The sequence below is a fragment of the Triturus cristatus genome, chromosome 2_2 (assembly GCF_964204655.1).
Source record: "Triturus cristatus chromosome 2_2, aTriCri1.1, whole genome shotgun sequence".
NCBI classification, from domain to species: Eukaryota; Metazoa; Chordata; class Amphibia; order Caudata; family Salamandridae; genus Triturus; species Triturus cristatus.
The window spans coordinates 1,219,856,794-1,219,975,124 of record NC_140582.1 but is presented as its reverse complement, the minus strand read 5'-3'; the positions used below and the strand labels follow the sequence as shown (position 1 = coordinate 1,219,975,124).

General features: G+C 46.1%; 1 protein-coding gene across 1 annotated transcript; it reads right to left on the bottom strand.

Moving 5' to 3' along the window:
• Positions 1-26,177: 26,177 nt before the first annotated feature.
• On the bottom strand, positions 26,178-109,444 carry LOC146863431 (uncharacterized). Its single transcript, XM_085642857.1, has 4 exons — positions 109,392-109,444; positions 30,926-31,363; positions 28,853-29,068; positions 26,178-26,725 (listed from the first exon to the last, which is right to left on the bottom strand). Exons 2-4 carry the CDS (start codon positions 30,953-30,955, stop codon positions 26,453-26,455), a joined length of 519 nt encoding a protein of 172 aa, XP_085498983.1. The 5' UTR covers positions 30,956-31,363; positions 109,392-109,444; the 3' UTR covers positions 26,178-26,452.
• Between the last annotated feature and the right edge of the window lie 8,887 nt (positions 109,445-118,331).

Below are 118,331 nucleotides of genomic sequence, written 5' to 3'. Positions count from 1 at the left end.
GTGTTTCTGGTGGGCAATTCACTTAATCGCCCCGACCTGAAGGTGAATGTATTCAGGTGCTATGAAGCGTTCCTTACCTACGGGTCGTGCTCGCGCCCACATTATAGGCATCTACATGAGCGGCATATTCAATTTGCCATGGTATCCTGTGCTTGATTGTACGAAAATGAGTGCTCTGCCAGGCGCGCCATTCCCTCGGGTCGCCAGCGCGTCATGGAAGATCCGAACCTAGTAGTGCTGCAATCCAGGTTTCGAGCGTCGCGTCCACCGTTGGTTTCTGGGCATATCTCTTGTTTTCCCAGGCCTCATTGTCCTATGTATAACGCGACTCACCACCCCTTCGAGTTCTGCTTACTGTTGTGCGGTGCGCAGGTACTGGGCTCCATCCTTTCGGGCCATGGCGCGGCGGTCAGTGGGGACAGCACCTCGGCGACGTGGGGCCTGGACAGATTCCCCCCTTGTGCTCTATAACAGGGAGGAGGGGCACAGTTGTAAAATGGTTGTAAATTGGGGGTCGGCGCGCAACTGTTATTTACAGAATGGTTACTGCTTGAAAAGTGCTGCTAGGGGGTAATACCAGGCTTGTAGCGAGGGGCTGGTGATTTTGTTGTTAGACCCCTCTGTTATGTTTTCACAAGCAGGAAGGTTAGCACCTGTTCCAATAACGTATTGTAATTTTTAGGCACAACACTGGTAACTTGGTAGCTGTATTGTTGTGGCCGCACATTCTGTTTGGGCCGGGTCCCATTTAAAAGAGAGAGACACAGAGGAGTCCACTATTACTCTGAGCATTTGTAAGTAAGTGATTTTGGGGTCGCAAAGTGAGTCACTTGGGTCCCCTCCCCCGCCCTCCCGGCTTGCACCTGTGGCAGCCTGCTCGTCCCGGACCTGGACTGCGCCAGCCCTGGTTCTAGTCGCGGCGGGGGCAAGCAAACCAGTGACTCTGGGCAAATCCCTCGACCTCCCCTTGTCCAACAAATAAAACAAATTAAAAAACCCTGTGTGTAATGTAAATGGTCCTCATGTAAAGTGCTCCATTACCAGCTGGTCGCGTCCACGCTTTACTAACTGCACCACTCAGTGCTCAAAGGAATGAAGGAGACACTGATTAAAGGGGATAGGAGCAAAAGAAAAGCTGCCGGCTTAACACAGCTTTGTGTAAAATTAAGGGCGCCTGGCTGGCAGACGCGGCACGGTGCCACGGAGCCCCCCTAGGCAAAGCTACCACTACACAGGTGGGCAGTTACGGGATGCAGTGAGTTAGATTCACTAGTTATACAGCTTAGAGACTGCACGGCTGGCTCTGGATTGGACACAGGCGGAACCAGAGCTACCGACAGTGTATGGGGCTTTCCTTCCCTGCCTGCTGGGGATTTTCCTCTGCAGCTGCTTGCGGTATCTTCGGCTTTTCTTTGGTGCCGGTAGGGCTGTGTGTGGTCCTGGGCCCGCTAACAGCATTCAGTTACCCGGAAACCTTTAGCTCTTGTTGTTATCTCAGCAGTTCTTAGAGAGACAGCTAATGTCACTCTGCCGATCTGGGATGCTTCTTTCAGTTACTGAAATATAAATATATAGATCACTGGGTCTGGCCACGAGGGTACTAGGGATGAGGGCCACAGTGGAGTTTGGCCGGCATGACTGGATTTCAGTATCGGGATCTCGTCCCTGGATTTTGTATTTATGAATGCTTCCAGAATGGAAAGGCAAACTTAATGGATGCTCTTTAAGCTTTTCTAGATGCAGGCAAGGCGACCCCAGGCTGGCATCTTAGTCATCTGGATTGTGCAGTTTCAAGTTTAGGAGGACACAGCTCCCTCATTTACAACCCGCCTGATTTCCACCGCTCAGCAGGCTGGTGGGGCGATTATGGAGGGAGCCGGAGGGAAGTTATTAGGGGTAGTTATATGTCCACGTCTTGGTCACGGCCCTGTGGGTTTGTCCCAGGGGTGCATTGCCAAGGAGTACAGGCTTCCGGGGGGAGCACAAGTGACTTGGCTGATAGGAGGAATCACACATTCTTCAGGCTCGTAGGGGACCATTCATTCGCCTAGGGCGGTCCTGAGGCCAGTTAATGGGGCTTTGATAACCGCAAAGGCTGATAGAACCTTTTTATTTTTCCTGCAATTTTGTGCTTTAGGCAGCCAAGGTGAGTCCCCGGGACCAGTGCATCTGCATCCCCGACTCGTGGGTTGGCCGAGCCTCAGTAGGGTAGGTCGATTGATGGTATTTTGTGCCGCGGCAGGGGGACTAGACCTGGTTTTGGGGCCTTGGTTGCGGGGCCTCAGTAGGGGAGGTTGATTGATTGTATTTCGTGCCGCAGCAGGGAACTGGACCTGGTTTTGGGGGACTTGGTTGCAATGTTTTGTTCCACTGGCAATGGAGACTGAGTGGCCTTGGAACACCTAGTAAATGCTCAGTGTGCTGGTGGCCGGTCGGTTTGCTACAGCCAGTGCCTGAGCAAGCTGGGTTACCCTGCAGACCAGTTGTAACTCTGGTTAACAATTGAAGCTTGCGCAGGGCTCCCTCGGTTCTGTCGGTGTCTTTTATATTAGCCGGGTGCTCCGGGCACTCTTCTCCGCGGTGGCCGGGAGCAGGTGGAAGGTGTCACTTTGCCTTCAGCACCTATGCTAAGCAAAGAGTTAAGCTTAGTGTTGAGGGAGATTTTATGTTCCCGGGTCTTTCATTAGGGCTCCTTACAGTAGGACGACCCAGCGGCAAGGAGCAGCTAGGGTGGTTTACGTGTGCTTTACTGAGCATGAAGAAAGTATGCTGCGCGGGCCCTGGCTCACACTAAAGTGGGCAAAGTCACACTCACCATGGGTGACGAGGCCTGCACCGATGCCTTGGCGCCCCAGGTCTCTTCTGAATTGGCTATGGCTTCAGATGCTGAAAGGATGTCCGTTGTTATTTATTCGATCGCTAAACAATGGGTTATTTGCGGGGTTATCCGCGGGTGTAGAGTGTTAGGCTCTTGTTGTCTTTACATCTGGCCTGTTGATGCGGGATGGTGGTTTTCTGGGCTCAGCCGCGTGGTGGGTCTTTCTTGGTCAGATTGGGGTTAGCCTGACCTCTTTTCTCCCTGTGTGTCACATATGGTTTTAAGACGGGGGGTGTCAACTAGCCCTGTGCTGTGAGGCAAATGGATGGCATGTAGTTTCTGATTGAGTTGGTAGACCTGTTATTAGTATTAAACACACCAGGTACTTGAGGTACTGACATTTGTACCCAAATATTAGGTACTCCAGGACACATGTCCTCCAATACACTCACCTACAGACAGGTCTGCCCCTTCCTGCCCCCACCCCCCCCCAATTTTGAGCAAAAGGGAACCAAATACTTGTGGAGTTGGCAGGCTTTGTCAGAGGTTGGCGGCGAGCTCGCACATCATCCGGCTCATATGATGATTCCGTGAGTTTTGGGGCAGGTCACAGGCCGCATCTTCTCGCTGTGTGGGTTTTGTAGTGTGGTCGGGTCAAGTGACGGAGGAGAGCAATTATCGCTTGGTATATCTGGGCATGAAGGAATGCCAGGCAAGATTGTAGTGTAGGCAGGTAGTGGTACTTAGCAGGGAGTGGATGTTTGTCTCATTGGCAGGCCGCCATGCAAAGGCACCATGTACCTAGGTCACACATCAGGGAGTGCCAGGTTAACAGGGACCTTTTGTACTAGAATATACAGGAGCGGTTCCCACCACGGTTGGTCAGAGGGGATGCTGTCATATCTTTATTCTCGCTGGATCCCCTTACTCCCAACAATCCTTTCTAAGCTGAGGATGCCTGTTGATGCTGTTAGACCTGCCATTAGTTATTACAGGGCTCGACAAATCCACTCGAGCGCTCGCATTTGCGACGTAAATTTTATGAGGTCGAGCTATTTTTAGGTCCTACTCGCCCTTTCTGGCGAGTAGGAAAACATATTAACTTTTGTCCTCCGTCTTTGAAAACGGAGCAAATGTGACAAGATAACAAGATTTAAAGGCCTTTTTATTGCTCACAAAGCAAATGAGCAATAAAAATGCCTTTAAATCTTGTTATCTTGTCACTTTTGCTCCGGTTTCCAAGACGGAGGTCAAGTAGGTCACTGTTAGGGCGAGGAGATTTTTCAAGGTACTAGTCCTGCAGGACTAGTACCATTTTTTAGATTTTTCGAGCCCTGTTAAAATCACCAGGTACTATGAACTATTCAAGCACTCAATGCATAGGTACTTACAGGAAGCGTATGGTCAAGACATACTCCTTGGACAGGACTGCCCCATCTCTATCAAGGGGAAGTAAGCAGTATTTGGGTTGGCAAACGTCGCAGATACCGGTGGTTAGCTCGCACACATGGGTGTGCTGGGAGTTTGGGGGCCAGGTTAGCAGGCATCACCTTGTCACTTAGTTGTCAGAGCCAGCAGACCCCTAAGGTTACAGCGCGCTCAATTACACGTCAGGTTGGAGGTAGGTCCAGGATGAAATGTTGTGCTGGGTGAGGCGCAAATCCAAAGCGATTTTGGTACCTGTCCGTGGGGTACATCTGGTTGGCCAGTATGTGATTTCAAGTACATCCAGGGACCCCCTCTACCTTTGTCGTATCCTGCTTTTCGTTGTTTCCGCTGAGCTTGGAGGCAGGTCTGGCAGAGCACACCTTACCGATTCACGGGCAGGGTATGGGGGTGGTGGTGGTCTAACCTCTCTGTCCTGGACCACTCCCTGTCTAGTTTAGCGGGCTATTTGTCCAGCATCGGCACCTGCAGCGTCTCACTGGGGTTGTAGGATAGCTTCCTTCATTTCGCCTGGGACGGGAGCTGGCAATGTCCAAAGCCTTGTGGCCAGAATTGGATGGGCCAAGACGTACCAGTTATGGTGCAACGGGCACTAAGCTGCGAACCAGCTAAGTTTCAACTTTTCCTGGTATACCGTCAGTTATAAACATAAGGCCGTTGGCGACACGTGAACAGGCACTTTCTGTCAGCTGGCGCGGGTGTGGGCTATTCCCTAGAGAGTGCGGGTTGCCTTGTTGTGCTGGAGATGGGGGGGATGGAGCACCTATGCGGACATCTACCAGAGCACATTTTGCAGTCATAGTTAGGTTACATTATTTTATGGCTGGCATGTTACGAGTTGCTTCAGTAAGCCAGTTCTTTGGGAGTTGTCAGCGAATTGCCGGACTGCAACGTTAAGGGTGAGCCGGTTGGCAGACCGTTTAGAGGTGTGCTCCAACTCCGGCATGTCCTGGTATGGGTCTTGGTGCCTAAAGCCGTCCCTGTGATGCAAGTTCACAGGCAGGTGGAGCGTCAGAACGCAAATGGGCTTGGGTTCGACCACGGGTCACAAGTGCAGATCCGGGCCGGTCCACTTAGCAGTTCAGTTTTGAGGTCGTCGAAACAAGGACCATGGAGTCGAGTAACAACAACAGGTGCCATTTTTCACGCCCTATCGCCTTGGCTGGCAGCTTTGCAGGTCGTGGAAGTTGTCTTCCAACTGGGGCGATATGGTCCACGTGTCTGGGGAAAACGCCTGGATTAAACTCAATGGGGCTACAAAGTGTTGGAAGAACACTTGGCATTCCCAGTATTCAAAGCAGAGAGGTATTTATACCTTGGTTCCTCTCTGGTTCACTCTGTCCTGTCTGCTCTCTGGTAAACTAGTAGAAGTTTGGGGAGGGCAAGGCTTCACTCAGGGAGGTGACAAACGGAATGCGACGGACACACTCCGACTAGTGCGAGACTCAGATACTGAGTGAAAGAGGAAGCAAGGCGGGCTTGTCAACTCTTGCCTCCACCCGCATTGGCATTTCCTGGCAGGAGTGGCTTGTCATAGGTATTGCTCTTCAGCCAGGCTATATTAACACAGAATCAACACCTAGCATTGGTTTCAGGTCAGATCAGTCAAAAACTCCACGGGGAGGTAGAAAGGATGGGGGCACCTGTCCAGAAGGGGCATGCTGGCCCTCGGTCCTGTTTGGGATATGACTTGTTTGGCTGGACCTGGGATAGGCTCGGTTATCAGCATGTTGTAAGTAAATAGGCCTACCTTGGTGGGGGGCCCTGGTAGTGACGGTGGCCACTCCCAAGGCTGTGGAGGAGTTACAGGGCGATCCAGATTCTGCAGATACCAAGGGGTACTTCATGCAGCAGCACAGCGTGGTGCTAAGCCAGGATACCCAGGGATGTCTTAGCGTTGTCCCCTGGAAGAACTACGGCGCCCCGTTAGTCCTACGGGCGGTTGTGGGTCTGAGCAACCGGGGGCTGCCAGAAGAAGCTCCGCCCACCTCTTTCGGGGGGGCCTGAGTAAGCAAGTGGACTGGTGGTCCACGGATGGGAGGGGTGGCCTCTCCCAAGATTTGGTATGCACCAATTGGCGACTGCCACGGTGTAATTTAGGCTTATCAGACGGGCAGGCGGCATAGGGGTTGGCCTGCCCTGGGATCGCCCGTAAGATAACCCACCATGTTTGCATATTGGTTATGCTAATAAACCTGCAGCAATATTTCTCCACTTACATAAGTGCCGTGTGGTTTATTAATGTATTATGTGTGTTATGTGACTACAGTTGCCGATATTGGCACTATGTCCAGGGGCCCATACATTTTCAGAGCTGCTGATGTTTTTGCATCTGCGCTGAATTAAGTTAGGTGACTGCAAACTTCGTGTGAGTGGAGTGGAGAGCAGAGCTTGGGTGGCACCGCAGGAACTCACAGCCCAGCCTGTGACTAGAGCACCTGTCTCTGGCGTCGCACATGTATACTTCTGCGTGTGCATGTTTCTCTGGGTGTCTGTTTTGCTCTTGTACCAATATGGTTGTTGTTGGCCTCTCCAGTGCATGGCCTCAACCGCGTGGCTGGTCTTGGTGTTAATGCTCTGCACGCAAAGCATAGGTTCAGCAACTCCACCTGCCTCGGTGATCCAGTGTTTCTTTGACCCGTCCCTAGTCTTGATTAAAAGTAAAAACAAGCGCAAGATTTAGCAGAAGAGCCCAAAACAAGACAGGCCCACATAACGAGGAGACCGGATTAGATTGGAAGCTTTCGGCGTGCATCAAATTGGAATTCCCCTGCTGAATGTTTAATTCTGTCCTCCCCTACATAGACCCGGCACTGAGAAATAAGTGCTGGTGCTCAGCACCGGAAAGCACCGGCACAAATTAAGCACTGGGTCAAAGGGAACCAGAGTCCACCATTAAAGTCCACTCTATACCAGCTACGGTCACAATACACATGGGAGACAACTTGTTGGGCTGTTCAGAAGAAGTAGCGACAACATCGCTGTGCTGAATTGAGAGTAAGATTCCTTTGTCAGCGTGACCTTTACAACTACACACACATCCAGACTTACATGTAGAGGATTCCCTAGTGCACAAAATCCTACCCACACCATAACTGGTGAAATGCCCCATGCGGCCACACTTCACGCATTCTTTGTTGATTGCAGGACAACCACCATATGAAGCTAAATGGGAACTACTCCCGCACCTGTAACGCACATGTAGCCCAGATCTATCAGTTTTGTCCCACCTCTTGGAGTTACCACCGCCGTTGTGACGTATACCACTGGCATTCGTACCCCATTTGTCATAGCAGGAATCATCCATTCACCTCCCAACCTCAGCATACTTAACCGCACACACATCTTCATCCTCCTTCACATGCTGAGAAACATTTTTAACTGTAGACATCCATTTCTACGATTGTTCCAATGCCTTAGCAGTAGAAATAGCTTCCTCTAATTTGGGATTACCCAGAGTTGCTCTTGAGTTGTTTTGTTCCTCACATGTACAATTATTTGATCTCTGATCATTTCATCTGACATAGGGCTAAAATTGCAATGCATAGATAAAGACCTCAAAGCTTCAAGAAAATCATCGAATGATTCCTTTTCTTTTTGAGATCTGGTGTAGAATTTGAACCTATCAAGTGCAACGCTTGTGGTGGGCTTGAATCTGAGCTCCATCCTTAGCATGGCTTCCTTGTAAGCATCCAAGTCACCTTGCCCACTTGGTAAAGTAGCTCGAGGTAAAGTCCTGAAAACAACTTGATCTTCTGAGCCTAAACAGTGCAAGAAAATACTTTTCTTGCATTCCGCTCTCATTTGTTCCCCATCTATTGCTCTCATGTACGTAGAAAACTCCTCCTTCCATCTTGTCCATGAAATAGGAGGTTCACCTTTACTTTGGGGAAACTTAGCTGGAGGGTCAAACTGCATCATACAATCGCCACACTCAGAATCCCCTCTGAATAACTCCAAATGAAAAATGTAGAACTCAATGTTTGCACCAATAATAATCCATGAATGTTAAGCTCAATTTTACAGTAGCACAATAGTCCACAAAATGTACAAGTTGGTTTTGGTAGCAACCATAGTAATTGACAGCGAAAATTAAATATTCCCCCTTTTTTCAATTTTTTTTGTATCACACAAAAAAAAAACACTCCACTTACTGCAAAGTGATGGGTAGTACTCAAACGGTTATGGCTTACTGCGGTAAACACAGTTGCACTCAACACTTCACTTACTGCCAAGTGATGGGTAGTACGCAACCAGTTATGGCCGATTGCGGGAAAGCAGCTGCACTCAAGACTTCCGACACGACAATGAACTGTAACCAAATGGCCGTCGTGACGTGCCTCCCAGCGCCATGACGCGCACACATTGCGTGAGCAGGTAGTGCGAAAGAAGAGTAGAAAGTGGCAAAGGGAGAATTCCCACTTGATGACGGTGACCTCCAGACGCTGTGACGTATGCACGCTGCGTGAGTGTGCAGAGGCAGGGTGAATGACGGAGATCAGGCGGAGTGAGTAGATTCAAAAGCAGTGACACTAGTTCCAAAAGTAGAAATCGAAGCTCAATAGTCACACCTCCTTAGTAGCATAGTTGAAAGTAAGGAAATCCCAAACAGCAGAAATATGAGGCGTGGGTGAAGGAAACGATCCGTTCCTGTGTCGCAGAGATGACGAGAGGCTTCCTTTTCAACTTGTCGCCATTGTATTAAATCCAAGTCAATGATGTAAAAGATATCTATTCAGCGACACAGCAATGAGCAGCCACACAGGTTGAAGCTGCTGAACTAACTGAAGTGGCTCTCAGCATTGCATAAGAACACTCCCATGGAATGCAGGAACCAGAAGAAAATAAACACAACAGGTGCATGAGAACACAATGCGATGCAACACCTTGGTTACAGATGAGGCTCCATACATGCCTTGCACTCAAGGAGAGTCCTGAACTCTCATGATTCTGCAACATGGAGGGGTCCTCCACTCCACTCCCACATTCACTGTGTTTGATTTTGGTTATTTTTTTAGAGCAATAGATGTTTCCAGGAATGAGGTATGGAGTGGGGGGTGGTTTGGGGGAAGCGTTGAGGAAACTGTTTATTTGATGTTGCATTTCTTCGATTTGTTTTCAGCTTGTGACACAACATTTTTGTATCTCGTGCCTACAGACTACTTAGCCCAGAGCTGCCTCGACTTCTCTCTCCTAAGCCCGGCACACGAGGGCCTAACCACGCCTCAGATAGGCAAACCCGCTCTCTTCGCCAGTCACAATCATGACCTCACCCTACCTGGTTTTAGAGCCCCTTCAGATCCTTTAGTGGAACATCAACAGGCTCATAGCGCACGTGAAACATACCGCAGTCCTAAAATATGCACAGCGATTCCTCCCAAACGCCTCATTATTGTAGGAAACACATCTCCTAGGGAATCACTGCCCGTTCTTGATGCGCTTCGGGTACAATAGGGACTTCCATGTGGGGTTCACGCGAGGCTCTTACTCTGCTCCTTCCCAATCCCAGTAAGAAGGGACATTAGGGATCCTTAGGGGTGCTTTGAGGCACTCATGGGAACATTGGGTGGGCATACACTAATTCTTGTCTCGATCTATGTGCCCCGGGCGACTCCTGAGCCCTCCCTTCGAGATCTCTCGGAATTGCTGTCAGCCCTCCTGCAGGGAGTGACAATGATTGGGGGGGGGGAGACTTTAATGCAATCTTGACTCCTGAGCGCGACGCTACTGGGATCCCCTCCCTTAATCATCGCGCACGCGCTTAACGTCTCTCAGAATGGGCCTCCAGGTTTGGCCTTTGTGGTGTGTAGAGAGCGTGGAATCCCTGCCTGCTCCAATACACCCACACCTCCACGGCACACCATACTAACTACTGCATTGATTAGATATACATGCCTGCCTCTGAATGTCGTATGGACACTAGTATTCAAATCCTCGCTCGTGGAATCTCTGACCACTCACCCCTCCTTATACATCTGGGAGACCCCTCTGAGGCTCTCCACCATATATGGCAGCGGAACGCCTGGTTTCTCCATGACAGGGACTACAAACAGGCCTTGGGAGAGGAATTTAAGTTTTATTTCCAACACAATGAAGGCATGGTCCAGTCTCCTGGGACCCCTTTGGTTGGCGGGTAAGGCCACCATCAGGGTTTTACCTAAAGGCTATCTCAAAAAGAAACATATAGCCCGAGATGATCGTCTCTCCTGGCTAAAAGCTCAAGCCCTCTGTCTGGAGAATGCCCTGGCCACAGATAACCGAGGCAACAGGCCCGGCAACTCTAGCTCTTGCGGGAAGAAATCCACCATATCTCCCTGGAAACGTCAAAGCAAATGTGGAGAACTTCCACAGCCTGAGTCTATTGCTGGGGGGACAAAAATGGCAAACTTCTTTACTGGCTTGCCGAATCGGATAATCCCGGAGATTGTCCATGCCAAAGGCCACGCTCAGCACGCTCCCCATCACCATTGTGCAGACCTTAGCCGACTGCTTCTTCTACACGACCGCCCCATTCACAGACCCGGAACCCAACCCCCACTTTCTGTGGGAAATACTGCTCCCGCAACACTCAGAAAGCTGCCACCCAACTACTTGATCAACCTCATTTCACTGGATGAGATAGATGCGGCTATCCCAATAATGGTGGCTGGGAAAACTCTGGGCCCTGATGAATACAAAGCAAAATACTACAGGGTGTTCAAAGACACCCTATCTCCACGACTGCACGCCCTGTACACAGAAGCGGCGAAGAAAGGTGCCTTTCCAGCAGACTTTGACATGCCCACAATCGTGGTAATTCAACACACCCTCCATCATCCTCCTGCTCGGACTACAGTCAGATCTCCTTCATTAACACCGACATCAAAATTTACACCACAATCCTAGCAACCCGTTTTAAACTGGTACTCTATACCCTGATTCACTCAGACCAATGTGGCCTTATGCCCCACCGTAGCACAAGACACTGCCTTCGACGCCTTCATGTTGCATTGGCCGTTCGTCGCCTTCTCTCACCTTATTTGGCCTTGCTATTGATTGACTTTGAGAAGGCCTTCGACACAGTGGATTGGAGATACTTGGAGGAGGTGGTTGTGAGAGTGGGTTTCGGCCAGCCCTTCTGAGCACTCATTCGTGTGTTCTACTCTACCCCTTCGGCCCTAGTTTTAATAAATGGTGCCCTTTCTGGCATATTTCCCATCGGTCATGGAACAAGACAAGGCTGCCCCCATGCCCTCTCCTCTTCATCCTAGCAATAGAGCCCCTTGCCCGACTCATCAGATGTGACGCACAAATACGAGGGTGGCAGTGCAGAGATTCCCACGTTGGCCGCATTGCCCTTTATGAGGACGATGTCCTACATTTTATAGTGGACCCCGCTGGGACATGCCCCCTCTGCCTACACATCCTCCAGCTTTTCAGTGACGTATCCGGTCTGCAAATTAACCCTGTCAAATCAACCTAAGTACCCCGCCACATCTCTCGTGTTTGTGTGGAGTGGCAATCTGACATACCAATCAGACACCCTTGTTTTTGTTATCTGGGGATCAGGGTGGCGCTTCACTCAGAACTTACTTGGTCCCTTCATCTCACCTCACTGGTAAAGAAGACCAAGAAGAATCTCGGCAAATGGAAAACCCCTCACATTGAATCCAATGGGCAGGATCGCCCTATATAAGATGATGATACTCCCCCAGTTCTTATATGTACCGCAGAATCTACCATTTCGCCTCCCACGCCATCGGTTCCACACCTTACACAAACTGGCCATAGCATTTCTCTGGGATAATACACAGCCGCATTTGGCCTTCGTTCACTGCCAACGAGCCCCTTATGACGGAGGGCTGGGGATGACCAACCTCTTCCTTTACTCCCTAGCGGCTCACCTCCTGGTGATTAATGATTGGTTTTCCGGGGGATGGATGGACCCGTCCTATCGGCTGGAACTTACATCTCTGGGGTTCCCTCAGATCCAGGCAATGCTCTATGGTTCTCCGATTCCCCGTACTTATCCTGTGGTTACTCCACCAGTTTTCCTGGCATGGCGGTCCGCCACACCCGCTGGGATACTAAACACACTTCAGACACATTTATGTCATGGCTCCTGGCTGAAAGAGGTTGCTGCACTGGAGAGGTTCCAGAAATGGGATCTTATTGGTATTACGCAGCTGGGGGATGTTTGGGCGTGGAGCCACCTTTGCACCTTCCAAGACTTACAGGGCATCTACTCCCTCTACTCCACTCAATGTTATAAGTATCTGCAGCTCAGGCATGTAATGTAATGTAATCAGGTATTTGTAAAGCGCGAACAATTGCCCCTAAGGGTTTCAATGCTATGGGGCCATCGGGAAGATTAAGCTAGCTATTGCCCAGAGTCACATGGTGCTGGGCTAACCTGCCACCGGCAATCGAACCGTGAGCCCTCGTGTTCCGGAGTCGGCCGCCCTGGCCACTGCGCCACACCTCTTCCACTAAGCCATGCAATCACCCTTCACGTTCCCACCGACACTACACTCCCTGAGATCAGTCCAATGGAAGCCAAACTCCGCACGGGTACTCTGGGGAAGGGAGGAATGTTCCAGAACTACCGCTCTCGAGCGCGTTGGGATCGGTGGCTAGGCCCTTTTGAGACAAAGACTGGCAGGACGCCCTTATGCCTCCTCCTACCCCCCCTCCCGAGTGATTACTATCTCATCCAGGTTGAAACTGATCCAAACCTACTATCTTCACTGCACGTATCTCACCCCGGTCAGACTGCATCTTGCTGGTCTCCTTCTGACCCCCCGTTGTCTGCGATGTGCAGAAGCTCAGACTGACGTTTATCACATTAGTTAGTCCTGCACCGTCTTAAACAAATATTGGACAGCTGTAGAGAGCGAGCTAAATGTGGTCCTGTGATGGGAGGTCCCATTCACTCCCCTGGTCCTTATTTCGGGGGTCTTGGAGACCTTGGGAGGTTCTCGAGCAGACAGAGCTTTTCTGGGTATGGCCACCATGGAAGACAAACCCCCCGTTATAATGGCACAGAGGGTTGGACTGGTGTACAATGCAGGAAAAGCCTGTATATGACATGAAAGGTTGTCCGGCCAAATATGATCGAATATGGGGTAAATGGCTGGATCTGGTGGGCTGAAAATGCGCAATTGTCTCTACTGTTTTCTCACATTTGATTTTTCTCTGTCATTCTGTAAACAAGCATTGGCATAGCCAATAGGTCTCACCTTTGGGACCTTATAAGTATTTAGTTATGCAGCACAATATCCTTGGTGCAACATCATCAACTATTGCATGGCAAAACACTTCTAAGGTCCCAAAGGCGAGACCTATTGGCTATGCCAATGCTTGTTTAAAATGTCTTCAAGTGAGGGAATTTCTCTGGCGAAAAGGAGGCGGACTGGACGGATTTAATAGGATAGAAGCTGTTGATAAAATTCTTAAAACAAATGACTTAGCAATTGGGGAAATGTACAGCTATTTTAACTCTGTCATCCCAGATGATATGGACAAATATTCTTTGAAATGGCAAGCGTAGTTGGGGATATCTGCTAGCTTGTTTTTCTAGGCATTTGATGTCGCACAAACCACTTTAATGTTTTCGTGATTGCAGGCCCAGTTTTATAAGACCTGTTTTCTTTTATATTATAGACCGGACAGGATTGCTAAATGGGGAATGGGCAAAGGTACAATCTGCCCCCGATGTGCTCTATATAATTGCTGATATTGTACAAATGTTTGCTACTTGTATCGAGCTTGGGAATCTGGGAAAAGAGACATCCAGATTGTTGTCAGTGGTGCTAAAAGAGGAGATATTTTAATACCAGAGCTAATCCTATTAGGTGTATCCGAGAGGAACCAGCTAGATAAAGGGCGTGAACTGATATTTATCGCTATGGCAATCTTAAGGCTTTGTATCGCCTCAGCCTGGTTGGACCCCAGCCCGCCTGGGTTTCAACCGTGGCCAGCAGCCAGACTCTTAGCGGCTTATAATCTGGAGAAGGCTATATATACAGAAACAGATACAGATACAGACACCCCCCCCCCCCCAATGCCTGATTCCCCCCCCTTAAGAATTTGGGCCCCTGTGTCTGAGTGGGTCAGAGATCGCGGCTGGCCTGCGGGATGACTAAACAGGTTGTTAGTCCCATCTGTGAAGTATTTGCACCTTGCACTTGCCACTTTAATTGTTGGGGATGAGCTAGGCCCGGGTTTTTCTCTTTCTTATTTTATAGATGTGTAAAATATTTTATATGTATATTCAATTTGTTATGAATTTTGGACATTGCATTGAAAACTCATTATGTATTTAAGGAATTTTACCAGCTGTGCAGGAGGGACTCAGAGAATTTATAAAAAATTAAATAAATTATCACCATAATGCAAGAATGACTAACCTGACGTTTTTCACATTATATCACTCTAAGGGTTGCATTATTTTCAAAAGTGACAGCCATGCTGCTAGACAACATACCCATAATAATACAATGTTCCCTGTTGTGAATTGGATGTGTTGTAATCAACTACGGATACTAAATATTCACCAAAAGCCTGAAGTTGAAAAATCTGTATCGCTTAATAGCTTGCATCGTTGCTTAAAACTTCTGAAAAGGCCTGCCTCATTACTAGTAGAGCAGCAATGTACCCACCTAAATAAAGCAGTGGGAGTCATTCACATCTTTTCCGATTCCTCTTAAAAAAAGTTCTCTTTTTTAGCCTCCTTTCAGATTTATCCTTTGCCCTGGTTATGGCTTGAAGTTACAATTAGTTGTACAAGGGTTGTCGTTTTATTGTTGAAGGTATCAGTGGTGTTTCCGAATGTTTCATCATATGTTTAGCAGGGATCACTGACAGAATATCGAGGAGCAAAATATCGATCTGCCAAAATATCGATGAAAAAATATAGAATGACAGAATATCGACTTCATATCTACAAACAGGTAAGTACAAAAATATCGAATACAAAATATCATTGTAAATAATATAGTTTGTTAAAATATCGAATTTTTTAAATGTCTTAAAAGTAATGTAAAATAATTAAGTAAAACATACTTAAAAATACTTAAATAACCTTAAAATTAATAATTATTGTAAATTTAAAAAAAAGCATTTTTATTTTTTAATACATTTATATGTTAACTTAATATTATTAAAAAATTCTATATTTTTAGTGTTGGATAGCGGGAGGGTAAAAATTACTATTACCACTCCAGTCAGTGCAACAGTAGGGAAAGTGTTGGATAGCCGTTGGTAGGTAAAAATTACTATTCCCACTCCAGTGAGTGCAACAGTAGGGAAAGCGTTGGATAGCGGAGGTGTAAAAATTACTATTCCCACTCCAGAGAGTCTTCACAGTAGGGAAAGTGTTCGATAGCGTAGGGGTAAAAATTACTATTCCCACTCCAGAGAGTGCAACAGTAGGGAAAGTGTTGGATAGCGTAGGGGTAAAAATTACTATTCCCACTCCAGTGAGTGCAACAGTACGGAAAGTAATGATTTAATAATTAAATATATATGAATTATCAATACCAATAAGAATGTATTAAAAAGTAATTACCAATTCCAAATTATTTAATAATTAATTATAAATACCAATAAATATTATTAAAAAATTAATTACCTATTAATAATTAGGGCTCCCGGTTTTATGGTATTTATTTTTTTGACATTTCCGTCTGTATTTATCCATATTTATTTTTTGGTCATTTTATCTGTATTTATCCACATTTATTTTTGTCGCAAGCAAAAGAAGACGCTGCAGCCAGTATTTTTCCACATTTATTTAAATAGGCACTGCACACTTGCACTCAGTTGTAATAGGTTTAGATATATGTATATATACATCAAATTAAGTAAACACAATATAGTCATCTGAAAACTTTGCCAAAATATTTTAAAGAGAACATAGGACTAAACATACCTTGTGTAACTTGCATGAGGAAACCTTTACTGCGGGCTGTACAACCTAGGGACCTTTAAATCCTGCTCTTCTCTTGTCACATTTGATGTGCCTTCAAAGACAGAGGTCCAATGTCAAGCTGTGTCTTTGAGGGAGCTAACCCATTCTTTTTTCTCATTGCAGAACAATTTCCCTGGGATTATTTAGGCCTACATAGGAATTATTTTGACAGATATTTCTTCTATTTTTTTTAACGGAGGAGATAATTTTCCAGCGTACACTATGATATCTATGTATAACTTGCTAAAACGCAAGGTGACTGTTCATAATTTTGAGGGGAGGAGGGTGCAAAATGCTTTGTGTCTGCATCGGAAACAGTCTTTCCCCGGAAGGAGGCGTGCAACACCCATTGTGCTCAACTGGCTTCAGCCCCCCCGCACCCCCCACATCACTGTCTTTTCCTCACCCTGGACACCAGTGCCAGATATTCACACTGCCCACCTCAGTTCTTCACATTACCCAACAGTGCCACATTCTAACACTGTTCACCAGTGTAACTTTACTATTCTGAACCCCACAGCCTCTTTCTCACAGTCTTCATTGTGGCAGCTTCTTAAACTGCCCATCACTTGCAACTACACATTTTGCCCCCACTGCCCACTTGGGGAGATCCTCACATGCCCCCAATTGCAGGTCCCTCATGCTGTCTATCAGTGACAGCATCTCACACTGCCCGACAGGGTCAGTTCGTCACATTGTTTACGTATGCCAAAAGCTGACACTGCCCATCAGACTCCATGCCCATTTAGTCCTAGGACTCTTTGCTGTGACTAGAAGCTGTAAGAACATGTTTGTGCCAGCTGTGCATGAGTGAAGTCAAGGAACGCAAGGAGAAGTGGGGTTAAGGCTGAGAGTGGATGAAAGCCTCTGGAAGTCGAGGGGGGGGGGGCCTCCAGGGGCCCAAACATGCTCCAAATGACCAAGAGACAAGCATCCCCCCATCTGTGCGCCAGGATGTCGAAAAGTCCCCTCTCCAGAGAGGCTCTTTGACCCCTAAAGCGGCCAGATAGGAGACAAGGGTGCGCCACATCACCGAGTACCTAATGTGCCATTAACACGAGTCCTCGGTCCCTCACCCCTCCCCGCGGCTCCACAGCATGTACTGGCCTAGCAAAGGTAACATACAGTACTGAGCAGGGTACAGCTGAGGGACTGTAGGGAGCAGGCGGGCTCGGGATTCTGCTGGCTGTGCCCGCTTCACTGCCTCTGCTGGAACCAGCGCCTCCCATTTACTCTCTACCCTTCCCATTACACCATCTCTCATCTCTTCCCGGTACTCTCACCCTGTGTCTTTACCCTCGGCCGTTACCCACCCTCACTTCTCTTTCCGTACCCTTTAACCTTGGTCTCCTTCACTGCAGTCACCAGGTCTCTGGGCCTTATCATGTTTCTTTACTCTCCGATCTTATCTCTCCTATGCAGGCGCGCATAAACCCCCCACCCCCTGTCGTGTGTGTCTGCTGTCTGCTCGGGCTGAGACGCTTCCCGGGCACACACAGCCGCACCCGGGTACTTCACAGGTCTTTGAAAGACCATTACTTCACTTGTTAGCGAGGCTTTGTGGTTTTTTTCACTTCGAAGAATTAGCCCCCGGTCCACCCCACCCCACCCAAAATTTGTATTGTGCCTCTGCCCAGAAGTGAGAGCATGCTGGATGGGGATGACTATCCTAGGCTCTCCCCAGGGGTTCTTACCTGTGAAGGGAGAGTGCCAAATGCTGCGCTAAGAGTCCGCCCTGTAAGTAGGGCGCGCCTTTCATGTGCAGAGAGCAGCCTGCATTCTATGCATCAGATCAGGCAACCCTGAGCTAAAGCACTTTGTCAGTATTTTTCCGTTTTTATTTATAAATACAGTCGAAGGACAAAAAGTTTTCCGTCTGCATTTTTAAGTAAAAATCCGTTTAAACGGAAAACCGGGAGCCTTATTAATAATGAATTAACAAAAAATTTGTTTTAGTACCAAAAATTAATAAGTAATAACAAATATTACCAATTAATAATTAACAGTAAATTATCAATACACAAAAATAATTACAATAATTACTTTATTGCAATTGCATTACTTCCCACCCTATTCCCCTATAAACCCACAACCTGCTCCGAATAATACATAAATACAATATAATCATCAATTAATCAATTAATAAAAATGAATAACCAATTAATAAAAATGAATTACCAATTAATAATTAACAATAAATTATCAATACCAATAAATAATTACTTAATTACAATTAAATTACTTCCCACCCTATTCCCCTATAAACCCACAACCCACTACAGAACTAAAACGCAAAATTAAATTAAAAATAATTAATAATTCTTAAAAATTAATATTTAATTTACTATATTAAATTACTTCCCATCCTTTTCCTCTATAAACCCACAACCCGCTACGGAATTAAATTTTGCAAACATTAAATAACATAAAATTCATTACTTTAAATAATGCAAACATACATTACAAACATAATACATACTTTTAACACATATACTAACACTTAAAACACTATAAAAAAAAAATTGATATTTTTAACAACTATATTTTGACTGTCAAAGAAGGCTCTGGCAGACCCGGCGAATCTTCAAAATTATAGACCAATCTCCCTCCTTCCTTGCAGTTCGAAGGTTAAGGTGACACTGGTAAACAAACCACTTACCGGTTATCTGGAGCAGCATGGATTATTAGACCCCACAGCACAGTAGGAAAGGGGGTTCCGCAGGGCTCCATCTTAAGCCCCACATTATTCAACATCCATGTGGCACCACTGGCCACCATCATGAGATCTTGCTGCTTTGAGACAATCTCGTATGCTGATGACACGCAGGTGATAATCCCCATCGAGACGGACCCAGCGGAAGCCAGAGCAAAGTTCAAATCCTGCACGCTGAAAATTGCCGCTTGGATGAGCGAGAATTTTCTGCAGCTCAATTCCAACAAGACGGAGATTCTTCTGTTTGGAAAAGCGACGGAATTATGGTCGTCGGACTGGTGGCCAGAGGAATTGGGGGAAGCACCCAAACCAACCACTCAGGCACGGAATCTGGGTATCCTAAGCTTTCAATGGAGGAACACGTAAAGTCAGTATCGGTCACATGCTTTGGCATTATGAAGATGCTTAGGAAGATCTTTCCCTGGATCCCTCTGGAGGCCAGAAAGACCCTAGTTCAGGCACTACTAGTTAGTAGACTGGACTATGGGAACGCACTACTAGTAGGAATTAGGGAGGACCTTGCATCTAGACTCCAGGTAGTGCAAAACACGGCAGCCAGACTGGTCCTCAACAAACCAGTACGTACCCCCTCCCGACCTCTTTTGCAACAACTACACTGGCTGCCCATGAGGAAGAGAGCTGTGTTTAAGCTCTTGACAGCGGTGTTTAAAGCACAGCCGGGGACTGGCCCGGTCTACCTAAGGAAGAAGTTAGTACCCTATACACCTGCTCGCTTACTGAGATCTAGCAACTGTAATTTACTACGTCCCTGTAAAATCAGAAAAGTTAAAATGGGAGGGCGCGCATTCTCACATCTAGCCCCGCTCCATTGGAATCGCTTGCAGGACGACCTTCCCGCCTGCACTAGTTTGGGGCAGTTCAAGAAGAAGTTAAAATCCTGGCTGTTTTAAATCTGCAAGTTTGCCCTAGCCTCAGCACTGTGTAGCCAATAGCGGCGAGAGATCCCTGTGGGGATGATTCGTTGCGCGATACAAATTTTAAATAAATAAATATTACTAACTTAGATATTATGAAAATCGATATTTCTTACCTGGATTTCGATATTCTGCACAACTATATTTTTGTGACTCGATATTATGTCCACTCGATATTTAAAACTCAATATTTTGCCAATTCGATATAAAAAAATTCGATATTGTGACTGTTCACCGTTTAGCAGATGAATACACACGGCACATTTCATCATCTCAGGCATTTCCATTTTATTTTTCACTTCCACTTGAAATTTCTCCTTTATACGATATGATTAGGATAGTATCATTACATATTGTTCAAATGGATAGCATATGGCATGTTTACTGCTTACACTGGTGACACAATGTGTCAAATAGATTAACCAGTGAATGATATAAGGCTCCTTGTCTGTCAGCTTTTAAATAATACGATATTTACAACTTCCGATATCTGTTGAATATTTAATGACCTTATCTGATAGAATCACATTAGATTCACAACAAGGTATGGTTCAGTAGTATGCATTTTTAGGTCTCGCCTGAGACAGCGCTTTAGCCCTGTTCTGGCGAGACTTATAGTAAGCGAGTTTTGGAAGTGCAAACAGTGCTTTTCAGGCCTCCAAATACAGTGCATGTGCGCCGGCCGCGCGCACCATTTGGCAGCCTGAAAAGCACTGCCTGATCACTTCGCGGCCCCTTTGATGTCCATCAGTGAGCCGCGCGGCCACTGAGGACATCAAAGTGCACACCATTTGCACTGTGCCCGCCCCCACTCCCCCCTCCCACTTCCTCCTCGTCAACTTCAGTGCGTCACAGATCAGAGAATGCCGGCACGAGAGGACAAACACGTCTTTGAACAATACACACTGGAGGCAACTGTCACAAATAAAAGTGACTCTCATGCGCCGTTATTATAAAGATGGATAAGCTTTGAGGAGTTATTTTGAAAGTTAAAATTTATCTTTGCACATCACCAACGCACAAACCTCCTCTAGTTTCTTGAAGTCGTTTTCAATCGGACACGTTGTTGTAGTATCATTACATGAACTCTTCTACATTATTACTTATTTAGTTTGTTTCCCTTTAAGCTGTTAATACGCGTCCTAGTCCATTTTAGAACTATGTGACGGGAAGGCAGTCATTGTTAGCCTGACCTTCCTCGTAAGCAGTGCTTGCTGTGCCGTGGGTCCTATTATTCTCTTAAACTTAAAAGAAACAATAAAAGACAGCTGTTATTGTCACCGTCGTTTTCCGACTCCTTTCCTTCATCGCTAACCCGCTACTACAATTAGGTACCAGGAGGGGGTTACTTTTCTGCTGTTTCCCTTCGCTGGAGGAAGTCTTTCACAGTCCAGGAGCCCTTGACGAGGTGCTAACCTTTTAAAACCGACACAAGTTTTGCCTTTTGGCACCGAGATTAATGTTTTCTCTCGGTTCGTTAATTATACACAAACGGGGAGACGAAGGCGGCCTTGGAGGGGACTTTATTAAAATCACCGGTGCAGCCTACGTTTTTCAAATATCGTCTTCCTATATTTCTCACATGAGGTGATAGGAGGCGCCATGACTCCGAGAGGACTGGAAGGGCCAGGGACACAGGCGCTCAGAAATGAGAAAGGGCACTACTAATTATGTTCAGTATTAGATAAAGTTGTGAACTTCATCCGGAAGGGACGTCACTTCCTAGTTGTTTAGGTAACGTGCCCTTACCGGTACCAAAAAGCAGCGGAGCTTGAAAGAGCAGTCTCTTCCCTGTCCGGGGCCCTAATACAGAGCTCCACGCAGCCTCGACGCTGCGCCTTCCCGTCCCACCTCCTTCTCTGGACCCCGCAGCCCCACGAACCTCCAGCCATGGCGGAGGCATCGCTGATCAACGTCTCGGACCTACAGCTTGCAACGCATCTGCCCTGCTGCCGGCCTCCCCCGAGGGGACGGCGCTGGACTACGGGAGCCTGATGATCATGGCGCTGCTGCCCATCTTCTACGGAGTCCTGCGGAGCGTGACCTACGCCAACAGCAAGGTATGGAGCTTAGAGGGTATGGTGTAAGTGGGAAGAGAGTGGACTAGCCTTGTGTGTGCAGGATATAAATGAAGGGGTCTCCCAGCTATGGGAAAAACGGTGTCCTTTACCCAGTCTTGCACCTCTAACATTTGCCAGCAACATGCATTCTAAAACGTTGCTGATGCTGTCTGTCTTGGTGTGAGATGTAATGTGACGCCAATAGTCACTTTACACCAGCACCTCCTTTTTGAAACAACATTCACAGACAGGTCTAGAACGCCAGTGTTTTGAATCTGATGATGTCTCGATTTGGCAAGGAAATGTGGACGAAACGGTTAACACCGAACACTGATTTTAATGTACTTGTGCAAATAGACATTTGCAGTGTGTTTATAGCTTTATATTGACCTTATTTAACTGTTTGACCCCTAACAAAAACATACCCCTGATGTGGCTTAATTCTTAGTTTTAGAAAGCCAGAGGTGGGGCTATAGCTTATGTTATGATTTACCACGTGGAAGCGAGTGTCGGATTCTGCATCCATTTATGTTTTGTACTATCAACCATTGAAATAAAATGAATGACTCAATAGTTGGCAAAATTCATTGGCACATAATATTTCCCCCACAAGAGGAGCACAACGCGTCTAGTGGTAGAACCTTCAAATTAGTGAACGTCCCTCAAGTCTTTAATAGTTTTCTTCTTCAGGCATTGTTAGTGTATAACAAGTACCTTGGAGAAATACATCCACCTGTTTTCAGCACAAATGTATTTTGCTTCTGCTGAACTCAGAGATGTTTGTATAAACAGTAGGATGTACTGTAGTAGGGTATAAATGTAAATACAAGAATACTATTTACATTATTTGGTAATATCCGCATGGGAGCAGGCCACTCATCTACACAAGTTGCAGATTTTCAAAAGTTTCCTTTTCAAATTAAATGAGCTGTACCTTTTCCTGGTTTTTGGTCCTGGTATATGCTGGACTTATTTGTGGTGTTACTAGGCCTATAAGTGTCATCTTATCGGACAAGAAGCATATGCTGCTATAGCAAACCTCTGTTTTACTGGATAAAAAGTACAGTCATTGCTTTGGGAAATTTCATTGGCTTGATTCCATAGCATGCATAAATTACACTTAAGCAATATCATGTTTACATTTCCGTCATTGCTTGATGTGTTTTGTATGGCCTTGCACAATAATAAGCATGAAGTGTATTGCTTAACAATATTCTATAAATATTTCCCAGTTATTGTTCTGTCGTGTTGCTTAACTAGGCCTCAGTTGACTCTTGAACAATGTTATAAGCCGGTAGGAAATCTGCCTTTTCTATATAGTCATCCCAGATTTTTCGTCTTTTGCTGGACCCTATATTTGTGCTGGCTTTAGAACTCTGTTAACCAGAAATGGAGTCCCATTGCTCCCCCTTTAAACATACTTAAATTGGCTTATTCCTAATTGGCTCATTTAACTTTCCTGTAAGCCCCCAGTATATGGTGTAGAAAGTGTTTAGGACCTGGAAGTTAAATGCTGCTTGTGGAGGACAGCACCTGTTGTGCCATCCACTATAGTAGCTGGAGAAATATGGCTTCAGTCCTACCTTTTGTAGCCGGGCTGCTGCAGTGGAAAACCTGCAGTGCAACCTGTTTGCATAACCCTTTGACAGGTAAAAATGCCCTTTTAAATGTAGTCCAGCTTGTGTAAGCCTGGTAGCCTGCAAGGTAGGTTGCATGGTATTTAAAACAAGCATTTGCAATGCAATAGGTCTTGCATTTGCGAAAGTTTGATCTATTGACATTGTAAGTGACATGCCTTTTATTTTTGCGTTTGAAAAACCTGCAAGCTGTGCGTAAACAAGCACTTTGTACTTATAGTCCATGCTTATGAGAAGCAAGGCTGGCAGTCTCTTTTACTGCCAGCCTTGCTTCTCGTAAAGTGCGTGTTTATGCACCGCTTGCAGGTTTACAAAACAAATGAATAAAAGGCATTGTCATTTACAATGCCAATAGCTCCAACTCTCGCAAATGTGAGACCTATTGCATTGCAAATGCTTGTTTATCCTAGCAGCATGGTGGTCGCTTTTAATTATGATGCAAGATATTGAGCAATACGATGTAGGCATGTTACAGGGCACCAAAAGTACAAAGGTATTTCACAGTTGCACACCCATCAATTGACAAATCCCCCCCACACCCTCTGTTTGCTCCTTTTTCAAATGTACAAAGGCCTTTATATGAGCGGGAAACGTTGTCTGACTTGTAAAATGGGGTTTGTGGCCCATACCGAATTTAAATGTAAAATAGCCCTAAAAGGGGCCTTCCTTCAAAATGGCGGTTCAGTATGCATGTATCAATAGTTTGCAAGCACAATTCCTTTGCAAACCATTGTTCAGTTACTGAAACCTCAATGGAGGTGGTAACTGATTTGCAAAGAGAAAGGTGATCCCCAGGGAAGCGCTCTCATTTGGGAATCACGTTGGCAGCCTTGGTGGAAGCAGTCCATGACCCTGATGTTTTGGACCATTTCCTTAACGGGAGCTTTTTTTTTTTTTTTTTACAAAAAATGTGTTCCAATTAGAATGCAAACACAGGGATGGTGGTCAGCTGTTCCTTGCAGGCCACCCTCCCTGTGTTTGTAGCCAATCGTAGGAAGCCACAATTTAGGGCTTGCCTAATTATTATTTATTAAATAGGTCATTCTGCAACCTCCTGCAACTGGTGAATTTAAGAAGTGGGTCATTAGTATGTAGGTAGCTTTGCCAAATCAAAGACCAATCACAAAAACTTAGTGCACAATTTGCTTTGCTTTTTGCGAATAGGTTTTTATTACTTCTGGCCTATGAAGCTTTTCACCTGCACTGCCTCTTATGACCTCTCTGGATTGCTTTATTATGAAAATTATTTATCTAAACCTAATCAGGAATTGCAACAAATATTAGTGAAAAAGTGCCATGACAATCCAGTGGCATGGCATCTGCACAACACAAGGGGCAGGAGCGAATGATCAGCTGTTTCTGGTGGCCAAACGCGTCACAATCCTTCAAGGTGCATGGCCAAGGTTGCTCTGTCTGTGCACAAACTAAGACTTGCCTTGTTGGAATGCTGCAACCTAGTGCTTAATTTGTAAATAAATAAGTGCCAGGGCCCTTGTCAGGAAGCCACTGCAGTTGGAACCACCAATTCCTCTATCAGCACTGCCAATCACTGTACTAACCATCACACTCCTACAAGTGTGACATTTTAGACTTTTCCAGGCCCTCAAAGCTATAAGAACGGCTTGGGCAGCATAAATCAGTCATTTAAAAGTATACTGAATTAATGAGCAGCTGTTGTTGTGCAGATCTCTAAATTAGACAAAAGGCGCCACCATGCGGTAGAGTGTCATAAGTGCTGGTGCTGACAATTAAGTACCAGTGCTGAGCACCATAACCCACCGGCTCAAATAAAGCACTGTTGCAACCACTCCCCACACCTCATGAGCACTGGACTATGATACATCTTGTTATTGTTTAACTGGAACACTCACAGGAGTATGCCCCTGTTCTGGTGATATTGGATTCTTTTCCACAATTAGGACACTTCATTCCGTTGAAAAATATACCATCCACAGGGGAGCTGGTTTATATTTCTTTTTAGATCAGATCTTTAGATGACATGACTTAACAAACATTACTGTCACTGAGAGGGAAGCAGCGATTAAATACATACTGCCAATGTTGCAGCAGACTGTAGCCCCGGTGAACATGGCACAAGGTCTCTGCCATAAGGTGGCTCTGAGACCCAGGACGGTCCCAGTCCAAACCGCCTCATGAGGCTCACCTCTCCCGTGCCGAATTAGTTTATTTACAGATACTTTCATGCTTTAGTGCCTTGCAACAATTTCAAAGCGCTTATTGTATAACCAATCCTCCTTCTACTACTGACAATGGCATTGGAGCTCCTCTGTGTAGGAAAGGCGCTTTACCTGCAGCTTCTGGCCTGTTCATCTTCTGCGTGTGAGGAGGAGAGGACATCTGCTCTGTCTGATCGGACTCTCTAGATCCCTAGCTGGAGTTCAGGGCGTCATCTAACTTCAGGTGCCCGGCGGCCTTGCACCTCCATCATGCAAGAACAAGCATTTACAATGCAATAGGTCTCGCATTATTAAATTTATAGTTGTTGGGTTTGAAAATGACTGTTATTTAAGTGTAGCCATGGAGAAAGAGATAGCCATTTTTGCATATGATATGAAATATCTGGAATATAAAGTTGTAGAAAGGAGTAAACAATATATAAAGTGATTACATTTTTATTGCTAAACAAAACGTTTATTTTTTATTAGCATAATATTACTGTTACATTCAACAAAGTAGTAAATATGACATGGTTATAGTTTTCACCATAAAAACGTTAGTGTGGTGTGATATCTTTTGTTATTTCTGTCATTATGTCATGGCAGATTACATTTTTATTGCTAAACAAAAGTTTAAATTTTTATTAGCATAATATTACTGTTACATTCAACAAAGTAGTAAATATGACATGGTTATAATTTTCACCATAAAAACGTTAGTCGGGTGTGATATCTTTTGTAATTTCTGTAATTGCATCATTACAGAAAACGACTTCTAATGTTCTTGGAAGAGATGGTAATAGTTTATCTGATAATGCTTCTGCATCTGTACTTATCCCAAAGTAGTCCAACAGAATGTCATTGTTTATCTTCATTGACTGATATATATCACTATGTAGTACTTGGGCAGTTAATGTGCAGGTTTCATGATCGATCCTCTCAACGCCATATATTTCAAGCTGAATAGTTTCTGAAGGAGGCTCTGTTACCTGTGAATAGATTGTAAAGGCAAGATTATTTGCATGTAACATCAACAGTGTGTTAATACAGTTTCTATACGTTTTTACTTTGTAAGTAGTGTTATAAAGGGAGGTAACATTGTAATGTACCCAAAGCTGAACTTTTTGGCTGTTATCCTCGTTTGACTAGCAAAATAGCCTGTTAGCGCATTAGACTCTCTCTAGGTTATCGCTGTCAGGATTTGCCTTCCCGCGATCGCGCTTGCTGCAGACGGCAGAGACGCGAGACGCGGAACCACACGGACTACAAGTCCCGATAGGCAACGCGAGCACGTTGCGCATCGGACGACGGCAGCGGACCGGAAGCAGGAAATAAAAGCCCTGCAGTCCGGACCGCGGTGCCGATTATTCTACATCTCCCGCGGGAAAGCTGGACGCTTTGCCTTGCAGTTACTTTGGCGGTAAGAGTGTCAAAGGACACACCCTCCGACCGCATCCCTTGAGTGTCTCCAAGGCATTCATAGAACGACTTCTGTGACTCCCCTGTTGGAGGTGAGAGATTCACCGTGCAGGGGAGCGACCGCGCACGTAGTGGCGCTTGGGCTGCCAGATTGACCCCGTTGGTGAAACCAGTCCTGGTTTCGTGCGGGGTGAATACGCGCCCGCGAATGGTATGCTTTGCAACGAAGGATGGATGGCTGAGTGTGACGTTAACCCTCTGAGCCTCCCCAAGTTGCGCACATCGTGTTTGTTTGTCCCAAGACAGTTTTGCATCCCGTTTGTACAACAGTATATCGTGCCTGGAAAAAGGAACCTTGAATGGATGAATGAGTGTGACCCTTCTCCTCTAAATTCCTAAACAGAGTATACTACGTTATTTGTTTCATGACTTTGTTCAAATCTGTATACCAGGAACTCTCATTTGGAAAGGGAAGGGAGAAAGTCCACTAACGAATACCAGTCCATTCTCCATATCCGAACTATTCAGGTCTACATTTACTTTAGCACTGCAGTGGTAGCATTTCTATTCTTTTGTTGCTTTCCTTTCTGGTGTACGTGTGTGCTTCTCTTTTATAGTCCACAAGAAGTACGCCTAAACCTCAGAGAGCCAGATACGCAAAGCTGCAGCCTCCACATCTCCTCCTTAACCAGTTGCATCGCTCTTATTTTCTTTTCAGGTAAGAAAGGGTGGATTGAGAAGGGGGGGAAACACAGAGTAAGGGAGAAAGGGGGAATCAAAGAACTTATTGTGCTTTCTTGTCTCTCGCCCACAGGTCTCCCTCCCCGCAGTCCCCACCCTTTCCTTCCCCCCCTCAATTGCCCCAAAAGTCTGTGTATACCCCTAGCCAGACTTGGGTCGATTCAGAGGTGGGCCCCCATAGAGCATCGGCACAGCCCTGAGGATTCGGACCCGGCAAGCCTGACAATCGCTTCTTATTGGTTTTAGCTAGCTGAAAGTTTTTTGAGAGTCTGCTAAAGTTTGCTTACAGGTATATTTTTCTGTTAAAGATTATCAAATACAGCAATATAGTTTTAACAATGTGTTGATCAGGAGAAAATACATAAATGAAATCAATAAAAGTGTGGAAAACAAAGAAAAAGTACTGAAGGGACTGAAGTATTTCAGTTCCTAGAACATCTACTAGATAAGGGCATATTTACAAGAATGGCGTTAAAATTATTGCTGCTTTAGTGGCAGGTAACTGCTGCTAAAGTGGTGATAAAGGGCTTGATAATAGTCTCTTGAGAATTCTACAGAATTCTAATAGAAGCTCAGGTTTACACTGGAACATGGGGTTTTATTGAAATTGTGTGGAATTTTCAAGAGCGTATTATGAAGTCCATTATTGCTGCTTTAGCGACAGTTTTTTGCCGTTATAGTGCTGATAATTTTAATGCCGTCCTTGTAAATATGCCTTTAAGTTGTTAAGACTGTCCTGAAAAGAAAAGCGATTTAAGAATTATGGTTAAAGGCATGTTTTTGTAGCTATTACTAGAGGTACTTGTTATAGGGATGTACAGGGTAGCGTGTACATTTTGCATTTGTAGTGTGGCTTTATTGTTGGCCAAGCACATACTTTGCCATGCTGTAGATGTAGAGTTATTATATCTAAGCACGACTAGTGTAAGAAAATAAATAGGTTAAATATTACTTACTTCGCATTGACTGTGTCTCGTTGTGTTCAATACTTTTTCGCCGTTGAACTCATGTACAGTCGCATGAGTTATTTTCACATATTGTCCAATATGCATTTTGAAGTTTGTTGCCTCTTTCCACAATGTTATTTTCACGTCGTCTGTTGAGTCCTTTACTGTTATGGTCTTTAAAAGAGTATCCTTTCCGTTTATAAATATTGTCTTGGCTTCTTCTTCCTGCAAAAGTAAACATAATAAAAATGCAAAATTATTTTTTGTTGTTAGTTATTGCTAAAGTGAGGTAGTCTATAAAAAATGAGTGGCAGAGAAGTATTTAGTGATATAGAAGTAGTTAGTAAATTAAAAAGGTATGTTTTGTATGTTTTTGTACATTGAAAGAGTAATGTATTGTGTTGGCATAGAGCGGGGGATGCAAAATTGGCTATTATTATGAACCTATAAATGTATTTGAAAGGCAGGAGTTAATTAGAAGTTTCTTAGAAGAGTTAATAAGGAGTTCTGATATACAGAGTGTTGGTTAAAGTGCTGCAAGATACTAACAGAAGATTGCAATGTTGAACTAAAGATAGAAATGAGAAGATGTGTATTAAAATAAAATATTGAAGTATGCAATAAGCAGAAAAATAAGATTAGTAGAGTAATTGTTGTTGCAGTACTTATCTAAACAACATGTGGAGTGTGTTTGTTTTACATATTGCAACTATAAAAAAAGGTTAGAAGTTATGTTTGTAGAGTAATTTATGGAAAGTGTAACTAAAGACAAATAGTGTTTTAGAAAAGCGTACAGCAGAATGTTAAAACACTAGAAAGGAGAGTATGAATCCTTTGTGTAATAAGAAATATAATTGATAGTAGTTTAGAAAATGGTAAGAGAATATTAGATAAAAGTAGGCTAAAATTGTGGGTTGCAGTATATGGGTAGAGCTAGTATATGGAGTAGTCGTTTGAAGTTGTAACTTTAAGACTGATAAATGCGTGGTGTGAAGACAAAGTGTTAAAGTAAAGATTTTTTTTAGTTCGGAGTAGTAAAGTTAGGACTTTTAGGTTAGGAGTAATAAATGCTTTCGGTGAAAACTGATAGTTTTAAAGTTACGATTGTTGTTCGTTTAGGAGTAGTAAAGTTAGGAGTTTTAACTTTAGGACTGTTAAATGTTTTCTGTGAGTATTGAACATGTTAAAGTTAGGATTTTCTCAGTTTAGGAGTACTAAAGTAAGGAGTGTTAACTTTACTACTCTTAAAGTGAGAAAAATGATAACTTTTGGACTTTTGGTATTCGCAGAAAGTATGTAGGAGTTTTAAATTTAAGAGTTCTAACGTTACTATTTCTAAACTGAGAACATTTTTAACTTTCAGAGTTTTGGTATTTCTAGAAGGTATTTAACACTTATAAACTTAGGACTTTTAACTTCTATGAATATGCAAATGAGTTAGTGCTTTGTGTGAATACTGAAATGAGTAAGTGCCTTATGTGAATACTAAAATGGTAGTAAGTTTAGGATTTTGTCTTAAGTAAGGTGTGTGAATCGGGCTTGTAGTGCTAAGAGTAGTATAGTAATGAGTATGTAATAGTTTTGGTACGTGAATGGAGCTATTGCAGATAGTAATAGGTATTGCAGTCGTGTTTTTTTGGTGTAGCAGTTTGGAGAATGTATTTAGGTGTTAGGTGTGTGACTTGTTGTTGTGTTAGAGTAGATAGATTAGTTAGTACTGTTTATGGTGCTTAGTGTTGTGGTTAGTAGTGGTGGTTGTTTTCTGTTTAGTATATAGTGTTGTGAGTAAAGTGTGGTGGTGGTTTTTGTGTTTGTACGGTGAGTGGCAGTGTGTTGGAGTTATTTGTGAGTGGTTAGTTTGGGAGACATTTAAGGATAGTCATTTTTATGTGCAAAGATATGTGAGCTGTGTTTGCTATAGGAGCTTTTTGTTTGTTTAAAAAGGTAGTTTGTTGTTTGTGTATATTTGGTGATAGGTAGAAAAGTGATGGGTGTTATGTTTGTAAGGAGCTGGTGGTGATATAAGATGAATGTAAGGTGCAAAGTGTTGTAAGCCTAGTATATGTGTGGGTATATACGTACCTTTGCTATTGTTCCGCAAACAGTCATCATGGACTTCAATTGTGCTCCTTTTATTTATTTTATTGGTGATGCTGGAGGTGGTGGCGGTTGTAATATTTTCTCTGCTTCTTTGATAATAAAATTTGATAACGGCATTGCACTAATTTGTGTAATTTTCGTTTGCATTGTAATTAAAATTGCATTGTTCTTCAGTATGAAATTTCTAATTAGCAATCCATTGTCGTCTTTCGTTTGGTCGTAAAACTCTTCATTATAGCATGTTGCTTTAATTGTCCTGGTTGTATCCGCCAATGCTAAATGATATAATACTTTGTCGTCTTCTTTAGCATTTCTGTAATATGTTTTCTGGGAGCATTTGACAACGTTGACTTTTAGTGGTTTTTGGTAAGGCTTGCTGTCCTCTGTTGGTTTATTTATGATGTCTTCAATAGTAAGCATCTGCAATATAAAAAAATTAGTAACATTTTAAATTGATACCCATAATGTTTTGTGATCACTATAATAGGATTCTATTGTTCCAAAGGCTTCTAGCTGTTCATTTGTGTATATGTGGTCTAATAATGATTGGTAGTTTGTTGTGTACATGTTTATAAGTTGCCTGCATTGCAATTGTATATTCATAAACTGAAGGAGTTTTGTGCTTTTTGGACATTTATTGTTTAAGTCTATGTTGAAGTCTCATAATAATATATAGATATCCTGGGTAGAACTGAGTTATGCTTGTGATTATTTGTAATAATGTCTGTAATGATATTTGTGGTGGTTTGTATAATATTGTAACTAAGTAGTTTTTATTATTAATGTGTAGTGTGAAGTGTACAATATCAATACCTTGTTGTGTTTCATAAATTGGTAGAATGAATTTATTTTTTTTGTAGTAAAATATAATGCCATGGGTTGTTTGTTGATCATGGTATTTATCAAAAATCATGTAATGATATTGTTCAATAAGAAAGGCATTGTGTGCTGCTTTTGTTGTACTGTTTATTTCTGTTAAGCAAATAATGTCAGCGTTCATAATGTTTCTATCTGATGTTAAAGATTTAAAATGTTTCTGTAGTGAACGTATATTTTGTACAATGATATTAAAATGTGTGTTATATATTCTTAATTGTGGTACAGATATTTGTAATGTCTGTCCCAGGGAAAGCGGGCCGAAGTACAGCTGGAGAAGAGAGCGTTGAACAAACATTGACTTTTCTCCTACAGACACATTCAGCTTAACTTGCTTCCTTGTTGACCCGGGGACGTGCTACTGCTTACCTTGTGCCCTCTGCCTCGCTGCTGTCTCTCGTCCTTCGCCGCCACCGCCGCCATTTCCACCAGCGGCCGCCGAGAGAGGACGAACTGCAAGTCCCATCATCCTCTGGGACAGGTGATCCGCTGACACCGTTTCCCGCGCCAGGAGGCGCTTAAAAGTCCGGCGCTTCCTCTGCTGAGCGGGACTCTTTCCTGGTTGACCCGGGGACGTGCTACTGCTTACCTTGTGCCCTCTGCCTCGCTGCTGTCTCTCGTCCTTCGCCGCCGCCGCCATTTCCACCAGCGGCCGCCGAGAGAGGACGAACTGCAAGTCCCATCATCCTCTGGGACAGGTGATCCGCTGACACCGTTTCCCGCGCCAGGAGGCGCTTAAAAGTCCGGCGCTTCCTCTGCTGAGCGGGACTCTTTCCTTGTTGACCCGGGGACGTGCTACTGCTTACCTTGTACCCTCTGCCTCGCTGCTGTCTCTCGTCCTTCGCCGCCGCCATTTCCACCAGCGGCCGCCGAGAGAGGACGAACTGCAAGTCCCATCATCCTCTGGGACAGGTGATCCGCTGACACCGTTTCCCGTGCCAGGAGGCGCTTAAAAGTCCGGCGCTTCCTCTGCTGAGCGGGACTCTTTCCTTGTTGACCCAGGGACGTGCTACTGCTTACCTTGTGCCCTCTGCCTCGCTGCTGTCTCTCGTCCTTCGCCGCTGCCGCCATTTCCACCAGCGGCCGCCGAGAGAGGACGAACTGCAAGTCCCATCATCCTCTGGGACAGGTGATCCGCTGACACCGTTTCCCGCGCCAGGAGGCGCTTAAAAGTCCAGCCTTTCCCCCGCGTCGCGGGACGCGCGCGCGGACGGCGCCGGGCTAAGCCCGGGCAAAGGGCGGGCCGTCTGAGGCCGTCCGAGGACGGCAGAGGACGGGACGGGCCACCCCCCTTACATCACCTACAAAGCTGTGGTACTGTTAAGGTCTTGCTCTTCAAGGTACTGTTGACTTTTAAGTTCCTTTGCATATGATTCGAAGCAGAACAACACTGCATTGTATAGGTAGCAACTTGTATCTGTCCAATTATTACTTGCTATTCTTGATTTGGGCGACTTAACAAAGAGCATATCGAGGTATTCGTATACTACTTCTGAGGTATGTCCAAATCAAAGGTTACTTCTGCAACTAATACCATGGACAATTACCTGGTGCAGATCGTAAGCAAAATCAACAATGACAGAAGGGTGTCTTTAGGCTTGAATTCCTCTTCCACCTCCCCTATGTTGAGGACTTCTTCGGAACCTTCGGAACTTTCGTTGGAACTTTCGTTGGATTCTTCGTTTCAGCCCAATAGTAGTATTACTGCTGACGTAGAGGTTGCAGTTAGCGACACGTTTGATCAATGTATGTCCTCTGTTACTATCCAGCACCCTAATCTTACCTCAGACGCAGCCCTAGACACTGAAGTAGTGATAACTTCGCCTCCAGTCCCTCCCCCTTTGTCTAGAGCAGTTAGAGCATGTAGAAAAGTTCAGTCCAAAAGCAGTGGGCCTCGTCCAGGTAGAAAAAAGGTAATCTCTGTACCTAAAAACCTGAACAAGGATGAGGCAAATGGGTCTTATGTTAACAAAGAGACCGAGAAAGAACTATCTACAAAAATAGCTAGCATGATCGATGCAAAGATTAAATGTATTATTAACCCTTTGGTAGCTAAAATCGATCAGCTTATGACTGAGGTATTACGATTGAGTGCTCTTGTTAACAAGCCTGTGGAGGAGGTGGGTAGTACTTTGTCCCCGGTGTCATGCAGACCTGAGTCAAATGTGGTTCCCTTTAGTTTTGGAGTAGGGGCTGAAGCTAAAACAATAGTAAACTCTCTCCCTTCCCAACCTATAGTTGATAAGAATCTTCAGATTATAGTGAATGATGATTCTCCTTCCAGACCATATAGACCCACCACATTTTATCAGGAGAGAGACAAATTTGAATGTATTGTTGAGGCTTCCCCTCTTGTATTAGTTCTTGCCAACGTACCCTCCTTGTCGTCTGATAAAGTGGAATCTACATCTTCCCTGATCAGTAAATCGTTGCACTGGTTGTCTAATAACATGAGGATGTCCCTTTGGGGCAAACAACAACTAGCTGGGGAATCATTATGGCAAGACGAGTACCATGGTTAGGGAATCACCCGAAAAATTTTGGGGGAGATTGTATAGTGCTTAATTTCTCCAACGTAGAGGTCCTCCCTAATGTCTTGATCAATATATTTCCCCCACAACAAAGGCGTACTACTATTGTTCCTCTAACGTTAGAATATTTTTACAGTAAGAGTGGCAGTAAAGTCAATCTGGAGGGACCAAGGATAAAGTGGACTCCTGTTACCAAAAATAGGTGTAGGAGCAACCTAAACTGTAATTGGAATATTAGGCTGGAAAACAGGTTTGGGGTTTTGTCCGATCTAAATGAATGCGATTGACATAACCAGGTTGATAGATTAGGGAAAACAAATATAGAGAAGTCTGGCTGTATGAGTGCCGCCATGTCACAGAGCCCAATTGTATCAACTAGCAATCTAAATGCCGAATCTGACATGAGAGGACCTCCTAACCTTATAGTGAGTCAATCTGAATCAATTGATCCAGATAAACTAATATCCTCCAGCCCCTTAGTATGTAATGGTTCAGGCCCTAATGTTTTACAAATAGAGCTACTGAATAATATAAGCATCAACGGTGATCATGACATTGGGATGGAAGGTGAGACTCAAGATGTACTACCAACTAACTCCCTTCCTTGCCTTTTAGCAGCAGAGGTAGGGCTGTCCCTTCTTTCTTGGAATCGTGCAGGAATTGGTAGCAAACTACATTCTCCCAATTGGTGTAGCTTTGTTGACCAGTTTGATATTATTTTATTTCAGGAATCCTGGTCACTGGTTCCGGTTTATCGATTGGGGTTTTTAAACTTCCATATACCTGCTACCAAGAAAACCAAAGGCCGACCATCTGGGGGTCTTATAATCTGGATCCGCCAATCATTATGCTGTATAACTAATCAACTGAGATCCCCTCTAAACGACATTTTGTCAGTAAATATTACATGGCCTTCTGGTCAGAAAATGGCAATTTTTAACATCTATGCTAGAGGGATGGTTGGGGATCCTCTATCCGATGTAGTCTCTGTGCTTGATCAACAGCTTGCAATACTGCCAACCCAGTTTCCCATAATTGTGGGTGGTGATGTCAATACGACATTTGAGCCACTTGGCCCAGAGGAACAATTTCTGGCATCGGAGGAAGACAGTAAGTGGGGTGTCCCTCCGTTGGATCTTCCCGTAGTCAAGAGATGGTCAGCAGTTGCCATCCAACTTAAAGCTCTATGTTTAGAAAGAGGGCTTAGAGCAACTAATGGGCGCACTTTGTCAGATCATCTAGGGGCAAACACATTTGACAACGGTAGGTCCTCTAGTCGCATAGACTACTTTCTGGTAGATGTTAGAGATTGGCATAGTCTGATTGACATGACTATAATACCAAGAGTGGAAAGTGACCATAGCCCCCTTTGTATGACATTAAAAATTCCGAATGGGGCTAGAGAACTTAAAATGGGTGGGGAGAAAACTACTTTGGATATTGTAGTATCGAACAACATGCGCCACGTTAAATGGGGCCGATTTATTGAGAATCCAGAGAAATTGGAAACCCTTAAAAAAGTGGTGACCGATGAAGTGGCCCACTTAAAAACTCAATGTGAGAATCAAAATTTCCCCCAAGCTATGCTCCAGGCCCACACCCTCTTTTTCACTAAACTCCAAGGATTTTTTTCGAAGTCTATTAAGGCAGTAAAGGCACATAAAACAATAATAGCTGAGGCAGGATGGTATAATAAAGCTTGTAAATTGGCCCGCCAGAACCTTAGCGCCGAACTTAGATGCAGAAATATCGAGGGTGTGAGAAATGCTAGAAATATATATAGGCATATACAGAAAGAGGCAAAGAAACAGTGGGACGAGGAACGGTGGCATGATTTGAGACTCGCCTGTGCAGCTAAAGACCAAAAGCAATTTTGGGCTATAGTCAAATGGGATAGAGGCGGGATTGCCCCTCCGCCTCAAAATAATGTTGCTAAAAATCAGTGGGTTGACTTCTTCAGTCCCCAATATGCTTCCAATCTATCTGAAGATGAGTGCTCACTCCCTCCCACCATTTACTATCAAAGGCAGTTATTTTCGCTTAAGGATGTTAACTTAGCACTTGATTGTGTGACAGGAGGTAGAGCTCCAGGAATGGATGGGATACCTGCCGACGTGTTTTTAAGCGATCGACCATCTTGGTGTCAGTATTTTCAATGGCTAGCTAATTCTGTGGCCATGGGTGCGCCTATTCCCACCTCATGGAAAGGTGCGGAAATAATTCCAGTTTTCAAGAAGGGAGACAAATCACTACCCAGCAACTACAGACCTATTAGTCTGATTGACTCTGCCCAAAAACTTATAGGTCGATTTGTGCAAAACAAATTACAATCCTGGGTAGAAGAAAATGACATTTTAACCCCGTATCAAGCTGGTTTTCGACCCTGTACTAGTTCTGTTGATCAGGTCTTCTATTTTCTAGCACTTTATTGGAGGAACGTGAAATTGACCAATGGGTCTCTTTATGCGGTCTTTATAGACCTGAAGTCAGCTTTTGATTTGGTGCCCCGCTCTAAATTATGGAGGGTTCTTGCTGATGCAGGGATGGCGCCGGAACTGCTAACGTTATTAGTCCGTTTGCATGAGAACAATCACGCAAGAATCAGATGGGGGGCTCAGGGTGAGGTGACTGATCAATTTCCTGTCGAGCGTGGTGTTCGTCAGGGGTGTGTTTTGGCACCCACACTGTTTTCCCTGTACATCAATGGCATTGTAGACCATCTTAGCCGCTCCCCTACCGATGCTCCAGTATTAGCAGGGGCTCGCGTGCCTGTTCTCATGTTCGCGGACGACACGTTGATAGTTTCGCGGACACCGAGCGGGCTTCAAAAGGCACTAAATATGTTTGGAGATTTTTGTAAATCACGTGGTCTTGAAATCAATACCTCCAAAACCAAGTTTATGTCCCTAAACCAGCGGAAAAGATTTAGAGGTGTAATTAATTTTAATAATACCCCGTTGGAACAGGTCGAGGCATTCGCGTACTTAAAAAATATCCCTCCAGAGTAACATGTGTTGGAAAAACCACATTGATATGGTCGCCCTAAAATTCCACCAGTTGGTGGGGGCAGTAGCCTCCAAACATAAACTTTCCCTAACCAAGCCCATTACTCCTGTCCTAGAAATTTATAATATGAAAGTCATAAGTGCTTCATTGTACGGTTCAGAACTGTGTGGCTTTGCTAACTTGAACCAATTAAGTTTGGCAGACAATAAGTTCTTACGCTGCTTAGTTGGAGTTCCTCAAAGTACCCCAACAATACCGCTCATGTATGACCTAGGCAGGAAAAAAATAGAGTATATAGCACGGCTACGTCCTCTCCTTTTTTGGCGACGGATTATGACTACTCCTGAACTTACCCATTATGCCATCGCCATTAAAGATATTATTGCGGCCGATCGCTTTCACTCTATTCTATGGCTAAAGGAAATTAGGGGCTTGCTAACTAAATTAGAATTAGGCCACCTATGGGACGAATCAAGTGGCTTAAGCTTTCCATCTAAGCAAATCCTCAAAAAAATGTACTGGGATATGACCTGGACGTCTGTCCTCAGTTCTGGCCAAAATGCTAAGCTAGCAGGTCGTTTCCTTGACATTAAATCTATACCATTCTGTGAGGCCTATTGGGACATCATAGAAAGGGCCTTTGACAGGAAACTGTATTTTCAGTTTAGAATTGGGACCCTGCCTGTAAAAGCATTTACCCATAGATGGTCCTCTAACCTGGATAACAAATGCCATCATTGTAAAGATCTGATTGAGGATATAGGCCACTTGTTGTTTGTATGTCCTTTGTACACCAAACCTCGCCACAAATGGCTAAAACCAGTGTGCCTAAATTTGGGGACACGTAGGTACAAAGTGGCTTTAAGAATATTTGAATCTGATTGTTCCCCTCCCATGGCTATTGCTGTGGCAAAATTCCTAGGGTGGGCCTGGATTATTCGTTTACGCACCTTAAAACCTTTAGAAAGAGGAATGAATGTATGAATTCCTGACACCTAAGAATGTATGATCAATTTTAAAACCAAGTTTTCCTGTTTTAGAAGTGTTTTTAACCATTGTTGCTGAAGCTTTTTCTTTTAATTCGCCAGCATCATGATTTAATGAGTTTTTAAGGGAAAATATGTATATTGTATTTTATTGTAGTATTTATGGTATATGTTAGGATGTTACATGCTTTTATGACATGCTGTCGAATAGAGCATTGAAATTGTAATGTCATATGTGCTCTTAATCTATGCATTTCTTCTGTAACTTTTGGATGTACTACATACAATTTTGTGTTTGTTAAACTTTTGAATGTATATGTTTGATATAGACTTAGCTCTGCTTAAAGCAACATAATGCAAGTGATGTATTTTGCTGTTATTAAAGTGAATATAAAGGGGTTCTATTGTATCACCTTGTGTTCTATGTATAGTTCTTGCTGATGCTTGTCGTAATGGAAATTGCTTGCGTTTAATTGTGATAAATCTTTTTGTAAATTGGAATTGCCTTGTGATTGCTTGAATGGGTGTCCATTCTTGTGAAATATGTGAGTGATATAAGTGTTTGTTCTGCTGACGTGCATTTCTGCCTACTGTTTTATTATCAAATGCAATCCAAATTATATATGGTAAATCGTTAATAGTTTCTACTAATTCTACTAAACCTGTAGCTCCATTAGTTAGGCCGTCATTAACATCAACATTACAAGTTAAATCATAGCGTAGTTTTAAAGCTATATGTAATGTGTGGGCAAGCCCCATAGTTTTTGTTGGATCTTTTGGTAATTGTTGTAATATTGTTTCTTTAACTTTTTCTGATAGATCTGAACTAACAGTATCTTTTGCTATTGTAGTGTAAACTTGATATTGCTGGCTATGTTGCATTAAAACCTTTTGATTAACTGCATTTACTTCTTTGTTAGTTGACATTATATATGGTATATATTTAGCAATGCTATGATCTGGTTGTTTTTCACGCTCTTTTATGTGTGATATGTCATAGCTTGAATGTTTCCCTTCTCTCAGTCTGTTTAATAATTCTGCAAATACTAGGTCATTTTGTTGGCGCATTATTTTAGTTAGTTCAAAAATTTTGAAATGTGTTACTCATCAATCAATCAATCATGGTATTTATAAAGCGCACTACATACCCGAGAGGGTCTCAAGGCGCTGGGGTGGGGGGCGCTGCTACTGTTCGAAGAGCCAGGTTTTGAGGAGTCTCCTGAAGGTAAGGAGGTCTTCAGTCTGCCGCAGGTGGATGGGGAGAGTGTTCCATGTCTTGGCGGCGAGGTGGGAGAATGATCTGCCGCCGGTGGTCACTCTTCGGATGCGGGGGACGGTGGCGAGGGCACGGTCTGTGGAGCAGAGCTGGCGTTGTAGAGGCTGAGTTGGCTGTTGAGGTATGCTGGTCCGGTGTTGTGGAGTGCCTTGTGTGTATGGGTGAGGAGCTTGAAGGGTATCCTCTTGTTGATGGGGAGCCAGTGCAGGTCTCTCAGGTGGGGTGTGATGTGGCTGCGGCGGGGGATGTCGAGGATCAGGCGGGCGGAGGCGTTCTGGATTCATTGGAGCCGTTTCAGGAGTTTGGCCAGGGCTCCTGCGTAGAGTGCATTGCCGTAGTCCTGTCTACTGCTGACGAGGGCCTGGGTGACCGTCCTTCTTGTTTCAGTGGGGATCCACTTGAAGATCCTGCGAAGCATGCAGAGGGTGTTGAAGCAGGAGGAGGAGACGGCGTTGACCTGTTTTGTCATGGAGAGGGTGGAGTCGAGGATGACCCCTAGGTTGCGTGCATGGTCGGAGGGTGTGGGGGGTGCTCCTAGTGCAGTCGGCCACCAGGAGTCGTCCCAGGCCGAGGGGGTGGGTCAGAGGATGAGGACCTCCGTCTTGTCAGAGCTCCGCTTCAGTCGGCTGTTTCTCATCCAGTCGGCGATGGCCTGCATTCTTTCGTGGAGGTTGGTTTTGGTGGTGTTGGGGTCTTTGGTGAGGGAGAGGATCAGCTGGGTGTCGTCAGTGTAGGAGATGATGAGGTCGTGTCGTCGTGCTACGTGGGCGAGCGGTGCCATGTAGACGTTAAACAGCGTTGGGCTGCGGGATGAGCCTTGGGGAACGCCGCATATGATTTTGGAGGCTTCGGAGCGGAAGGGGGGAGGCGGACGCTCTGAGTTCTGCCGGAGAGGAAGGAGGTGGTCCAGTCCAAGGCCTTCTCTTGGATTCCGGCGTCGTGGAGGCGTGTTCTTAGTGTGTGGTGGCAGACCGTGTCGAAGGCGGCTAACATGTCCAAGAGGATGAGGGCCGCGGTTTCTCCGTTGTCAAGCAGGGTTCTGATGTCATCGGTGGCGGCGATCAGGGCAGTTTCGGTGCTGTGGTTGCTGCGGAACCCGGACTGGGATGGGTCCACGATGTTGTTTTCTTTGAGGAAGCTGGTCAGTTGTTTGTTGATGGCTTTTTCGATGACCTTCGCTGGGAATGGGAGCAGGGATATAGGTCGGAAGTTCTTAAGGTCCTTGGGGTCCGCCTTGGGTTTCTTGAGTAAGGCGTTGATCTCTGCGTGCTTCCAGCTCTTCGGGAAAGTCGCTGTCTCGAAGGAGATGTTAGTGGTTTTCCGGAGGTGGGGTGCTATGGTGCTGCTGGCTTTGTTGAAGATGTGGTGTGGGCAAGAGTCTTCCGGGGATCCGGAGTGGACGGTGTTCATGAACTTGATGGTGTTGTCGTCGTTGATGTTGGTCCAGGTCAGCAGGCGGTTGGTGCGGGTGGTGGTCGTGGGGGCGGGGGTATTGGCGGTTGCTGGGGTGGTGACGGCGTTGAAGCTGTCGTGTATGTCTGCGATCTTGCGATGGAAGAAGGTGGCCAGCGAGTCGCACAGGTCTTGAGACGGTGGGATGTTGTTGGTGTTGGAGCTGGGGTTGGAGAGTTCCTCCACGATGCTGAAGAGCTCTTTGCTGTTGTGTGCGTTGTCGTCTAGGCGGTCTTTGAAGGAGGTCCTTTTGGCGGATCTGATGAGGTGGTGGTGCCTGCAGGTGGCATTCTTGTGAGCTGTGTAGCTTTCCGGTGTTTGTTCATGGGTCCAGTTTTTTTTTTAGTTTTCGGCAGGTTCGCTTGGAGGCCTGGAGGTCTTCGGTGAACCAGCTGGCTCTCTTGCTGGTGCGGGTGTTGGGGGGTTTCTTGAGCGGGGCGAGGGTGTTGGCGCAGTCATCGATCCACTGTCTGAGGCTACGCGCTGCGGCGTCGGGGTCGGTCGGGTCTGTGGGTGGGCTCTGGGCGAGGGCGGTGGTAAGCTGGTCCTCGGTAACCTTGCTCCAGTTGAGGCAAGGCATCTGTTGGGTGTGGTGGTGGGTTTCTGGAAGGTGAAGTGGATGCAGCGGTGGTCAGTCCAGTGGAGTTCGGTGGTGTGGTTGAAGGAGACATGGGTGCTTGCTGAGAAGATGGGGTCAAGCATGTGGCCGGCAGAGTGGGTGGGTGTTGTGACGAGTTATCTGAGTCTGGGGTTGGCGAGGTTGTCGATCTAGGTGGAAGAGTTGGAGTCGTTGTTGTTCTTGAGGTGGAAGTTCAGGTCCCCAAGGAGGATGTAGTCCGTGGAGGCGAGGGCGTGTGTGCTGATGAAGTCGGTGATGGTGTCGCTGAAATGCGGTCGGGGTCTGGGTGGTCTGTAGACAAGGGTGCCTCTGAGGGTGGTGTTGGGGTCGGTGTGGATCTGGAAGTGCAGGTGTTCGGCGGTGCTGAGGGTGTCATCGGTGTTGGTTGATACTTTGAGAGTGTTCCTGTGGACGATGGCGATTCCTCCTCCTACTCCGTTGGTGCGGTCCTTGCGGGTGATCTTATAGCCTTCTGGGATGGATATGGCGATGTCGGGTGCCGAGGAGGGGTTCAGCCAGGTTTCCGTCAGGAAGGCGACATCTGGGGCATTGGTGTCGAGTAGGTCCCAGAGTTCGACAGCGTGTTTGCGGGCGGAGCGGGTGTTGAGCAGGATGCATCCGAGGAAGTTGGGTTCTTCAGTAGGTGGGTTGGCGGGCCGGATGCTGGTAAAGCTGAAGTTCCGGCAGGAGAAGGGTCCTTGGGTGCGCCTCGGGGTAGCCAGGCAGCAGGTGCGTGATCGTCCATCGTTGAGTGCGAGGAGGGTGTTGGAGTCGTAGCAGTGGCGGGCGTCGTGGTGTTCGCGGGGGCGAGGGGTCCTGGTGCTGGGCGCGGTCCAGGCGCAGACGGCTTGCGCCGGCATATATGGGGAGGTGGGAGGGAGGAGCAGCTGGGAGGTGGGAGAAGGGGGCAGCGAATGGGCAGTCAGGGGGTGGGCCGCAGGGGAAGCAGCGGTGGGAGCGGTGTGGGACGACGAAGGGCACAGAGGCAAAAGGCACAAAAAACAGAGGGGCAGCGAGGGTCACAAAAGGCAAAAGGCACAAAATTGGAGGGGCAGCGAGGGTTGCAAAAGGCACACAAATGGAGGGGCAGCGAGGGTCAAAAAAGGCAAAAGGCACAAAAATTGAGGGGGGGTCACAAAAGGCACAAAAATGGAGGGGCGGTGAGGGTTACAGAAGGCAAAAAATGTTACTGAAATGCGGGAGCAGCGAGTGGAGCAGAAGGCAAAGCAGGTACAGGGTTACCGGGGCAGCGAGGGAGCAGAGCACAAAACGGGCAGAGGGACACGGGGGCAGTGAGGGGAACAGAGGGAAAAAAACGGGCACAGAGCAATATCAGGCAGCGGGGGAGGACCGAGAACAGCAGTTACGGATACAACAAAGGCAGTACAAGCAATGCAGTGAGACCAACCTACCTACGGCAGCTGGGCAGACACACAGGCGGTGCTGCACGGAGGGGGAGCGACCTACCAGGTAGGGTCAAGGATCGCATAAGTCCCATTAGGTCCCATAAGTTAGTTCCTAAAAGTCCATATAAGTGTTTAGTATTTTCAAAGGTATAGCTGTCAAAAACTGGTTTTAATTGATAAAAGTCTCCTATAGCTAAGATTGTAATGCCTCCAAAAGGCTGGTTAGATGATTTTATTTCCTGCAGTCTGTTATGTATAAAGTTGAAAATATTTCTTCCAACCATTGATATTTCATCTATTATTAGTACTTTGAGATGCATTAATTGAGTTTGCAGAGAAGTTCTGTGTTCGTGTGTTGGTGGTTTATAAGTCAAATTCTGTGACACAGGTATTTTGAAAGTGGTATGTAGTGTTTTGCCATTATTATTGTGTGCTGTTTTTCCTGTTGGAGCTGTAAGTAATACATAAATATTGTTAGGATTTTCACCAGCTTTGGTATTGTAATACCATAGCAATGTTTGATAAAGTGCAGTAATTAGGAAGCTTTTTCCTACTCCTGCACCACCAGTGCAAAATGTATAGCATGGTGTTTCTTTTGTTTTTATATAGTGCAAATGATGATAAACAAAATGTAGTTGTTCTGTTAAATTATGCATGATATCATATTTGTCATCTGTTAGGATACATTGAGATAAAGTTTCATTTTCAGCTATGCTTCTGATACCTATATCTAGTGATAAGTCATATTGTAGTTGGTGTTCATTATTTTCAATCTCACTGCTTGCTGATTCTGAAGATAATATTATTGTTGACTCTAGATTGCTATTAAGGGGCCGATTCCGATGGCCGGTCGGACAGCTGTCCGTAGCCTTACCGTGCGACCGACACGTACCAGGAGCCGGTCCGTCCTGTAGAGTAAGTACGATGAGCATATCTGCCAAAAACACGACCGACACGTAGGCTGTGAATCAAGCCCCATTCTCCGTCCAAGCCGTAACTCCTAAAGATGAACCGAGTCGCCCGGAAGCAGTATCCATAGCAGTTTCCGGCATGACAAGTACGATGCGTACTTCCTACGCGCCAGACGGGTCGTCACGCACAGGACGTCACAGCATCCGGAAAACAAGCATATCAGCTACGATTCGCGCCACAAATCAATACACGGCTATGAGACGGACCAGCTTGCAGGGGGTACGAGACGGAGCAACAAGCAGCGTGTACGACACGAACACATCATGAATCCCATCGCGCAGGTCATACCAGTACTCTACATCTATGACCGGATCAGGGACCGATGGCGCAGGCAGTAAGACAGACACCTACAACACAAACAAACAACACGTACCCGCAAAATGGCACACACACAAGGGGATCCACATCCTGGCCACTAACAACAGCCCACCATAGGGGTTGCATGGCCAGCACCACAAACACCCCCACCCATAGTGGATCTGTTGCCCATCACTACTGCCACCCCCACTCACAGGGGACCTGTTGCCCATCACCCCTGCCACCCCCACTCACAGGGGACCTGTTGCCCATCACCCCCGCCACCCCCAGCCATAGGCCTGATGTTGCCCATCACCCCTGGCACCCCCAGCCATAGGGCTTATGTTGACCATCACCCCTGCCACCCCCACTCATAGGGGACCTGTTGCCCATCACCCCTGCCACCCCCAGCCATAGGGCTGATGTTGCCCATCACCTCTGCCACCCCCACTCACAAGGGACCTGTTGCCCATCACCCCTGTCACCCCCACCATAGAGCTTATGTTGCCCATTACCCCTGCCACCCCCAGCCAAAGGCTTATGTTGCCCATCACCTCTGCCATCCCCACTCACAGGGGACCTGTTGCCCATCACCCCTGCCACCCCCACTCACAGGGGACCTGTTGCCCATCACCCCTGCCACCCCAAGCCATAGGGCTGATGTTGCCCATCACCTCTGCCACCCCCACTCACAGGGGACCTGTTGGTCATCACCCCTGCCACCCCCACCCATAGTGCTTATGTTGTCCATCACCCCTGCCACCCCCAGCCATAGGGCTTATGTTGCCCATCACCTCTGCCACCCCCACTCACAGGGGACCTGTTGCCCATCACCCCTGCCACCCCCACCCATAGTGCTTATGTTGCCCGTCACCCCTGCCACCCCCACCCATAGTGCTTATGTTGCCCGTCACCCCTGCCACCCCCAGCCATAGGGCTTATGTTGCCCATCACCCCTGCCACCCCCACTCACAGGGGACCTGTTGCCCTTCACCCCTGCCACCCCCACCCATAGTGCTTATGTTGCCCATCACCCCAGCCACCCCCACCCACAAGACCAGACCAGCCTATCTCAACAATCGGCTCTCCTACGTACCCAACAGGAAACTCCGCTCCGCTGACCACGTCCTGGCCACGGTCCTGCGCATCCGGAGAACAACTTCCGAAGGCAGATCCTTCTCCCATCGCGCCGCCAGGACCCGAAACACCCTCCCCCTCTACCTGTGACAAACCGAAGACCTGCTGACCTTCAGGAGACAACTCAAGACCTGGCTCTTCGACCAATAGCAGCAGCACCCCTCCCCCCCCCCCCCCCCCCTGGCCCCCAGCGCCTTGAAACCCTCATGGGTATGTAGTGCGCTTTACAAATTAATTGATTGGTTGATTGATTGTGCCACAAACGTACATCACACATACACAAACCACTCAGCATGGCCCCTCATCCATGGACAAACGGGAGCTAGGGGACCATCCATGCAAACATTCACATCAGTCCACCCACAACACCACACACCCTGAACTGCAACAATGTGTATCTGTGAAGCCCACATGGACAGGTGACTTTGCACATGCACCCATGACAAACCCAGGAATGTTGGGATGAACTAAGGTGCACAGACACATCACACAAGGACAGTTTACAACCCTGGGGAATGACAGACATACTGCACAGTATGCGGTACATGGACATGACCTCAAAGCTCATGTAACCTTCAGAATCCCTGCCACAGTCCCAGGACAATGCAGATGCCAAGGAGAAACACAAGGCACACATGCTGACACCTGCCAGCATCGCAGCCGTGAACCCGACAAGTGGGAGCAGTCACACACACATACAAATGTCTCAATCACTGAAAACTACCACCTAGGGACAACTACATGATATTGTGAACAAACAAGTGCCTTGAGGAGCCCTTACTGTGTCCCATCTGTGTCCGACAACATCATCACCACTCAGAACTGACAAATCCCAATGATGATACACCAATTAACAGTAGTGTGTCATGCACCCACACATCTGGTAGCCCATTGGAAAAGTAGTGGGATAAACCCAGTACCACACAGCAAGCATCAACAACAGGAACATATCAAGTGAACACTGTCTGTGTATGAACAGGGATGTGGACACACACACATGCTCATACAACACACACCATGGGCCCAGGCCATGTCACTGGACAACACACTAACTTGAGGGGACACAACTCCTGTGGGAGCCCAGCTGTGGCAAACATATTCACCGCAAGTCCCACTCATGTCTGCAGAACACTTGGTCAGTCAGCCATCAGTTACCACACAATGAATGCTCTGGTCACAACAGCCTGGGTACGTGAGTCTCCCCTAAGTCATCTGCACATACTCAATACATTTGTCCAGCAAGTTGCACAGAGGACCCAGTTGCTCCTATTACAATGATGCCCACACCTGTAGGTCCAGTGTTGATGAGCACAAAGTATGTGGAAGTGACAAATTGGACAATGGGAAGCACCTCATATGTGCAGGGGTGCAAGCCACAGATGTGACCATGCCAATGAAATGCTCACAGAGAGATGTACACAAATAGTTGATCCTTACACGCCCAGGTAGCTGCAAAGGATGACATGGATACCCACCAGAATAGGATACATATCTCATGTACCACAGGGAGTACCTCACATCAACACATCAGTATTCAACATTGTAAACCAAGCATTACAGGTGCAAGGGCATGTAAAACAACATCAACATAATGTGCAGCTAAATCAAGTTCACAGGGATAAAGAAAAAAGCTTTATTCAGCATATTAAAAGTGAAACGTCTGTTCTAACAAAAGGCCAATGGCCAGTCCATGTCCAAATGCCAAGGAGTGAACTAGAGTGACAACTGTCACACCTTGCTTGCCTGCACTACTAAGGATCGGGGTCATCCCCTCGAAGGGGCATACATGGGGGCAGGCCAGGCACCGCAGGGACAGGATCAGGGCGCAGCAGAAGGAGGCAGTGAAGAGGTGGTGGATGCAGGCGAGACACTTGCAACTGCAGTGGAGCTGATTGAAGTGGTGGGTGCTTCACAACTGTGGGGCACAAGTCAGATGGGGTGGGTGCCGGCACAACTCCAGTGGGCAGGTCAGATGGAGTGGATTGGCTCACCACTGCAGTGCCCAAGTCAGACGGGGTGGTTGTGGACTCCAAAGCAGTGCCTACATCCATGGGAGCGGAATGGGGGACAGGTGAGGTCGGCAGGGTGGGGGGGGGGGGTCACGGTCCCCACATCAGTGGCACCAACTGTCTGACCAGGTGTGGAGGAGCAAGTGCTAGGGGGGGATGGCCTTAGCATTTTGGGGATGGTGTATCTGTGTGTTGGGGAACCCGGGGCAGGGAATGGCGGGGGAACCTCTGGAGTGGTGGCCTGGGGGATGGAGGACGGAGACTTTGCCTTTGAGCTGCGTGGTGGCGGGGGGGTCTTGCTCTTCTGGCGCCGGGGGTACTTGCGGGTGGGCGTCTCGGTCTGACTGCGCCTGGGGGAGGGTGTCCGGGTGTGAGGAGCACTCCCTTCTGTGTGTGGGGACTTCCTCTTCCCCTTGTAATCAGGATCTGCAGGGTCGGTGGGGAAGAGGCCAAGGTCACAGAGGAAGAGCTTCTGGGGGGATGGGGTTGCAGGTGAGGCAAGGGAAGGGGGCTGGGAGGGAGAGGTCTCGGAGGACTGTGGAGTGGTTCTGGGTGACTGTGTGTGTGTCAGCAAACCAGCCCCTGTGAGTGTGGAATCAGTCTCCTGCGCTTGCTTGTGTGCACGTCTAGACCTTGGTTTGGGGGTTTCTGTGCTTGGGACAGGTAGGGCGCTAGGAATCGTGGGTGATGCAGGGGTAGGAGGGGTGCAGGACTGTTGGAGGAGGGATACTGCTGCCATCAGGGAGGAGACCACGGACTGATTGGTCCTCTGTAGGGCAGACATGCCCGAGGAAATGCCCTCCATGAATGACACCAGTTGTGTCAACAGACCTGTGTGTGCATGGAGGAACTTCAGCATCGATGTCTGCCCTACATGGATCTGTCAAAGTAAGTCCACAGACTCCTCACTCAGGGCAGCAGGGGACACAGGGGCAGGGGGTGCGGTGCCTGGCACAAAGGAGACATGCTCACAAACACGGGAGCCCACAGGGACCTCTGGGATGGGAGCCGATGGGAGGGGGGGGTGGTGGTGGTGGTGGTGGTGGTGGCGGGGACGGGGACAGCCTCACTACCTAGGGTTTGGTGGCTGCTGACACAAGGGAGTCATCCTCAGAGCTGCTGTGGCCCTCAGCTGGGGGGGATGGTGCTGACGACTCCTCTGTGTGGCTCAACTCGCCCTCCGTGCCACTGGGTCCACCCGACTCCTCTCCTTCTGTCCCTGTAAGTCTCTGTGGCTCCTCCTGGTCCGTGGAGCTGTCCCCTCCTGTGGCCATGATTGTATCTGGATAGGAATAGGAAGTAACAGAACTACATCAGTCACCTGCACCGACTGCACACACCACAGTGAGTACATCACATCACAGGGCAAGCCCTGGCATCATCAGCTGAACACTGCTCAAAGTGCCAACACTGTTTAGGATAAGACAATTGTCATTCTCAACATCAACCATGGCACACATATCCCTCCTTGACTTTCACACATATGTCCGTTGCATGTTGGATGCTAACACCCCAATGTGCCAACATGCACCACCCACACATCAGTTGTACATGCAAGTGAACATGTAGGAGTATGTCACTATACACACAGCACATCTCTTGCTACTGACTCAGTACAGGTGTCCGGATGAAGCGATGGGCAGAGACTCATTCCACATGCTTGTGATGCATGCCAGCAACACACACTATGATGTACTCCTGTCCTGATGGTCAATGCCACAATGTGGTGCATGGTGCACACTTGAACACTATGCAGGCTCACTCATAGAAAGTTAAATGCCATGGCACTGGTATGCCCTGAAAGTCAGTCAACACTGTCTCCTGTCACAGGGGCAGGGCATCCAGGCAACAACAATATGCACTGACTCACAATCCTAGCTCTGGGGTAAAGCTAACTCTGCAGATGACCGGCGCACTTGCCCATCCCATGCAAACAACATATCCAGGACCCAGAAGACCCCACATCATGCAAATCAGACATATAAGTGTCAGCAAACACAAATCCATGTACATTAACACATCACTGTCTGCCATTCATGTAACCCAGCTGCATGAAGAACACAGTTGGATACACCATTGTGCGCTGTCAGATGATCACATACCTATATGTCACACAGGTCTTGTCTCTCACAGTCACATCGCAGATGTCATGCTGACCCCCTGAATCATGGACACCCCAGTTGTACGTAGCAACAAGCCACACCCTGATGACACAGAGGCAGACACCTGAGGGCACATGTCACTGAGCACAACCTGCAATTTCATACACAGGAGTGGGATTGCAGAGTGTTTTTTAAATGCCCTTGAGGGGGCATGACTGGCCAGGACTAAGTGAAACAGTGTTTGGCCCTGGACAGTAGTCAGGTGGCTAAGCAAGTGGGACATCCTTGCTATACATACTCCTGAGGCCCCTAAATTGGAGTCCCCTGCTGCATGGGTTTGTTTGGAATACCCCAGCTACATGTTGCGAGTCAGACCAGCAATTGGTACACATCTCAAGGGCACACACAGATCACATGTCAGATCTCGGGCATTGTGTAAACAATTGACCCACTCATGAAACACACAACAGATTCACGGGAACTGATGCTGACCGGTACCTGAAGAATAGCTGAGTGCAGGGAGACAGTGCCCTAGTGACACAAGCAACAGATTGGAGGGGCCACACCTGTGGAACAGATGAGGAGGGTGCATCACACAAATGAGGGACCTGAGTTTGGGACTACAAGAGCTACGTAACGTGGAAGTATGAGCAGGACAAAAGACTGCTATTTGCATGTCAGATATAGTACACAGATCAGACATGGACTCACCCCCTTCCTGCTGCTGTCTGGCCTTCAGCTGCCTATCCAGGTCTGGGAAGACCACCGCCAGGATCCGGAGCATGTGGGGAGTCAGGGTCCGGTGTCCACCCCTCCTGCGTGGAGGTGACAGCTTCAGCTGGACTCTAGCTATCCTCCGGGTCCAGCCCCGAAGGTCCTGCCACCTCTTCTGGCAGTTGAGGATCCGGCGCTTGTAGACCCCCACAGAACGAACAGCCCGGGCAATGGTCAGCCAGATCTCCTGCTTCTGGTGGGCATCAACCTGTGAGGAGGACAAAGTGAAAAGTACATTAACACACATGCCCCAGATTGCTGCAGCACACATTTGGATAGATATGTCATCATCACAAAGGAAAATAAATTACACAGGTAGTGCAACCATGGGGATTTCAAAAGCACATGCATGTCTGACATGTTAACAATGCCTTTAGCAACAGGAAAACTATTCATTGCATGTATCTACACACTTTGGGGGATGAAAGCAGTCATTGAGACTGCTTGCCACTGGTGTACACACTGCTAGTACTGCTAGTCAGACAACATGCATAATTAGGAAGGCAGTGGTCTGCACACTCACCTGCTCCCCTGGTTTCCCAAAGTGCTTTCTGTACTCAGTGAAGGCTGGGGCCCTCTCCAGAGTACGTGCCATAGCAGGAGCCAGAGGATGCATAGACAGCAGCAGTGGTAGAAGGGATGTTGTCCAGTAGCATGTAGTGCAGGCAAGTGAGCTCCCTGGGGGCTAGCCAGCCTTATATCTGTGCTGCAGAGGCAGACTCTGTGCCATGTGTCCCAAGTGATATGTCCAACACGGTTGCATTCTATGAATCTGGCCAATCCATTTAAAAGTACGACTCGTACACGCCTTCCGCATCGTTCAAATCTTTACCTTCATGGAACGCTTGAAATTGCAACATTGTTGTAGACATCCAACTGAATTTCCAGTGCACAACTCGTACAACTTTTGAATCCGCATCCGTCTCCATGACAGTCCAGAGCCAATGGGTGCGCACGGCTCGTTCAACTGACTGTACAACGCGTATTTTGAATGTACACATGCACCCGTCTCCATACGATTCAATGGCCAAGGCATGCCCCTGTCTCGGACCATGCTTGTCTAACGCGTATGCATGATAGTCACCCGCGTCGGACCTCATTGTATTCAATGCCAAAGCGTACGCACGGCTCGGACATGACCCGTGCAATGCGTACCCATTGTCACCCGTGTCGGACATCATTGCATTCAATGACAAAGCGTACGCACGGCTCGGACATGACCCGTGCAATGCGTACGCATTGTCACCCGCGTCGGACCTCATTGCATTCAATCCCAAAGCGTACACACGGCTCGGACATGACCCGTGCAATGCGTACGCATTGTCACCCGCGTCGGACCTCATTGCATTCAAAGACAAAGCGTACGCACGGCTCGGACATGACCCGTGCAATGCGTACGCATTGTCACCTGCGTCGGACCTCATTAGTGTGACTATTATACGGATGCAAGACACATATACTGGCCATGGACACCTGCGCACAGCTGCCACACTATAGCATTGACCACACAGTGTCCCATGGCATGTAAGGCTGCATTGCCTGGGTGTTTGGGGGGACACAGCTGTTTTTTTGGCTGGCACTTTGTGCAGCCACTCCCAGGCTGTGCACGTGTACATGGGGGCAGAATCCTTTGTGTGTTGTGCACATTACCACTGTGATGTGCAATTGTACAGTAATGGGCATGAGTCAAGGCCACAGTGTCCGGTTGGATATGTTTAGGACATGTCACATACACCCTGAGTCCTGGGGGTGATGGCATGTACATCACAGTGAGACTTGTAGCCACAATACTGATGTGCACCCACAGTCTGTGTGCATGTTGTGTCTCAGATGTGTCTCATCACATGTTACCAATGGGTGACAGTCTCCACATCCATGCGGTATATGCATCAACCTTGATGGGGTGTGTGTCTAAGAGACGTACATGTAGGGCCGGCAGGAACAACAGTGGCCACTACCTATGGGACTTACGCTTGCCTTGTGGTGTGTAAGTGCTACGCCATGTCCATTGCTGTGTTAATGTGGCAATACAGGGAGCCTTGGTTTCTGCATGGCTAAGATCTGTGATGCCTGGGAGACATGAGGCCTCATTTGTCAGTGGGGTGTGTTTTTTGAACGTTGCAGCAGCACATAGGTTGGGTGACACAGCCAGTTGATTGGCCCATTGCACTACATGGGACTCATGTGGACATGTGGAATTGAGATGTGAGGTGGTGGTCTTGTAGGTGACATATGTGTCCATGCCCAACAGCACACACCTCAGTACATTGTGTAATGTCATGAACTAGCATGTGATAGTGATTGTGGTCATGGCCACATGGGTGGATGTACTGACAATCTTCCTTTGTGCATCTCTGTACTGCAGGGCACCAGCTGTCCATCGTCCGTTCCCAGACCTTGCAACCATGCAGGAACGCGACTGCATCAGACAGTACCGCTTCACCAGGCAACTGATTGCGGAGTTGGCGGAGCAGTTGGCGCCACATCTGCTACCTGGCCGGACAATTCCCTACAGCACTGACCTCAGAGGTGAAGGTGATGGCAGCCCTGCACTTCTTTGCTACGGGTACCTTCCAGTACACTGTGGCTACTGCTGGTGGTATGTCGCAAACGATGTTTAGTCGGGTGCTACGCGATGTCTTGGAGGGGATTTTGCAATTCCTCGACCTGTATATCAAGTTCCCGAGCCCAGATGATCTCCCTGAAATTAAGGATGCCTTGTATACACTGGGGAGGATGCCGAACGTCATTGGATCTATTGATGGGACACATGTTGCCCTGATACCACCACAGGCACATGAGCAGGCATACCGGAACAGGAAGCACTACCATTCGATCAATGCTCTGGTGGTCTGTCTTGCTGACATGTCGATCACACATGTGTGTGCATGGTTCCCTGGTTCTGCGCACAATGCCTACATTATGAGGAGTAGTCGCATTGCAACGCTGATGTCACAGATGCCAGCTCAGCGTGCCTGGCTTGTCGGTGTGTACTGACTGTTTCTCATTGTTTGTCACTGTTGTATGCCGCACTCCTACAAAACTCAGCTACTTGTTCATTTTTGTGTGTGTAGGTGACTCCGGATACCCCAACATGCCGTGGTTGCTGACACCCCTCAGGAACCCTGTGACACCAGCCGAGCTGCACAACAATGAGGCTCATGGTCGGAGCAGGAGGGTGATTGAGCGGACATTCGGCCTCCTGAAAAGCCGCTTTCGCTGCCTGGACAAGACCAGAGGGGCCCTCCCATATGAGCCTTCAAAGGTGTGCAAAATAATCCTTGTCTGCTGCATGCTACACAACATGGCGGTGCGGAAGGAGGTGCCTCTCATCCAGGAAGACGATGACGACGACCAACCTCCGGCACCTGTGGAGGATCCCGGCCTGGGCCAAGATGCCAGTGATGATGAAGATGATGGTGACGTCTGCTCCCAGCTCATCAACAACTTCTTCACCTGAATGTGAGTTTCCAGGGTTGTTATGTGAATGTATGGAGGTAGCCTGGAATGTGTTGAGCCAGCTCTGTTGCTGTCTGAGTGTGTCTGTGTGCCACTTGACTGGATGCATGCTGTGATGTGTCCATTCAGGTGGTGTGTACTCCACAATAGGGTAGTACTGCTAACTAGTGTTCGTGTAGGTGTTTTGCAACATGTTTTGTGCATGTGTATTGCATTTCTCTCCTGTTCTTCTGTGCTTTTGACTGTATCTTGTCTGTCCTTCCCAGGGTACTTTGCCTGTTGTGTGGTCAACACTGACCCCCAACACCCAGAAGCCAACACCAGTGTGGAAGTTGACAATTCCCATCAACTGATGTACCACACATCCCTGGACTTCCATTCTCCAACACATTGTAAGCGTGTGTCCACTGTTACGTAGAATTACTGTGCAACTATTGTGGAATAAACGTGTTGCTGATGTGTAATGAACCTGTGCTACGCTTTGTTATGTGCATTGTCTGTCTTCCCACATCTGAGTGACATCTGCTTACCTCACCTGTGGACTTGTTACCACTGACTGGGCTTGGTGTTGTGTCTTTGCATGCCAATGTGTTTCAGGTCAACATCATTGTGTGTGATGAGTAACATGGCCATGGTGAGTATATTTTGTGTTGCCATAGTGGTGTGTGTCCCTCACATGTGTCACATCCCCATGACTCACCTTACGTTGGTCACATTGTTGCAGTACTTGGCATGCACTGTGTTGTGTAGCAGATCGATATCTCCCTGAACATGATAAGTTGGAATCACAACAGAGGCAAGTATGGTGTACTGGTGAGTTTATTTACAAACATGTGTGCACAGGATGGTGGGTGCTGTACAGTGGTTTGGGAATCCAAAGTTCACATTGGAGTTGGAAGTGCTGGTAGATTAAATGTCCAGAGTAAAGTCCACAGTCATCTGATACATTGGCCCAACATGAACCCTCCATGTCATGTGGGCGAGTTGTGTGCGTTTGGACAAGGTGAACGGGTTGCGCACAAAGAACATTGTCCAGAATAGGTTTGGAGGCCCTGGGGGATGTGCTGGGACATCTGCCTCTCACATGTCCTTCTTCGGACGACCCCTCTTGTTCCGGGGTTGGGGGTGATCCTCACGTGCAGGCCTCTGCGGTGCAGGGGACTCTCCGCCAGAGTCCTCCTCCCTCCCTGTGTCGCTGGCAGATGGTGTTGCGACAGATGTTGTGCGCACACAGGGGGGTGTGGACAGGTTGGTGTTGATCTGGCGGAGGGATTGTAGTATGTCCCAATGCACCACAGTGATGTCATCCCACTTGGCCTCTATGCGGGCATGGTGGGTGACCTGCTCATGTTGCATGTCCTTGAGGATCCCCACTACCTGGCCAAATCCTCCGGCGCTATCCTGGTATGCATCTAAGATGCGTGTCAGTTGGGGGTCATCATGCAGTCCAGACCCCTCTGCAAGGCGTGCCCTGTGCCTCCCACCCCTCCCAGCACCCCTCTCCACATGGGCAGGACCAGCGGCGGTACGCACAGGTGACACTGGGACCCCTTGGGTGGTGTTGCTGGTGGTGTTGGCTGTAGCTTCCGGGGGGGCCGAGTCCCTGTGCGGTGGGTGTTGATTGTCCTTGGTCTGTCCGTGTTGGCGGGGGTGCCCTGACGGTGTCCAGATGCTGGAGGCGTGGGTACAGGGGGGGGGGCAGATGTTGGTGCTGCATGATGGCTCACACCGGAGGGGCTAGGTTGGTCGTCGTCATCCGAAGAGGACAGTGAGAGAGTCAGACCAGAGAGCTCAGTGTCCACCAGAGTCTGGGACTGGGTATCCTCGTCATTTGGTGCTGGGTGCCCAACACCACCTGTGTTTGAAGAGACACACAATGTGATTTATGTTTCTACATGCATCGTTGGTTCACAAACATGACATTTTCTGCTTTTCAAACAGATGCCTGCCTGTACACTGCTTTTTCCCAGCTTGTCACAGACAGTTTGATATTGTTGTTGGCCATTTCCCAGCATGGCCTTGTGCTCCCCACAACAGAGCCCAGTGTCAGACATCTTGTCAGTCCCTTCCCACTCCCTGTGAGGCGAGTATGGTTCATTTTGATCTTGCTGGGCCATGTGGATGGGTGTAGGTTGTCTGTGACTGCGACTCCCATCATACTCTTGGCTACACCCCCCTTCCCAGCATGCCCATGCTTCCTCCCTCTTGACTCTGCTTCCCTGTGAGGGGATGTGACAGCAATGGCAAGATGGCTGACTGTGAAATCCTGGTGTTTGTTTGGCTACAAGTCCCAGCATGGCCTTGTGCTCCCCACAACAGAGCCCAGTGTCAGACATCTTGTCAGTCCCTTCCCACTCCCTGTGGGGCGAGTATGGTTCAGTTTGATCTTGCTGGGCTATGTGGGTGGGTGTAGGTTGTTTGTGACTGTGACTCCCATCATACTCTTGGCTACACCCCCTTCCCAGCATGCCCATGCTTCCTCCCTCTTGACTCTGCTTCCCTGTGAGGGGGTGTGACAGCAATGGCAAGATGGCTGACTGTGAAATCCTGGTGCTTGTTTGGCTACAAGTTCCAACATGGCCTTGTGCTCCCCACAACAGAGCCCAGTGTCAGACATCTTGTCAGTCCCTTCCCACTCCCTGTGAGGCGAGTATGGTTCAGTTTGATCTTGCTGGTCCATGTGGGTGGGTATAGGTTGTCTGTGACTGCGAGTCCCGTCATACTCTTGGCTACACCCCCTTCCCAGCATGCCCATACTTCCTACCTCTTGACTCTGCTTCCCTGTGAGGGGGTGTGACAGCAATGGCAAGATCCCTGACTGTGTAGTCCTGATGTATGATGTTGGCCATTTCCAAGCATGGCCTTGTGCTCCCCACGACAGAGCCCAGTGTCAGACATCTTGTCAGTCCCTTCCCACTCCTTGTGAGGCGAGTATGGTTCAGTTTGATCTTGCTGGGCCATGTGGGTGGGTGTAGGTTGTCTGTGACTGCGACTCCCATCATACTCTTGGCTACAACCCCCTTCCCAGCATGCCCATACTTCCTCCCTCTTGACTCTGCTTCCCTGTGAGGGGTTGTGACAGCAATGGCAAGATGGCTGACTGTGAAATCCTGGTTTTTGTTTGGCTACAAGTCCCAAGTGAGCCCCTGTGCTTCACACAGCAGCACCCAGTACGGGGTATCTTTTGCTGATATTTCAATGAGGTGTGTGTCAATGCATTGTACCCGGTGAGTTGTGTGGAGTTTGTGTTGAGTGGGGGTGTCTCCCCATGCTGATAAGTATGGTCAGGGCTGTCAGTCCTCCTTCCCATCATGAAACATGCTTCTATTGTAGGGCGTGCAAGTTGTCTTTCAGGATGTCAGTCAGTGGTGTCCTGCTTCTGATTTGCACACAAGCCCTAACAGGGCCTTGTGCTCCCCACAGCAGGACCCAGTGTCAGCCATCTTGTCAGTCATTTTCCACTCCCTGTGATGTGGGCATGTTTCAGAGAGGTCTTTATGGGCCAATCAGAAGGGTGTGCATTATCTGTGACTACAGGGCCCATCATGCTTTTGGCTACACTCACTTCACCTGCATCCCCACTATTCCTTCCCGACTGTCAGCTGCACTGTGAGGTGGTGTGTTTATGGTGGCAAACTGTCTGGCAGGGTCTATTTGGCTTAGTGCCACTGGCTTGCTCTATTTGTTTGTAGGTTGGTGCATGTCATGACACAGTCCCCAGTCACTATGAGATGGCAGGTATTGTGTGTGTCTGACTGGCATACACATCTTGGGCTGATTATCTATTGGTTAGTGTAGCTTTGCTTGGGGTGCATGGTTTCACTGTCCCCTTGCCACACAATCTTGGGTATGTTGTTTGTGTACTCACCAGACTCTGGGATGTGTGTTAGGCCATGGACGCTCTCTGGTGGTAGGATGTCCCGCACCTTCTCCTCCCAGGTCCTGAAGTAGACTGGTTTGGCAGAAGGGCCACCGCCGGTGCACTGACTCAGGGCGTGATCTTTTTCGATGAGTTTCTTGACCCTCCTGCGCACGTCATACCACCCGTTGTGTATGTCGTCCTTTCTGCGCCTTGCTGGTGCTCGTGCGTTCACCTTGTCCACAATCCTCGCCCACATCTTGGTTTTCTGTGAGATGGGGGTCCTTTGAACCAATGTACCAAACAAATGTGGCTCTACTCTGATGATCTCGTCTACAAGCACTTCTAACTCACAATGTGTGAACTTGAATTCTTCTTTGGGGGCATGGTGATGGGTGGTGGTGGTGAGTGATGTGTGTGTGAGGGTGCAAGTGATGGTGGGTTGGTGTTGGTTTCGCTGTGTGTATGCTTTTGTATGAGGTGCTGATGGTGTGTTAGTTGTGTGATGGGTGAATTGTGAGTGTGTCTGTGGTTGCTGTGTACTGGTGTTTGCTGCTGGCTGTGTCTCCTGTTTGCAAGGGATGATGGTAGTGATTGTAGTCCTTTATATAGTTAGAGTTGTGGGTGAGTCTTTGTCCCATGTTTTTTTGGGGGTATTTTTTGGCTTTGTCATTGCTTGTTTGGTCCTTTTTTTGTCTTTTTTCCTTTGTGTTTTGTAGGCATGAAGGAGACGTTCATGTGACGGAAACGGACGCTGCTGTTGTCTCGTGCGGGCTTCTCTGCCTCGTTCACGCTGCCTGTCTTCTGTGTTTGGTACGCGTAGTTCGCGGCGGTCTCTATTGCTTGTGTGCCGGGTTGTCTGTGCGTGTCGGTCGTGCGGCTTGGTCTCCGTGTGAGTCGGACTGGTTTTGCACGCATTGCATCGTACTGCGCTAATCATACATCGCGGGTACGGGTCGGTCGGGTTCATTCTGGGTTCGTGTCGGTCAGTGAAAATCGCGTCGGTTTTCCAGCCGGATCACTATTTTCCCTAAGGCTCAGTCGTACGGCTTGTATTCCGCACGTGTCGATCGGAATTCACACGTGTTGCATCGTACTGCACGGGTCGTACGGCGCTGGTCCGTGTCGGTCGGTATTCAGTCCGGGTCCATGTCGGTCGGTTCGTTTTGCTGCCAGAATCGGAATCGGCCCCTTAGTATTTCATGTTCGGTATTATCACTAAGTTCAGTAATAATTTCATTCTTAGTATTATAATTATTATAATGGTTATCTACAATTTCTTTAACTTGTATATATCTTTCATAATATGTGGGACTATTCAAGATTATTTTGCTCTCTTCTCTCCATGGGTAGTGAAGCATTATTAATTTGCGGTAATAGTTTTCTGAATCATTGTTTTTGTTAAACCTGCAGTATCGTATACTTTTTCTAGATGAGTGTTTAGCAAAAGTATAGTTTGTATCTGTGTAGATACTGTTTGTGTTTTGCTTAACGTTTTTTATTTCGACATCCTCTTCATCTGAACTATAAAAATTTGTTTCAGTGAGTAGATCGTCACTGTCATTTTTACTCTGTTGTAATTTTTTTATTGGGTTGTAATTATAAGTAGCAACAAAATCAGCTAATGTACACTGTTGTAATGATTTGGGTCGCTTGCAATATTTTGCTATGATGTTTTCGCATTGGATATTAGTTGATGAATCTGGTAATGAATTTATAGTATCTACATCTCTGAGTAAATAAGTTCTTTTTTTAGTATTAATAAATACAAATGATCGAGAACGTTTCCGTAATGGAATTTGAAGTATCAGATAAGCTGCTTCCTGAGCACTTATTTCTGTACAGTTTAGGAATGTATTACCTATGTGCCTAAGTTGTTCTTTGACATTAGTATTATGAGTTACTTCTTTTGCAGCTTGTGCTATTATTTTGCTCATTCCTCTTTGTGATTTACTGATATAGGAAATGATGTAGAGTTGTAGACAGCACATGCATCTAATATGTACTGCAAATCTATGTTTGCTCTCCATGCTTTAAGAAGTATTGTATTATAGTTATTAATAAAGCATTCTGCTGGTAATCTTTTAAAAAAAATAGTTGTTTTATCTATGAAAGATTGTATACATGTAATATATTGCTTATTATCCATTTGTATTAGTTCTAAGAACTGAGTAAAATCTAGTGTATGAAACTCTGGACTATTCATTGCTTCATGAATAGTTTCAATATTTTTTTGCATCTGTTTGTCTGCAGGATCATGCGGTAAAGATTCAAGTATCATAGTTTCTGACATTGGATATCTTGGATATTGATATTTGCATGTGCGTTTGTTTTTTCTTCTGCAATTTTTGGTGTGTGCATGCTTATGTAGAGGTAGTAATTTCTCTAATTCTGGTTCTTGCGATTTACTGCAAGTTATATATTTGTCTATAAATTTAATGACTTGTGGTAACTTTGCTATTCCATATAATGGTGCCTTTTCAATCCATAATAATTCAACCCTGTAAAAGAAGTCTTGTAATTTTCCAATAGGGTTCATTTTGTCCATTATTACGCAATTAAATAATTTTCTTACTTGAAAGTCAAAATGCCTTGCACAGGTAGTTGGATCTTCCTGTATTAATTTACATTTTGTTTCCCAAGAGACTTCTTTAAATTCTTCTTCAGTGCATTCATGTAGATTTTGCACTCATAATAATATATTAATTAAGTGGTGCCATTTAGTTTCTGCGGCAGATAAAGTGAGGAAAAATGTTGGTATTCCAAGTTGCCTTATCATTGCAAAGAGATCTTTTTTGCAGTGCTCCCAATATGGTGGTGAACTGCGAATAGTTTTTAATATTTTGTAACCTTCATTATATTTGAAGATGCTTTCTAAGTTATGTTTTATGTCTTTTGCAGTAATACATTCACCATTGTTGAAATATTTCCTTAAAGACATATTTACTTTCCCTTGTATTTGTTTTATGTGCAATTTTTTTAGTTTAAAGAAAATATTGGTAATAGATTTAGCTACTTTCTATCATAGCTCCTTACTTCCCATTGGCATATTGTACTATAATGTACAGGTACGTGTCTATCATTATTATTAGGTCTTAGATTGCCAACAAATATGGTTGAAAAGCATAAAATTCTGAATCTTTGTCTTTATATAAACTTCTAGGTGTGTTATGTTCAGCAGGTGCTAAACATAATACATTGGGACTATCGGTTGTGATTGTTTCATTTATTAATAAAGTATCTAAATTTCCTGCTTGTATGTTGTCTGAGGAGCTTGTTGAATTATGATCTTCAGATGTTTCCACTGCAATAGTTTATTTCTTGTGGTATATATTCCCAATCTGGATTAACAGTGACTCCATATTCTTTAAACATGTCACTGTTTGTTGCTAGCCATAGTGCTGCTTTTGTAACTACATTTGGTCTAACATTTTCAAAATGGGTAAATGATTTGAAAGCTAACTTTCTTTTTAGTTTGATTGGAATTGTCATTTCATCATTGATCTGCCTTGGTAAAATTGTGACTGTTGTCATAACATCTGCAGGTACATTAACAACAGCCCCTAATAATGACTTTTGAGAGCCACGAGGTAATGTTCTAATTTGCACAAAAGGAATTTGTGGAGAAACTAATCTTTCTTCTAAATTATGCAATTTTAATTGCATTGGCATATGTTCAAATTTCATTCCATTTATATATGAGCATGGTGGTATTTTATCTTTGCTAATATGTCTATAGCAAGTGCTACATATATAGTTTGTTTTATTTAGACTCATGTTACATTGGATAAATCTTGGATTTTCAGCAATACTGTTAGTATTTTTTAGTGACTGCTTATGCCATAATTGGTTGCAAATAGTACAAATGTACTCTGGTCCATACAAAAGTTCTTTATGGAAAGCACTTATTTCCATGATAACTATATTTGTTTCTATATCTATACTATTGTTTACTTCATTGTGTCTTTTGTGTTGTATACATTGCTTTTTGCCTAATGGTAGTTTTTCATTTACAGTAGTTGTGCATGTTCTTTTTTGTTGGTTTAAGCATCTATTACTGTCTACGCTATTAATTGTAGTGGCAAGCATTTGTGTTGGTTGTGTAGGCATTGTACTTGATGGTTTGCTCAAGCTGTGAATGCTGTTAGTGCTAGGGTTTGCAGTACTTACTTGCCAACTATTAGTACTATTAGTAAAAGGCATGGTAATATCAGGTATTATGTCTATAGCCTTTTCTGTTTTATGGACATATAGTGCTTTGGTATCTCTTACTTGTACTACTTTTTGTTTTCTCTAACTGCATTTTGGAGGGTTTTTTTAGCTATTGTTTTTATGTGTGTTGGAGTTAATTCAAATGCTTCATGATTTTCATGTGGTGCTTTTATACTGTTTGCAAGTTCTATCGTATACTCTATTAGGGCTTTAAAAGTCATTTTTTCAATAGCAATGCATCCTTTGTTATCTCAGCTATGCGAATCAAAGACAAAGTATGCTTCTTCATTCTTAAAAATTGCAATGACATATGCATTCATACAGAGTAAATTGCCAGTATAACGATTTATACATATATTTAGTGCATTTTGGATATCTGGGTAGGAAGGATTCATACAATGTAGTACGTCACCATAATAAGGTTCTTTTAGTGATAGAGAGTATATGTAATTATTATGCTCTATGTATTTAGGCAAGTCATCTGGATGCATAAATATTTCATTATTAATAGAATGCATTTCAGCATATTAAGCATCTCCTAACTTCATAATAGAATGCAAATCATTTGAATTCCATGTATTCACTGGTTTACAAATATTATGTATAATTGCAAAAGTACTATTTGGTAAGCATTGTTTTCCTTGAGATATACTGTTAAATTGTGAATGCCCTTGGTGATGCCTAGCTTGTAGTATTCTATCCATATTATATGTAATTGCTTCTATGTGTTAAGTATTATATTATATACTTGTTGAAATGGCTAATAGCTTGCTAACAGTTTCTTGTACTATATATACCAGTTTCTTGTACTATATCTACAGGTGATATCTAGTTTTAAGTAATTTTTACAAAAATGTCCTACTTTTTTTGTATTTTTTTGCCTTGATTAGTACAGTAATCTGTATGAAAGGAGACAAAAAAGTGATATATATAAACTGTTAATTTGTTAGTTAAATTAATTAATGTTAAACTGTATCTATTGTATGTAAAGACAGTAATTATACAAAGGAAAAAGCATTTTAGTGAGTTTTGTGGAATAGATAGCAGTACTTTGTCTTTTTGTTACTTTTTGGACTGTGCTCACTGCAATGTGGGTAGTGGTAGGTTGCATGTTACAAAGTGGCTTAGAGTTATTTATAGTGCACATAGGAAAGCTTTAAGGGGCTTGGAAAGTGTGAGGAGAGGCCTGGGTTATGGCTAGTAGCTGTTGATATAATAGTTTGCTGGCCTGGGGGTGTTTGCGTGGTTGTGAAGGCTGGGGAGTTGTTTTATTTGTGTAGATTTTCTAAGGAGACAGACAGGATTAATTTACAGTTTGTACTTCTGCAGGTAAAAGCTTTGAAAAGGGAAATTGTACAATACTGGTTTAATAATACTTTACTTTATCTAGCAGTAAAAAAGCACAGTGCTTAGGTTGTAATAAACACTGTGTAAACAGGTCACAGAAACATCCTGTGATGTTAATTATTATTGTTGGTTCGTAGGGAATGGGGGGGAAAGGTATGGGGGCTAGTTTTATTGGCTTGTGAAAAACAAATGGTAACTGGGGGTGCAGTGTTTTACTGTACTGGTTTTAGTACAGAGCAAAGGAGACAATTTGAGGGCAAAGTGAATTGTTACTAGTAATGACTGAAATAAAGTACAGTGTTGGAACATTAAATTTCACAATTCAATCTATTAAATGGAAGCAATCATGGGCACTGCAAACTATAAGTTTAAAAACTTATAGTTTATTAAATTAAACAGAGGAGAAGATTTTATACAGGATACATATTGAAGTTATGTATTTCAAGGTCCTCATATGTGATAATTTAAGAAAAAGGAGGAAACGTGAAATAAAACATTTGCCTAGAATCACACAATTTGGTTAGGTGTAGAACCCATGATTAGTCTCAAGCTTTTGATTTCACATTGTGCAATTCAGGAACTAGATGCATATGCTTTGCTTCCCCTACAACACCTTACTGCCATACTTCGAACATCAACCAGCTGACTTCAATGTAGTTGTTGGTCACATCATCGGCCAAACTTGTGGCCACTGGGAAAGTTTTTGCGTGTACCCATGCATTAGAATATGACAAACTGCACAATAGGTAACTAACTAAGAATAACAGAAGGCATGATGACTATGGGGACAAGCACATGCGCAAGAGAGAGTAAACTAGACATACACTCTAGTGCCCTACAGTAATTTGAAAAATGTGAAACCCCAAGTCCTACACAATCAGATAATCAGATTTAAGAACAGCAACAACTATGCATACATGGAGAAAAGATTACTAATGACGACAAACAATATACCTATTTTTAAACCCTTTAAGTAGTTAATGTTTGTCTGTTCCAACTCTTTCTATATCAAAACAAGCAGTGTACCAAGATTGTCCAAAAAAATGCAGATGATATGTGTTTTGTCTAGAATATCTCATAAGAACAACTAAGATTCAGATCTTACTAGTGTAAGGAATGTAAAATAAATGTAATAAATTATTGTTTTATATTGGAATAAAAAAACAAGCTGAAACTGGGTAATTTCGCAAAATATTTTTCCATATTTAATTTGTGTTAGTTGCTAACACCTTCAATTATGGATACAAAATGATTATAGAATCAAGACTGTGGTGTATTTGGTCCTGTAAATTGATTGGACAGAAATCTGCTATTAGATGCTAGTATGTAGATATGCTGTGAAGAGGCAGATGTAAGAGTATTTGCCAAACATTTGCATCTAGGTGACCCCTCTTTAAATAGTTGGCAGTTTATGTCTATAATGGGCAAGAATACAACAGAAGTGGAGACCAGAAATGTGGGCTGAGCACAGAAAAGGATTTCCCACTGGACAATATATTCTTCTGAGTAATTATATTTTTTTCTTGAACACAAATTAGCAAACACATCCTCCTATGACATCTGCACATTTCCAAATGCATAGATGGCTATGTATTTCAGTTCTCCAATAATTAGGAAGAGACATGGCTTTCCAGGAGTACTTGGTAGAATTATTTAAAAATTCTATCAAAGTTAGAAATGTTCTCTAAAGTTTGTCACAGACCTATGCAAGTAAATGTGTGGTTTTTATCTTGGAGGTTATGTGGATCAGCTTATCAAGAGTATTTGAGCTAAGAGTAAAAAGGAAACTTGCATACTGGATAAGCTTCAGTTTAATCTGTAGCTAAAAAAGTATATTTTTATTTTTCTTATGTTTGTAAACACTGGAAAAATGTTCTACTTCTGAAAGGAACAGCGGAAAGAAGGAAACCATGTAGTTTTGTCTTTTTAAATTCCTATTGTGCACTAGAGACGCTACTCTGCATCGTTTTGTGCTAACTTGTGCTTTATGCTTGTTCTTGCACTGTATACAGTAAAGAACATGGAGTAGCGACGGACTAAAAAAGGTAAGTTTGTAAATAATTTTGACTTTACTTTGTGTGGTAGTATGCTAATAGTAAATGGAAAGTATAATTAATTAAATGGGTTTTATTTTTTTTTAATATTGTGTATTTAATATATTGTGAATGTGATGCTATTTGTTTTTAATATGTGCATGTAGTTTGTTGAAATTGCTAATGACTATTCTATTTTTCCTGTTCTAGCCTCCTGACTGGACCTGACAAGTGATGCGACACTAAGGAGCATTGAAGGAAGCTAAAGTTAAGTTTTGTTCTTATAAAATGTTTACGTTTGTGCTATTTTGTTTGTTTTGCTATATAAAATTGAAATGTTATTTTAGCATTGTATTATGCTAATTTTAGTTTTATGTTTTTTGTTGTCGTTTACAGAGTAAAGAAAATGGAGCAGCGAGCGACGGCAAAGGTAAGTCTTAAAAAAATCTTAACTTTACTTTATGTATGGTAGTCTATTAATAGTAAATAAATGGTATAATTAATTAAATGTTATATATTTTTTAATACTGTGTATTTAATATGTTTATATTGTGATGCTATTTGTTTTTAATACGCTCGTGTAGTTTGTTGAAAGTGCTAATGATAATTGTATTTTTTCTCTTCTAGCGTCGCGACTGGACCGGAGAAGTGAGGAGACGCGACACGAAGGAGCATTGAGTGCTGCTAAAGGTAAGTTTTCTTCTTATAAAATATTTAAGTTTGTGCTATGTTGTGTGTTTTGCTATAGAAAATTGAAATGTTATTTTAGTATTGTTTTATGCTAATTTTAGTTTTATGCTTGTTGTTGCCGTCTACAGAGTAAAGAAAATGAAGCAGCGAGTGATGGCAAAGGTAAGTCTTAAAAAAATCTTAACTTTACTTTGTGTGGTAGTCTGTTAATAGTAAATAAATGGTATAATTAATTAAATGTGTTATATATATATATATTTTTTAATACTGTGTATTTAATATGTTTAGATTGTGATGCTATTAATAGGCACGTGTAGTTTGTTGAAAGTGCTAATGATAATTCTATTTTTTCTCTTCTAGCCTCGCAACTGGACCGGAGAAGTGAGGAGACGCGACACGAAGGAGCATTGAGGGAAGCTAAAGGTAAGTTTTCTTCTTATAAAATATTTAAGTTTGTGCTATTTTGTTTGCTTTTGCTATATAACATTGAAATGTTATTTTAGTATTGTTTTATGCTAATTTTAGTTTTATGCTTGTTGCCGTTTACAGAGTAAAGAAAATGGACAAGCGAGCGACGACAAAGGTAAGTTTTGAAAAAATCTTTACTTTACTTTATGTGTGGTAGTCTGTTATTAGTAAATAAATGGTATAATTAATTAAATGTGTTATATATTTTTAAATACTGTATACTTGGGGGCCGATTCGGATCCTGGAAAAACCGGGTACAAACAGTCGGTCGGAGCGTTTTCTCCGTCCGACTCGTACCCGGGAAAAAAACCCTACAAACTTGCAAGTACGATTCGTACGGAAACACCATTTCCGTACGAATCGGAAAAAAGACCGACCGACAGAAAAATACATACAAATGTGATCCGGGACACCGCGGACGTGACGTCCGGACGGAGTTTGGCAGCTTTTTACGTACCAGCAAGTACGATTCGTACCGACAGCACTCCGGACAGCAATATTTTTACGGCACCCAAAAAGTGCCGGAAAAGCGAAGTACGCCACGAAGCGTGAGGAAAAGGGGGCCCGGTACACGCCGAACACCCCCCCAGCCCCTCCCCGTAAGTACGCGCTGGACCCCCAGCCCCTCCGCGGATGGACGTGCCGTACCCCCACCCGTGTATGTACGGAGCGTACCCCCAGCCCCCCGTATGTACAGAGCGTACCCCCAGCCCCCCGTTTGTACAGAGCGTACCCCCAGCCCCCCGTATGTATGGAGCGTACCCCTAGCCCCCCGTACTTACGGGGGGCTGGGGGTACGCTCCGTACATACGGGGGGCTGGGGGTACGCTCCATACTTACGGGGGGTTTGGGGGGGTGTTCGGCGCGTATGCGGGCATATGTCTCCATGGTTGCTATTGAAGTTCGGTCCGTACGGTGTTTTTTCGATATGGTTGTGAAATGGTCTGGCCGGTACGGATCGTACTTGCGCGCTCGGACTTCTGTTTTCACATTTGTACGTAAAATCGTCCGGGGACGTGTCGGACACATTTTCTGACCCGAGGACGTGTGGGGGAATTTTCCCAATGCGGTTCGTATGGACTTTTTCCCATACGAATCGTACTTGGCAGTTTGTACGGCGCTTGTACGATTCGTACGTAAAAAAATCCAGATACGATTCGTACGGGGACATTTTTTACAGGATTGGAATCGGCACCCTAATATTTTGTGAATGTGCGCAATTTGTTTTTAATGCACGTGTGTACTTTGTTGAAACTGCTAATAACAATGCTATTTTTAATTTTGTAGCCTTCCGACTGGACCGGAGAAGTTACTCGAGGCGACAGAAGGAGCATTGAGGGAAGTCAAAGGTAAGTTTTGTTCTGATATATTGTTAAAACTTAATGTTGTAATTGTTTTGTTGTTAAAATGTTAATGTTACTAAAAAATAAAAGTACTTTGTATTTATTTTATTTTAGTGTGTTACGAATCTGCTGTTTATTGTTTATAACGTGTGTTATATTTACGTTAGTATAATATTTATGATGCACTATGTGAACGGCCGGACGGGAGAAGATGGATTAGTGCGGGAAGTAAAAGGTAAGTTTTTATGTTAATTACTTTGTGTTAATTATGTTTGTATTGTAAATGTTATTGTTTGGAAAAAAATGTTGTGTATCTATTTATTAAATATGTGTATTTTATTATGTTGCAAATCTACTACGTAAATGCGTTTGTGTACTTTACGGCACGTGCTAATGTTTATGCCATTTTGTGAAATTTCACCGCATTGACTGGACGCGAGAAGACGGTGCAGCAAGGTAGGTAATAAACTAATATTTTTTGTCATTATTTAATACTTTATGTGTTGATTATTATTCTAATGTAAATGTTATTATTTAAAAGTTGTTTTGCAGCTATTTATTAATAGTGCATATATTAGTATGTTGCTTATCTGCTGTGCAATGTTTGATAATGCGCATGTGTACTGTATGGGGATTTCCAATGTCTATGCTAATTTTGTGATGCCCCACCTCAGTAACCGGACGCGAGAAAGAACGCGCAGCAAGCGAAGCGAAAGATAAGTTTTGTTTTCTTTTGTTGTTACAACTTTTTTGTGTTAACTGTTTTTCGTATTGTAAATGTTATTGCTAGAGATAATATATAGATTTTATTATTTATTTATGTAGTATTTTAGTGTGTTGCGAATCTGCTGTATAGTTTTTGATAATACGCGCGTGTTAAGTAGCATAACTGTTAATGCTGATGTCATTGTTCTGATGATTCACTTGTCAGACCGTAGCTGAAAAGAAGAGGGAGTAGCATGGATAGAGAAAGGTAAGATGTTTTTTTTTTACGTTGCCTCTACTTATTTATAATCTATGTGAATATTGTTAACCCCTTCGACGCGCATGACGGAACGGTTCCGTCATGCACGTCGGTTGCGCTGTGCGCATGACGGAACCGTTCCGTCATGGCCCCGCCCGCGCACGGAACCTTCAGCGTGGCGCGGAAATCCGCGCCGCGCTGAAGGGGTTAATGTAAATGTGTTATTTCTAGTTTTAGTTAATGTTTATGTTATTGTTGTTATGCTCCATGCCATCCAGCGCACGCGGTAGCAGCGAGGAAAGCGAAGATCAGTTGTGTTTTCTTATATTGACGCTAATTTATGTGTTATCCGTTTTCCTATTGTAAATGTATAGCTAAAAGACATTTTTTTGCAACTATTTATTAATATTTTGTATTTTAATATGTTGTGAATTTGTTTTGTCATGTTTGAGATTACGCGTGTATAATTTCCGTTACCATAATATTATGCTATGTTTGTGATGCCCTACACCATGTATTGGATGCAATAAGACTGCCTCGCTAGGGAAGTAAAAGGTAAAAATGTTTTATGTTGATTACTTTACGTGTTAACTATTTTTGCATTGTAAATGTTATTCTTTCAAAAAATATTTTGTGTAACTAATTATGAAAAATGTTTATTTTATTTTGTTGCGAATCTACTACGTATTGTTTGGAAATGCGTTTGTATACTTTACGGTACGTGCTAATGTTTATGCTATTTTGTGAAACGTTACATTATTGAGTGGACAGGAGAAGACTGAGCAGCAAGGTGAGTAATAACGTAATATTTTATTATATTTTTGCATTATTTTATGTGTTTATTTTTTTCCTAAAGTAAATGTTATTGTTTAAAAGTTGTTTTTGCAGTTATTCATTAATAGTGCATATATTAGTATGTTGCGAATCTGCTGTGTATTGTTTGATAATGCGCACGTATACTGTACGGGGTTTTCCAATGGCTATGCTAATTTGGTGATGCCGCTCCTTAGTAACCAGACGCGACAAAGAAGGCGCGGGGAGAGAAGTGAAAGGTAAGTTTTGTTTCCTTTTCTTGTTACACCTTTGTGTGTTAACTGTTTTCCTATTGTAAATGTTATTGGTAGAGAAAACATAGATTTTACTATTTATTTATGTAGTATTTTAGTGCGTTGCGAATCTGCTGTGTAGTGTTTAATAATACGCGTGTTATTTAGCATAACTGTCAATGCTGATGTCATTGTTGTGATGCTTGAGTTGACAGACCGGAGCCAAAAAGAAGAGGGACCAGCGAAGAAAGAGAAAGGTAAGAATTTTTTTTTAACGTTGCCTCTACTTATGTATTATCTATGTGAATACTGTTAATGTAAATGTGTGATTTATAGTTTTACTTAATGTTTATGTTATTGTTATGCTCCATCCCATCCACCGCACGCGGTAGCAGCAAGGAAAGCGAAGGTAAGTTGTGTTTTGTTATATTGACACTACTTTATGTGTTGTCTGTGTTAATATTGTAAATGTTATAGCTAAAACGTATTTTTTCGCAAGTATTTATTAATGTTTCGTATTTTAATATGTTGCGAATCTGTTTTGTTGTCTTTGGAATCACGCGTGTATTATTTACGTTACTATAATTTTATGCTATGTTTCTGATGCCTTAGCCTATGGATTAAACGCCATAAGATTGCGTCGCTTGGGAAGTAAAAGGTAAAAATTGTTTTATGTTGATTACTTTATGTGTTAACTATGTTTGTATTGTAAACGTTATTGTTTGAAAAAATATTTTGTGTAAGTATTTATTAAAAATGTGTATTTTAGTTTATGCTATTTTGTAAACTGTCACCTTACTGTGTGGACAGGAAAAGACGGAGCAGCAAGGTAAGTAATAACGTAATATTTTATTATAAATTTGCATTACTTTATGTGTTTTTTTTCCCCTAAAGTAAATGTTATTGTTTAAAAGTTGTTTTTGCAGCTATTTATTACTAGCGCATATATTAGTATGTTGCGAATCTGCTGTCTAATGTTTGATGACGCGAGAAAGAAGGCGCAGCTAGTGAACTGAAGGTAAGTTTTGTTTTCTTTTGTTGTTACAACTTTGTGTGTTAACTGTTTTTCTTATTGTAAATGTTATTGCTAGAGAAAACATAGATTTTACTTTTTATTTATGTTGTATTTTAATGTGTTGCGAATCTGCTGTGTAGTGTTTGATAATACGCGCGTTATTTAGCATAACTGTTAATGCTGATGTTATTTTTATGATGCTTTACCCCACAGACTGTAGCTGAAAAGAAGGAATAGCGAGCAAATTAAAAAGTAAGGTTTGTTTTTTAATGTTAGCTATATTGATGTGTGTTATGTTTTTTAAATATATATGTTAATAATGTAAAAGTTATTATTTTCTATTATTTATTGATTATTGGTGCCGATCACGATCCGGTAAAAAATTCCCCCGTGCGACTCGTATCGGGTCTTTTTACCGTACGAATCGTCCAAGTGCCGTACGAACTGGCAATCACGATTCGCATGGTAAAAAGTCCATACGACCCGCACCGGGAATCATTCCCCACACGTCCTCGGGTCGGAAAATGTGTCCGACACGTCCTCGGACGATTTACCTTACAAACGTAAAAATCCAAGTCCGACCGAGGAATCACGATCCATCCCGTGCGTCCGAGCCTACAACCGTATGGAAAAAACACCGTCCGCACCGAACACCAATAGCAACCATGGAGACATGTGCCCGCATACGCGCCCAACACTCCCCCCAGCCCCCGTACGTCCGACACGTACCCCCCGTATATGTATACCCCCACCCGTCTATGTACACCCCAGTACGTTCCAGTCGTACCCCCACCCCAGTACGTGTCGTACCACCGTCTATGTACACCCCCCCACCCCTGTACGTGTCGTACCACCGTCTATGTACACCCCCCCACCCCTGTACGTGTCGTACCACCGTCTATGAACACCCCAGTACGTTCCAGTCGTACCCCCACCCCAGTACGTGTCGTACCACCGTCAATGTACACCCCCCACCCCTGTACGTGTCGTACCACCGTCTATGTACACCCCCCCACCCCTGTACGTGTCGTACCACCGCCCATGTACACCCCAGTACGTTCCAGTCGTACCCCCACCCCAGTACGTGTCGTACCACCGTCTATGAACACCCCAGTACGTTCCAGTCGTACCCCCACCCCAGTACGTGTCGTACCACCGTCAATGTACACCCCCCACCCCTGTACGTGTCGTACCACCGTCTATGTACACCCCCCCACCCCTGTACGTGTCGTACCACCGCCCATGTACACCCCAGTACGTTCCAGTCGTACCCCCACCCCAGTACGTGTCGTACCACCGTCTATGAACACCCCAGTACGTTCCAGTCGTACCCCCACCCCAGTACGTGTCGTACCACCGTCAATGTACACCCCCCACCCCTGTACGTGTCGTACCACCGTCCATGTACACCCCCCCACCCCTGTACGTGTCGTACCACCGCCCATGTACACCCCAGTACGTTCCAGTCGTACCCCCACCCCAGTACGTGTCGTACCACCGTCTATGAACACCCCAGTACGTTCCAGTCGTACCCCCACCCCAGTACGTGTCGTACCACCGTCAATGTACACCCCCCACCCCTGTACGTGTCGTACCACCGTCTATGTACACCCCCCCACCCCTGTACGTGTCGTACCACCGCCCATGTACACCCCAGTACGTTCCAGTCGTACCCCCACCCCAGTACGTGTCGTACCACCGTCTATGAACACCCCAGTACGTTCCAGTCGTACCCCCACCCCAGTACGTGTCGTACCACCGTCCATGTACACCCCCCCACCCCTGTACGTGTCGTACCACCGCCCATGTACACCCCAGTACGTTCCAGTCGTACCCCCACCCCAGTACGTGTCGTACCACCGTCTATGAACACCCCAGTACGTTCCAGTCGTACCCCCACCCCAGTACGTGTCGTACCACCGTCAATGTACACCCCCCACCCCTGTACGTGTCGTACCACCGTCTATGTACACCCCCCCACCCCTGTACGTGTCGTACCACCGCCCATGTACACCCCAGTACGTTCCAGTCGTACCCCCACCCCAGTACGTGTCGTACCACCGTCTATGAACACCCCAGTACGTTCCAGTCGTACCCCCACCCCAGTACGTGTCGTACCACCGTCAATGTACACCCCCCACCCCTGTACGTGTCGTACCACCGTCCATGTACACCCCCCCACCCCTGTACGTGTCGTACCACCGCCCATGTACACCCCAGTACGTTCCAGTCGTACCCCCACCCCAGTACGTGTCGTACCACCGTCTATGAACACCCCAGTACGTTCCAGTCGTACCCCCACCCCAGTACGTGTCGTACCACCGTCAATGTACACCCCCCCACCCCTGTACGTGTCGTACCACCGTCTATGTACACCCCCCCACCCCTGTACGTGTCGTACCACCGCCCATGTACACCCCAGTACGTTCCAGTCGTACCCCCACCACAGTACGTGTCGTACCACCGTCAATGTACACCCCCCACCCCTGTACGTGTCGTACCACCGCCCATGTACACCCCAGTACGTTCCAGTCGTACCCCCACCCCAGTACGTGTCGTACCACCGTCTATGTACACCCCCCCACCCCTGTACGTGTCGTACCACCGTCTATGTACACCCCCCCACCCCTGTACGTGTCGTACCACCGCCCATGTACACCCCAGTACGTTCCAGTCGTACCCCCACCCCAGTACGTGTCGTACCACCGTCTATGTACACCCCCCCACCCCTGTACGTGTCGTACCACCGTCTATGAACACCCCAGTACGTTCCAGTCGTACCCCCACCCCAGTACGTTCCTGGCGCACCCCCAACACAACCTTCTAAGTACGGAGCGCACCCCATGCCCCAACATCACAACCGCATGTACGAGTCGTACAAAGCCACACACAAGGACCAAATCGTACAACCAAATGGCCCATGTACACACCGTACACACGCTCAAAACGCACGTACACAACAAGGACAAAACAAAGCAACTCAACAATACACCATTCGCAAGGCACACAGCCACTAAACATGGCCAACAACCACTAAAATAACACAATCACTGACCTGCAACTGTCAAAAACAAACAGAGGCCCAATACACCACCACTCCTTATAACACACCCACCCAAAATTCAAACACTGCCACACCCACCCATGGACCAATAAAAAGGGCCCACACACACAAACCATGAGCCTTTGCAACAGACCCACTGCTGCCAGACACCACAGAACCAGACTACAAGCGACACCACATCTTACACTTGCACACCTTCACACGACCACCCTCACAAACACCCTCTCATCACATTCACACACACACACAACCATCCACACCCCCCCCCAACATCCACACACCCCCCACACCCACACCATCCCCACCCACACCCCTCACCATGCCCACTACCAAGAATCCAAAGTTCAGTCACCGAGAGTTGGAGGTCCTTGTTGATCAAATCCTCAGAGTCGAGCCACAGATCTTTGGAACATTGGTCAGAAGCACCAGCCAGGCAGCCAAAACAGCCATGTGGCAGACCATCGTCGATGCTGTGAATGCTGTTGCGGACACCAGGAGGACCAAGCAGGATTGCCAGAACAGGTGGTACGATCTGCGGAGGAGGGTCAGAGCCAAGAGACAGGAGGAACACGACCAGGCCAACGCCACCGGAGGAGGGCCCTCCCGCAGACCCGTACAGTACCATCCCTGGGAGGAGAGGGTGATGGCCATACTGCCGGTGGAGGCAGTTGAAGGAGTAGAAGGACTCCGAGACCCGGGTGAGTACACAAACAACGCACCTCACATGGGGGGAACTGCAACCACAACCAAAATTAATAACAGGCACGCAAACACCACAAGCCATCGCATTACTCAACCACACTCCATGAGCAGGCACATGCCACTGCTGCCACCATGCCCCATGCACCCAGCTGGACAATGTCAAGTCACAGGCCACAGAAGACAACAACACATGACACGGTAACCCGGATGGCGGGAGTGTGGGCACCAAGAATCACATAGTGCGACTCCAAAGCAGACAACAATGCCCTCTGCCCATATGGCCTAGGTCACAGCCAGACAAACACTGTGTCCCAACACAGGAATGACTTGCCAGCAAATGGCGGATGCCTTGCATCAACACATGGGGGTGAAGGCACTGTTTTGCACATGCCAGCAGCTAATGAACAGCCAACAGTGTGAAAGAGTGGCAGCACACACCACCACAGCAGCAGCGCACAGACACACAGCAGACAAAATGGGTGCCTGGAGATCAGAAACAAACTCACATCAACAGGCCAAGGGCCACTCAAAGATCTGCTAACAGTGTGTGCCCAGGAAGCTGGGCCAAGGTGACAGAGGGTGACACACGGAGGGAGGGAGAGGGGGACACAGAGGGAGGGAGAGGGGGACTGAGAGGGAGGGAGACACAGGAAGATGGACAGAGGGAGGAGGCTGACACACAGAGGGAGGGAGAGGGGGACAGAGAGGGAGGGAGAGGGGGACAGAGAGGGAGGGAGACACAGGAAGATGGACAGAGGGAGGAGGCTGACACACAGAGGGAGGGAGAGGGGGACACAGAGGGAGGGAGACACAGGAAGATGGACAGAGGGAGGAGGCTGACACACAGAGGGAGGGAGAGGGGGACACAGAGGGAGGGAGAGGGGGACAGAGAGGGAGGGAGAGGGGGACAGAGAAGGAGGGAGACACAGGGAGAGCAAATCAGTCCTTTGGTGTGTGGGAATGTCTGCTCGTCAGCAGGTGGACTGCGTGCATGTAGACAAGGGTGCCCAGTGCCAGAACCCCCCCTCTTCATCATGGCAAAACGCAGGGCCATGTCACAACCTGTACACGAGCACAAGGACAGCCACCTGCATCATATGAGTGTGTGGATCCACTCCATGTGCACATGTACAGTGCTACAAGGAAGGCGCAAACGCATAGCTCGGCACACATGCACACTCCACTGCTGACTGCAGTCACACTTGACGCAGCAAGTAAGACTGTGCCACACATAGTTAAAGGGGCCAAATTGGTGCCCAAGGGACACACACATGCACAAGTGCACTGTGAGTGGAATGCAAGACAGATCCTAATTCCAAGAGGAAATGTGCCAACTTTGTAACGGATGAAACATGGATGTTGCATGGATCCAAAGTAACATTGTCTCTCTCACACACAGGTAAACGTCGTGCTGCACCCCCCAACACTGGGGGGGAACACTCACAGGACCCGGATCTGCAGGAGACCGATCCCACCGGCAGCGACCACTCTCACCACTCTGCGGACGACCCCGACCGACCTGGCCCCTCTGGTGTCCAACCACCTGCAGCACCTGCGTCAGGTACAACCGTGCCAACCACCACCCCCACTCCTGCCACATCCCAGGAGACACCCAGGATCCCTGCCCCAACACCACAATGCAGCCAGGCTCGCCAGGAGGGACACGGTGTCCCGGGCACCCAGGAGGAGGCAGGCGACAACGCCAATGCCACCCCTCAGGGGTCCCGGAGACCCCATGTGCCCACAAGTGCAGGCCAGACGCAAGTGGGCAGGGGTGGTGGGAGTGGAGAGCGGCGGAGGCGCGAGCCTGACCAGTTGGCTGGGGATCCGGTATTTTCACATGTCCGTAACATCCTGGACTCATACCGGCAGGACACCACGGGCATGGCCCAGGTTGTGTCCGTCCTCGAGGGGATCAAGGTCCAGCAGGCCCAGCAACATGCGGAGCTAATAGCCTGTCTACAGCTACACCAACGGAGGATGGAGGACAGACAGGCTGAGCAAGTGACGGCGTCCCAGGGGATTCACGCTGAACTCCGTCGGATGGCCGACACCATGGCCGACCCTCCCTGTGCCAGAATGCGGAGAACATCACCACCCACAGGGAGGGATCATGAGGAGGAGGAGGAAACATCCGACGGAGCATCCCAGACGTCGTCACGGCCTGCTGCTGAGGTTCCCCGCAGGAAGCCGGGTCGTCCACGGAAAGGACCGTGAGGGTGGCTGCTACATCACCATCTCCCAGGACACCTGGCCTGGCACCTGGCCCACTGGAGCAACAGCATCACAGCATCAAGAGACATTCTCTGACACATGGCCCTGCTGGTCACTGGCTGACCAATGTTGACAAAGACTGTGGCATGGACTCTGAGGATTTCCAATGGCAAGGACACCAACTCCCCTACTGAACTTTGGATTCCCTAATCCCGGAAAGGCCCTCACTTGGCCCCCCCCCCCCCAATAATAAATCACACTATTATGAGTTGATGCCTGCTGGTAGCATTATTACCTAACATGTGTCTTGTACAGTCTAAACATGCCTGAGTCATCTGTTCACTTCAACCATCCACACCCTGGGGCCTGAGTCTGGCACAGGACACATGGGTCACAGTTTACTAGGCAAGACAGACATGGAGCACCATACACACCCGTGATGGTCAGAACCAGCTGAGGGGGTGGCCGAACAACCGTGCTGACAGACACATTGAGTACAGCAACAGTCATGCGCAGAGGTCAGGGATCCTGGCCCGTGTCCTGGGGGGCACCCAGGTACGTGTAGACAGGTGGCAGAACCATGTCCTGCAAGCTTGAGTCCGGTGGATGCAGAGAATGGGGTCATGGACAACGTTGGATGCATGGGGATGGCACATGTCACAATACCCACACAGTCATGGACATCATGCCCATTACACAGTCTCAGCACACACACACAGCTTGCATCTTGCCACTCGACACATTGACACATAGCCACAATCAGGGAATACCATGCCAGACATGCAGGATGCACCGTGCCAACACACCAGCATTGACTGAGAAGAGGCACCTTGGAGGCATAGGGACATCTTTAATAGTCATGTGTTTGGGATTGCAGAGGCAACTTGAAGTACACATGAACACATCATGTGGAGTAACATGTGGCTCCAACACTGGCACCCCACTCTGCAGCACTAATGCGTGATAGCCATGGAACTGGCACACAAGTGTCGGATAATAGCTAAATACCCACAGCTGCTCACGGAGAGCCTGCCATACACCATACATCCGCTGATGTGGAAGTCCCACGCCATGTCAAGACAATGTTAACCGTATGTGTCCGAGGGCAGTGTCACACACATTGATGCCTTCATCACAATCCACCATCCCATCACTGATGACTGACAACCAGGCAGCCCATCTATTCAGGTGTACCCAGCTGCATGTCGTGTCCCATGGGGATGCCACATGTCTGCAGAGGACCCAAACCCCGACCGGGGCAGTGTGCACACATCGTGAACAACTGCCACACCCAATACACCCCAGATGCATCCCTTACCCCATGGAGACTTCCAAACGTGTCCGTGCCTGTAACGCTGAGTCAGCCCACGATGCCATGTCCATGAGGAATAGCAGTGCCACAACAATGCAACCAGCAAACGGCATGCGCAGGTACCTGGGGAAGAGAGACACACAAGAAGTCAGCCACAAGAAGCACAGCCACTTGCATGTGCATGTACTCGACACATGTATGTATGACAACATGCTAGGTCACAATTATGTCTGGGGAAATACTACCATCACTGCCACCATCACTCCAGTGACACACCCACACACACCTCTGACCCACGTGCCATACATGCAGGTGGAGACACACATCACAACGCATGCCACACGTGGACCAATGCGTGCACACTCAGACCCTGGTACTCACCACTAAGCAAAGAAGTCGCGTATGAGCCGAGTCCGGATGTCCTCTTGAGGCTCCACATCCTCCACATCACTAGCCCCATTGCCAAGCCCTTCGTCCTCCACGGGTGGATGGTCCTCGTCATCTTGATCCAGGATGAGGGGCACAGCTCTTTCAACTGCCATGTTGTGCAGCATGCAGCAGACCATGAAGATCTTGCAGACCTTCGCCGGGGCATATGGGAGTGCGCCGCCGGTCTTGTGGAGGCACCGGAATCGGCTCTTCAGCATGCCAAACGTCCTCTCTATCACTCGCCTTGTCCGGCCATGGGCGGTGTTGTAGCGGAGCTGGGCCGGCGTGATGGGGTTGCGGAGAGGTGTCAGCAGCCAAGGCATGTTGGGATAGCCAGCGTCCCCTAAATGGAAAGCACATGGACATCGTTAGAACTGGCGAAGCGGTAGTGCTGCTCGGCCAAACAGAATACAGGACCGACAGACTGTACCCACCAACAACACATGCACGTTCGTTGCGCAGCTGCATCATCATATCAGGCATCCCGCTACGCCTCATGATGTAGGCATCGTGTGCTGATCCTGGAAAACGAGCACAGACATGTGAAATCACCATGTTGGACAGACACACCACAAGGGCATTGATGGAGTGGTAGTGCTTCCGATTGCGGTACGCCACCTCCCGTGCGTGTGGTGGTACCAAACCTACATGTGTCCCATCTATGGACCCAATGACATGGGGCATCCCTCCCAGGGCATAGAAACCACGTTTGACCTCAGTCATCTGTTCAGGGGTTGGGAACTTGATGAAGTCATCCAGGTGAATCAACATGGCCTCCAAGAAATCATGCAGCACACCGCTGAACATGCTCTGGGACATGCCACCAACATGGGCTATGGTATATTGGAAGGTACCCGTGGCAAGGAAATGTAGGGCAGCCATTACCTTCAGCTGGGGTGTCAGTGCCGTAGGATACCTGTGCTGCGGTTGCAGGTGTGGTGCCAGTCTCGCCGTCAGCTCCAGAATCAACGGTTGGGTGAAGCGGTAGAGCCGGATGCTGTCATTCTCCTGCATGGTGGCCAAGTCTGGAATTCTTCGGGCAACAGGAGGCGCTCTGCAGTAATTTGGAAGTGACAAGGAAGAGTGAGTGCACTACGAGAACAACTCATGTCTACTGAGCACATGTAAATCTGCCAATACACACATGCCACATAGGGAGTCAGGCATGTGCTACATGCCCAGGACACGTATGGATGCAAGGTGACACTCCTTCCAAGACCCAGCTACACACGGTGATTGAGAACCTCCCCATGCCACGCCATGGGAATAGCTGTGTCCCAGTGCAAGTGAACAGCCCGACGCAAGACAGGAGTGACATACGCCCACACATCAGCAGAAGTAGGATGCCGATTGTAGAGACTGGTAGCGGAACACCGGAGCCACAGGTCACATGACATTACACTAGGCCTGCCCACACACCTTGCCATGAAGGTGCACATGTCATGACTCACCACACATTCCTTGTGAGGATGCTGACATGGCCTTGTCACGCTACTCCGTGTCCCATGCATACATGTGCACCTCACATCAGATACCACATGTGGCATGGTGTGCGGAACAGTGTGCAATGACAATCTACACACAGACACATGTTGGTTGCTGCAACGGCTGCAGCTTTTGAGGGTGCTACAACATCAACCTGATGTAAATCCCGGACACATAAATGACATAGTCACATTGTGCACTGTGGGTAGTGACAAGTCAGGTGTCATGACCCCTGTACCGGGCATCATGGGACACTTCCGTGTGTTGGTGTCCGTGCCATGCCAGTGACGCTCACCCCAAGTGCGCAGTACGACATGCACACATGTCAAAGGAGTCAAGGGCATGCCTGGCACACATTGCACCCTCACACAGTACACCTGTACACATCTCATCATACATCTGGTGCCTCCTCCACTCAGGAGGCATGTTCCACATCACAGCCTGTCACACCTGTGCCCCACACATGTAGTAATGCACAGACGATGCCTTGATGTCCATTCCTGGACAAGTATGTCCATCCATGGACAAGTATGTCCGCCCTATTCCTACCTGTGTGTCGACTATCACCACAGTGATGTGTACAAACCGGCGTACTGCTGCTAAGAGGGCCTGTGTATGTTCCCCAATCACTGTGGGAGTGCTGCCGTATGTGTACCCATCGTGATGGCGAGCGTACAGGCATTTGTACGGTCCGTACCACTACGTGTACGCATACGCGTGCAGAACCATAGTGATAGTGAGCGTACAGGCATTCGTACGGTCCGTACCACTACGTGTACGCATACGCGTGCAGACCCATAGTGATAGTGAGCGTACATGCGAGTGTACGGCCCTCTCACTATGGGTCTGCACGCGTATGCGTACTCGTTGTGGTACGGACCGTACACTCGCATCTAAGCTCACTATCACTATGGGTCTGCACGCGTATGCGTACACGTAGTGGTACGGACCGTACAAATGCCTGTGCGCTCACTATCACTATGGGTCTGCACGCGTATGCGTACTCGTTGTGGTACGGACCGTACAAATGCCTGTACGCTCACTATCACTATGGTTCTGCACGCGTATGCGTACACGTAGTGGTACGGACCGTACACTCGCATCTACGCTCACTATCACTATGGTTCTGCACGCGTATGCGTACACGTAGTGGTACGGACCGTACACTCACATGTACGCTCACTATCACTACGGGTACACAGACCCATAGTGATAGTGAGCGTACAGGCATTTGTACGGTCCGTACCACGACGAGTACGCATACGCGTGCAGACCCATAGTGATAGTGAGCGTACATGCGTGTGTACGGTCCGTACCACTACGTGTACGCATACGCGTGCAGACCCATAGTGATTTTGAACGTCGGCATGCATGTACGGGCCGTTGCCATGCATTTGGGGTGCCCTAGGGCCCGGAAACGCACCGTACCTGTGTGTGATTCTCCTAATTACATAGGGGACAAGTATTAAGGCCTACATGCATGCTGGTTGTCATGGCGACCAGGTTCAAATTTCGATTTTGTTCTGGAAGGTGCACAGCAGAAGTCAGTTGGAATTCTTCTACTTTGTTGCAATGTGTTTGTGGGGCTGACATCATGCAGGAGAATGAAACCGATAGAGAACCCACAGACTGCTAGGTTTGAAGGGATTGGTGGAAACATAGGATGCAAATGTGAGTGACCAATCACTCTGTACTCCTGTGCATGAGACTGGGCAGAAGGCCACATATAAGGCAGCCAGGTCCCATGAGGGATTACTTGCCTGCACATCTTTGCATTTGTCGACCAAGCTGCTGCTACTGATTCCCTGGAACCATGTCAAGGGCTGTGGAGAGGACACAGCCATTCACCCTGGAGGAGAACATGGCTCTGCTGGATGTGATCCTCCCACAGTACCCCATGCTGTATGGGCGACCAGGGTATCAGGTGAGTGCATAGGCCACTGCCACAGACTGTCCCTATGTTGTGACTGTGTCTTCAGGCATTGTGACCCGGTGTGACACACATGCCATGTACTGTCGGGGGGGTACCAGGGGGGGGGTGCCTGATGTCTCCCAGCAGTGCCCTGAGACAGGAGGGGTGTGTGCAGAGTCCTCCCAGCAGTGCCCTGAGACAGGAGGGGTGGGGACCTATCACTAACATCAGTGCCCTGAGACAGGAGGGGTGGGTGTGGAGTCCTCCCAGCAGTGCCCTGAGACAGGAGGGGTGGGTGTGGAGTCCTCCCAGCAGTGCCCTGAGACAGGAGGGGTGGGGACCTATCACTAACAGCAGTGCCCTGAGACAGGAGGGGTGGGTGTGATGCACAGTGTGAGCCTTGATCATTGATTGTGACATTGCCATCATTCCACCTGAGTACCCACTATGGCACGTACTGCCTTTTCCCTCACCAGAGGATGATGTCCCTATGACAGAGGTGCAATGCGTTGGCTGCATTACATGCCATGTAGTAACCAGCTATTATGTTCACATATGTCTCTCTGTGACATGTGGCTGGTGTATTGATGTGGTGTCACTTGTACTTCCTCACAGGTAGGCGCCTCTGCCAAGGAGCAGATCTGGCTGACCGCCGTCAGTGCCGTGAGGCGTGTGGATGGTCGGAGGCGGAGCCTGTCCCAGGTGAGGAAACGCTGGCAGGATATCCGGTGCTGGACGCGGAGGATTGCACGGCTCCTGCTGGGGGACTCACCTGAGAGCCACAAGAACCGCGGCCGCCGCCGTCTGACCCACCTCCACAGGCGTGTGCTGCCGGTGGTCTTTCCAGACCTGGAGAGGCGCTTACAGGCGATGCAGCAGGCGGAAGGGGGTAGGTACATGTGCGTTTGTTGTGTGTCACCGGCATTTGTAAGGGCACAGTGGCATTAATTCACTGGCAGGGTTTAAAGGTGCTGTGCCCATCCAGTTTGCCCAAGTGTAGCGCTGCGCCCCTGCCACCCTTCCCCTCCTTGCAATGTGTTCCCTGGTCTGTGTGTAGTCACTCCTTCACAAGGTAATGTAGGCTGGCGCTTTGTCCACGAGAACAATGACTGTAGCATCATGGGTGGTGGTGGTGGGTAACAGGTTGTGGGACCTTGCCTGTGAACTGTCAAGTTCACTGCATGTGGGTTCCATGTCAGTTGGCACTGATGCTGGCTCCAGACATGGGAGTTGGTCTCTCATGTGTCATGCCTTACAGCGCGCATGTCCTATGTAGTGGCCTGTGACATGATGTGCATGAGTGTGCGCTACGCATAGTGCAGGGATGGTGACGTGTGTAGCAGTCATTCCCATTCAGCCATTCAGTAGCATGTAGTTGCGTGCCCAATACTGTCCCCTGGGGCACCTTATCCTCAGTGTTGTTTGTGTCATCATCAACGTGGACACTCTCACTGTCTACAGCGTAGGTTGTGCTCTGTGCCATTGTCCCCTGTCACCATGTATATAGACGTGCTATTATGTACAGGTGTCCACTGTGCAGCCTGACCTGATTGTCCCTCTTCATACTCACAGTTGCCAGTGCCTGTGTGTCTTGTTATACTCATCTGAGGATGGGCACTGGTACCTCATTATTTGTACAGGCGCACCTTTGCTGTTTTGCGTCCAATCTAGCCTTTTGCCTGCCACTGTGTTTATCACCCAGACTATGAGATGTTGGTGCCACCTGTGTCTCAGCAATTAGCATCGTGTGGGGGTTGCTTGGGGCGGGCAATGCCTATGTGTCAAATCCTGATTCCTAATTGCTGGGTCTGGACAGTGTGTGATGTTACTGGACACACACGCAAGGTGCAGTGACCGAGTTATGTTGGGCATGTTTGCAGCATTACCTATGCAGCATGTGTCTCAAGTTCATGGATATTGTCCCTGGTCATAGGTATTTTCACAAACGCTGTGTGGTGCAGAGGCAGTGCAGGATTGTCCCCAGGGCCTGGGTGCTATGTCAGACTCCGTTTCCTGTCATCAGCTATTGTCTCATGCTCTCCATGGTATTTCAGTGGCATGGTGGCTCAACCAACTGTGTTTCATGCCCTACATCGGTACCTTGTTTTGCAGATGTTAGGGATCTGCCTCTTCAGGCTATGCAATGTTGACTATGTAGATTGGACTCATGTGACAGATGTGTACAGGTGTCTGATTAATTTCTGTCTCTCCACCCTGCCCACAGCATCGTCGGGGGACACAGAGGGAGACATGGACACGGACCAGGCGGAGGGACCGAGCACCAGTGGCAGCCGTGACATTGGGGCTGGCACATCGAGTGGGACAGAGGCGTAGGATAGTGTGGCCGAGGACCTGTCGACTGGCACATCAGACTACGAAGCTGACAGGTCCGAGGAGGATGTCTCAGGGTTGGCGGAGGCTGCACCAGCAGCTGACAGTGGAACAACACCTGCCACCGCCCCCTCAGTTCCCACCAACCGCCTCCCACTTGCTCGTGTCCCTTCCCAGCGTGCCCGGTCACCGCATGTCTCCTTCCTGCCAGGCACCGCACCCCCTGCCCCTGTCTCCACTGCTGCCGCCAATGCTGAGTCTATGGACATCCAGCGGCAAATGCAGGTTGGTCAGGCTGCGATCCTGAATGTCCTCCATTCCCACGGGAAAACCCTCAGCAACATCGAGGCATTCTTGGAGGGCATTCATTCTTTGCAGGCTGACCAACGCAACTTGCTGAGGTCCCTAGACTCCACACTGACTGCAGCAGTGGGTCTCCTGCAGCGCGACCTCCCCCCACCTACCCCTGCCCCATCCACACTTCCCACTTCCATGCCTGTCCCACGTACACCCAGACGTCGGCATGCACCCACCACAACAGACACAGGCACCACACCAGCAGGGAAGGTCCACCGCACTCCTCCTGACACGCACACACAGGGTGAGATAGGCACACCCACTGGGTCGGGGGGCAAACGTGTGACACGCAGCCAGAGTGGGAGTCCGCATTCCACACAATCCACTCCCTCCAAATCCCCTCCCCTCAGCTCTCCTGGCCACATCTCCCCCAAGGACTCCTTCATGGCCGCTCTGTCCCTGAGCCCCACAGTTACGCCACCACGCAAGCGGTCAAGGAAGTCCTCGGTCAGGGTGGTTGAGTCTCCCCCCCTGTCTCCACCCTCCCCCGGTGGCGCTGCAACCCATCCCTCTGAACCCCCCCCCTCCTTGGGGCCTGAGGTCACTTCGGGTGCAGGGGACTCCCTGGAGGACCTTGCTAAGGTGTGTAGTGCCATCCTGGCCTCCGCCTTTGGCCATGACACACCCCCTGTGGTTGAGTCCTCCATCCCTGCACCCACAACGCCGCCCCTTTGCCCTGATGTCCCTGCGGTGCCTGTTGCTTCCCCCCCCCTGATGCCCTCACCAGTATGGAAGACGATGGCATTTGACTGTGCAGGCAAGGTAGGGGACACACATCCCACTGTGTCCCCCATGCAGCTGGGAATAATTGACTGCCCTATGGCCTTTGTTGACTTTGAACTGCCGTTGATCCACGGACATTGTGCTCATGCTGATTAAAGCTTATTTTTTTTTTCATTATCACACTCCTGCTATGGTGGTATTGGTGTTGGTGGGGCTGCTACATTGTTTTGGGTGGTGTTTAAGGCTTTGGGTGTGTGGGATTTGTAGTAGTGTTCTGCTCTTTGGGGCCACCCTAGGATCTGTGTGCCATCACAAGGTGTTGGCTAACTTCCTTAGGTCATGTCAGCAGTTACTGCATGGTTCAATTGTCCCAGGGTGTATTCCTTCCTCTGTGTACCCAGTTTCTTCCCTGCAGGGTGTTCCCAATGTTTAGCGCAGAGCTGTGTGTACATGAGCTGTGTGTGTGACGGAGCCCTTCTACTTTGGCCATGCATGCATGGCCATGTCTCCACCTGCAACAATCGTGGCATCCTTGGTGATCACTGTACTTGTGTGTGGAGTCAGTTGACATGAGTTCATGGGGACATGTTCCCTTGTAGGCAGTATGGATGTGGGTAATTGTGGCATCACACACATGTGTTACACCCCTCCTGGGTGTGGACACTGCTGGGAGGACTCTGCACCCACCCCTCCTGGGTCTGGACACTGCTGGGAGGACTCTGCACACACCCCTCCTGTCTCAGGGCACTGCTGGGAGGTCTCTGCACCCACCCCTCCTGTCTCTGGGCACTGCTGGGAGGACTCACCACCCACCCCTCCTGGGTCTGGACACTGCTGGGAGGACTCTGCACACACCCCTCCTGTCTCTGGGCACTGCTGGGAGGTGTCTGCACCCACCCCTCCTGGGTCTGGACACTGCTGGGAGGACTCTGCACCCACCCCTCCTGTCTCTGGGCACTGCTGGGAGGACTCACCACCCACCCCTCCTGGGTCTGGACACTGCTGGGAGGTCTCTGCACCCACCCCTCCTGTCTCTGGGCACTGCTGGGTGGACTCACCACCCACCCCTCCTGGGTCTGGACACTGCTGGGAGGACTCTGCACACACCCCTCCTGGGTCTGGGCACTGCTGGGTGGACTCACCACCCACCCCTCCTGGGTCTGGACACTGCTGGGAGGACTCTGCACCCACCCCTCCTGTCTCTGGGCACTGCTGGGAGGACTCACCACCCACCCCTCCTGGGTCTGGACACTGCTGGGAGGACTCTGCACACACCCCTCCTGTCTCAGGGCACTGCTGGGTGGACTCTGCACACACACCTCCGATTTCTGGATATGTGCGCTTGGCACATACACGGTGGGGTTACGCACACTGCATTAGAGGTGAGGGTACGTGTCTACTGACACTGGTGTGGTGGGGGTACGCTCCGTACGTCCGCGGGTGTGGGTACGGGTCGTACTTACACTGTTGGGCAGGGGGGTACGCTCCTTGCATTCGTGGGTGGGGGTTCGAGTCGTACTTACACTGTTGGCATGGGGGGTACGCTCCGTACGTCCGCGGGTGGGGGTACGGGTCGTACTTACACTGTTGGGCTGGGGGTACGCTCCGTGCGTCCGCGGGTGGGGGTACGGGTCGTACTTACACTGTTGGGCAGGGGGGTACGCTCCTTGCATTCGTGGGTGGGGGTTCGAGTCGTACTTACACTGTTGGCATGGGGGGTACGCTCCGTACGTCCGCGGGTGGGGGTACGGGTCGTACTTACACTGTTGGGCTGGGGGTACGCTCCGTGCGTCCGCGGGTGTGGGTACGGGTCGTATTTACACTGTTGGGCTGGGGGTACGCTCCGTACGTCCGCGGGTGTGGGTACGGGTCGTACTTACACTGTTGGGCAGGGGGGTACGCTCCTTGCATTCGTGGGTGGGGGTTCGAGTCGTACTTACACTGTTGGCATGGGGGGTACGCTCCATGCATACGCGGGTGGGGGTACGGGTCGTACTTACACTGTTGGGCAGGGGGGTACGCTCCTTGCATTCGCGGGTGGGGGTACGGGTCGTACTTACACTGTTGGGCTGGGGGTACGCTCCGTACGTCCGCGGGTGGGGGTACGGGTCGTACTTCCACTGTTGGGCTGGGGGTACGCTCCGTGCGTCCGCGGGTGGGGGTACGGGTCGTACTTACACTGTTGGGCTGGGGGTACGCTCCGTACGTCCGCGGGTGGGGGTACGGGTCGTACTTACACTGTTGGGCTGGGGGTACGCTCCGTACGTCCGCGGGTGGGGGTACGGGTCGTACTTACACTGTTGGGCTGGGGGTACGCTCCGTACGTCCGCGGGTGGGGGTACGGGTCGTACTTACACTGTTGGGCAGGGGGGTACGCTCCTTGCATTCGCGGGTGGGGGTACGGGTCGTACTTACACTGTTGGGCTGGGGGTACGCTCCGTACGTCCGCGGGTGGGGGTACGGGTCGTACTTACACTGTTGGGCTGGGGGTACGCTCCGTACGTCCGCGGGTGGGGGTACGGGTCGTACTTACACTGTTGGGCAGGGGGGTACGCTCCTTGCATTCGCGGGTGGGGGTACGGGTCGTACTTACACTGTTGGGCTGGGGGTACGCTCCGTATGTCCGCGGGTGGGGGTACGGGTCGTACTTACACTGTTGGGCTGGGGGTACGCTCCGTACGTCCGCGGGTGGGGGTACGGGTCGTACTTGCACTGTTGGGCTGGGGGGTACGCTCCTTGCATACGGGGTGGGGGTAGGGTCCGTACATATCCGTCCCCACGCTATGTGATGTTTGTGCGGCCCGTACCCAGGCCTTTGCCACGTGGGTGCGATCCGTCCCGCCATTGTTGGGGTGACGTGTGTGGGCGTGGTCCGACTCGTACCCACGCTCTTCAGGCGTGGGTACGGGACGTACCTGTCTGGTTGTGTTGCCGGTTCGCGTGGTGACGGACTTCCGTTGTGGCGGTCGCTGGATTATCAGGACACGCCCCCACCCCCTCGTGGTGACCAGGGCATGGGAGTCAGGTATGTCCAGGCCATGTGTAGTGTGTCACTCATGTGGTTGTTTTGTGGCCTGCCCTGGTAGTGCCACCCCCACCCCACCCCACTTTCCCCCCTCCCTTAGTTATTCTGACCTTCTGCGGCGTCTGCGTCGTAACCTGTAGAGGAGGTGTACTGCTATGAGGGCAGGGATGACTCGTAGGTTCGGGTCCATGTCTGTCCGTCGCGTACTGGTACTCCTTGCTCGCGTCGTCCTGTCGCGTACGGGTCCTCCTTGATCGCGTCGTCCTGTCGCGTACGGGTCCTCCTTGGTGGCGTCGTCCTGTGTGTCCGTCACGTACTGGTCCTCCTTGTTCGCGTCGCCGTCTGTCCGTCGCGTACTGGTGGTCCTTGTTCGCGTCGTCCTGATTTTCCGGCAGTTTTTGGGTGCCGCAAAATATTCACCGTGCGGGGTGACGTCGGTGCGAATCGTGATTCCTGGGTCGTGAATGGCTGGCTGCGTGCGTCCCGACGTCAGGTCGGCGCTTTCCCGGATCGCATTGGTAGGTGTTTTTTGTTCGGTCGGTCTTTTTTACGATTCGTACGGTAATGGTGTACCCGTGCGAATCGTAATTCCATGTTTGTATATTTTGACGACCGGGTACGCGTCGGACGGAGAATATGCTCCGTCCGACGGTTCGTACCCGGTTTTTACCGGATTGTGATCGGCACCATAGTGTATGTTACTATAGTTTGCATATGTTGTGCAGTGTATAGGAATAAGCACGTGAAATTCACCGTAAGTAAGTATGTTAATAACACTTTGTTATAGATTGCTATTGTTCACCTTGCCTCCTTCCTCCCTATGTCACTGTGTAGCAAATACTTCTCCTACCGTCCTCAATTGTTACTATGTAACTAATCTATTATGTTTTGTTAGTTACTATGTGTGCTTGTAATTGTTGAAAAATAACTGTGTATGTTGAAAAATAACTGAGTCTGCTTTTACTGAAAATGCCTCATTGTATCTCGTAAAGCAAAGAAGAAAAAGTCATAAGTGTTACAATATTGTGTATTGTAATTTGGGTGCAACTATTTATTATTAATGTATATTGTAGCATGTTTTCTAATCTGCTGTGTACTGTCTATTAATACGTCCGTGTTATTTATGATACATGCTGATATACACATTATTGAACTAATGACCCACCGCAATGACCTGACTGGAGAAGATGTAGCAGCGAGTGAAGTGAAAGGTAAGTTAATTTTTTAATGTACTGAGAAAATAGAATAACATTGCAACTAACAATATTGATAGTGTTTTTGTGATGCCTATATCACTAACAGGAGTAGAAAAGACGTAGCAACAAGAAAAGAGGAAGGTAAGTTTTGTTTTTGAATGTTGGCTCTACTTATTGTGTTTACTGTAATGTATTGACTATTTTATGTCTCTGTATTGTATATGTACACCTCTTCGTACGGAGCTGAGAAGACAGGACAACATGCGACCAGAAAGGTATACTTTGATATTGAATGTTGTCTCTGATTGATGTAGTACATGTTTTTGTATTGTATATGTTTACATGTTTCTTTACAGCATGGAAGAAAGGATAGCATGCGAGCAGAAAGGTATGCTTCGATATTTAATGTAACCTCTACTTGATGTGTTCATGTCAGTGTTTTATATATATTTTTACGAAAAAAACTATTGTGTGCAATTATTTTTAATTATTGTGTATTTTACTATGTTTGACATCTCTTCTGTACTGTTTGCTACTAACTGCTTGCAATTTAGGGACCTGTGAAAGTTTATTTATTTTTATGATGCCCTACTTCGCTGTGTGGAGTGAAAAACATGGAGCAGCAAGCTGATAGAAAGCTGGTGTGTAATATGTTATTTTTTAACTAAAGTTAGTGTACTTTTATGTGAATGTGATTATAATATATTATTGTAACAATGTATTTACAGTACTATGAAGATTTTACAAGAGGTTCAGAAAAGAAAAGGAAGAAGCCATTGCAAGTAAGGTAATTGCGCTTTGAAAATATCGCTTGCACTTTGCATTGTTTTTAAAAATGGCTGTAAATTTTTTCTGTTATAGTAATTATTAACGCAGTGTTATTTATTTACACTATTAAATTTAGGCCCCACCCTGCGTAAACAGACAGGACAGAAGAAAACAGTGTTTGAAGAGTCAGGTAGGAGGGTATCTATTTAATTATTTAGATATATTGGTTTCTAATTAGATTTTCTGGTAAATGTAATGAAATGTTTTTGTATGGTATACTTTTTAGTATGTGTTGGTATTTAATGTGAGTATTTTGCATTCACATATATGTATTTTGCATGTACAATATGAAGCGTTGTTTTTATTTGTGTATCATTGTAAAATGTTATTAAAAGTATAACTATAGTATTTTGACTGAATTACAAAAATATGCTTTGGAAAGTTATTTGTATCTATGTTGTACAAGAATTAGGGAAGAATGAGTGTGCAGAGTATTGTTAAGGTAATTAGTGAGTAGTGTAATGTATTGCTTTACTTGTACTGTATGAAACCTTTAGGGTGTGTAGAACTATTTAGTAGAATTAGACATATAGGATTGTTTATACTACTGTAAAGTATTAGACTGTGTTGGTATAAAGGTATAGTGGATTGGTGTAAAGGTTAATTAGTACTGTGAGCATAGCTGGTCTTTGCTGCAAGGTGTTGTAGAGCAGTGTGTTTTAGATAAACAGGAAGTAAGGTATATAGGCTGTTTAGGGGAGTGGCATAAATTGGTGAAACAGGAAGGAGGAATGAGGTGGAAGTTGATCATATAATGGGCGCTAGCAGATAGGATGGCAAGAGTTACGAATTAAACAAAGACTGTAATAGGTTTGTAAAATATAATTACTAAAATATACTTGCTTTGTGTTTGCTTTATATTGTGTGGCAAAAGGGGATGCAGAGATAACCTGCTGTTAGGATGAATGTGACTTGCATGCATTCTAAATGAGGTATTTGGCATGTTGTTTGGTTTCACGGCAACATTATGTAATTTGTACCGGTTAATATGGCCATTACTGTTTTTTTGTGGTTTGTAAGGGTGAATATGCAGCCTAGAAAGTATGTTTTTACATTGCAAAATATCTTCGGGCTGGGGAGACGAAAAATGTGTTTATATGGATAAAAATTGTTAGATGTGAAAAGAGATATTTTGTTACAAGCTATATTTATATATGTTAAATAATTCGTCATGCACATTAGTCTGTGTTTTTGAGATAAACATTGCAATGCTTTTTATGCATGATACTTTAATTAATGTACAATACTTTGTTACTTTTAACACACACAGCTGAGTGTATTTCTTATAATGTAGTGTGAACTTGTAACAAATATAGTTTACCAATAGTAGCGATTGGTGGTGGGACTAGCTGCTGAGTAGTGACTCAGGAAGAAGAAAGAGCAAGGTGGGGGATAGTAATGTATGGATTATGGAGGATGACAGGTAAGTAAACATATAAATAAATAAAATGAATTTTATTACGTGTACTGCATCCTAAAATGTGATGCAGTGCACACAATGAAATTTGTTGTATTTATTTATATGTTTACTTACCTATAATTCTCCGTAAGTAATAGATTATTACTTCCTATCCTGCCCCTCTTTCTCTGTACGTTACTGCTCAGCAGCTACTCTTACCAACAACCGCTACTGTCTACCAAGTATCGTACAGATGAACTAACAGAATAATTGTGAAGCTTATTACTAAAAACATTTGTTTAGATGTTATTTGCTATGAGGTTTTATAGAACAGTTTGTTTTACAGAAACAGTAACGATCCAATGTAGCTGATTAAAGGAAGTGACGTTAATTATTGAGACAGTAAGGAGTATTGAGCTAGAAGCCATATTGTTATGAAAGGCAACTGGAAGGATGTTAGGAGTAGCTAGGCATGAGCATGATAAGTTTGTAGAATTGAATTACTGTGTGTCTGCATTATAATATGTGGGAGTGGGAATGCTGATTTAGACTAGAACTTTATAATGTTGTAACTGGATGCTAAGTTTAAGTGCTAAATGTATGCGTTGTGAAGGATGTATTTGGTATGTTGTTTAGTGTGTTATAAGTAGGCAATGCTATGTATTTTGTACTTTATAATGTGGCCATTACTAATTTTTTGTGCTTAAATGAGTGTGGAGTTGTAGTGAGTGGCTATGTAAACTATGAATGTTTACAGTAAAGATTATGTCTTCGTTACTTTTCAAGTGATAGGTAGCTGCAACGTTTTTTTACATTTAGTATAATTGTGTCCACAATCTCAGTAAACACTTATTGCACAGAGCACGTACTTCAATACTATTATATGCAATGACATGATGATATGTGTTTGTTATATCTATATGTGTTTTGTAGGGTTTGATGCATGTTAGGTATTGTAATTTAAGTAAGGTTTTGTAATTAATGTTTCAATTTCTAGTAGGGGTTGTGTAGCGTTTTTTTGAATTTGTACAGTAGTTAAGCTGTAGTATATGTATGTCTATTTTGTAATAACTAGACATATTGAGATTGTATTTAGAATTGCACAGTAGTATGGTGTGCAGGTGTAAAAGTAAAGTACTTTGTATGGTATATTTATTTGCAAGCATTATTATAGTAGGTGATTCCTAACTGCTGTTATGAAGCAGTATGTTTTTAGCTAGCATGTACTAAAGGAACTTGGCCTGTTGGAAGAGTGGCATTAAATATTTATACTAAAGGAGTAGTTAATTGGAAGATGACACTGTTATAGTGTATAGCACACTATTATCAGCAGTTAAGTAAGAACTATTTATAATTAGGTAATATACTTGTTGTATGTTAATCTTTATGTGCATTAGAAGAGAATTTAGATGTGTGGATATTAATAACATGAAATATTTTGCATATATCGCTAAAATAATTATTGCGCAAACAACATATGTAAAAGTATGTGCTTTAAGGTGTTTGGGTATAATGTTTGTAAATTGTTCAGAAGTGTATGAATGTTTGTATAGGTATTGGTAGATTTGATAGTGCTTGTGTATTAGTAGAAAAAGTAGACTGTATCTGTTTATGTGTGTGTATTTGTGTGTGTGTGTATAATTTGTATCTCTGTGTATGATTTTCGTGTTTCGGTGCTTCTGTATGTGCATCTGTATATGTGTTTGCTTTGTTTTTCCATGCAAATATGTCTGTTTGTGTGCCTCTGTGTGTGTTCGTTTTTCTGTGTAACTGGAGTATGTTTATTTCTTATTGTATTTGTTTACCTCTGTCTCTGAGTACCTATCTGTGTGTGTTTATCTTTGTATGCATTTTATGTTGAGTGGGTCTTATTTTTTGCCTGTTTGTGTGTGTGGCTGTCTCTGTATCTCTGTTAGTAAGTCTTTGTGTGTATGCTTGTTACTGTCTATCTGTGGTAGTCTTTGTTTGTATGTGTGTTTTTACATGTGTCTGTATGTCTGTCTCCCTGTGTCTATGTGCGTATGTGTCTTTGTCTGCATGTGTTTGTATAGCATTGTGTGTTTCACCTTTAGTGTGTTTTGCATGTTTGTGCAGTTCTGTATGTCCATTCCTGTATGTTAATATTTGTATATGCAGGTCTGTATGTTCCTGTTTGTCAGTGTCTGTATCTCTCTGTTGGTGTGTTTTTATCTGTGCGTCTCTCTACTTTTGGTTGTATGTTTTTGTTTGTATGCCTCTGTGTGTGCATCTCTGTTGGGGTGTGTTTGTGTGTAGTTTGGTGTGTGTGTTTCTATGTGTGTTTGTCTCTGTGTATATATTTGTGTGTATATTCTCAATTTCTGTTTGTTTCTATATTTTTCTGTCTGTGTATGTGTGTGTTTTTCTATATCTATGTGTTTACTCTTGTGTGTGTCTCTGTGTGATTAAGTGTTTATGTATCTCCGTTTATGTGTCTCTGTGTGAGTGTCTCTATGTATATCGATGTCTGTGTTTGTTGGTGTGTTTGTGTGCGTCTGTATATTTCTCTCTTTATTTGTGTAGGTTTGTGTGTATGTTTGGTGTATGTTTCTGACTCAGTGTGTGTCTCTTTTTCTATGTGTGTCTTACTTTATAGCTGCATATCTATTTGTAGGTGAATTGTATGTCTAGGTACGTGTTTCTGTTTATATGTGTCTGCCTCTGTGTATACTTTTGTATAGGTGTCTCTGTCACTGTGTGTGCATATATTTGTTTATGTAGACATCATTGTCTGTGTGTTTTATTGTTTTATGTGAGGTTTATTCTTTCTATGTATGCATATCTGTTACAATGTATGCATTTGTGTCTTTGCTTTTCTGCCTTGTGTCTCTATTTGTATGTGCATTTTTAAATGTGCATTTGTGTATATGCGTCTCTGTCAGTGCATGTTTTTCAGTGAGTTTTGTTGGTGCATTTTTATTCCTGCGTATATGTCAATGCTTTTGTCTCTGTGCATTTCTGTCTGTGCATCTTTGTATGTATAGATTTGTCTGTGCATCTATGTTTCTATGTGTATGTACTCTATATTAATTAAAGAAGCTATACTAAAAGAGTAGGTTAGTGCTAAAACCTCGTTTTTTACCTCCTAAATGTTTTGCGCTGAGTGAGTAGTGCTGTGCAGTGCAGTACTAGTTGGGAGACCTAACGAATTAGACACTCTACAGTAGTAAAGGATTACTAATTCTGTCTGTAGATTACATTGCAAATTTAACGGTACATTGTAGAGTAAACATTTACTTACCTGTGATTTACTAGTACAAGGACAGCAAAAATGCCTAGTACATGTAAATAGCTAATTGGTACAGTCTAATAGTACAGTATCTAAGTTAGAATGCATTACACATACCAATTTTGTACGTTGTAACAAGGTGTTTATGTACCTACATTTTGCTACTTTTGTTACACAGGCAATTATGTTAATTTCTAGTAGCAGTCAGTGCTGGGAGTAGTTATTGGGTGGTGACGTGGAGAGGGTGAGAGGCAGTGTGGGGGGTAATGATTTATAGATATTAGGGGCTTACAGGTAAGTACACATATAAATAAATAAAATGAATTATGTTGCACGCACTGCATTTTTTTTAATCGATGAAGTACACGCAATGACATTTGTTTTATTTATTTATATGTGTACTTACTTGTAATTTTCTGCAATCTGTAGATTACTACCCTCTACCCTATGTCACCCTTTCTCCATGTCACCATTTAGCTGTTATTGTCACTATAGACTGGCACTGTTCATTTCGGATATAATAAGGGTGCAAAATGTTAAACAATTTGCGACTGTTTATAACACTGTTACTAAATTACCCTAAAAGTCTCTTATTTTAATGAAAGCATTTTTGGTGTTAATTAAATAAGTTTCATCTGTAATGTAGTTGCCAGTACTGTAATATTATTGATAGTATGGTTTATTTAAATTCTTATGTTGATTGACGCAGTAGTGTAGTCTGTTGATGATTTCTTTCAGCTGTGGACTTAAACAAATTGAAAGTGTTACAATGTATAAAGGTATTTGCAGGGAGGTGGCATGTAAGGAGCATAGCTGGGGGGTACATTGAGTAGCCTGTGTGTGTGTATTTGTCTGCTTCTGTGTATGTTTGTTTTTCAGAGTGTGTGCTTGTCTTTGTGTGTCTTGGTTTGTATCTGCCCCTCTATATGTAAGTTGTACCCACATATAAAGGAGAAGCTACAACCTAAGAGACACAAAGAGAGAGACACTCTGAAAAAGAAACATACATGCAGAGAACTGAAGGTGATGAATGCAGATGGTGCTGAGTAGACGATTATCTTTACAGGTGGCATGTATGGGGCATAGCAGAGGTAGTGCCTAGTAGACGATTACCCTTAGAGGTGGCATGTATGGGGCATAGCAGAGGTGATGCCAAGTAGACGATTACCCTTAGAGGTGGCATGTATGGGGCATAGCAGAGGTGGTGCCAAGTAGACCATTACACTTAGAGGTGGCATGTATGGGGCATAGCTGGGGGGACCTTGAGTAGACTGTGTGTGTGTGTATATGTCTGCTTCTGTGAATGTTTCTTTTTCTGAGTGAGTGTCTGTATTTGTGCCTCTTGGTGTGTAGCTGTCCATTTATATGTATGTTGTACCCACATATAGAGGACCACCTACAATCCAAAAGACACAAAGACGGAGAAACACTTTGAAAAAGAAACATACATGCAGAAAACTGAAGGTGATGAGTGCAGGTGGTGCTGAGTAGACCATCACCCTTAGAGGTGGCCTGTATAGAGCATAGCTGCGGGAGACCTTGAGTAGACTGTGTGTGTGTATATGTCTGCCTCTGTGAATGTTTCTTTTTCAGAGTGCGTGTCTGTCTTTGTGTCTGTTCGTTTGTAACTGCCCCTCTATATGTGGGTACATTTTGTGCCTGGCTATACGTTCCTCTTTAGACAGGGGCAGACACACAGAACAACATGCAAACACAGAAATAATTTAGTCCACATAAGAAGAAACATAACCAAAATTAATTTTTGCATACTTATTGTGCGCTCACATAGTCCCTCACACCACTATTCTTTTCACTCTGCAATAATAACAATTGCAAAACACATAGTATATTGCATACAAAGTGCTCCCATGTCTCCCTGAGTTGCAGCACGCCCCGTCCTATAGCAATAACGGGAAGACCCCAATGATGAAGCATGACATCAAATGAGTATTTAGTGTGTGAGGGGTATTCTACAAACACACAGTTTCTTATTTAACTTAGCACTTCTGTGTCTGCCTCTGCGTATGTTTATTTTTCTGAGTCTGTGTTTGTGTTCCTTGGTTTGTAGCTGCACCTCTATATGTGAGTACGTTGTGTGCTTGACTATACATTCCTGTTTGTGTGTGTGTGTCTTTGTATATACATTTTTTTAGTTGTTTCTGTCAGTATGTGTGCATGTATTTCTTTGAGTATACATCATTGTGCGGGCATTGTGAACACATGGCAGGGGATGGGGCGCTGTTTAGAAGGGGGTATTTAAAATAGAGGATGCAGGTCGAGCTGAAGGTGATGAGTGCAAGTGGTGTCAAGTAGACGATTACCTTTAGAGGTGGCATGTATGGGGCATAGCAGAGGTGGTGCCGAGTAGGCGATTACCCTTAGAGGTGGCATGTATGGGGCATAGCAGAGGTGGTGCCAAGTAGACCATTACATTAGAGGTGTCATGTATGGGGCATAGCTGGGGGGACCTTAAGTAGACTGTGTGTGTGTATATGTCTGCCTTTGTGTATGTTTCTTTTTCAGAGCGGGTGTCTGTAATTGTGTCTCTTGGTGTGTAGCTGCCCATTTATATGTAGGTTGTACCCACATATAGGAGCACCAACAAACCAAGAGACACAAAGACAGAGACACACTTTGAAAAAGAAACATACATGTAGAGAATTGAAGGTGATGAGTGCAGGTGGTGCTGAGTAGACTATCACCCTTAGAGGTGGCATGTATGGAGAATAGCTGTGGGAGACCTTGAGTAGACTGTGTGTGTGTATATGTCTGCTTCTGTGTATGTTTCTTTTTCAGAGTGGGTGTCTGTATTAGTGTCTCTTGGTGTGTAGCTGCCCATTTATATGTACGTTGTACCCACATATAAAGGAGAAGCTACAACCTAAGAGACACAAAGAGAGAGACACTCTGAAAAAGAAACATACATGCAGAGAACTGAAGGTGATGAATGCAGATGGTGCTGAGTAGACGATTATCTTTACAGGTGGCATGTATGGGGCATAGCAGAGGTAGTGCCTAGTAGACGATTACCCTTAGCGGTGGCATGTATGGGGCATAGCAGAGGTGATGCCAAGTAGACGATTACCCTTAGAGGTGGCATGTATGGGGCATAGCAGAGGTGGTGCCAAGTAGACCATTACACTTAGAGGTGGCATGTATGGGGCATAGCTGGGGGGACCTTGAGTAGACTGTGTGTGTGTGTATATGTCTGCTTCTGTGAATGTTTCTTTTTCTGAGTGAGTGTCTGTATTTGTGCCTCTTGGTGTGTAGCTGTCCATTTATATGTACGTTGTACCCACATATAGAGGACCACCTACAATCCAAAAGACACAAAGACGGAGAAACACTTTGAAAAAGAAACATACATGCAGAAAACTGAAGGTGATGAGTGCAGGTGGTGCTGAGTAGACCATCACTCTTAGAGGTGGCATGTATGGAGCATAGCTGTGGGAGACCTTAAGTAGACTGTGTGTGTGTATATGTCTGCCTCTGTGTATGTTTCTTTTTCAGAGTGTGTGTCTGTCTTTGTGTCTGTTCGTTTGTAACTGCCCCTCTATATGTGGGTACATTTTGTGCCTGACTATACGTTCCTCTTTAGACAGGGGCAGACACACAGAACAACATGCAAACACAGACATAATTTAGTCCACATAAGAAGAAACATAACCAAAATTAATATTTGCATGCTCATTGTGCGCTCACATAGTCCCTCACACCACTATTCTTTTCACTCTGCAATAATAACAATTGCAAAACACATAGTATATCACATACAAAGTGCTCCCATGTCTCCCTGAGTTGCAGCACACCCCGTCCTATAGCAAGAACGGGAAGACCCCAATGATGAAGCATGACATCAAATGAGTATTTAGTGTGTGATGGGTATTCTACAAACACACAGTTTCTTACTCAACTTAGCACTTCTGTGTCTGCCTCTGAGTATGTTTATTTTTCTGAGTCTGTGTTTGTGTTCCTTGGTTTGTAGCTGCACCTCTATATGTGAGTACGTTGTGTGCTTGACTATACATTTCTGTTTATGTGTGTGTGTGTGTGTGTGTCTTTGTATATACATTTCTTTAGTTGTTTCTGTCAGTGTGTGAGGGGTATTCTACAAACACACAGTTTCTTATTTAACTTAGCACTTCTGTGTCTGCCTCTGAGTATGTTTATTTTTCTGAGTCTGTGTTCCTTGGTTTGTAGCTGCACCTCTATATGTGAGTACGTTGTGTGCTTGACTATACATTCCTGTTTATGTGTGTGTGTGTGTCTTTGTATATACATTTCTTTAGTTGTTTCTGTCAGTGTGTGTGCATGTATTTCTTTGAGTATACATCATTGTGCGGGCATTGTGAACACATGGCACGGGATGGGGCGCTGTTTAGAAGGGGGTATTTAAAATAGAGGATGCAGGTCGAGCTGAAGGTGATGAGTGCAAGTGGTGTCAAGTAGACGATTACCTTTAGAGGTGGCATGTATGGGGCATAGCAGAGGTGGTGTTGAGTACACTATTACCCTTAGAGGTGGCATGTATGGGGCATAGCAGAGTTGGTGCCGAGTAGACCATTACCTTTAGAGGTGGCATGTATGGGGCTTAGCTGGGGGGGACCTTCAGTATAGTGTCTGTATTTGTCTGCCTCTGTGTATGTTTATTTTTCTGAGTGTGTGTCTGTTTGTTTGTAGCTGCTCCTCTATATGTAGGTTGTACCCACATATAGAGGAGCATCTACAAACTAAAAGACACAAAGACAGCGACATACTCTGAAAAAGAAACATAAATGGAGAGAACTGAAGGTGATGAGTGCAGGTGGTGCTAAGTAGAACATTACCTTTAGAGGCGGCATGTATGGGGCATAGCAGAAGTGATGCCCAGTAGACCATTAAACTTAGAGGTGGCATGTATGGGGCATAGCAGAGGTAGTGCCCAGTAGACGATTACCCTTAGAGGTGGCATGTATGGGGCATAGCAGAGGTAGTGCCCAGTAGACGATTACCCTTAGAGGTGGCATGTATGGGGCATAGCAGAGGTGGTGCCAAGTAGACTATTACCCTTAGAGGTGGCATGTATGGGGCATAGGAGAGGTGGTGACGAGTAGACCATTACCGTTAGAGGTGGCATGTATGGAGCATAGCTGGGGGGGGGGACGTTGAGAAGCCTGTGTGTGTGTATATGTCTGCCTCTCTGTATGTTTCTTTTTTAGAGTGTGTCTCTGTCTTTGTGTCCCTTACTTTGTAGCAACTCCTGTATATGTGAGTGAATTTTGTGGCTGAGTATGCGTTTATGTTTGTGTGTGTGTTTTTGTGTATACATTTGTACAGTACTGGTTGGTAATGGGAGTAGCTGCTGGGTGGTGACGTGGGGAAGGGGAGGGGCAGAGTTGATGAAAGGTATCTATGGTTAACGGAGGATTACAGGCAAGTAAACATATTAATAGGTAAAACGTATTTTGTTGCGTGCACTGCATCCCATTTGAGCATGCAATGCACGCACCCAAATTTGTTTTATTTATTGACATGCTTACTTCCCTGTAATTCTCCGCAATCTATAGATTATTACCCCCAACCGTGCCCGTCCCCTTCCCCATGTCACCTTCCAACAGCTATTCCCACCACCAACTGCTAGCAAAACTTAGGAACATTGTAAAAGCAAAAACAACAAACATCAAATGAGTATTTGGTGTGTGAGGGGTTTCCTACAAACACACAGTGTCTTATTGAACATTGCACTTATGTGTCTGCCTCTGTGTATGTTTATTTTTCTGAGTCTGTGTTTGTGTTCCTTGGTTTGTAGCTGCACCTCTATATGTGAGTACATTGTCTGCTTGAGTATACATTCCTGTTTATGTATGTGTGTGTCTTTATATATACATTTCTGTAGGGGTCTCTGTCAGTGTGTGTGCATCTATTTCTTTGAGTATACATCACTGTGCAGGCATTGTGAACACATAACAGGGGATGGGGCGCTGTTTGGAAGGGGTATTTAAAATAGAGGATGCCGTAGAGCTGAAGGTGATGAGTACAGGGGGTGCTGAGTACACATTACCCTTAGAGGTGGCATGTATGGGGCATAGCAGAGGTGGTGCTAAGTAGACCATTACCCTTAGAGGTAACATGTATGGGGCATAGCAGAGGTGGTGCCAAGTAGACGATTACTCTTAGAGATGGCATGTATGAGGCATAGCAGAGGTGGTGCCGAGTGGACGATTACCCTTAGAGGTGGCATGTATGGGGCATAGCTGGGGGAACCTTGAGTAGACTGTGTGTGTGTATATGTCTGCTTCTGTGTATGTTTCTTTTTCAGAGTGGGTGTCTGTATTAGTGTCTCTTGGTGTGTAGCTGCCCATTTATATGTACGTTGTACCTACATATAGAGGAGCACCTACAAAACAAAAGACACAAAGACAGAGAGACACTTTGAAAAAGAAACATACATGCAGAGAATTGAAGGTGATGAGTGCAGGTGGTGCTGAGTAGACAATCACCCTTAGAGGTGGCATGTATGGGACATAGCTGGGGGGCACCTTGAGTAGCCTGTGTGTGTATATGTCTGCCTCTGTGTATGTTTCTTTTTCAGAGTGTGTGTCTGTCGTTGTGTCTCTTGGTTTGTAGCTGCCCCTCTATATGTGGGTACATTTTGTGCGTGACTATACGTTCCTCTTTAGACAGGGACAGACACACAGAACAGCATGCAAACACAGACATAATTTAGTCCACATAAGAACAAACATAACCAAAAGTAACATTTGCATGCTTATTTTGCGCTCACATAGTCCCTCACACCACTATTCTTTTCACCCTGCATTAATAACAATTGCAAAACACATAGTATTTCCCATAAAAAGTGCTCCCATGTCTCCGTGAGTCGCAGCACGCCCCGTCCTGTAGCAAGAACGGGAAGACCCCAATGATGAAGCAAAACATCAGATGAGTATTTGGTGTGTGAGGGGTATCCTACAAACACATAGTGTCTTATTGAACATTGCACTTATATGTCTGGCTCTGTGTATGTTTATTTTTCAGAGTCTGTGTTTGTGACCCTTGGTTTGTAGCTGCACCTCTATATGTTTTGTGTGCTTGAGTATACATTCCTGTTTATGTGTGTGTGTGTCTTTGTATATACATTTCTGTAGGTGTCTCTGTCAGTGTGTGTGCATCTATTTGTTTGTGTACACATCAGTGTCTCCATGTGTGTATAACTATATTTATGGGCGTTTAATTTTTCCTGTGAACACATTTCTGTTTCACTGTATGCGTTTTGTCTTTGCGTTTTTCTCTCAGTATGTCTCTCTATATGTGCATCTTTGTATGTGTGTTTGTGCATCTTTGTTACTGCGTCTCTATATGTGTGTCTGTGTATGTGCGTTTTTGTATATGCATGTGTGTATGTGCATCTCTGTTGGTTCATCTCTTTCAGTGCATCATTATCAGTGCGTCTTTGTTCCTGCATGTCTGTTACTGCTTCTAGCTCTATGGGTTTCTGTCTGTAGGTGTTTGCATTCCTTTATTTTGCTATTTATTTCAACTTTTAATGCCTATTATATATGTATTTTTATTGTAAGCCAATACATTTACTACAGCAAGTCATGTCTTACTCGTTATCATCCAGAAACTTTTGACTACAACTCATTATTTAAAGACAAACGTCCTAATAGGTGTTTAATGGTAACGCTGCTTTCAATAACACGTCATTCACAAGTTTTACTAGACCTTAACTCATTTTTAACAAAAATGTAAATTCATGCTGAGCAACCGCAAAGTGTACATGCCCTTAGTTTGTTGTAAAAGCTTGCCGTAATTTAACTTGTAAGTGTTCACAACTAATGAAAGAGATCGCAATAAAGAAAATGTGTTTTGTCTTTGCGTTTTTCTCTTAGTATGTCTCTGTAGATGTGCATCTTTGTATGAGCGTTTGTGTTTGCACATCTTTGTTAGTGTGTCTCTGTATGTGCGTTTTTGTATGTGCGTTTTTGTATATGCATGTGTGTATGTGCATCTCTATTGGGTCGCCTCTTTCGGTGCGTCATTATCAGTGCGCCTTTCTTCCTGCATGTCTGTTACTGCTTCTAGCTCTGTGGGTCTCTGTCTGTGCGTGTTTGCATACCTTTATTTGGCTATTTATTTCAACTTGTAATGCCTATTATATATGTATCTCATTAATTAAAGATAAACATCCTAATAGGTGTTAAATACCAACGCTGCTTTAAATAACACGTCGTGAATACCAACGCTGCTTTAAATAACATGTCGTTCACAAACAAAAATGTAAAATCATGCCGAGCAACTGCAAAGTGTAAATGCTCTTCGTTTGCTGTTTGCAAAAGCACGCCGTCATTTAACTTGTAACTGTTCACAACTGAAAGCGATAGGGGAAGCCTGCAAGTGGTGAGCGCACGCGCGCGCCACAGTAAAGAATGTGATTTCTATTAGCACGCCTGTAGCTGAGCACGATAATTGCTCCTCCCACGGCCTATTGGTGTCTATTACGCGCTTGGTGCGCATAATAGACACCAATAGGCTGTGGGAGGAGCAATGCGCCCGCCTGAGTCCAAGAGCGTGCAGTCTTTTATTATACGACGCACGCTAAGGCCAATGGGGTAGCAGAAAAGGAAAAGCACACGCACGAGCGTGTGTGATTCCTAGGTCAGTGCTGAAACCCCGTTTTTCACCTACAGTGCAACGCTAGGCACGAGACCTAAAAATTGAGCCGTGCTACACGCAGGTGAAAAGGGGCAGCGATCGGCATCAATGTTTATAGTTCAGGATTGAATTCAGCTCGCTCCGGTTTACACCACACAGGTGCAGAAGACGGGCCTGTATTTACTGCAGGGATCGGTAAACACAGGAGCAGCTCAGAGTACACGCGCCAGCTGCTCCTCTTCCAGTCGAAAAAAGACGATCCAGAGCGGGCCAGGTTACTCTTGTTCCAGGGGCGTAACACAGGCCTCCGCAGCCCCCGCGGTGCAGGGGGGCCCCCGAGCTGCAGGGGGCCCCCTCAGCACAGTACTCTGGAATGAATGCTCCGGAAAAAATCCGGAGAGGGGGGCCCCTCTGTGTACCTTGCAGGGGGGGGCCTGAACTTTCGTTACGCCACTGTCTTGTTCCAGCCGAAATGTCTGCGCAGCCCGTTCCTCCTTAGGTGCCAGCTGCTGAGAGGAAAGTTGGAGACAGCACCTGAGAACAGTGGAATGGGATTTTTTTCAGAACTGTTCCGCGGAAAGAAATCTGCTAGCCTCTTCTCATTATTTATTTATTTTTATTTTTTATTTTAAAAGTTTTATATAGCGCTGGCTAGACCCAGAGGTATCAGAGCGCTTAACATGCATAAGATAAATAAAGCAAACATGGCATACAAGTAGATAAAAGATAATGAAACAACGTGAAATAAACAAATCAAAATAGATATACAGGTGCAAGAGCTATACACTTCAAGTAATTAGGTAGATGATATTCGGGAAATGGACAAATATTACTGGACAAATATAACATGGTGATTGAAGATCAAGTGCAGGTCACAGGTTAGGACCCCAAATAATAATTGAGGAGGTGGATTTTGAGGTCTTTTTTAAGCTGAAATAGCAGGGGTTCCAGTGCAGGTTTTTTGGGAGGGCATTCCAGATGATAGGGGCATTACCAGAGAAGGAGCGTGATTATGTGGATTCCTTTTTATGAAGTGGTGGGATTAGGAGGAGGGTGTTGGTGCTTCTCAGAGGTCGTGTGCTGCCCGCAATGAGGAGTTTCTTGGAGAGGTACTGCGGAGTGTTTTCGTGGAGGACTTCATGAGTAAGGCAGGCAGTTTTGAAGGCAGATCTGCCTTCAATAGGGAGCCATTTAAGAGATTTGAGAGCAGGGGATATATCGATGATCGAAGCGTTTGCAGTCTGTGATGAGCCTGGCTGCAAGGTTGAGCACAGCTTTGATTGGAGCAAGGTGGACCCTGGGGATTCCGTGACTGAATTACAAGTTTAAAATCATCGGTAGGTATAAAGGGTTTGATTTTCTTGAGGTGACGGACAGTGAAGAGGGCTCCTTTAGCAGAGTTTTTGATGTGGACGTTAAGGGTTAGGGTGTTGTCGATAGAAATACCAAGAGATTTGATGGAGTTAGACAGGGTGAGTGAGCAGTTGAGTGCGTTAAGGTCAGATATCCAGGCTTGAATGGGGAGAGGGTTATTTTTAGGGGAGAAGAGAATGATTTCAGTTTTATTAGGGTTAAGTTTGAGATGATTGGAATGGAACCAGGTTTGGATCTTGGTGAGGGTGTTGTTCAGGTGTAAGATGTCATCATGAGTTTTAATGTTGTAATAGATTTGGGTGTCATCGGCGTAGAGGTGGTAGTTGATGCCTGCTTGTTTAAGAATGAAGGTGTGCGGTTCCATAAAGAGGTTAAAGAGGGAGGGAGGGAGAGAGAATAGATCCTTGGGGGACTCCAAGGGAGACGGGAGTGGGGTTAGAGAGACAGTTTTGAATTTTGATTTACTGAGTTCGGTGTTGTAGGAAAGAGATGAACCATTTGTAGGCGGTACCATTAAGGCCGAAACGGGTCCTAAGCACATTAAGTAGGGCTGAATGGTTGACTGTATCTAACGCTGCAGAGAGATCAAGGAGGATAAGAAGGCAAGTCTCGCCATTATCAAGTGAGTGGTGGAGGTCATCTATGACATTGAGCATTGCCGTTTCGGTGCTGCAGCCTTTCCTGAAGCCTGATTGAAAGGGGTGGAGTAGGCTGAAGTTTTCGATGTGTTTGTCTAGTTGTAGTAGGGCACATTTTTCAAGGACCTTTGAGAGAAGGGGGAGGTTAGTGATGGGGCGGAGATTGTTTAGGTCATTGGGGTCAGCATTGGGGTTCTTGATTTTGGGAGAGATTTGTCCAAGTTGAAGGGAGGTGGGGACACAGCCAGTGGAGAGAGAGGTGTTGATGATTGTGGTCCAGTATGGGGTAATGCTGTGCTTAAGGGCAGGGACAAGGTTAGAGGGTAAGGGGTCTTTTGTGTGGGTGGATGGTTTAAGATTACCAATTATTTTAAGGACTTCTGGCTCAGTCACGGGGAGGAAGTTGAGCAAGGAGGCATTATTCTTTAATTGTGAGTTAGGGGAGTTGGTTTCCGATGTGGTAGGGGATAGGTGTGAGGAGTGGTTAGGGGGGGTGAGGAAGTAGGCAGGTGAGGAGAGCTGCTGGGGAGCGGTAGAGTAGTGGGCGGAAATGAGAAGGGGTCAACTGGTCGAGGAGATGTGGAGTAGGAATTAGAGGTGAAGACAGGTTTGCATTGGGAGTTGGAGGGGTGCTGTGTGGAAAGGAAGGATTGATCAATTTTGGCTATTTTTTCCGAGAAGAAGTGGGAAATTTCTTCACATCTGGCGGAGGAGGCGATCAGATTTTGAGGTGCGGGGGAAGTTTGGGTTCAAATGATTTTGAAGAGTTCCTTCCCTATGTCTGTTTTTTGCACAATCAAGTTGAGTGCGGAAGAAGGATGCCTTTTCCTTGAAGATGTGTTTTTTGTACGTTGATCTAGCACGTCTGAGGAGTGCAATATGGGAGGGAGAGGGATGGTGTCTCCAGGTTCTTTCCGACAGTCTGAGTGACCGTCTTTCGTTATTAAGCTCGGTATTAAACCAAGAGTTGGAGGGGGTGTTTCTTTGGTTTTTGAGTTTAGGCGGGGCCAAATGGTCAAGGATAATGGTGACAGTATTGTTAAAGTGTTCAGTGAGCTCATTAGCATTTTGTGAGGGTGGAATGAGAAGAAGTTGAGCTTGGAGTTTAGACTCAAGAACTCCCGGGGGATACATTTTACATTTCGGGTCAATTTCTTAGGTCTGTTAATTTTGAAGGTGGGGAGATTTGCAGTGGTAGCAATAGTGAACAGTATACGGTGATGGTCAGACCAGTCAATGGGGATGATATAGGTCACGGAGGCCAGATCTTCGTTGGAAAGAATGGCATCAAGGACGGCTCCTTTGGTGTGTGTCGGGGACAGGCATAGTTGTTTGAGTTTATTGATCTCAAGTAGATTATTGAGGAGGGAGATAGTGGGATCATCGGTATCGTTCCAATGGAGGTTAAGATACCCAAGAAAGAGATTTTTTGAGTTGGCTAATGAGGATTGAGTCAGGAGCTCAGATAAGTCCTCGATGAAAGGCTGGGGGTGCTCCAGGGGACGATAGATGTTGTGTAGACGAATTGGGTGGGAATTTTGAATTGTCAGTTCAGCTTCCAGGTATTCGCAGGAGGAGTAGCCAGAAATATTGACAAGGGATAGCTGAAGTTCATTTTTAAAAATAATGGCTAGACCACCCCCAACTCTGTCAGGTCTATCTTTTCTAAGAATAGAGTATCCCGGGGGGGGGGGGTGTAGGTCAAGCATGCTCATTGAGTGGTCATTGAGCCAGTTTTCTGTGAGGAATGCAATGTCAATGGATTCACTTAGGATAGTTTCCGAAATTTCCGTGGCATACTGGACTGCAGAGCGACAGTTGACAAGTATACATGTAAGTGGTGTGGGGTTGCAAATGGTGGGTGGGCAAGAGTGGATCGACATGTGTTGGGGCGGTGGTCTGGGGGAAGCGGGGAGGAGGGGATTCTATTTATTCCTAGGATAACAGGGATGTGTGAGTAGGGGAGTGGAGGATTGGTGGTTGGTAAACTAGGAAGGTATGAGTTGCATAGGTCGGAGAGGTCGGACGGGGAGAGATGGTTCGAGGTGCGGCGAGGTCTATGTATACGGCAGTGGAGAGGTGTCGATCTCCAATGATTGTGTTTGGTGGTAGGGAATTTTGGGGGGGGATTTTATGGTGAGGGAGGGTTCTGGAGCTGAGGAAGATAAAATATTTCCTGAATTGAGAAAGTTCAGTAATCAAATTCGATAGGTCAAGTTCAATGTTGTGTAGGCTCTGGGCAATTATGGTGTAGGGAGGTTCCGAGGGGGTGTGGTCTGGGTTAGTTGCGGAGGGTGGACTGATGTGTGAGGGGGGAGATAGGGTAGGGGGTGTGGAGTGAGGGGTGACGGGGCAGTTGGGTGTGAGGGGTTCGGTAGTCAAAGTGGATAGCTCAAGTTCAGTGTTGTGTAGGCTCCGGGCACTAGGGGTGATGGGAGGTACTGAAGGGGCGTGGGCGGGTGGTAGGGAAAGGTCTGGGTTAGTTGCAGAGGGTGGACTGATATGTGAAGGGGGAGATAGGGTAGTGGGAGTGGAGTGAGGGGTGACAGGGCTGTTAGGTGAGAGTGTCAGGACTCACGGTAGGTTTCCTCCTTACTTAACTCTGGCCACCATTTCCCCCTCACAAAACCATCAAAAAGCATTCGATCCCTGGAGTTGGAGAGCAATTTGGCATTGTAGAAATTCCAACATGGCCGCCAACATTCCAACACTGCTGCAGCATATCGCTGTGTAGCAGCCTAGTCATTTAGGTTAATCACACTCTGGTGAAGCACTCTCCAAGATTCTACTGTGCACTTCACCAAAGTACTTCAAGGAAGAGCAATGAATTTACATGGGCATCGTGGAAGTCAGTCAGGGTAGTTTGCGTGCACACCGGGTCTAGATTCAACTGTTGGTAAAATTTCCAGAGTCAAGGTCAGTGAACTGTTTAGTTCTTGTCATGTAAAAAAGAAATACTTTGTGGAAACCTAATAGCATAGATTCTAAATATCACCGGGAGGATAGAGGTGAAATAAAAGTATTTAAAACTGCTTCCTCAGTTCCCCTCTAAACCTTCGGTGAATTTTCAGAGGCTTTCATTAGACAATTTCTGTCAGAACCATTTAGTTTCTCCTGAATGCGGGCGTGACCTTTCAACACGCGGTGTTTACTAGTGAGAAATGCAAGCATCTAATGTCAGCTGTGTTCAGTCAGCTGTGGCAAAATATCTATAATGTGGGCTTCTCTTTTAACACACTGAGTTTCCTCTCAACTAAATAAAAAGGAATAATCTTTAAACCAAATACTTTTCAGAGTCAGAGTTACTCCAGTGTGACGATTAGCACACCATAAATCAAGGCTCTTTTTAAGGACATGTAGCTAATTAAAACTAACCTGAAAACTACATCCCTTAAACAAATAATTTCCTACCAAAGTCAGAGATATTTGTGGGTAATAATTAGCACTCCATAAATCAAGACTGTTTCCAAGCACAGGAAGAGCTTATTGGAAAATAGATTTTTTTAAAACACATAACTGCAATTTATACTACGAAGCTAAAGAGCCTTTACTAAATCTGTGGAATAAGAAAGAAAGGCAGACACATGAATTCCCAGAACCCCATTTAATACGGCCAGTTCAGTTCAACACACTGTAAGTACACTAATAGAAATTAGAGGCACACCATTGCAGAATTAAATCAAATAAACTTAGAATTACCTTATCATTTCTTGTGAAGAAAGCTGAAGCAGGATAGGCACTGGTCGTCCCTGAAAAAGAAGAAAGAAGATTACTGTACTGCACTTCTCTTCATAAATAAAGAAGAAAGCAAAAAGAGAAGTAAGAAGAGAAGTAGGCTTCCAATCATGTAAACAACGCAATAGCACCTCGGCACTCTTAGTTTAAATATTCCCATTCATGTATAGTAGAACATATGTTTCAATTTCTGATCAATTTTACAACTCACAGGGAGAATAACTACAAATTTTCATTTATTTTCTATCCAGAAAATGTTGTCACTCTAAAAGGTGAAAAACAAAGATACAATATGCAACATAAACCAATTTTATACATGAAGTTCTCAATTTCAAATCCTCTTGATTGACATATAGGGATGGCAGCCGACACGTGTTTCGTTACTAATGTAACTTCTTCAAGGCTTCTATGGATAAATCAATGAACAAAGAAAAATAATAAGCGGTAAAGAGTTAGTGTAAGAAGATAGAGACAACAATCAATAGAAACAACAATACTTGCGAGGGTGAGGAAGGTCAGAATTGGAAAGGGAATGCAGGAAGAATGAGTAATACAAAGAAAAAGATTAATACAGAAAGAGTGAGAGCAACGTATGTATAAAAAAAATCATGACAGTAGGCAGATCGAGTCAGCGATAGTGCATTGGGTCACATAAGATTCACAAAACAGATACATAAGCGCAATGTTGCGGGACAACTTAATGTGGGGTCAGAGGCATCTCCATTTTGTAGAGTTTGAAGAGATGTCATCCATTTTGGAGAATTTTTGATGAAAGGACACCATTTTAGGAGAAAAACGGAAAACAAACCATTCAGGGGGAAGTCAAGGTAATGTAGGTGGAAGAGAGATACAAACAATATCCAGCGTGTCTGAAAGAGTACTCATGTCAGAAAAGGGTAACTCTGTCAATGGGGGGGTCATCAGAAAAAAGAGCGAGTAGATTAGCCCGTAAAAGAGAACCCTCCGGACACAGCAAAGCTCCCGGCCGACCGGATCCTCGGATGAGGCACTGCTCTGGGGGGGCAAAGTCTTCAAGGCCGAAAGGTGCGGGGGGGGGGGACAACAGAGATAAGGCTTAAAAGCACAGTCGGAGCAGAGCAGCGGAACGATGTGGGGGGGCGCTGACACCAGTGTGAACAGAGGCGAAGGGCGAGGGCTTAGGGTCAACGGGAGAAACTCACCGCACGCCGATCATCAACAGTGCGGGAACATTTGCAGTAAAAAAGGGCCCCCAAGGACTTCTGTGCTGGGGAGGGCGAGTGTGAGATCCGGCTGGGCCCCAGAATCAGGCCGCTAGCGGGCAATCGGGCAACCATTATGTCGAGCTTGGTCATTTTCAGCTTCATAACATACAATGCATGATGTTCTAATGCCATCATGTGGCCACTTTTGACATTGCAAGCATTGGTATAGGCATGTTAATGCTTGCACTCGTGCTTGTGCTGGCATCCACGACAGCGAGCAGCGGGGGCGCCAAAGCCATTTTTTTTCAATTAGAACACGCGCTGCTGCTTGCTCCCGCAAGGTGGATGCCAGCACAAGCACGAGTGTTTAAAAAGGAGCAGACCGATTTCTAAAGGTCATCTCCTAGAGCAGCGCATGCACGCTGCCTAGGCGAGACCTAAAAAAGGGGGCTGCTCTCTGAGTATCGTGTGATCGATGTGGGCTACACCGTGCGCTGCTGTACTGTGCATCACTGTGTCATTGTTTTAAAACTCAAAGTTGATTATCAAAAAAAAATATGTTTAAAACTATTTCATGTAATACCATTTTTTTCTTTTAGCCAGGTATTATTTTCCCCTGTAAATAGGTCCTACTTGTACAACCAGTAGGGTTTCCAGAAGAGCCACACAGTGGTGGTGACCCTCTGAAAGTGCCTGCAGAAGACAGGGAGCAACAGAATACACTGGCAAACAGGGTTCCAAGTGATTCATTCACCTATTCTCCAATGTAGGTTATTGACTCTAGGTTAACAGTTACACTCAGTTTTCAAGACTTTCAGAGCACCCCTGAAGTTATAAGTTCTGGGGAGCGAGTGGGCGCTTCTTACAGCTGCAGAGGTGAGAGTGGACTAAACATGAGTGGGAAGAGACATTGTCACTATGGATGGGGGCTGATGATTAAAATGCTTTTTATCTGCAAGAAGCGGGGTCTCGCAAGAGGTAGCATGTCTGTGAACACCGTTGCCTGCAGGGCCCAATCCATGTGTGTTTTCCCCTCTGGGTGGTTCAGTCTAAGATGGCGCCTGAGTCGCGACACCTCTCTGAGTTCTCTGCACATCGCTGTATCCACAAGGGGGTTAAGCCCTCATCTCTGTTCAGTGATAAAAGCAATTCCTGTAGGTAATAAGGGAGCCACCGAAGGGTGTGGGTGTTACACCACAGTGTGCATCTGGAGCTGGTTGGGGCTCCTCCTAGAAGTGTAGGGCCTCTCCTTGGAAGGATGGTGGGTAGCCGACGCGCCCCCCTCCAGCGGTATAAAGTGTGGTCAGAGATGACAGCCACTCATGGCTACAGAACTGCACCTCAACTCTCATCCCCTAGGTGGCCAGATTAAGACCAGTGGGAGATGGAGGCATCCCTAACCGGTCAAATGAAATCCAACACCTGCAGTCCCCTCTTACCTATTCTACAAATCTCTGTAGAATTCATGGCCCTGACACTGATTCAAAAACCCAGTACACAAGCTATAGAGTTGGGTAATGTGACCCTGTAGTCCTAGCTGACTGGTTTACCCATGTTTTTTTTTTTATCTCAGAAATCTGTTGCTATTTGATGAATCTGCACAAAGTTTTGTCATTTGGGGTATTCACCGAAGGTCCAGGCTCTAACATTTCCACAAGCTTTGTGACGAAGCCTAAGAGATCCATTTCCTAAAGTCACTCCAGCTCAGGACAGTTAATACGTTTTCTAATATAAAGAAAGGCAAAGGGGATCAGGGTGTAAACCTAAAATCATCTGGCAGAGGTTGGACTGGTAGTACCTAGTGAAGAGGCGAATGATCAGAGGTGACTTAGCCAAGGATTCATGGGGAGGCCCAGAAGAGAGGAACCTCGTTAGAGCATGGGTATGGCTTCTTGACTCTGGTGGGGAGGAGGGGAGGGCTTGTAGGGGGCAGAGTGGCCCATAGTTAAATATAGACATCTTGTGAGAGGTCTGTGCCCCTGATGGGCCAGCAGTGCAGACAGTCACATATAAAACCACTGACCCTGCCCCAGCCATACTTGCCTTCCATCAAGCCTGTCGCAGTCTCACCCCCCTTCGACATTTCTTTCCTCCCTCTCCTTTGTCATTTCTCACCCAGTCACGCCCAATTTCCTCCTTTCTCTTCCACAAGATCCCCTCCGCAGGGTGTCATCTCTTGCCCTCTCTGTCCTTTCTCCTCCTAGCCTCTCCCAATCTTCCTCTGCCACCTAGAGGGGCATCGAGTTAATGGGACTGAAGGACACCAGCCTTCCTGTGAATATTCTGATGACGTCACTGACCGCCATAAGGATGCCTTGCCCTCCTCAGCAGACAGTCAGGGGCTGCTGGAGGGACGAGTCCAGCCACTACAGACCCCTCGTCCTGCAGACTACCACCTCCTCCCACCGCCTGCCACAAATAAAGCACCTCCCACTGAGGGCCTTGTAATCTTTGAACAATTTGTGCCTCACACTGCACGGTTTACTGTGGCCATTAACAGATGCGTTTTGCTACTACCAGATGTCTGTGACTTTGGACAAGGGAAGGCTCAGTATCACACATGGTGGGCAGGCTGAACGAAGGTCACCACATGTGCCATAAATGTGAATATCTTTCTGCTGTTTGATTGATGATTTCGATTCTGAAGAGTTTTCAATGGTCAGTTGCATGTCATCTGCATAATTATACAAGTTGACTTGCATTCTGTTCAGGGTGTGCACAAGGGGCAAATATATAGATTGAAGACGTAAGGAAAAAGGGACGATCCCTGAGGAACTTCGGAGGCTAACTTAACCTCCGGAGAGCAAAAAGAAGAAAGCCTAACTGACTGTGAACCATCCTTCAGAAACAAGATGACCCACTCCTGAGTGATGCCTTGAAAGCCCCCAGACCCGACACGAACCACCAAGATGATATGGTCGACCATGTCATAGGCCGCCTAAAGATCAAGAAGTACCAGGGTCTGGGTAGTCCATTTGTCGGCAGCCCCCGTATGTCATGAATGACCGACTCCGTGGAGTGAGCCGCCTAAAAACTGGCTTGATGGGAATTGAGGACGTTGGTTTCTTCTATATAAGAACAGATACAGCCTGCTGCATGTGCCTCAAGTACGGTAGAAATGATCAGGGGCCATTGTTTTCTAGTATTGCAGGATCGTCCCCAGCTTTCTTTAATAAAGTTTCTTTTACTAGGACTTCTTTGAACTGGGCAAGCCCCAGCAAACTCCCTCGACCAATCCTGTCCTGTTAATGTGCTGTTAACCAGCAGTGAGCAGTGCTCTGATTGGTTGAAGCTGCCTCTGTCGGCGCTCCCAGGGGCACTGGTTGCCTGCACTTGCTCTCAACCTAGCTATCTTAAGACCGCTGGGTTGAGAGATTTAAAGTGCGCATGTCGACGGCCAGCCATAGGGACATGCACACTTTAAACAGTGCAAAGGCAGCCAGCCCTCTGGCCACCACTCCTCCCTGCTGTCGCTGCAGAGCCCCCTCCCTCCTCGTCCTGACTCTCGGTTCAGGACCGGACGATAAGAAATAAAATGGTGAGGAATTGCCTTTTTATTTTTAATCTCTGGAGCTTTGGAGGGGGCACTTAAGTGGGGCGGCGCTCCTCCGCTCCAGTGACTTGACTGTGAAGCATCCGTCTGTTTCCATGGTGATTTCTTGTGACAGCGGATGACGTCATCCTGAAGCGCTATTCACAAAGACCACGAACGATAGCGATACGCAGCGCCAACTCTGAAGTATTATAAAAATATTAAACCATGAACCAGTGCGGCTTGTAACCATGGAGAGAGTCCATTGTATAAGTGACCCTCTAAGAGGCAGTGATTAATACCCCTGGCCCTGGGCAACGCGGACTGTGAATAAGACCCACAGGTGTCCGGACAGTAATCACCTGTCCTAGGTCTCTTTCACCTTAAAAACATAACTAGGGACCCTGAGAGCCAGCAGGACTAACAATGACCCGCAGACTGGTCACTGTAGCGAAAAGGGCCTCTTGGAAATGAGGCTCACTCGGGCATTAAATGGATGAAAAAAGTGTGTGTAAGGGGGGGGTCTCTAAAGCAGGCGTGGCCTATTTAATTAACGGCATGGTTTAAACACATAAACTATATTTCTTTGATTCCCATAGTGTGCCACTCAACCAATATTTTGGTTCCTCAATGAGCTTTCTGTAATTGCATTCAGACATATAACACAACAACTGACTCAACTAAAACCAACTTGGACTATTGGTTTTGTCAATGGTTGTTAGCTGTTTCAAATAAATAAATACAATGATTTTTTTGTAAACAACATTCAAAATGTTGTCCATCTGCGTGTCCTACACCTCATCTCTTTCCTCTTCAGTGCCCTCTTTACACTTTCTCCTGAATGCACTTCCTCACACCTCCTTCACTTCATCATCCCCAAACACACAACACACCCACTCACCTGTAAGCACTGCATTTTCTTTCAGTTTCGCCTTGTCAATATTTTGAAACTTTAGACCCCCTTCATACACATCTGCACAATATCAAAATTGCAACTGGAATACGTGACCGTTGCTCTGTGCGCTCTGCGGAGAGGCCAAGGATTGGATGAGCATGAATTGTGAACACCTTTGTGACCCTCTGACAGGCAGTGTGAAAAACTCACACTACCTTTGCCTCAACTCCAGAGATGAACTGCGTCCCGTTGTAAACACCGCAAGGCGACTTAGTTGAGAGTATAGAATAGTAATATGCCACACGAAAAAATAAACAAACACAACTTCCTGAAAGTAGCTAACAGTCTTAGGCAATGCAAGATTAAATAAAACACGTGAAATATAAACAGGAACTTTATCGCTGACGTGTATTACTTTAACTCCTTTTAGATTTGTTGTTCAGTGTTTTTGCCATTACAGTTAAGGGCATGGATATAGGACCCACAGGGACCCGTTTCAATGTCCATTTTTAATAGCTACCGGGTCTCAGACTCGGAAGGACCTGGCCTGGCCCACTTAAACATATTTAAAGACTCCAGTAAGGGTGACCAAGGTGTCATTGGGGCATATCGGCGAGGCAATAAAATTATCGCCGCTTTTGCGGCCGTTTTCGTCCGAAAAGCGGCGATAATTGTATCGCCTAATTAGCAAGCTCACGCTAACGCGTGAAAACTTGCATTAGCTTAGGAATTCCTAACGCCCAGCTTTGCATCTCTAATGAGATGCAAAGTGGGCGTACCTGACATGACAGGAGAAATGTTGCTAAGCAAGATTTCTCCTATCATCAAGCCCCATGCTATGAAGCATAGCGGCAGGAAAAGTAGCGATAACCCCTGTTATCGCTACTTTCCTTACGCCTACTTCAGGACTGACTTAGCCATGATATCCTATGGAGGGTGGATATCATGGTTAAGTTTGTGAGTCCCTATCAGCAAGCTAACGCCACATTTCGTGAGATTATCGCTGGGTTTCCAGCGATAATCTCACGTTAGGCTGTTAGCGCGAGGATTTTTATCGCTTTTGAGATAAGCGTTGCTAATAGCATGCTATCTCAGCGATAAAAATCCACGCTAGCCGGCGATAATTATCCTAGCGCTAAGTGCGCTTAGCGATAATTATCGCCGGTTGTTGCTGATATGCCCCTTAGTGGCTACAGCACCAACCCTAGAAGAACAACGCATTCTTCAGTGAGATGCATCTAAACCTTGGCTCCAATCGCTGCTCCACTAACCTATCTGTAGCGCCCACCGGCACCAGGCACTTTTAGTAAAATCAGACATTTTCACACATACACTACATGTGACATACTGTAAACTATGAGAAATATATATTAAAACACACTAATGCACAGACTTCTCTGAACATCATTTCTTCCAATGGGGTTAAGGTTGAATGGGTGCAGCGGGGTTAGCGGTAGGACCTTACCTTGGGGGGGGATTAGATGTACCTTCAGGTTTCACGCTGCAGGCACTATTACACCCCATCAACTCACCTTTCATTTTTTCAGGTAATTCTGTAATAGTTGCGAACACCACGAAGGTCAGGGCCAGAGGTCAAACTCCTCCGGATCCAGATGAGGCCCTGAATGCCTTTTCAACATCACGTGAAGCCGCTCATCACTGGTAGAAGTCCCAAACCGTGACGTCGACTAGAACGATGATGATAAATGAGCAGTCTCCGCCCTCACTGGGTCCTCTCTTGATGATGCCATTTTCTTCTCTCCAAGCCTTGCTTCCTTCCCCTCTGCTTCACAGACCACAGGTCATTCCAAACGATGCTGCCCTCCTGACCCTTGCAGCTACTACTGCTCAGACCTGCTCTTAAGACTTGGGTTTACCTTCAAGCTCCCTCTCTGGTCAGCCTCTGTTTGACAAGGTCTAGTGCCAAGAAACCAGGAATAAACGTGCACTCTATAGATACATTTTAACATAGTATGGAACAGTGATCTCAGATGGCTGGAGGTGTTGAGACCTGAAATGAAATGAAGTGAAATAAAAAAAAAAGACATATATAGTGCTCTAAACCCCAAGGTATCAAGGCGCTGGGACAAATCGTTCCTCTTCCGGTGTACTGGCGCACCTACGGCCAGCACCCAAGCCGTGATCACCCGGCTCAGGGTTATCAGATCTAGGATAAAAATGGGCAGAGAACACTAGAGTGGACGTTTTCAGTGGTCTTTATGACGACCGAGGAGAACAGCTATCAGCGCCCGCCTCAGTGTCATTGGAAGCGGACCCTTTTCTTTTGAATGCTGGCACATCTGGCGTAGCGGGTCTTTATATGTTGCGACTTCTATGGTATGTATTTGGGTCGCTGAGATTTGTCACTGCCCATTGATTCAAGAGCCACTCTGACTTCACCCAGTGTGACCGACCCTCCAACGGACCACGCTCCGACTGTCGTCCGTAGTTAGGTTTGAATATGTAATGTCAGACAGGATCCGCAAAGATACCCTAGGTGTCCTCCGACACATGATCTGGGGTCCGCTCATGTTCATCAGGACTCTCAACTGAACAGCCAAAATGTGGCCACTTCCTCGGGCCGCCTGGTTATTGCTGTAGGATAGTCGAGTCTGCACAGATATGTAGATTCTTGACAGTCTTTGGTCCCACCTCTTCATTAGCCAGAAGGCGCCTCCGCGCTGTTTATTGCAACATTAAGGCGCATCATTCTAGCTTTGAGTGGTCGCCTCACCTAAACGTTGTACTTATGCATGCCCCACTCATCACTACCTTGACTGCTTCCCATTTCAGCTGTGTCTCCTCAACACCAGCAGCAGTTTTCTCAAAGTAATGAGCTACTGTTTCTCTTTTAAGACTCCTGGATGCGGTATCCTGTGCTCAGTCATTGCACCTTCTCACAGTTTAGTTCCTTCCCCACTGACATATAAATAATTGGGGAGCCGTTGGAGAGTTTCCTGCCGTGGTGCCCTACCTATTTCATAGACTTGAGGGCTACAGTCTCAGGAACGATCATGTCAGTTCTAGTGTGCAGCCGGTGCACTGTGGGTAGCAGTAGATTCCCTCGTGTCACAGACTTGACATGCAGTCAGCTTGCTAGATTGTTGCAGGATCATTAGGTATTTTCAGGAAGGGCTACACAGCCTCATGACTACCAAGAAGAAATGTGCCTCACATTGGGGAGCAAATATTAATGAGGCACTCACTTATGCCCTTCAAACTGTCCCTGACAATGTCAGATGTACCTTTCTTATGTGGCATTCTAGAAGCACATTTAAAAGGAGCTCCCCTTA

What these genes read in the sequence shown, in the direction of transcription:
- LOC146863431 (XM_085642857.1), bottom strand. Translation starts at nt 30,955, where the DNA reads ATGATGACTGTTTGCGGAACAATAGCAAAG. An exon ending in TTTGCGGAACAATAGCAAAG is followed by an intron (nt 29,069 to 30,925) that starts GTACGTATATAC and finishes TTACTTTTGCAG; the next exon opens with GAAGAAGAAGCCAAGACAAT. An exon ending in CGAGACACAGTCAATGCGAA is followed by an intron (nt 26,726 to 28,852) that starts GTAAGTAATATT and finishes ATCTATTCACAG; the next exon opens with GTAACAGAGCCTCCTTCAGA.